We start from the raw sequence: 144,179 nt of genomic DNA, 5'->3' as shown, positions 1-144,179 counted from the left end.
CAGAAAGAAACAAGTTATTCTACTGGCTGGAGCAATTGATTGATTCTTATTACCAAGGAGAAATTGGGTTGTTGTTATACAAATGCATGAAGTCTGTATGTGGAAAACTACACAACAAACAAAGATAAAACTATTGCAGAATCAGACCCTTTATTAATGAAGATTTGCATTCATTCCATGAGGTAAGTAAGGAACTCTGACCAGCTGATATTTTAGCAGAGGGCAAGTGAAATATGAGGTAGCAAAAAAAGAAAAACATAGATGATATAGCAACTATGACCTTGTGCCCAGTTACAGTAGTGAGGACTGTAGAAGCTCTGCACATTTTCTCTTTGTTCTACATGTATGATTACTTGTATATGCTAACCATTTTTTCTGTCTTCTTCCAAGTATAATTTTATATATACGAGTGATTGGAGGTTAACTTTAGATAATGTAATGTCTTTAGATAATGTAATATTCAGCATGATGGTGACTGAATTTGAAGAGTAATTAATATAGTCAGCAATAGGTACAATGATTATTGAGACCATTTCCTTCTTTTAGGTGGAAAATAGAATTATATGGAAATTGAAATGTGAATAGAAGGATGTATTTGGAAGCTGAGTAGCCAGAGGATGGACAAAGTTATTGATTGATTGATGTCATTTCCAAATACACATATAATTGCCCTGCTATGTGATTCTGGAGCAGAACCCTGTCAAAATTTCTCCTTTACTAGTTGGTATAATGTTACACTTTTAGTACAAGGTGTTGAAGGGACACTTCATGAAGAAGGAGCTTCTCTTCCAGATGAATGTGCTTTTCTCTCTTGCTCCTGTGGTGTATAACAGCCAGAAGAGTATGAAATACCTAACGGTGCTTATTCCCCAGCAAGTTCCATTGGCAATCACGCATGCAGCAAATTCCACGGGCATCCTAGCTGATCTCCAAGTGAACCTCCCATGTGCCCTACCAAGTAATTTCCTAGCCATTTCCACAGACACCCTGGTTGCTGGCTTTCCATTGAGTATCATGAATGTCCAAACTGAGGGCAAGATACAAAGACATCCAGATATGATGGGAGGAAATAAAACTATATTCATAGTCCACATGGCCACCTACATAGAAAATACTAAGGGATCTACAGGAAATCTACTAGAACCAAGGGTTTAATGAGGTTGCAAAATACAAGGTCATTGTACAGATAACAATTTTATTCATATATCCTAACAACAATTAGAAACTGGAGTTTAAGAAGAAAACCTTTTAAGAAAAGTTAAATATGAAATAAGGATAAATTTGACTAAAAATTTCGCAGAAACCTCTTTGGACCTATTGAATTCCTGTGCTTTTTAGTGGGCACACCAAGATGGTAAGCCTCTAACCATTATTTATTCATGTCATTTTCTCAGACCTGATTATACAGCTGGTAACCTTGAGAGGTGAGGTAATATCCTTCCACTGCTCAAAGATAAAGCTTACTCTCTGCTTACAAACAAGTTCAGTGTTCATCAGTTGTAATTAAAAACCACTGTGTACAGAATCAAAATCCATTTGGGTCTGCTGCATCACTCCCATGGAACATGGAAGCAAGGAAACTGGTGCAAACATGATGATGTTTATGCTGCTTGTCTTATCATGAGTAATAAAGTGTTTTGTCTCTGATACAGAGGTCTCATGTCTTCTGTTGACATCTGTGAAACTTAGGCTAACTTAATTTTTAAATGGCAAAAGGTTAAATTAAACAGTCAAAAAAGACATGTACACTGAGAGATATGAAAAAAGACATGGAATGGAGAGATATACCATGATCATGGACTTGGAAGACTGAATATTGTTAATATATTATTCTCATGTATAGTATACTATATTGATATACCACTATCTGTCATTAGAATGGCTACAGATGAAAAGACTATACCAAGTGTGGTAGGATATGGAATAATCTCGTGGGAATGTGAAATGCCACATCCATTTTGGAAAAGATTGGAAGTTTCTTTAAAAGTTTAATCTGTTAAACATATACCTACCATATATACCTCAGCAATTACACTCTTAAGATATTTACCCAATGTACATAAGAACATATCCAAACCAGGTTTGTACATAGTAGTGCCAGACTGGAAACAATCTATCCATCAGAAGGTGAATTGTTAAATTGTGGTAAATCCATAAAATGGAGTACTACTTAGCAATAAAGTACTATGAATTCATACCACAGAATGGATGAATCTCAGAATAATTATGCTGACTAAATAAAGAGACCAAATAAATACATGTAGGATTCTATTTATGTAAAGATTTCACAGAACTCTGTTTTCAGCTCCAATATGTAAAATGCTTGGAAGTTGCAACTCCCATTCTTACATTAAGTAAAAAAGATGGAGAACTTGGAAACCAGCAACTTTTAATACACCCATCTGAAAATTGAGATCACAGAATAAGCCATTACCTGGAAATCTGGAGAGATTTCCTTGCCTAATACAATTACAGTCAAGGTCAAGCAGAAGTTGTTGGAACTGGTAACTACTAGGAACACTCCATGGTAATTTTAATGAATTGCTTGAGGCTGAGAGTGGACTAGTGTGAGAGTTAAGAATTCTTGGGGCCCAGTCTTGGGGATCCACATACTCTCATGGTATTTACCAACAGAAGCTTCACACCAGATTCTTTTGGTGAAGATTTGAGAAAAGCCCCTGCATGTCTTCAGCAAGGGGAGGAGAAAAGTAAACATTTAAAAATATACCCACAGAAAATTATCTGTTTTGAGGTACAAAGGGCATTTTCTATAACAAAGGGTGACTCTAAGGGAAACTACTATAGTCTTATCTGACTTGAAAAAAGACAATTACAGCACCCTATAACCTTTTTATTTCAAACAAAAGAGGGGAAGAAAAGGCAAAGGTATCTTCTAAAAGTCATAATCCAAAGACTTCAAACCCACTAAAACACTGAGATTTAATCATGAAGTAACAGAATTTCCTCCTTTCTTACAATTTATGAAAATATCAGCAGAGTTCCAGTATAGTAACAGGGCATTACAACTGCGAAAGATGTAAAACAGACCCTATTTAAGAAGGACTTTCTAAGGAAACCCATAGACAGCAGGGAAGAAAAAAACAAGGGAACTGGAGAAAACTGAATCCTCTGGGACCTACAGCTATAAAAAATATTAAATGCAGCCTACCTCCTAGCAATTTTAATGTAAAACTTGCCATTAAAATCCTTATTACTTGAGTTTCTATTCCCCATACATACATGGCTGGCTTTCAACAAAAATTTATGGCTTAGTAAAGGGCAAGAATGAACAATCTGAAGAGATAAGCATCAGAACCAGACTCACTTGAGCACATGTCTTGTAATCATAAGAGGAATTAAAGTAACTGTGATTAATATGTTAAGGCTCTTACGGAAAGTAGACAACATGCAAGAACAGAGGGACAATACAAGCAGAGATGAAAACTCTAAGAAGAAATCAAAAAGAAATGATAAGAATCAAGAACATTGCAGCAGAAATGAAGATTACCTTTGATGTGCATATCAGTAGACTGGACTCAGCCCAGGAAAGAATCATTGAGTGTGAAGATAGGTCAGAAGAAAATTCCCAAAGTGAAAAGCAAATATAAAATATGATTTTAAAAAAATATCAGAATATTGAAAACTTGTGTAACAATTTCCAAAAGTATGTGATATGCACAATTGAAATACCAGATAAAGAAAGAAGATTATTATTTGAAGTAACAATGGCGTAAAATTTCCCAAAATTAATGACAGAAACCATGCCATAGGAAGCTTATGAACACCAAGCAGAATAAATACCAAACACCCTACATGAGTTGTATATTCAAAACGCAGAAAACCAAAGAACAGCACCAGTATTCAACTTGATCTAATTGACATTTATGAAATACTTCATCTAGCATCAGCAGGATATCCATTCATCTCACATTGACATTCACCAAGAGAGGCCACACTCTGGGCCTTAAAATAGACCTTAACAAATTTAGAAAAATATAAAAGGTATTCACAATGGAAAAACAAAAAGTTGATAAAATTACCAGATTTTAAACACCCTTGAAAATTAACAACACACTTTGAAATAGCACACAGCTCAAAGACGATGTCTTACAAGAAATTTAAAAAATATTTTTGGGTTCCCTGGATGGCTTAGTCATTTAAGCAGCATAACTCTTGATTTTGGCTCATATTGTGATCTCAGGGCCCTGGGATTGAGCCTGGTGATGGGCTCCCCACTCAGTAGGGAGTCTGCTTGAGGATTTTCCCTCTCCCTCTGCAACTTCCCATGCTGTCTTTCCCTCTCAAATTAATTAATTAAAAACGTATTTTCAACTAAATGAAAATGAAAATGCAACTTAATCAGAATTGCAAAATGCAACAATTGTGGCATTCTGAGAAATTATTACACTGAATGCACATATCAGAAAAAAGAAAGGTCTAAACCAATAATCTAAGCGTAATTTTAGGAAACTGAAGGAAAAACAATTTTAATTTCTTTCTTTGGAACCAAGTTTTCTAATATGTATCACATTCCTTCTTTCCAAAGAACTTCCTTTAAAATTTCTTACGGAGTAGATCTGCTGCAGTGAATTCTCTTTTTATTTATGACTAGGTTTGATTTTTCTTCATTTAAAGGGCATAGAATTCTGGAATGGCATGTGGGTTTTACTTTTTTCCAGCACTTAAAAGATTTCACTCCAGATTTCTGGGGAAAAGTAGGGGTCCTCAACTCACCTGGTCCCACCAACTTACCTAGGTAACTTTCAAAACATCCTGAACACCTACGAATTCGACCTGAGATTTAAAGAGAGAACAGCTGGAACAGTACGGAGAGAAGGGTTTTTGTTTCTAGCAAGGTAGGAAGGTGGAAAACAATAAAATAAGAAAGAATCAAGTGGGGAAGGGGCCCCGCGAGGAGCCGGGCTAAAGCGGGGTGGTGAAAGCCTCCGGGACTGGAAAGCCCAGCCCCAGAGAAGTGGGAACTTTAAAAATCTGCATCAGATTCTTCCTGGAGGGAAAAGGGCTCAGCAGGTAACTCTGGGAGAATGGCAGGAGGGGCAGTGGAGCCTCCACGTTCCTGGGGTCACTGACAGAAGAGGTGCGCCTAGGGGAACGTGTGCCACAGACCGCGGGCCGATCTCGGTAAAGGGCTGGAGGGCCTGCGTCGGGGCCTCGGGGAGAGGCGGGTGGATCAGGCGGCAGCTCCGGGCAGATGCGGCTGTGCCCTGCTGCCTTCGGGAGCCGCGGCCCCGGGAACACAATTCCAGCAGCGCAGGCCCCGGATCCCAGGGCGCGGGGGACACAGCCCAGGATCCTGCGCTCCCCTCGGGACAGGTGGAGGCCGAGAGGGCACAGGACAACTAGGACGCTCCTGCCACCTGGTGCCCCCCGAGCTGTGCAGGTCAACGCCCCCGCCCCGGAGCACCTAGGTCAGTGTGGACTGGGAGACTGCAGTAGTTACTGTGGGGAGCTGACTCCAGAGCTGGAGAGCTGGCCGCCACCAGTGTTATTGTTCCTCCTGGTGTCACCCTGTGCCTCGGAGGGGTGGGGCCGTCAGGGAAGAGGTGACTCACGCAAAACAGCTCCTGCTGAGCCTGGCACCCAGCAGGGGGCGAGGCAGCTCCCCCAGGTGCACACAACTGAGAATCAGAGTAGCAGGCCCCTCCCCTAGAAGACCAGCTGGAAGGACAGGGAAAGCGCAAGTTCTTGACCAAGTAGCACTGGAAAGCTCCAGGGGAAGGCAGAGATTTACAGTATATAGAACCAGAGGGTAATCCTCCTTTGTTTTTTCTTTTTTCCAGTACAACTTGTTTCCATATCAGACTATAAATTTCCAATATTTTTTTCTCTTTTCCCACCTTAACTACAATATCTTATCACCTCTTCATTTTTAAGTTTCTTCCTTTTTGACTTTCATATTTCTACAATTACATGTCTTAGATATGTTTTCCACTTCTAGATTGCTTTCAACATACTCAACTTAATTTTGGGAGATATACAAGATATGTTTTTTTAAGGGCAGACCCGGTGATACAGCAGTTTAGTGCCGCCTGCAGCCCAGGGCCTGATCCTGGAGACCCTGGATGGAGTCCCACATGGGGCTCTCAGCATGGAGCCTGCTTCTCCCTCTGCCTGTGTCTCTGCCTCTCTCTCTGTGTGTGTCTCTATGAATAAATAAATGAAATCTTTAAAAAATATATATGGTTTTTTATTTTGTGTTTTTTGTTTTCTCTGTCTCATTTTGTTCCACAATGGTAGAAGTTAATGCCTTCTAAAACATGACCAGCATGCACCCAGAACCAAGTGGTATCCCGGGCTGGTTCATTCTGTGAGATTATATTCTCTCTTCATTTCCATTCTGTCCCCCTCTTTTATCTTGTTTATGTTTTGGTGGTCAATACTGGGGCTCTCTACAAGTATTCCTGGTTTATATAAATTTGGGACTGAGCATCTTCTAACATACAGAACTTAATATACTCAGAACCAAGAGGATCACCCTATAGGACCCCTCAGAATCATCAGGGTGAAATTTACTTAGGTTGTGGTTGATATTCTTGACTCAGCCCACTCAAACAGCCTCTGCACTGAGCAAAATGACTAGAAGGAAGAGCTCACCACAAAAGAAAGAAGCAGAAACAGTACTCTCTGCCACAGAGTTACAGAATATGGATTACAATTCTATGTCATAAAGCCAATTCAGAAGCACAATTATAAAGCTACTGGTGGCTCTGGAAAAAAGCATAAAGGATTCTAGAGACTTTGTTACTGCAGAATTGAGATCTAATCAGGCTGAAATTAAAAATCAATTAAATGAGATGCAATTCAAACTGGAGGTCCTAACCACTAGGATTAATGAGATGGAAGAAAGAGTGAGTGACATAGAAGGCAAGTTGATGGCAAGGAAGGAAGCTGAGGAAAAAAGAGAAAAACAAGAGACCATGAGGAAAGGTTAAGGGAAATAAATGATAGTCTCAGAAGGAAGAATTGAGGTTCCAGAAAATGCCGAGAGGGACAGAGGGTCTGAAACTATATGTGAACAAATCATAGCTGAGAACTTCCCTAATTTGGTGAGGGAAACAGGCATTCAGATCCAGGAGATAGAGAAGTCCCCCCCCAAAATCAATAAAAGCTGTTCAACACCTCAACATTTAATAGTGAAACCTGCAAATTCCAAAGATAAAGAGAAAATGCTTAAAGCAGTGAGAGACAAGAGTTTCTAACTTATATGGGGAGAAATATCAGATTAACAGCAGACCTCTCCACAGAGACCTGGCAGGAAAGAAAGAGCTGGCATGACATATTCAGGGTACTAAATGAGAAGAACATGCAGCCAAGAATATTTTATCCAGCAAGGCTCTCATTCAGAATAGAAAGAGAGATAAAGAGCTTCCAAGATGGGCAAGGAAATTGAAAGAATATGTGAGCAGAAAACCGGCTCTGCAAGAAATATTAAGGGGCACCCTGTAAAAGAAAGAGGAAGCCCAAAGAAATAATCCACAAAACAGGGATTGAATAGGTATTACAATAACACTAAATTCATATCTTTCAATAGTTACTCTGAATGTGAATGGGCTAAATGATTCCATCAAAAGACGCAGGGTTTCGGACTGGATAAAAAAGCAAGACCCATCTACTTGCTGTCTACAAGAGACTCATTTTAGACCTAAGGACACCTCCACCCTGAAAAGTAAAGGTTGGAGAATCATTTACCATTCACATTGGTCCTCAAAAGAAAGCTGGGTAGCAATCCTCATATCAGTAAAGCTTAGCTGAAAGACTGTATGTAGTAATAGATGAAGAGGGACACTATATCGTACTTAAAGGGTCTAGCCAACAAGAAGACCTAACAATCATGAATATTTATGACCCTAATGTGGGAGCTGCCAAGTATGACAATCAATTAATAACCAAAGTAAAGACATATTTAGATAATAATACACTAATAGTGGGAGTCTTCAACATGGCACTTTCTGCAAATGACAGGCATTCTAAGCACAACATCTCCAAAGAAACAAGAGCTTTAAATGATACACTGAATGAGATGGATTTCACAGATATATACAGAACTCTGCATCTGAACACAACTGAATACACATTCTTCTCAAGTGCACATGGAACTTTCTCCAGAATAGACCACATACTGGGTCACAAATCAGGTCTCAACTGATACCAAAAGATTGGAATTTTCCCCTGCATGTTTTCAAACCACAATGCTTTGAAACTAGAACTCAATCACAAGAAGAAATTTGGAAGAAACTCAAACACGTGGAGGTTAAAGAGCATCCTGCTAAAAGATGAATGGGTCAAATAGGAAATTAGAGAATAATTAAAAAGATTCATGGAAACTAATTAAATGAACATACAACTGTTCAAAATCTTTGGGATACAGCAAACACAGTCATAAGAGGGAAATACATCACAATACAAGCATCCTTCAAAAAATTGGAAAAAACTCAAATACACAAGCTAACCTCACAGCTAAAGGAACTGGAGAAAGAACAGGAAATAAAACCTACACCAAGCAGAAGAGAGTTAATAAAAATTTGAGCATAACTCAATGAAATAGAGACCAGAAGAACTGCAAAACAGATCAACAAAACCAAGAGTTGGTTATTTGAAAGAATAAGATAGATAAACCATTAGCCAGCCTTATTAAAAAGAAAAGAGAAACGACTCAAATTAATAAAATCATGAATGAAAGAGGGGGGATCACAACTAAGGAAATACAAACAATTTAAAAAAACATATTATGAGCAGCTATACACCAATAAATTAGGCAATCTAGAAGAAAAGGATGCATTTCTGGAAAGCCACAAATTACCAAAACTGGAACAGGAAGAAATAGAAAACCTGAACAGGCCTATAACCAGGGAGGAAATTGAAGCAGTCACCAAAAACCAAGACACAAAAGTCCAGGGCCAGATAGCTTCCCAGGGGAATTCTATCAAACGTTTAAAGAAGAAGCAATACTTATTCTACTAAAGCTGTTCCGAAGGATAGAAAGGTATGGGATACTTCCAAACTTGTTTTATGAGGCCAGCATCACCTTAATTCAAAAACCAGACAAAGACCCCACCAAAAAGGAGAATTATAGACCAATATCCCTGATGAACACAGATGCAAAAATTCTCAACAAGATACTAGCCAATAGGATCCAATAGTACATTAAGATTATTCACCATGACCAAGTGGGCTTTATCCCAGGGATGCAAGTTTGGCTCAAGACTTATAAAACAATCAATGTGATAGATCACATCAACAAGAGAAAAATCAAGAACCATATGATCCTCTCATTAGATGCAGGGAAAGCATTTGACAAAATACAGCATCAAAACTCTTCAAAGTGTAGGGATAGAGGGAACATTCCTCAGGGTCTTAAAGGCCATCTACGAAAAGCCCACAGCAAATATCATTCTCAATGGGGAAAAACTGGAAGCCTGTTCCCTAAGATCAGGAACACGGCAGGGATGTCCACTCTCACCACTACTATTCAACGTAGTACTAGATGTCCTAGCCTCAGCAATCAGATAACAAAAAGAAATAAAAGGCATGCATGTTGGCAAAGAAGACGTCCAACTCTCCCTCTTTGCAGATGACATGATACTGTACATAAAAAACCCAAAAGACTCCACCCCAAGATTGCTAGAACTCATACAGCAATTCGGCAATGTGGCAGGATACAAAATCAATGCCCAGAAATCAGTGGCATTTCTATACACTAACAATGAGACTGAAGAAAGAGAAATTAAGGAGTCAATCCCATTTACAATTGCACCCAAAAACATAAGATACCTAGGAATAAACCTAACCAAAGAGGTAAAGGATCTATACCCTAAAAACTACAGAACACTTCTAAAAGAAATTGAGGAAGACACAAAGAAATGGAGAAATATTCCATGCTCATGGATTGGAAGAGTTAATATTGTGAAAATACCTATGCCACCCAGGGCAATGTACACATTCAATGCAATCCCTATCAAAATACCATGGACTTTCTTCCAAGAGTTGGAACAAATAATCTTAAGATTTGTGTGGAATCAGAAAATACCCCAAATAGGTAGGGGAATAATGAAAAAGAAAACCAGAGCCGGGGGCATCACAATCCCGGATTTCAGGTTGTACTACAAAGCTGTGGTCATCAAGACAGTGTGGTACTGGCACAAAAACAGACACATAGATCAATGGAACATAATAGAGAACCCAGAAATGGACCTTCAACTCTATGGTCAACTAATATTCAACATCGAAAGATGATCCACTGGAAAAATGACAGTCTCTTCAATAATGGTGCTGGGAAAATTGGACAGCCACGTGCAGAGGAATGAAACTAGACCATTCTCTTACACCATACACAAAGATAAACTCAAAATGGATGAAAGATTTAAATGTGAGGTAAGAATCCATCAAAATCCTAGAGGAAAACACAGGCAACACCCTTTTTGAACTTGGCCACCTCTTGCAAGATACATCTATGAAGGCAAAGGAAACCAAAGCAAAAATGAACTATTGGGACTTCATCAAGATAAAAAGTTTTTGCACAGCAAAAGAAACAGTCAACAAAACTAAAAGACAACCTACATAATGGGAGAAGATATTTGCAAATGACATATCAGATAAAGGGCTAGTATCCAAGATCTAGAAAGAACTTATCAAACTCAAGACCCAAGAAACAGCTGAGTGAAGTAAGTCAGTCGGAGAAGGACAAACATTATATCTTCTCATTCATTTGGGGAATATAAATAGTAGTGAAAGGGAATATAAGGGAAGGGAGAAGAAATGTGTGGGAAATATCAGAAAGGGAGACAGAACGTAAAGACTGCAAACTCGGGGAAACGAACTAGGGGTGGTAGAAGGGGAGGAGGGTGGGGAGTGGGAGTGAATGGGTGACGGGCACTGGGGGTTATTCTGTATGTTAGTAAATTGAACACCAATAAAAAAAAAAAAGACCCAAGAAACAAACAATCCAATCATGAAATGGGCAAAAGACATGAACAGAAATTTCATCAAAGAAATTTGATGGCCAACAAGCACATTAGAAAATGCACCCCATCACTGGCCATCAGGGAAATACAAATCAAAACCACAATGAGATACCACCTCACACCAGTGAGAATGGGGGAAGTTAATAAGACAGGAAACAACAAATGTTGGAGAGGATGTGGAGAAAGGGGAACCATCTTGCATTGTTGGTGGGAATGTGAACTGGTACAGCCATTCTGGAAAACTGTGTGGAGGTTCCTCAAAAAGTTAAAAAAATAGAGCTACCCTATGATCCAGCAATTGCACTGCTGGAGATTTACCCCAAAGATACAGATGCAGTGAAACGCTGGGACACCTGTCCACAATGTTTATAGCAGCAATGTCCACAATAGCAAAACTGTGGAAGGAGCCGGTGTCCATCGAAAGATGAATGGATAAAGAAGATATGGTCTATATATACAATGGAATATTACTCAGCCATTAGAAATGACAAATACCCACATTTGCTTCAACGTGAATGGAACTGGAGGGTATTATGCTGAGTGAAGTAAGTCAATCAGAGAAGGACAATCATCATATGGTTTCACTCACATGGGGAATATAAAAAATTGTAAAAGGGATTATAGGGGAAAGGAGAGAAAATGAGTGGGAAAAATTAGAGAGGGTGACAAAACATGAGAGACTCCTAACTCCGGGAAGTGAACAAAGCGGTAGTGGAAAGGGAGGTGGGCAGGGGGATGGGGTGACTGGGTGATGGGCACTGAGCTGGGCACTTGACAGGATGAGCATGGAGTGTTACAGTATATATATATATATATATATATATATATATATATATATATATATAAGATTTCACTCCATCATCTTCATCTGTCATGTTTTCTTTTTTGTTTTAAAGATTTTATTTATTTATTCATGAGAGACACACAGACAGAGAGGCAGAGACATAGGCAGAGGGAGGAGCAGGCTCCCCACAAGGAGCCTGATGCGGGACTTGATACTAGATCCTGGGACTAGAACCTGAGCCAAAGGCAGACGCTCAACCACTGAGCCATCTAGGCATCCCCATCTGTCATGTTTTTTAATGAAAAATCTTGTTGTAACTCTTACTGTTTTGTGGATTATTTGACTTGTTTTCCCTGGCTGCCTTTAAGATTTTTATTTTTGTCTTTGGTGTTCAGCAGTTTGTATATGATAGACCTACTCCCCCCATTTTGATATTAATATTACTCAACATTGTCTGAGTGTCTTGGATCTGTTTGGTATATCTCTAATTTAGGAAAATTGTCAGCCATTATTTCTACAAATATTTCTTCTGCCCAGTTTTCTGTCTTCTACTGCTGGGACTCCAGTAATACATACATTACACCATTTATTATCGCCTGTCAGATTTTGAATGGTGTGTTATGTTTATTTTTTCCCCTATTTTCTTTTTTCTGTTTCTTTTTCTTTTCTTTTCTTTTCTTTCTTTCTTTCTTTCTTTCTTTCTTTCTTTCTTTCTTTCTTCCTTCCTTCCTTCCTTCCTTCCTTCCTTCCTTCCTTCCTCTTTCTTTCTTTCTTTCTTTCTTTCTTTCTTTCTTTCTTTCTTTCTTTTCTTTCTTTTTTATTTCAGTTTGGGTGATCTCTATTGATCTACATTTAAGTTCACTGATTTTTTTTTTCTTGGCTGTCTTTAGTTTGCTTATGAATTCGATAAAGGCATTCTTCATTTCTGTTACTGTGTTTTGATGTCTATTTTATTTGATTCTTTCTTATAGTCATATCTCTGCTGAAGATACATGTCAAGTCTTAAATGTTGTCTACCTTTTCTATTATAGTCTTTAATATTTATCATAGTTATTTTAAATCTGTGTTATGATAGTTTCAATATTTGGGTCATGTCTGGGCTTGGTTGTGATGATTGTTTTGTCTCTTCAGACTGTTTTTTCTTTTCTTTTTAGGTTTTATTTAATTAATTTCTATCCCTAAAGTGGGACTCAAACTCACAATCCCAAGATCATTAGTCACACGCTCTTCCAACTGAGCCAGCCAGGTGCCCCTCTCTTAAAAAAAAAATTATTGAGATGTAATTTACATATTATACCATTCACCTAATTAATATGTACAATTCAACAGCTTTTAGAATACTCATGGGGTTGTGCAAGCATCACCACAATCAATTTTAGAATATTTTAGTCACTCCAAAAAGAACTTGTACATCTTAGAGATCACCCTGCAAACTCCCAACACTTGTAAGCCCTAGGAAGTCAGTAATCTCCTTTTTGCCTCTATATATTTGCCTATTCTGGACATTTCATAATAAATAGAATTATACAATATGTGTTACCTTGTGACCAGCTTCTATTGCCATATTGATTTCAAGGTTTCAATAGGATTTCCATCCTATTGTAGCATGGATGCCAATAACATTCATTCTGTTGATATAACATATTTTATTTACCCATTTATTGATTAATAGACATTTGGGTTACTTCCAATTTGGGGATATTGTGGATATAATACTGCTATGAACATTTTTATACAAATTTTCATGTAGATATATTTTCCATTTTTAAAAAATATTTTATTTATTTGACAGAGAGAGAGAGCACAAGTAGAGGGTGTGGGGGAGGGAGAAGCAGGCTCCCAGCTAAGCAGGGAGCCTGATGCAGGACTTGATCCCATCACCCCAAGATTATGACCTGAGCTGAAGGTAGACATTTAACTGACTGAGCCACCCAGCCTCCATTTTTATTGAAGTAGAAATACTGGTGGTAACTGTATGTTTAAACATTGGAAAACCTGTCAAACATTTCAAAAGTAGCTATACAATTTTATATTCCTACTAGCAGTGGGTACGGATTCTAATTTCTCCACATCCACATCAACATTTATTATCTAATGGTAATTGTGTAAATTTACATTTTGCTGATGGCTAATACCATTGGGCATTTTTTATGTGCTTATTTGCTATTTGCATTGCATATCTTTGGAGAAACGTCTGTTCAGATACTTTGCCCATTTTAAAATTGAGTTGTCTTTTTGTTATTGAATTGTAAAAGTTCTTTATATATTCTGGATGCAAATTTCTTTTTTTTCTAGATGCAAATCTCTAATCAAGTGTATGGATTACTTATATCTCTCCCATTCTGTAGGTTATCTTTTCACTTTCTTGATAGTATTCTTTGATGAACAATAGTTTTTAACTTTGAGGATGTCCAGTCTATTTTTTCTCTTGCTGCTTGTGCTTTTGTTGTGATATTTGAAAATACATTGCCTAATCCATGGTCATGAATATTTATGTCTATGTTTTCCTAAGAATTTCATAGTTTAGCTTTTAAATTTAGGCCTTTGATCCACAGTGAATTAAATTTTTGTATATTTTGTGAGAAAGGGAGGGAGGCAGTGGGCCATGACTTAAATATCAAGGACTCTTGCTATTTTTATCAAATTTTTAGTAGACTTTTTGGCTAAATGTTTTTACATGTGCTGTATGCCTTTAGGACAATTTCCTTAGACTTTAAATGTTTGGGTATTTTAAATAGCTTTTACCAGTTATGTTTGTGTTATTGGGAAAAGTGTCCATGAAGCTCCTCAAGCTGCCATTCTTGAAGTGGAACTCAGGTTCTGTTTTTTTTCTTGCTTTTCACATGCTCTGTAATATTTTGTTGAAAGCTTGACGTGTTGTATAGGAGACTAGTTAGGGAGATAAACATAAATATATACGTATATTTTGCTTATATACTTAGAGTTGAGCATAACTTCCCTTCTGCTGATTCTTCAGCATGAGAGTGTGTATCAATCTAGTGGTCAGTAATTCGACTGAGCTTGAAATTTGTTGTTGCCCAGTTACCATCAGTGATTACCCTGATGGTTATTATCAGTGCGCCATTGGCTTGGTGTTTCTTGAGTGCAGGGATTCCCGGCTGAGGGCGATTGCCTCTTGGAGGACATTTGGGACTGCCTGGGACACTTCTGATTGCCACACTGGAATGTGGCATCTCTCATCTCTGGTGAGTAGAAAACAGAGATACTGCTAAACATCTTATAACTCACAGGACAGCATCCACAAGAGAATTATGCAGTGCATAATGTTTAGAGTGCCAAAGTTAGTGCTACCTTTTGTTTTAAATAGTTTGCTAGAGTGTTTTCCATTATGTCTGCTTCTCTCTTGGCTGGCTTTGTACTGTCCCTCAAAGACAGTCTTTCTCTTGCAGTTCCTAGATGTATTCCACTGTTATTTCTACTTGACACATGTTAATATATTGGTGACTGGCAAGGGGGGAGCATTCTCTGATGTTCCAAGTATGTCTTAGCCAGGTACTGTAAATCTGAGGCTTGGGGGCATGACCTTCACAAGTGTTCATATTCTCATCTAGCTGTAGTACTGGGCCTGGAACCAACATATTTAAGTTCCCAGCTTAGGGAGAAAGGTTTTTGTGTTTTGTTTTGTTTTTGTTTATTTGTTGGTTTGTTGTTGTTGTTTTTGAGAGAGGGGGCGGGGAAGCACATGAGCAGGAATGGGAGGGGCAGAAAGAGAGAAAGAGAATCTTAAGCAGGTTCCATGCTCATCATGGAGCCCAACACAGGACTTGATTTCATGGCCCTGAGATTATGACCTGAGCTAAAATCAAGAGTTGGACATTTAACTACCTGAGCCATGCACGTGCCCTGGAAGAGAGATTTTTTTTGGATAGACTTGTTTTTCAGATTGGTTTTAGGTTCACAGAAAAAAAATATGTGGGAAGCACAGAGTTCCTATATATCTCCTGCCTCCATATGTGCACAGCTTCCCCAATTATCAATATCTTGTGCCATAGTGGTATATTTGTTATAATTAGTGAACTTGAATTGATCCATCATTGTCACACAAAATCCATGTTCATTTTGTGTTGTACAGTGGGTGGGTTTGGAGAATACATAATGACATGTATCCACCATTATAATACTATCCAGAATGGCCTCACCGCTTTAACAATTCTGTGTACTCTGAGCCTATCTCTGCTTCTCTCTTGGGAAAAAGTTTCTTTCTTCATTTCTTTATCCTTCCCTTTCTTCCTTACTTTTTAAAAAAACCTTTTATCTTTGTCAGCTACAGAGGGTTTTCACCTGTGCCTTATTATAATGTGACAGTTTTGTTGATCTTCTTCATGCAGATTAAGGCTTTTGTTCCAGGGGGAGGCAGGTCAGTAGAGTTTGGCAGTGGCTAGTTTTCTATGCACCAAGGCAACACTGAGATGAGAAGATGGCCAAGATTTTCCCCAGTCTTTATAAATAGCTGGTAGGGTTCACTGATGCGAATAAATAGATGCAAATCCCTCTGTTTATGGGACCTGGAGGATTTTAATGCTGGCCACAGTTGGCCCATAGCAATTCATTAGAAATTTTTAGTTGAATATTCGTAGGAGCTTGTATTCCACTCAGTGTCATACACTATAGCTTAGCAAATGCTTGGATCCTTTCTCCTTTTTTTTTTTTTTTTTTTTTTTTTTTGCCCTACAGGCACTTGTTTTTCCTCAGAGACACAAGCTGGTTAGTTGTTTACCTGAGGCCTCAGTTCTCTCATGGGTTCAAGAAAAGTCATTCATATAAAGTTTGTCTAACCTTTTGCTTGAGGAGAAGGTGGACAGAATGTTCTTTCTGGTCCCCTACACTTCCAAGATGAAAACAGAACTTACTACTTTTTAAAAAATATTGCTAAAATTCTTTGACAACTGATGTTGAACTGAAATCTGCATTGAGCATAACTCCTGGCTTTAGTTCTATGTTCTGGGGGTAACACATTAGGGTGCCACCTAAGCTTATGACCTCATTTTATCTTAATTACCTCCTAATAGTCCCTGTGCCCAACTACAGTCACAGTGGAGGTGGGGGTACCACCCAAATTAGCATAATAAGAAACCGTGCCATAGAGAGATGCAGAGTTGCCTCAGTTTCCTTATTGATAAAATAGGGGAAACCATAGTGCTTATTTTAGTGGGTTATTGTGAAGGTTAAATGAATTAATAAGCCCAAAGCACTTAGAATGGTGCTTAGAACAAAGTGAATGCTGTGCAATGCTGGATGTTATTATTTTGTTACCGTTGTCATTTGTTATTTGCATTATTTGAGTATCCTGATGTCTGATTTTCAAGTGTTTACTCCATACTGCATATGTAATTAAATGAACAGAACTTGAAAGACTTGGCTGAGGAAAACATGAAGAGACGTCTGTAGAGTCCTCTATACAGAAACTACCAACATCTGCAGACAATGGCCTCTCTGCAGACAGCTCTGACTGGATTTTCATACCCACACAACACTGACTATTTTCTCTTCTTGGAGATATGGTGGCATTTCCCCGCCTTGCACTCTGATTCATGGAACAGATTATCTTTCCTTTGGGGCACATAACCAGAACTGGCTTGCAGACACTGACCCCATTTGAACCTCTTGCTTTGGCAAAGTCATATGAGGTAGGAATTAAAAGTGCACCATCAACCTTACTGATAAAGAAGACCCAGTGGCAAAGGTATGTGAGGAAAAGACAACACACCCCAGAGCCAAGAGTAAAAATGTTTTTCTCTATATTCAAGTTCAGGTCACAGCACACAAGATTCATGCAAAGCACTTTCACAATCAAGGGACAGGAGACGGGAGCGTTTTCATTCACAGGCTTCTGGTGCTTGGAGTGCAGCATATACTTTCAAGAAAGAATCACAATGGAGCAAAGGGATGACTTAATTAAAACCAAGATAGCAATCCTTTAAGATATGTATTTGGATAATAGACACTTCTGCTAAGTTACATCAGTTTGATTTCTAGTTTTATATGTCAAAAAATTTCCCCTTTGGTATCCAATTTTGTTTCTGAAATGTTTATTGCGTTTTGATTACAATCGAAGGCAAGTTTTTTAACAAGTAAGTTCTAAGTTTTTTTTTTTTTTTAAATCTCTTTCAGGAGTTGATGCACTTAAGTTCACTAATTGAGTTCTTTATGGAATTTAACCCGGAGCTAGATAGTGAACTCTTTTTCAAAGCAAAGGATGTTAATGTAATACAACTCCCTTTGTGTGAGTTACTTGTGTAAGTAGCTCTCAATTTAATGGAGTATAAGCCTCCTAAAATAATGAGGTGAATGAGCCAGTGGATCTTGCTGCAGTTGTGTTCAGTGTGAGCTATTCATCAGGGCCTTGGTACTTGGGTGGTGTCATCTTAGTTGCTGATCAGCATCAAATACTGTGAAAATAACAAATCTTTGCACTACAATATTTGTGTTCTCTTAAAACCTCACCAACCAACCGTAGTGTACCATAGTATGCAAATTTTACCTGTGGCCAGCAGATGGCAGTGTTCAACCCAATTTAGTTCAACTCCATAATATTGCTTATTTGGTCAACTAAATTGTTCCTGCTAACACACACAAGAACCAAGAACCAGCATAAAAAACAAAATTTAAAAAGGTTATTAGAGGGATGCTTGGGTGGTTAATCCAGTAAGCATCCAACTCTTGATTTAGGCTCAGGTCATGATCTCATGACCATGAGATTAAGCCCCATGTCAGGCTCCACCCTGGGCACGGAGCCTGTTTAGGATTCTCTCTCGCCCTCTATACTTCCCCTACTGCTCTCTCTCTGTTTCTCGTTCTCCCTATCCCCCTAGAGTCACAGAGACAGATGACAGCGTTTCATTGGCAGTAAAAATCTGTTTCAGTAATTATAATAGGGAAGCAATTGATGTTTAGGGTCATCATGCAGTCTATTGTCTTATGTTTAAGACTGTGGGACCAGAGTCCCTTACCTGTAACCCCAGGCCAGGTGTGTTTAGAAGTCAGAATTTTGAGGATTTTGGAAAAGTAGTATGTTCTATATTGCCTAACACTCACAGTGTAACCTCGGAAAGCCCTGTAATCAAACACATTCATGCTTATGCAATAAAATACATGAAAATTCACACTATAATTTATATACACCCCTATGTCAATTAGGTCTCTTGCTAACAGCTTTTGGTTTTCAGAAGTATTGTGGATCTATATTATTCTACAAAATCTCCCGAAAAAAATTTCAGTTTTCTGGAAAGTGGATTCTCAAGTCTATAGAAGCTTGTGAGCATTTGATTTCTATACAGGTGTAACTTGTTTTATTGCAGGACACTTTATTGTGCTTCATAGATGCTGTGTTGTTGTTGTTGTTTTTACAAATTAGCACTTGTGGCAACCCTACATCAAACAAGTATGTTGGTGCCATTTTTCCAATAGTATTTTCTCACTCATGTCTCTGTGTCAGATTTTGGTAATTTTCACCATATTTCAAACTTTTTCATTATTATTATACTTGAATTGCTGCAATCTCATGATAAAACTTTGATGGATGAGGAATTGTTCTTATAGATGAGCAAAAAGAGTAGTTTTTTGGAATCTACTCCTGGTGAAGATGCTGTGAAGATTGTTGAAATGACAGAAAAGAATTTAGAATATCACATACTTAATTGATAAAGCAAGAGCCGCAGTTGGAGAAGATGGACTCCAATTTTGAAAGAAGTTCTACTGTGGGTAAAATACTATCAAACAGTGCCAACTGTTACAGAGAAATCATTTTTGAGAGGAAGAGTCAATCCATGTTGCAAACTTCATTGTTGTCTTATTTTAAGAAATTGCTTTCAGCAGCCACCACCCTAATCAGTCAGCAGCCATCAACATGGAGGCAAGAACCCCCAATCACTAAAAAGATAACCACTCATTGAAAGCTCAGATAATGCTTAGCATTTTTTAGCAACAAAATATTTTTAATTAAGGTATACACATTGTATTTTTAGACATGATGCTCTTACACACTTACAAGATTATAGTATGCTATAAACCTAACTTTTTTATGCACTAGGAAACCAATAAGTTCATTTGACTCACTTTATTATGATATTTGTTTGCTTCATTGCTGTGTTCTGGAACCAAACTCACAGTATCTCTGACATATGCCTGTATTTGTTTACAAACTTGTTCAGCATTTTTAGGTACTGGGTGTTGTCATTCTTGATTTTTTTAAAACTAAAGTGAACCAGAATTAATTTTGTTTTGAGACTGTTTAGTTTCATTAGATATTTTGAGAGAATTAAGACTATTGCAGCATCAGGATTGGAAATCATGACCTTAGAAAAATGAATGTTTTGCTCATTATCATTCACAAATTAAACATGACTTGTGATTTCTGCTAAGTTTCAGTGTATTTACCAATCAAAAAACACAGTTAACTAGAAAGAGAGAGAGAGAGAGAGAGAGAGAGAGAGGGAGACTGGATCAAAATAATCAAAGCCTTTCACTGTTTTTTTATGTAAATTTATTTTTATTGGTGTTCAATTTGCCAACATATAGAATAACACCCAGTGCTCATCCCATCAAGCGCCCCCCGCCCCCAGTGCCTGCCACCCAGTCACCCCCATCCCCCACCCACCTCCCCTCCACCACCCCCAGCCCGTCTCCCATGTTCTGTCTCCCTCACTGATATTTCCCACCCATTTTTCCTCCTTTCCCCTTTATTCTCTTTCACTATTTTTTATATTCCCCAAATGAATGAGACCATATAATGTTTGTCCTTCTCCGATTGACTTATTTCACTCAGCATAATACCCTCCAGTTCCATCCATGTCGAGTCAAATGGTGGGTATTTGTCATTTCTAATGGGTGAGTAATATTCCATTGTATACATAGACCACATTTTCTTTATCCATTCATCTTTCGATGGACACCGAAAAAACCTTTCACTGTTTATGGCAATCCAGCCTTTGGTTGTCACGTTTTATTTAACTTGTAAAAAACAAGAAGGAAATTTACCAAACTATCTTGGTGGTAATGTGGTACTAATGATCTTCATATACTCTAGGTTTTAAAAGATTGATTTTTAAACTTTTTTTAATTAAAAAATTAAAAACATTTTGTCATAATTTCTCTAAGTGACAAAAGACTCTAAAAGGGAAGTTATTTTCAGGAAGTCAGGAGGATCTCCAAATGAAATTATCACAGTGGAAACGATCAGGATGAGAGGAAAACAGCAGGGGTGACCAAAGAGTTCACAGGGCTTTCAGAATGGGACAACAAAACATGACCAGCTTTCTTAGCCAGGTGCATTGTGCCTTTTAATATCTGATTTCACAAAGTGCCTACATTTGTTTGCTTCATTGTTAAGTCTTTATGTTATTCTCTAAAGTACTTGAAGCAGTTTACATAAACATATATAAAATATATATAAAATAATAGGTTAAACAAGTATGTGTTATAGAGAAAGTCAGGAAGGATACTAAGGAAGGCAGGTAGGGGAAGGGTTAGGAAGCTGGGACATCACCTTTGTACATTTTGCTTCTGAGCTTTCTAAGTACCCAGGTGAGAAGAGAAGCACTCTCAGTGCCATGAGAGTATAAGCTCATTGAAGTTAAGAGATCTTCACCATTCTGGGACACAGCAATGTCTTAGAATAGGCATGTGATAAATATGCATCAAATGAATAAAGATTTATAGTGCCTCTGAGATTAAAAATTACAGTATTGGTCTGTGGACACAAAACTTCTTTTAATATTCAGAAACTTCCTCCTGGTCTCCCTAAGAAGAAACTGTAGATGCAGGGACCAATATTCTTGGTAACATTTTGAAGATTAATGGGGCAAATTTTATAACGGAGCTTTCATTTACTTGTTTGTTCATTATTCATTTGTTCATTGAGAATTTCTTGATCCAAGTTTTCCCAAAACATAAGGATTCAAAAAGTGTCTATAGAGGAGAAATAATGTACTTAAGCCAATAAGGTAAAGTGTTATAGGTTGTATAATACAATCTCCTTGGGGAGTGCTGCTGGTGCTCAACACCTAAAAGAATACATAGCCCACTGCGGGGACTTGGTGCATATTTGTTGAGTGGATTAATGAAGAGTTCATCAGACAGATGGAAGAGAAGAGCCTTCTCATCAAAAGGGAACAGAATAGGCAAGGATTGGGGAAAGTGCTGCTGGTGGCCCAGGAAAGAGGACCATGTGTGTGGGTGTGGGGACACTGGGGCACTTGGTGAGAGGTTAGTGTCTATTGAAATAAACCTGAGTCCTATCTGGAATGCTAGCACAGGGAGTTTTATTTTGTATTATGATTGTTAATTTTTTTTTTTTTTTTACCAAAAACCGATCTTCAGCTAAAGACAAGATAGAAACCTAATGTGTGTGATGCACTAACTCATTTGACACATGTTCTCTTACCTTATACCCCCAATTATCCTCTCAAGTATGGTTCCTATTCTCCATATACGAAATTGAAGCTCAGAGATTTGAATGATTTTCCCAAGATCACTATCTATGAAAGAAAATTCTTACTCTTCTTAATTCAATGATATCCTCATTCCAAAAGACTGGCAGTGGGGGAGAATTCAGGGAAGGGAGCTGGTACCTGTGGGTCTTGTTCTTGCACCCAAGCTCATTGTATTCTGGAGGACCAGTCCCAAGTCAGTACTCAACTACCTTGCCTCTTCATTTAGTCTTGAGGGCACAGAGAACAATTGAAAGTTGTAACAAAGCTATAGGGTAATGTTTAGGGTATAAACATAGAAATATGACCCATTAATTATTGTCAATTGCCTTTAGTGGTGAGACACCATGCAGATTTCTCTTGGTTTACCTCTCACCATCTTCATGTGAGCAAGAGAATCTTTAATTCTGACCACCAAGAAGACTTAAATGCTATGATTTCTGCCCAAGAGAGTGAACCCCCACAGAGAAAGTGATTGTATCACATTTTGTCTAATGAAGACTGACTTGTAGTCAAGGTATTTAACATGCTTAGCTTTGTGTCTGCCACATAGTAGATGCTCATGAATATCAGCTGTTATTATTCACCTCAGTACCTCACTTCACATTTTTGACAATCAAACTTTCCCAGAGGATTGAACCTGAGACACTATGTTTATGCTGTGGCCTTGTGGATTCAGTGCGATAATCATATCAACATAAAAATAGATATAAGATTCACATAAAGGATAGGCAATGGAGTTACTTTTTTATAGGATTATTATGAGTTGAGGTTGGTGCTTGAGTGTGTCTGTCTCTCCTCATCTCCTGTCCTTTCAACTAGAAAGGAGTGTGAAGGGAAAAAGAGAAGCTCTGCCCAAATCTGTAGAGATGATAATAAGTTTTTAGCCATCTTCCTAGTGTATGGGCAATTGTTCGGGCTGCCAAAAGAACCCAAGGAAGAGATGCTCAATGGCTGTTAGAAATACTTTAGGGATCATGCAAAATTAGAGGAGTTGCAAATGATGGGCAAATGGACTGATTTTCTAAAAAAGAGAGACACTTTTTGACCCCTGGATGCTAAGTTCTGTTTCATTTCTCAGTAAGAGTCTCAATGGAGATTCTCAAAAACATGATTTGTGAGTATCTACAAAGGAAGCACATACCCCACTAAAATTTGTCTCTCCAAGTTTCACAAAGAACAGGCCATGCCAGATCAGGGCCATGTCTTTTGGGATAGATTGTCAGTTGGATAGCCCAGAAGGTCATGTATTTGCATTTCAGCCAAGAGTCCTAATACAAATTGATTTTTATTTTATTTTAGTGCCTGTTGTGTGTCAAACACTGTGATAAGGGAGCTGAAGGAGTTCAGTTTCAAGATGTCAGAAGTACTCTGTGATATCAAATAGATGATTACAAGTGAATGGTGGAAAAATTATATTGGTTACTTATAATTGATTTAATAAACACATTTTTATAATGATGCTGATACATTTTTGGATAAATCATAAATAGTAAGAAAATGTTATTCGTTGATGGACCAGTCCAGAAAGGTGATTTTGTGTGTGTGTGTGTGTGTGTGTGTGTGTGACAAAGATCAAAATTGAGATGAACTATAACAAAGACCTACACTCCTTTCTGCTTATTTTTTTTTAAATTTTTTTCCTTTCTGTTTATTTTGAAAATCTAATTGCTTGCATGTGTGTGTGTGTGTGTGTGTGTGTTTGTGAATGTATGTGTTAAAGATTTAGTATTAATGCATAGATCTTTACTACAAACCTTTTTGATATGCCTACAAACACAACTACACAACCATACCAATGTTGCTAGAAGGATGGGTGGGGAGCAGGAGAATGTGTCTAGGTTGGCCAGAAGCTCATTATTACAACCTCTAGGTACTTCATTCTTTTTTTTTTTTTAAGATTTTATTTATTTGTGAGAGACACAGGAAGAGGGAGAGGCAGGTTCCATTCAGGGAGCCTGATGTGGGTCTTGATCTTGGAACTCCAGAATCACTCCCTGAGCTGAAGGCAGATGCTCAACCACTGAACCATCCAGGCGTTCCTGTGTACTTCATTTTAAAGAATCATTTTTTCCCAGTAGGATATGAACTCCTCTAGGTCAGGGCCTGTGTACTGTAACCTTAATATCTGGCAAAATGCCTAGATCCTCCTAAGTTCCCAATAAGCACTTTTTCTAGATGTATTTCCTACTCCAGCCCCACCCCAAAAAAACTTAATTTGATTGCATATTGCATTGATTAGAGAATAGCATCTGTATTAGCTTCCCATTGTTGCTGTAACAAATTAATAAAAAGTTAGTGGCTGGCTTAAAAAAATACAAATTTACTGTCCTGTAGTTCCAGAGGTCAGAAATCCCCCAAAACAAGGTGTTGGTAAAGCTATGTTTCTTTCTCAAGGAGGCTTTCAGGGAGAATCTGTTTTTTTTCTCTTCCAGGAACTAGAAGCCACCCACATTACTTTGCTTGTGGTCCCTTCAAGACAGCAACTCTCTGATCCTTTTTCTTGTCACGTTTCTTTCTCTGACCTCTCTGTTAGAAGAGATTCTCTACTTTTCTTTTAAGGGTTCATGTGATTAGATTGGACCTACCTGTGTACAACCCAGGATATTGCCATGGAAAATAGCCTATTCACAGATTATGTGATTATGGTTAGCATTAGGGTGTGGATATCTTTGGGAGATGATTACTCTGCTTATCACAGCCTCCAAATTGGAAAGGTGGTGGTAGTAAGGGGTTAGACTCTATTTTCTTCAAGATAGCAGAAAATTGTCATGTGACAGGATTGGACACTCGTGCTGTGCAATCTCAGAGCACTGAGTAGGATTAATCCTGGAAACTTTAGGGAAGCAGCTTTTGCCAGAAATTAAGGCAGGGTTGTGTGGACATTACTGATGTGCTTTAGACAGGCTAGAAATGGCAGGGCTTGATGCCATGGGGGTGTCTTACAAAAGAGATTTGAACATTAGATGAAGAATCATCTCAGGTGTACTGTCAAACTCCATTTAACCCTCACAGCCACTGATTCTGTGACTTAGAATTCTGGTGACTTTCAGGCACCTCTGACTTCATGTAGCTGGAACTGACCAAGGCCCTACATCCTTATTGAAGAGTCATCTCTTGCCCTCACTGAATTTCTATTTAAGGATCTGTCCCATACCAAGCAGAAGTGGTGAAGGAAGGTGGTAGAGCTGATGCCTTTTCAGAAGATGCAGTAACTCATGTTATTTTTGAGAATATGTATTTAAAAAAACAGTAGCCATAGAGATAGTACACATTTTAAAATATTACACAAATACTTAAAAATCCTCTCTGGCATATTCAGACATGAAAAGAGAACAACTGTAGAAACAAGGCATGAAAAAATAAAAAAAAGAAACAAGGCATGAAGGAAGTGTCAATTCATTAGGTGGTTTGTATAAGGATCAAACAGGACCATAGATGAAGAGAGGAATAAATAAAACAAGACAAAATCAGAAAGGGAGACAAACCTCTTAATCATAGGAAATAAACTGAGGGTCGCTGGAGGAGAGGGGTTGGGGGAGGGCATAACTGGGTGATGAGCATTAAGGAGGGCACATGAGGTAATGATCACTGGGTATTATATATTATATAATCACTAACCTCTACCTCTGAAACCAATAATATATTATTTGTTAACTAACTGAATTTAAATAAAATTTTTGAAAATTAAGTATGACATATTAAGAGGGAGTCAGATATTTAAAACAAAAGGAGCAAAAGAAATAGTAGACCAGATTCTTTCATCTTAATCCAGAAAACAATATATTTTGAGACTTTTTTTTCACCTGGCCACTTTGAGGATGGTTATTTGGAGTAACTTCTACAAGATCTGGGAGCTGCTGTACAAAATTCTGTTTTTATGTCAATAGCATATGTAGCATGAAAGTAGTTTTTTTGTATAAATAGTTTGTTACTTTATTCTTGATCTTTTAAGTATACATCTGAGTGTAGTTTATAAACCTGAACTGTACTCTGTGTTACATGTTACATTAGACCACTTGACCCACAGATTATTTTGTATCCCAATAATATCCAAAAGGAATTAAGAAATTAATTACAACTTCAGTTGTATTTAAGAGAACTCTCTGTGGTTTCTTATAGCTGTTATTTATCTTCAAAGGGAGTCTTAAGTGTCTTTGGCTTTGGGATTGTAATGGTCATTCTAGACTAAGAGAAGCTCGTTAAGACAATTAAGATGTTGAGCCAATACTGCCAATGACTTCATACCACTCCATCTTCTTTCCACTTCTATGGATTACCCAACAGCAATAATGGTCATTCTAGCCAGCTCCTGATACTCCTCTCTATAGTTAAGGGAAGGTCAGCTATTTTTTGATCCCCATGGGAGAGAGACAGCTCCTCAATCAGTATCCTAAAATAGCTGGCCATTCTCAGCTGCTGGGCTGGAGTGCCTCCAGGGGAGAGCAAAGGGAACACAAATCCACTGGCTGAGTGTGAGTGAGAAGCCACCACAACATGAGCTAGGAGAGGCTTCTCAAGAAGATCCTGCTTACTCAAAACATCTTTCTTCTTCTTTTTTTTTTTTTTTAATTGAGAAGCTAGGTGTCTGACATTTCTTAATTTCTTATTTTATTTAAAGGGAAACCAGTGACTTGAAAATGAGACTAAATATTGCCATCTTCTTTGGGGCTCTCTTTGGTGCTTTGGGGGTTTTACTCTTTTTGGTGGCTTTTGGATCGGATTATTGGCTTCTTGCAACTGAAGTGGGGAAGTGTTCAGGTGAACAGAATGTGCGTTTCTTCTTCCAAATATTGATGTGCTTGGTAGGGTGAAGATAGCCTTATGTATCCTCTTGAAATCAGAGAATAGTAGTGGAGTGCCTATTTCTTTACAGAAGAGATAGGTAGAAAACTACTGACAGTTATTATTTGGGATAAAATACGTTGCTTTGATATTTTCCTGGTTATGTACTTTGGTTGACAACAAGTTACTTCATCTGTGTTCCTGTGCAGATAGAGAACGTCACTTTCCACCATGAAGGATTCTTCTGGAGATGTTGGTTTAATGGGATTGTGGAAGGGAATGATTCTAGTATTTGGAAGTTCTGGTACAGTAAGTGCAATTTATATTTATTTTCCCCCTTGTCGTTAAATAAGAATGAAAAGCTTCTTATTTAGTACAGATCACTTACAAGATAGGATTGGATTCTTAACTATAGAATCTTGAAAGGACATCTTCCAAAAGACTCATGAAGTGATTCTTTTTCAGGAAGTAGAAATGGCTATATGAATAATTATTTTATTTTCTAACCTAAAGTAGAAGTCTGAATAATTAATGCAAAACTGAATTATCTGTTGTTTCCTTGCTCTTACTTAAAATACACTAACCCTAATTTTAAAAAAAACCCTATATATTACCTACGGTGTTTTTCTCAAGTGTCTATTATTGCTGTATTGCAAGTAAATGGTTGTTTTGTTTTTTGGGGAGGGTTTGGGTATCAACACTTGAAATCGCAAATTTAAAAATTTAGAAATAGAGATATGTTGTTTTATATCCATGGCTTTAAAGTTAAAAAAATCTTTTTTTTTTTTTTTTTTAATAATGAAACTTAATTACCGACAGCAGTGGATGAAAGCTCACTCTGTTTGGGCTTTAAGCATGTTTGTGGGCAATATCAAGAAACGCCTGGCTTTTGATGTTTGCATTCTCTCAGAGCAATTTGAAAGTTCTCTTTTGAAGTAGAGTAGCCTCTTAAAAATACGATGCATTCTTTTCACTGTATTTCCTATATTATATTAATCTTTGAAAATCAATTCATCGAAAATAACTAGATTCTATCTTATTGCATTCAACAATAAAAACTGCTTATTAAAAAAAAATAAAATAAAAAAAATAAAAACTGCTTATTACTCTAAAGGTTATTATAGGTTGAAATTATTAGTCTCCTTATATACTCCTGTGATATATCAAAATATGGCATTTACACAGTAGTCAAGATTGTACAGTAAAAGAATATATAATAAAAATAAAAGAATATATAATAAGATATGAGATCTTGGAAGATTTAAGCAAGCTGACAACAAGCTGGCATACATAAAAGGAACCAAGTAATGATGAAATGGAATTTTGCAGGAAATAGTTGACAGGCTATCTTATAGTCATTTTGGGGAAGAGAATAAGCATGCAATCTGCCAATGAAAAGTATTTAGACTCTGTTAGAGTAAGTCAGACTGTGCAAGAGGAAGACTTTGCCAAGGACTTAGAGAAAGGAAGAATGTCACTCCTCGCAGTGAAATCTTGAAGTTTTCAAACAACATAAAAGTTTTTCTTGGGTCTCCTACGTGGCTCAGTTGGTTCAGCGTCTGTCTGGCTCAGATCATGATCCCAGGGTCTTGGGATTGAGAATCACCTCATGCTCCCTGCTCAGCAGGGAGCCTGCTTCTCCCTTTCCCTCTGACTGCAGCTCCCGTTGCTTGTGCTGTCTCACTCTCTCTCTCTCAAATAAATAGAATCTTAAAATTTTTTTCTTGTTTTTTTCCAAATACTAAAAATGCTTTTATTAACTTGTATTATCTATTATTTCCATTTTTTCCTAAAAATGGAATATAGAATACTTTTAATGTTAAGCAGAACTGATCAAGGTTAAGTCTAATTTTAAAAAAAGATTTTATTTATCTATTCATGAGAGACACACACACACAGAGAAGCAGAGACAGAGGGAGAACAGGCTCCTTGAGGATCAGGGAGCCCAATGCAGGGCTGATTCTGGATCATGAACTGATCCAAAGGCAGACAATTTATTGACTGAACCACCCTACATCTAAGTTTATTAGAGTTTTAAAACAATTACTTTTTGAATACGTACCATGCACTAGGCATCATGTTAGGAACTGGAGAATATGGTTGTGAAAATAAATGAAGGGTAAGACCTTTAACCTTAAGGTGATGTCAGGTGCATTCTCTGCATTGAACTATGTCCTGAGCCAGATGTTTTGGATAAATCCGCTTTCCAGATCCTCTGAGTTTCTTGATATGATTTTTTCCCCCTCACTCAACAGTTCTCTGAATCTGTTGATCTAACCTGCAATTTATTTAGATTGTGAGCCCCAGATCCCATATTTCTCTCCTGTTAAGCATGAGTATTCATTCATTTTCTCAATAACAACTGCCATTGTTTGGTCTCTTTCCTAGCCAATCAGCCACCATCCAAGAACTGCGCACATGCTTACCTGTCACCATATCCCTTTATGAGAGGCGAGCATAACTCAACCTCGTATGATTCTGCTGTTAGTAAGTACTTCTATCCACAGAATCCCTTGGAGAGGGACTTGTTTTTCTGAAAAAAAAAATTAACATGTATCATTTCAACATTTTCTCTGGTATCTATCTGTATTTTCCAATGTGTATTTTCCAATGTGGAAATAATTATGTTTATTAGGAAGAACTGCTTCTTATGGGTTTAACTGACCTAAAACTAGTCTTACAATGAAAAATAATTGTAATACACACCCTACTTTTAAAACATTGTTTTTGCAGCTGTTGCACATACAAATTGAGTATTCTCCTGTTTTCCTACAAAATAATTGAACTTTGTTATGTGTGATAACTTATAGAAAAAGAATAGTCAAATATCATAGCTGAGAGTCATGATTACCTAGTTTCTTTGATATTTTCATACTATTTGTTCTATGGAAAGTACACAAACTTAGTTCATATGGTAAATACATAATATATACTTAAATCTAGTTTTATAGAAAGTACATAGGCTCAATATGTCAGCTTTATTCTCGGCTGGTTTCATGAAGTTTTAATAAAGGGTGTTTATCATAATCTTAAAACTAAGAGTTGGTTCAGAATTTACCAATGTCATAAACAGATACAAAAATATTTGTTTTTTTAAAGAGAATAAGTAATATATTTAATGTTCCAAATAATCTCATATTAGTATTCTCCAGAGAATCAGTAGGAGATATATAGGTGGGGGTGGAGTTTGGGGAGACAGAATGATTGATTTTTTGATGGACTGATGGAGAGATTTTAAGGAATTGGCTTATGTGTTTGTGGAGGCTGACAAGTGTAAAATCTGTAAGGGAAGCCAGCAGGCTGATTAAGAGTTGCTATTATAGTCTTGAATCTGAAGGCTGAAAACTCTGGAATAATGTCTTCTTTAGGAAATCTAGCCCTTACTCTTAACGCCTTCAACTAATTAGATGAGGCCATATGAATGGTCTAACCAAATTAATGCATGGAATATAAACATTTACTTATATCACATGATTAACATGACATTTCATGGAGTGTGCATGAGATCTGGATAGGAAAAGAGGCGAGTTGACATATAGCCATGCTTGTCCATCAAAGTTGCTTTTGCTCAAAATGGCTGTGGCTTTTGGCCTTGAGAATGTGTGGTGTGGGTACTCTTCCTCATTAAAAACTGCACAAGACAGTTCCCATTTGTCACAGCCTTTTGCATAGTGTGTTACATGGACCTTCTAACTGATAAGAGAAGAGATGGTGTGCGAAAGAGTAGGATAAACCATTTTGTATTACAAAAGTTATAAAAGGGATCCCTGGGTGGCGCAGCGGTTTGGTGCCTGCCTTTGGCCCAGGGCGCGATCCTGGAGACCCGGGATCGAATCCCACATCAGGCTCCTGGTGCATGGAGCCTGCTTCTCCCTCTGCCTGTGTCTCTGCCTCTCTCTCTCTCTCTCTGTGACTATCATAAAAAAAAAAAAAATCTACAAAAGTTATAAAAAAAGCTATCCCCTGACATTCTTACTTTTGTAAAATGGACTGATAAATGGTACAGAGTTGACTTTCCACAACATTGGGTATTTGCATAGGTATTAGTATTGTTATTGATACTTATATGTTCAGGCCCTGTGACGAGATAGGTATCGTGGGCACCATATATTTAAAATGAATCTACATATTTGAAAAGTCTGCACCTCAAGGAAATAGTAGAGAACTTGAAAAACAAGGTGACATGATCTAAACATAATAATTATGATGGAGATGGATAGTAAGTGCATGTCACAAAAATTATACTGCAATTATGCTTAGAATTATTATGTAGCACTGCATATAATTACTGTCATTTTTTGGATCTAATGACAAAACCATATTCCAATTTTTTTTGTTTTAAATTATCAGACTCCTCTTTGGCTCACATATTGTAACTCCCTATTCACTTTAAGCAACTTTATCAAACACTTTAGCAAAAATCACTGAGATGGGAAGAAACATGTCCTACAGCAGAAATAGCATATACATATTTCACGTACCTTCATAATAGTGTACAATGATATCTGATATTATATTTGGGTGATTTTGGGATCCCTGGGTGGTGCAGCGGTTTGGCACCTGCCTTTGGCCCAGGGCGCGATCCTGGAGACCCGGGATCGAGTCCCGCGTCGGGCTCCCGGTGCATGGAGCCTGCTTCTCCCTCTGCTTGTGTCTCTGCCTCTCTCTCTCTGTGACTATCATAAATAAATAAAAATTAAAAAAAAAAATATATTTATATTTGGGTGATTTTTTCTTATGGTTCCCTTTTCCAAAAGAAGGGCCATGGATATCATTAGAAGAGTTTTACTTGACTAAAAGTCGTGTTTTCTAGTTAGTGAGGCCATCTGGGCTTTACTAGACTCCATAGCCACTCTTTGGCTTCATGTAGCCTTATAATTATCCGGCATTATACATTTGCTAATTTATCTTGGCTAAATTCAAAGTATTGTTTGTAAAATCTGATATATTCCAGCTTGGCAAAATGGCTTTGTATTCTCCTGAGTTCTTGCAGTTGCAGTTAGCCAGTATTGAAATCAGTGAAAATAATATAGTGGTGTCTATTTTTTCTGGAAAGATTATTTTATAATTATTGGATGCTACTGATGAAATTATTCTATTTCGTAATATGGAGACTGAGAGCCAGAGAAACCATTTGACTATTGTGACACAGCTGATCATTGGCAGAACAAATGCAAAGGTCCAAGTCTCTGGATTTTGTTTATTGATAATCTTAAAAGCTACAGTGAGTCAAAGGGCACATTTTAGTTTTAGCTATTAAATTTTTTTAAGTATAAGTCTCTTCACAAGATCTCAACAAAAGACCAATTTTAACATTATGTTGGCTTTTTCTACTTTTCTATCTGATCCTGACCTGTGTGTATAATCAGGTCTAATTTAGTGTTTCCTTTATTTTTGTCTCAAAAACATATTCTAAAATTTGGTTATGCTCGAATCTAGTTATTTGCCCAAGCCTAAAGAGGTTGTTAAAGTAGGATTATATACTTTGAAATCCTTTAAACAATTTCATTACCTTTTAATATCTGTCAGAATTTAGATTTTCTGGTTTATGATTAAATCCAGTCGTGGTGCATTTATTTGGTATCAATTGGCAATGATGTACAGAACATAGACTAATTTTCTAGATAATTCAGCCCGAGTGAATTAGTCATTTTTGTCAGTGTCCCAAAAGCCTTTGCCCCCCCCCAATCAAAGTGCTCATTATATGTAACTACAGTTATTTACCTTACTCCCTTCATTATTTGTTGGAACTCCCTAAAGTACAGAATGTATCCTACTTATTTGTATACTCCCAGAACCTAGTATAGTGCATGGCACTTAGTAAATGCTTACATGTCTCTATGGAATTACTTAATGCAAAAACTTCTTGGCTTTCTTCGTAAGAAGAATATATTGAACATAATTTCTTCTGATCTTGGTGAGTTGGAACAAGTACACGCACCATGACCTTCCTTGAGTTTCTCAGAATCAGTGTTTGCCCTCATGCTTTAGGGCCTGTAGGGGGCATCCCTCTTCTCCAAAAGCTGTTCCTCTCTTCCCTACCCCTCCTCCCTTCATTTCTCTAACAAGCAGGCTCATCCCCCAAGCTAATACACACTTCAGTGTTCTAAAGAAGCCTTCCTTGCCAGTCCCCTATCCCACTACTATATGGGGATCAAGAGTTGCATACTCTACTGACTGAGTCATTCTTTAATTTGAATATCCATAGCACAGACTTTGTTTCCTTGTGTAATTATTTTGTTCATGTATTTCCTTCCTAGTTCAACTCTAAGTTCCATGACAGTGATGTCTTGTGTGTTTGGCTCACTGGTTGTACCCACTGTAGACTGAATGCTAAATGTATACTCTGGGGGAGTCTTTGTTACTACCCTATACTGTGGTACTAATACTGATGTCCTAAGGAGCTGTTGGTGTGTGTAGGAATTTCTCAAACCTTTATTAAGTGGACTTAGATTACCCTTAAATTGTTTTTCATACTTTTTATAACTTTTAGATCTTCAGCACTGCTTTCACATGTCAGCTGCCCTTTGCTTTTATTGTCAATATTTATTTATTTTGTATTCTTTTCTGGTCTTCTCTTCCTTCATCCTTATGCAAAATTGTAGGATGAAGTTGACTATAGCCGACTAGAACAGGAAAGAGTCATGTAGGAAAGCCATGTGTTAGGATGTAAGTGACAGAAAACTAACTAGTAAGAAATAAGGGCAGTTTTGTTCCACAACAAGGTCAAAAGCAGCTGCCACAATGATGCTGTCAGGGACCCAGGCACTTTCAGGCTTTCCTCCCACCATCCTTGGCAGATGTTGAGAGCAGTTGCCACCATGCTCTTTCATCTTCAGAAGAGCAGAGTACCCCTAGAATTCTCCAGTAGATTTCCACCAAAGTGCTTATCACCAGGACAGTGTCATGTGGCCTCTGTAAGCTGGAGTTGGCAACTTGGAGTTGCCTGGCTCTTTAGTCAGGATCGTAGAGGAGGAAAGGGAGAAGGGCTTGTAGTCAGTGTTGATTCCATAAAGGATCAACAGTCATCAAGGCTCAGACAAGGACAGCCTGGGTAGCTCAGCAGTTTAGCACCGCCTTCAGCCCAGGGCATGATCCTGGAGACCTGGGATCGAGTCCCACATCAGGCTCCCTGCATGGAGCCCACTTCTCCCTCTGCCTGTGTCTCTGCCTCTCTCTCTCTCTCTCTCTTTCTGTGTCTCTCATGAATAAATAAATAAAAAATCTTTAAAAAAAAGGCTCAGACAAGGGTGGGGCAGCAAGGATGAAAAGGGAATAATGGATATAGATGATATTTAAAGAGTTAATGTGTAAAACTTGGTAGTCAAACAAAAGAAAGCTGGAGGAATCTAAGATGATGAAGAAATTCCCTTTTGAAAAGGCATAATTCAATTTAAACAATGTGTAATAAAAGGTAGGATGGTCATCTCTGTCTTAATGATAAATACTATTTTAGGATATTTCTTGTCATTCCTTTTATATGCATATTGTACATAGTTTTGATTATTATAAATATAAACATACATCTTTTCTAAGCTAGCAACCATTTCTCCACATTTTAACCTAATGGTTTCTTAAATTTTAAATGTTAGTTGCTACCTCTACGTTAAAAATAATTTCATGAAAAAAACGAATAATAAAACATAATAATTTTATACATGTAACATTTTTCATAATTTGTATTACTTCTTTGGGTTATATTTACGGAAGTGTGAATCAGAAGGTAGGAATAGGTTTTCTTTGTTGTTGTAGCATGCCATCGTACCACATTACTTGCCAACTGGTACTGAACTATGAATGATTTCAGCTAGGAAAATTTGATAAGGAGGACAGAAATACGAACAATAGGAGGAAGGGTCATATTTGGAAGTGGAGGATGGAATTTGGTTTGAATTTCAACATTTTAAAGTTGAGTTTATGGTATTTTTATTTTTTTTATTTTTTTTAATTTTTTTTATTTTTTTTTTATTATTTATGATAGTCACAGAGAGAGAAAGAGAGAGGCAGAGACATAGGTAGAGGAAGAAGCAGGCTCCATGCACCGGGAGCCCGACGTGGGATTCGATCCCGGGTCTCCAGGATCGCGCCCTGGGCCAAAGGCAGGCGCTAAACCCGCTGCGCCACCCAGGGTTCCCAAAGTTGAGTTTATGGTAAAACATCATTTTGAAATAATTCAGCGTGTAACTTGATGTACAAAACTGATTTCCCCGAAAGACATTAGTTAGAGCAGCGGATACTGATGAGGAATTATAGAAGTGTTTTTTTGATATCAGATATAATCTTTAAGAAAAAAATCATAGAAAATGAGGTGGTAAAATATCAATTATACTTAGAGAAAGAAAGAAGCGGAGACAGTCCATAAAGGTGAATGAAAAAGAAGCCTTGGAAAGCAAGTTGATGAGCAGACTGTCAACACTGTCACAGGGGCTGGTGGCAGGGAGAGTCCTGGGAAGGAGGTCACAGCCCGCTGTGACAAATGCAGAGTGAATGAGAGTGAGAGGGGCACAAAGGAATTGGGTGAGACAGGATAATGCAAGAGTTCTGGTGGCCATGGACAGCTGTCCCCACCGAAGCCTCAGCTACAGAGGCATCTCTTTCTAAACCTTAACCTATGTGTCCTGCTGGTTTGGCCTGAGACCTGTAGGCCCACTGCTCTGTATCCCACTCCCGCTCACTGTCTGTTCCCTTAGATTGGACCTGAGGGCCCTGCCCTCTTTTCCTGGCAATGTCCTTTCTCCCCCAGGGAACCATGCCATTTTCCCCTATCTTCTGTCCCCTGATGATAGCCCTACTTCAGGCTTGCTCCTCCATATACTCTCCCAAGAGGAGAAGTCAGAAAGCAGAGATACTCATAAAGGAGGCAGAGCAACAGGATAATGGGGGTGTGAACCCTCATTTGGGATGTATAGGGAATGGGAAGTGAGGAAGTTGAGACCTTTGTGATTAGCCAGCACTTGGACTTGGAGTAGTACCAAAAGAGCACAACATTTACAGAGAGTACAGAGTCCTTATAAAAACAATCATACACACTACACACATACACACAACATCTTGCTTTACTATACAAGGCAAAATAAAATATAAATACCATTATATTTGACAATTTTTTTAAAAATTTTATTTATTTATTTATGATAGTCACAGAGAGAGAGAGAGAGAGAGGCAGAGACATAGGCAGAGGGAGAAATAGGAGAGAGAGAGAGAGAGAGAGAGAGAGAGAGAGAGAGAGGCAGAGACATAGGCAGAGGGAGAAGCAGGCTCCATGCACCGGGAGCCCGACGTGGGACTCGATCCCAGGTCTCTAGGATTGCCCCCTGGGCCAAAGGCAAGCGCTAAACCACTGCGCCACCCAGGGATCCCCTATATTTGACAATTTTAAGCAACACAGAGATGAATTAAGATTCGAGTCTAAAGTTAATGTAAATACTTAAATAACTAAGAAGGTGTATCAACATGTGCTAGGTATCTAATTTTGTTGGGGTGTCCTCCTGCTTCCCGATCAATAATGCTGGTGTAGCTGGGTCTTATTTACCAATTTTCTCATGTTGAAAATATGGTGAATCTGGACATTGTCTTAAATTTACCAAACTGCCTTCTGTTCTGCTTTAGTTATATAGAAAACATACACTGCAAAACATAATGGAATATACAGTTCCTTTTTTATTTTTTGGTCATAAATGTCAAGTACCTAGATATTTAAAAATACCTTAACATCCTACTATTCATTCAAACATTTGGGATTACACAGTGATGGCCACAGGTACAGCATGATATTACAGGGTGGCTTCAGTTCCCGATTTCTGGCTGACTTTTTATCTGTGACCCAGTGAAGGCTCTACTGCATTCAGATTGGAGGGGACTCATAGGGCAGCTTGCTCAGCCTTCCAAAACTGCAGCTCATGAGGATACAGTTGGCTTTCCAGTTCCAGGGCCCAACATCAAAGCTGTAATTAAAAATCACTTTTTCAGAGGGTGTTATTTTGTGTTCCCTACAATTTATTCATGTATATCTAAGGATTGATTGGCAGCTTATGTAACATCCCTGCACTAATGGGGGAGATTACCTTCTGTAAACAAGACTGTGGTTATTTACGTAGTGTGGCTTGTCTTCCCGTCATGGAGGACAGGCTCCAGCCTCTACAGAGGCTTCTGTTATACCTATTAAAATGTCAGCTACACTCAGAAGTAGAAATCTCATCCAACCACAGAGAACCTCTTGGTGCCAGGCTATCTCAGCCTTGGCAGTATTGATTGACATTTTGGGCCAGACAATTCTTTGTTGTGGAACTGTCCCATACATTGTAGGATGTTTAGCAGTACCCCTAGCCTCTACCCACTAGATGCCAGTAGCACCCTTCAGTTGTGCCAATCAAAAAGTGTCTCAATATAGCCAAATATTCTGGGGTATAAGGTGGGCAAAAAACCACCTTTGATGAGAACATTCTAGATATTCATTGCCAACACTTCTGAGGACCCAAGCTCTTCTTCAGAATTATATTCGTACTGTGTACATTCTGTGCCCAGCTCCAAGTCTGGTTTCAAAAGCACATGAAAAGCACATTAGTTTCCTTCTTCCATGCAGAATATGCAGACACAAAAAAGGAACAAGGTACTGAACTTGGTCTCTCTCATCTTTAAATATTACTGCTTCTGCTCTGAGTTGTGGATCTTTTCTTAGGAAAAATATTTACTCAGTCCAATGGAGAAAATATTAAATCCTGGGTACTATTCTGGGTGCTTTAGTGTCAGCCCTAAATTCTTGCCCCAGTGAAGCTTTCATTATAGTAGGGAGACAGATGATAAACAAAATAAGTCAGTCAAGTACTTGGAGGGAAATAAAAGGAAATAGAGTGTCTGTGGAGGCAATCTCGATATTAAAAAAGGTGATCACAGAAGTGATGTCTGTTTTGAGGTGGCCATCCCTGGTTTAGTAGGGTTCTGTCATCCAGCTAAGCTGTCCTGGTTCCTCAATCCCTCTTCTGAGGACTAGATGGATGCTGTACAGAGAGTATTTAACACAGGGGCTGGCTTGTGGTAAGGTGTCTATGGGAGTTACAAGCTGGACTTTCAGCCAGTATGTCTGTGTTCACTACCTAGAGCCACCATTTCCTGGCTCTGCCTCTTTATCTCCACAAAACTCACTGTACTTGTTGGTAAAGGGGAGATTAGTATAGTATTTAAATCCCACAGTTGTTCAAATGAGGAGAGATAATAATCCAAATGCTTAGCAGAGTAGTTGCCATGTAGTTGGTATTCAATAAATGTCAGCTATGGCAACATACCAATTTAGAACACTGAAAATAAGTCCTCATGAGGGCACATGAGTTCATCGTAACTTTTCCCTAGTGAAATGCTTCCTGTTCTCTGAGGTGTGTGTGTGCATGTGTGTGTGTGTGTGTGTGTCTGTGTGCAGTCACATCAATTACTTGGTAGAGTTTCTGGCAAAGGATAAGGACTTCAAAGCGGTGTTCATTATCATTATCATGATCACCATTATCCTAGTACAAGTCAGTTAATGTTACCATCTGTAGTAGCCAAGCTTTGCCAGTGTTTATCTAGTAACTTTTATTAAATTTCATTCAACAAATACTTATTGAGCACATACTATGTGCCAGACACTGTTCTAGGTTCTGGAGAATAGCAGCACACAAAACAGATAGAAATTTCTGTCCTTGTAGGGCTGACATTCTGGAGAAGGGAGACACACAAGGCAAGATAAAATAAGCCAATTAGCATATTGGAAGATGACAACTACTCTGAAAAAGCATAAAACATGGAAAGAGGCTGGAGATGAGGGGCTGGCAGAAATGAGGGCGATAAGAACTCTGTAATATGGTCAGAGGGAAGCTTGGCTCTGAGAAAATGATATTGAGTGGAGACTTGTAGAAAGTGAGGGAGTGAGCCATTTGATAACCAAAAGAGTGTTCCAGGTAGAGAGAACATGAGATGTAAAGACCCAGAGGCTAGAATATGCCTGATGTGAACAAAGAACACAGAAGAGGCAGCACGGCAAGGAAGAGATGGAGTGAGCAGAGAGTAGGGGAAATGGCCAGGGAGGTGGAGGGCACAGCAGGAGGTTGGGCCATTGTAAGGACCTTGACTCATGTTGTGAACAAGAGGTGAAGGGGTCTAAAGGACGGTTTTGACCTGATTTTTGTTGTAAAAGAATTTCTCTAGGTCTTGCATCGTTAACAGACTGTAGAAAGCCCGATGTGGAATCAGGTGGACCAGTTAGGAGGTTTGCTGGATTACAGATGGCTGACACAAAGACATTAGGAAGGAACGATTTGTCTGAGGCTGGCATGGTCCTTTTAAAATTATTTAACAACCAGTTAGGAAATCTACCAGGTGGACAATAGCAGTAACACAACACAACACAACACAACACAACACAACACAACACCACTCATGTCCAGACTGCTATGTACCTTTAAAATATGAGTTTTCCCTTTTTAAAAAATGTTTTAAAAGTATTTCATTGTATCAGTTTCTAAACATTTATAATAATTATCAACATATTTTCTAATATATGTGCTGCCAAAGTGAGCACAATAGTTATCAACGTATTTTCTAAACAAAATGATTATTACTGTGAATTTTGAGAGTTCTTTATATGTTTTAGATATGAGTATTTTATGGAATACGTGGTTTCCAAACATTTCTTTCCAGTCTGTAGCTTGTCTTTTCATCACCTTAATAAGATCTTTCACAGAGTAAAAGTTGCGAATTTTGATGAAGTTCAACTTATGGAGTTTTTCTTTTATAGATCATACTTTTGGTGTCATATCTGGGAACTATTTCCCAAGCCCCAAGTTCTGAGGATTTTCTCTACTTTTCTTCCAAAAATTTTATAGTTTTATGTTTTACATTTAAATCTACGATTCAGTTTGAGTTACTTTTGTATAAGGTGTATGATTTATAGTTTTTCAAACGTATCCCATTGCTCTAACACCATTTGTTATAAAGACTATCTTTCCTCCATTGAATTGCTTTTGTATGCATCTTAATATAATTGTTTATATTTCTGTTGGATTTTTTTCTGGATTATGTATTCTGTTTTATTGACCTATGTGTCTATCCCTCTGCCAGTGCCATACTATCCTGATTACTTTAGCTGTATCTTGAAGTTGGAGTGAATGATTCCTCCTACTATGTTCTTTTTCAAAATTATTTTAGCTATTCTAGATCCTTTGCATTTCAATATAAAATTTAGGACAGTATTTTTTTAAAAAAGGTTTTATTTATTTATTCATGAGAGATGCAGAGAGAGAGAGGCAGAAACATAGGCAGAGGGAGAAGCAGGCTGCTCCCAGGGAGCCCAATGTGGGACTTGATCCCAGATCCTGGGATCATGCCCTGAGCCGAAGGCAGATGCTCAACTGCTTAGCCACCGAGGTGTCCCATAAATCTAGGACATATTGTCTATATCTATAAAAAATCTTTCTTGGATGATGGAATTGCCTATATCAATTTGGGAAGAATTAATTTGTTTATGTTGAGACTCCCAATCTCTGAATGCAATATACCTTTCCATTTATTTAGACCTTTAATTTCTTTCATTAGCAATTTGTAGTCTTCAACTTACAAATCCTGACTGTGCATTATTAGATTTACACCTAAATATTTCAATTTTTTAGCAATCATAACTATTATATTTTTAATTATGGTCTCCCTGTGTTTATTGATAATAGAAATATAATTGATTTTTTAAATGTTTATATTATATTCTCAGACCTTGCTGAATTTACTTAGTAGTTTTAGGAGGTTTTGTTTGGTTTTGTTTTATAGATTATTTGGGATTTTCTACATATGACAGTTATGTCATTGGCATATAGGGACCATTTTATTTTTTTCTTGCTTATTTATATGCCTTTTATTTCCTTTTCTTGCCTCATTGCATGGGCTGTAACTTCCAGTATCATGGTGAATAGTAGCAGTGAGAGCAGGCATTCTTGTCACCATCTCTAGCCTTCAGGAAAAACCATTCAGTATTTTTTCCCTTAAATATGATGTTGCTATAGACCTTTCTGCAGATGTTCTTTATTAACTTGAGAATGTTTCCCTCTACTCCTTATATCCCGAGAGTTTTTGTCATAAATGGTTGTTGAATTTTGTTAAATGGTTTTTTATGCATCAATTGGTATGATCACAATACTATTCTTCTTTAGCATATTAGTATTGTGTATTACATTTATTGATTTTCAAATACTGAACTAGACTCTTATCATTGAAATAAATCCTATAAGTTCATAATAAATAATTCTTTTTATACATTGGTGAATTCTATGTTAATATTTTATTAAGGATTTTTGCATCAGTATTTAGGAAGGACATTGGTCTGTAGTTTTCCTTTCCTTTTTTTTTTCTTTTTTTACTGCTTACCTACGTTTAGTATTAGTGTAATAATGATTTCATAAAGTAAATTGGGAAGTGTCTTCTTTTCTGCCTTATTCAGGAAGAGATTGTGGAGAGTTGGTGTTAATTCTCTTTAAATGTATATGTTTGATAGAATTTAACATTGAAATCATCTAGGTTGGGAGATTTAACTTTCATGGAATTTAAAATTATAAATTCAATTTCTTCAATAGTTATAGGGCTATTCCTATTATATATTTAACATTATATGATTTGTGATAGTTTGTATTTTTCTAGGAATTGGTTCATTTCATCTAAGTTATAAAATTTATATGTATAGAGTCATTCAAAATATTCCCATATCATTTTTTATGTATGCAGTATCTGTTGTGATATCCCATGTTTCATTCTGGTTATTGGTAATTTGTGTCTTATTTTTATTTCATCAATATTGTTAGAAGATTGTTAATTTTGTTGAGTTTTTTAAATATCCTACATTTTGTAAAAGATTTACTTATTTAATTATTTATGAGAGACACAGAGAGAGACGCAGAGGCATAGGCAGAGGGAGAAGCAGGCTCCTTGCAGGGATCATGCCAAGGCAGATGTTCAACTGCTGAGCCGACCAGGCATTCCTGATCCTACTTTTTTTTTTCATTGTTTTTTTTTCTATTGATTTTCCATATTAAATTTCATTAATTTATACTTTCTTATTTCCTTCTTTCTGATTGCTTTAGATTTGTCTTGTTCTTTTTATATTCTCTTGAGATGAAAGATTAGATTATTGATCTTTTATCCTCTTTTCTAATATAAGCTTTTAAAGGTATAGATTTCACTCTCAGCACAGCTTTAGCTGCTTCCCACACTTAAAAAAAAAAAAAAAAGATTTATCTATTCATTTTAGAGAGAGGGTGGGAGGAGGGACAAAGGATGGGGAGAGAGAAACTTAAGCAGAATCCCATGCTGATCATGGAGCCTGACATGCGGCTTGATTTCATGACCCTGAGATCACGACCTGAGAGGAAACCAAGAGTTTGATGCTTAATAGACTTCACCACCCAGGTGCCTCTGCTTTTCCACACTTCATAAGTTTTATTTTTATTTTCATTCAACTCAGTGTGTTGCTTAATTTCCCGGAGACTTATTGTTTGACTCAGATTATTTAGAAGTGTGTTTAGTTTCCAAGAGTTTGAAGATTTTCTTTCAATCTTTCTGTTATTAATATTTAGTTTGATTCCCTTGTAATTAAGTACCATAATCTGTACAATTTAAATTCTTTTAAATTTAATAAGATTTTATTTGTGACCCAGAATATGGTCTATTTTTCTGTACGTTCCATGACATTCGAAAAAAATGTACTGTTATTGAATGGAATGTGCTGTGAATGTCAGTTGGAGCCTACCGGTCGATGACCTTGTTGATTCTGGCTGATTTCCTACCTAGCTGTTCTAGTAATTGGTGAGAGGGGATATCCAGCTATAATTGTGGATTTATCTGCTTCTCTTTTCATTTCTATCAGTTTTTGCTTCACATATTTTGCTGCTTTTTTGTTAGATGCATACACATTTAGTATTGATATGTCTTTTTGGTAGAATCACCCTCTTATCATAATTTAATGTTGCCAATAATTTTCTTTATTCTAAAATCTATATTATCTGATATTAATAAAGCCACTCCTCCATTCTTTGAATTGATATTTATGTGGTGTATTTTTTTTCATTTTTTCATTTTCAATATTTCTATATTATTATATTTGAAATGAATTATAGACAGCGTATAGTTGGGAAACTTTTTTTATCAAGTCTGCTAAGGCATCTCTTTTCTAAAGACAAATTTTTAAGAGCAATTTTAGGTTCACAGCAAAATTAAGAAAAGGTACAGAGATTTTTCATATGTCTACTGCCCCAACACAAGCAGGCCTCCCCCATTATCATTATCCTCCACCAGAGTGGTATGTTTGTTACAACTGATGAACCTACACTGACACCTTGTAATTACCAAAAGTCCAAAACTTATCTTAGCGCTTACTCTTGATATTGTACATTTTATGGGTTTAGACAAATATATAATGATGCATATTGTATCCGTGACTACATTATCATATAACTTTACTGCTCTAAAAATTTTCTGCACCCTGCCTACTCACACCTCTGCTCCACTCCAACATCTGGCAGCCACTGCTCTTTTTACTGCCTTTATAGTTTTACCTTTTCTAGAATGTCATTTTGTGGAAATCATACAGCATGTTGCCTTTTCGATTGGTTTCTTTCACTTAGTAACATGCATTCAAATTTTTTTGTATCTTTTCATGGACTGGTAGTTCATTTCTGAATAATACTCAGTTGGCTAGTTATACCACAGTTTATTTATCCATTCTCCTGTTGAAGAACAACTTGATTGAGTCCAAGTTTGGGACATTATAAATAAAGCTGCTATAATCATCAGCATGCGGGTTTTTATGCAGACACAACTTTTCAAATCATTTGAGTGATTACCAAGGAGCTTGATTACTGGATAGAATGGCAAAGAGTTCTTTCATTTTATAAAATACCACTAAACTCCCCTGCACAGTGACTGAACCATTTTGCATTTTCAATAGTGTTGAGATTTCTTACTGCTCTATTCCTCTAGAATTTAATGTTTCCGATGCTCCGGATTCTGACCATTTTAATAGGTGTCTAGTGGTATCTTGTTACTTTAATCTGCTTTTCCCTGATCTCATATAATGTGTTGCACCTTTTTATAAGCTTATTTGCTATCTTTATATCTTCTTTGTTTCTGTTAAGATCCTTGTATACTTTTTAATTTTTTTGTCTTCTTATTTTTAAGAGTTCTTTGTACATTTTGAATCACAGTCCTTTATTGGACGTGTCTTTTGTAAATATTTTTTCCTACTCTGTAGCTTGTCTTCTCATTCTCTTGATGTTTTCTTTTGGAAGAATTTTTAATTAAATGAAGTCAAGTTTATCAATTACTTTTTTTTTCATAGATTCTGCCCTTGTATTATGTCCAAAAAGTATTATCATACCCAAGGACATCTAGGTTTTCTTTTATATTATCTTCTAGGACTTCTAAAGTTTAACTTTACTTAGCTATTATAGTTTCACTTTTAGGTCTATGATCTATTTTGAGTTAATTTTCATGAAGGGTGTAAGTTCTGTATCTATATTCAATTTATTTCATGCAGATGTCCAGTTGTTCCAGGAGCATTTCCTTGCTTCAATTTATACTCTTTGCTCCTTTGTCAAAGATCAGTTGATTCTATTTATATGAATATATTTCTGGGCTGTGTGTTATGTTCCATTGATCTATATATGTCAATTATTTTCTTACTGTCTTTGTTACTATAGCTTCAGAGTGAATCTTGAAGCCAAATAGTGTGAGTCCTCAAACCTTGTTCTACTTCTATATTGCACTGGCTATTCTGGGTCTTTTGCCTCTCTGTATAAACTTTTTTTTTTTTTTTCTGTATGGACTTTAATATCAGTTTGTTGATATCCACAGAATAATTTGCTGGGATTTTGATTGGGATTGCATAGAATCTATAGATCAATTTGGGAAGAAGTGACATCTTGTCTATACTGAGTCTTCCCACCAATTAACATGGAATATCTCTCCATTTATTTATTCTGTTGATTTTGTTCAACAGCATTTTCTGGTTTTCCTCATATATATATTGTACATATTTTGTTCAATTTATACCTAACTATTTAACTTTAGGGCTGTTAATATAAATGGTATTTTGGTTTTAATTTCAAATTTTATGTGTTCACTGCTGGTATATAAGAAATCAATTGACTTTTGTGTATCAGTCTTACTGCAGCCTTGCTATTATTAGTACCTGAGGATTTTTTTAAAGATTCTTTTAAATTTTCTATATAGATGATCATGTCATCAATGAACAAAGACAGTTTTATTTCTTCCTTTCCAATCTATATACCTTTTATTTTATTTTCTCATCTCAGTACTCATTGCATTAGCAAGGATTTCAGTGTGATGTTGGAAAGGAGTGGTAAGAGGAGACATCCTTGAGTATTAGTGGAATAGCTTCAAGTTTCTCACTATTAAGTATAATACTAGCTGTAGGATTTTTGTACATATGCATTATCAGTTTGAGGAATTTCCCCTCTATTCCTAGTTTCCTGAGGGTTTCTTTTCTTTTTTTTTTTTTTAAATCATGAATGGGTATTGGATTTTGTCAGATGCTTTTTCTGCATCTATTGATATGATCATGTGATTTTTTTTCTTTTTTAGCTTACTGATGTGATGGATTATATTAATTTTTTAAAATGTTGAATCAGCCTTGCATATGTAGGATAAATCCCACTTAATCATGGTACATAATTCTTTATATAAATTGTTGGATTCAATTAGCTAATATTTTGTTGAAGATTTTTGCATCTGTGTTTATGAGAGGTATTAGTCTTTAGTTTTCTTGTAATGTCTGATTTTGGTGTCAGGATAATGTTGGCCTTCTCGAGTGATTTGGGAAGTGTTACCTCTGTTTCTATCTCTGAGATATTGTAGAGAATTGATAGAATTTTTCCTTAAATATTTGTTTGGTAGAACTCACCAGTGAACCCATCTGGGCCTGGTGCTTTCTGTTTAGGAAGATTATTAATTGTTAATTCCATTTCTTAATAGATATTGGCCTTTATTTGTTGAGTTTTGGCAGATTGTATCTTTCAAGGAATTAGTCCCTTTCATTAACATTATCAAATTTGTAGGCATAGAATATTTCATAGTATTCCTTTATTCTCCCATTGTTTGGCTGCTTATTAATTTTTTATTGCAGTGTATTTGATATAGAATGTTATATTAATTTCAGGTGTGTGGCTTAGTGATTCAACATTATGAAGTGATCACCATGATAAATCTAACTATCTTTTATTGCCCTTTTAAAGTCCATGCAAAAATGTAGTGATGTTCCCTCTTTCATGTCTGATAGTAGTAATTTGTGTCCTCTTTTATCTTTCTTAGATAGCTTGGCTAGACACTTATTGATTTTGTTGATCATTTCAAAGACAATCTTTTGGTTTCACTCATTTTCTCTATTAATTTTCTGTTTTCAAATTCATTGATTTTTTATTCTAATATGATTTCTTTGTTTCTGCTTACTTTGGATTTAATTTGTTCAACTTTTTCTAGTTTTTTAAGGTTTAAACTTAGGTAATTGGTATTAGGTATTTCTTCTTTTCTAATATATGCAGTTGGTAGTATAAATTACCCTTCAGGCACTGCTTCTTCTAAATCCCACATATTTTGGTAAGTTGCATTTTCATTTTCATTTAGTTGAAAATATTTTAAATTTCTCCTGAGATTTGTTCTTTGGCCCTTGCGTTAGAAGTATGTTTCAAATATATTTTGGGATTTTCCAGTTATCTTTCTATTATCAATTTCTAATTTAACTCTGTTGTGGTTTGAGAGCAGACATTATTTGATCTCTATTTTAAATTTGTTAAAGAGTGCTTTCTGGTCTTGAATTAATGGTAGATCCAATGGATGTAGTCTATCTTAGTGAGTGTTCCATATGAGTTTGAGAAAACTGTTGATTGGTGAAGTAGTCTGTAGGCATATGTCTGTTATATCTAGTTAATTGATTCTGTTGCTGAGCCAAAATATGACCTTACTGATTTTCTGCCTGCTGGATCTGTCCATTTCTTATAGGGATGAGTTGAAGTCTTCAGTTGTAATAGTGGATTCTTTCTTTTCTCTTTTCAGTTCTATCAGTTTCTACCTCAAGTAGTTTGATATTTTTATGTTAGGCATGCCATTTAAATGTTTATTTTCTCTTTGTTCTGATTTTTTGTTGTTGTTGTTTCATTGTCTTCTCTTTATGCCTTACTATGGGTCACTTGAATTTTCTTAGAATTTTATTCCATTTTGATTTATCTTTAATATTTTTGAGTATGTTTCATTTTTCTACTTCATTTTACTTTCCAGACCATCCACTGTGTTTTTATTTTTAGCTATTACATTTTTTTATTCTTAAAATTTTCTTTGGACTCTTCTTTATATCTTCTATTTCTTTGGCAAGGTTTTTTCAATCATATCTGTATTTTTCTTTGGGACATTTTTTATCATGGCTCATTAAAAATCTTTGTTAGCTAATACTTTTTGTTGGCATCTACTGAGTGATCTTTAAAAAATTTTCTTTTAAATCAATTAATTGACATACAATGTATGAGTAGTTTCAGAGGTAGAGTTTAGTATTTCATCACTGATATCACACCCAGTGTTATTACTTCATGTACCTTCCTTAGTATCCATCACCCAGTCACCCCATCCCCCCACCTCCTCCCCTTCAGCACCCTTCAACTTGTTTCTTATAGTTAAGAGTCTCTTATGTTTGTCTTCCTCTCTGATTTCATCTTATATTTTTCCCTTCCCCTATGTTCATCTATTCTGTTTCTTAAATTCCATATATGACTGGAATAGTATGATAATTGCGTCTCTCTAAATGGCTTATTTTGCTTTGCATAATATCTTCTAGTTCCATCCACATCATTGCAAATGGTAAGATTTTGATTTTTTTGATGGCAGTGTAATATTCCCATGTATATATTACATTTCCTTATCCATTCATCTGCCAATGTACTTTTGGGCTCTTTCCATATTTTGGCTCTTGTGGACATTGCAGCTATAAACATTGGGGTACAGGTGCCCCTTTGAATCACTGTATTTGTATTCTTTGGATAAATACCTAGTAGTGCAAATGCTATGTCTACTGAGTGATCTTAATTGAAGTTGAGATTTTCCTGGTTCTCTGTATGAGTAGCCTTTTTTTTTTTTTTTTTTCAGTTAAAACCTGGAATTTGGGGGTATTATGAAACTCCGGATCTTCTGTTTTGGTGGCTTTTTGACACTGCTTCTGCAGGAGAAGGGGTGGGTACTGCCTCAATAAAAATCAGGTGGGAGTGGAATTCCAGGTTTCCCACTTAGTGTGCGATAACATAGGAGAGGCAGCGGTACTGCTGGATAGCAGTGAGAGTTGTGGCTTTCCACTATGTTTCCATTGATACCATCCTGGCCAGAAGTTGTAGGATTGAATCATTACAGTTTCTTCCATGGCTTCCACTGACATGGGGAATATGCAGGAGTGGTGTCATTACTATTGGGTGGTAGTTTAAGACCTGACTTTCCATTAGGCTTCCTCTGATAGCACCGTAGGTGGAAGGAATGTATCATTTTCACCTTATAGGGGTGTTAAGTCCAGGCTCTACCCATCATCTCTCCTGTCACTGTGATTGGTCACCTCATTATACCTGTAAAGATGAAAGTTCTGAATCCCTATTTAGCCTTTTCCAATAAATACATCCTTCATCCTTGCGTGTATGTGTGTGTGTGTGTGTGTATGTGTGTGTGTATGTATGTATGTAAGGGGAGAGTTTGGGGAACCTTGTTATCGCCTGTCAAGTGTTAAAGTCTAGGCTTCCTTCTTGGTCTTGTTGATGAGAGTAGAGTTGAGAGCCAAAGTCTTACTCTGTAGTGTTTACTAGTATAGTTTGCTTATTTCCTAAAAATTTCCTGCCTTATTCGGCAGCCCCTCAGCTTGTCTTTTAGATAAATTGTTGTTTTGGGGGGCTCTTCCTTTCTGTGATTGTTGTCATTTCCAGGTTACTGGCTTTTCCATCTCCATGGACACCACAGGATGGGGGCTGAATATTACCATCTGTAATGATGAAAGTCTCCACTCCCTTTCTTCCCTGACACCACCTAGCATGGATGCTGGAGTAGTCCATGTATTCTGATGAAGGGGAATCTAAACTCTTAACTCAGACTTTGTTGAAATCTTCTGTGGTGTTTGTCTAAACATTTTCTGTCATGGTGGACTGCCCCTTTCCTGGCGCTTTGTCTAGACTGACCTGTGTTTGTTGCCATTTTTTTATTTATCTACTTGTCTAGTGTCAAGTGTAAGATGAATGAGGCAAAAGAAAACTCTGGAAACTCCCCTCACTGTGCCATTACTTGGACTCTAAGCTCCCTAGCTGGTCTTCCTCTTCTGCTTATCATTCTGAATCTTGTTTGCTTCATAGATACTCTCCAGGGATTTTATTTTATTTTTTTTAATTTTTATTTATTTATAATAGTCACACACAGAGAGAGAGAGGCAGAGACATAGGCAGAGGGAGAAGCAGGCTCCATGCCCTGGGAGCCCGATGTGGGACTCGATCCCGGGTCTCCAGGATCGCGCCCTGGGCCAAAGGCAGGCGCCAAACCACTGCACCACCCAGGGTTCCCTCCAGGGATTTTAATTGGATTGAAAAAAGCAGAAGTTCACCATTTCTGATTATATACTGAAGGAACAACTGACCAGATTTGCCAATGGATTGAGTGTGGAGTGTAAGGGAAAGAGCAGCATCCACAGTGACCCTTTTTTTGTCTTTACCAACTGGAGGGATGCTGCCACTATTATCAGAGATGCAGAAGGCTGAGGTAGACCTGGTTTTTAAGAGGAAGCTTTGGTAGTCTCTGGACATGTCAGGTTAAGCTGCCCAGTGCAGACATTATGTCGGTTCTTGGATCACAGGGTCTAGTGTTAAAGGTGGAAATCTGAACAGGCCTTGCCCTTTGGGAGTCATTGTGTGGAGATACATTTAAAGCTATGGAATAAGATGAGACCATTTGGGGAGTGAGGAGGTCAGTCCAAGGACTGAGCTCAAGGATGTTTTATGGTTGAGTTCTTCTCAGAAGAAAGAGTGGCAAGTTTGGTCAAATGTGCTAAGAGGCAGAGTAAGGAGTGGAGTGTGGTCTGACTTTTAGGTTCAACAGTCTGTCCCCAGCAGTCTTACCTTCTGCTTCCCAAGCTGTGTTTCCTCCTTCTAAGACTCACTACTCTTATTTTCCTTTTAACAGATTACATTATTTTGAACTCTCTTTTTTCTTTCTTCCATCTGTAAATCATAGGATATGAATGATAAACACAAATATTTCTTGATAAATTCCCATGCTGGCATAAGGAATTAGAACCAGTGAATTTATCAGTAATTGGAGCCTTGAGATTTTCAGAGACACCATCACAATTACTTCAAAGCATTTTGCTTCTGTCCTTATTTCTGCTTATTTAAACCTACTAATTTATTAATAGATATATAAAAAAGAAACATTTTCTTTATCTTTTTTTTTCCTTTTTAGAGAGTGAGAGAGAGGTAGGAAGGATAGAGGGAGAAGGATAGAGAGAATCTTTTTTTTTAAAAAAATTTTTTAAAAATTTATTTATGATAGTCACAGAGAGAGAGAGAGAGAGAGAGAGAGGCAGAGACACAGGCAGAGGGAGAAGCAGGCTCCATGCACCGGGAGCCCGATGTGGGATTCGATCCCGGGTCTCCAGGATCGCGCCCTGGGCCAAAGGCAGGCGTCAAACCGCTGTGCCACCCAGGGATCCCAGATAGAGAGAATCTTAAGCAGGCTTCATGCTGGGCAGAGCCCAATCTCACTATCCTGAGATCATGAACTGAGCTGAAGTCAGGAGTCAGATGCTTAACTGACTGAGCCACCCAGGGGCCCCAACATCTTAATTTATTTATTAAGCATTACTGATATCACAACAAAATGGCTTACTTCATTTCTTATTACAAGCTCAATGGACTGGAGAGCATATGAGGAACCTCTCCTATGTGCCATCTTTGTGGTGGCCCACCTATTTGACATTATATATATTGTTCCCTTAGGTCTGGTGACAGCACTATGAGGTAGGATTTATTGCTGCCATTTCAAAGCCAAGGAAACTGAGAGTGTTTAGGTTTCTCAACCCCAAGATCATGCTCTGTGGTAAGCTGCCTACATTTCCATAGTAGTCTTCTTGATAACACTGTGGGGGAAATTATGTTTCATTAATCTAGCAAGCAATATTTACTTTAAAACAAAATCCATTGGTTGATTAGAGAAGAACTGTTAAGTTCTGTTATTTCACTTTTTAGTTTTGGTACAGTGAGTCAATGTCAGTGTTTCTTTTAACTATTTTTTTTTAAAGATTTTCTTTATTTATTCATGAGAAACACAGAAAGGCAGAGACATAGGCAGAGGGAGAAGCAGGCTCCACGCAGGGAGCCCGATGCGGGACCAGTCCTGGATCACGACCTGAGCCAAAGTCAAATGCTCAACTACTGAGCCACCCAAGCGTCCTGTCTTTAAACTATTTGTTACTCTTTACAAACAAGTTTGGGGGTATAGAAGTAAAATTAAAATGACTTTTAAATTTAATTATTTTGAAATATGATGGATCTTGAGAGTGTTTCTCCTAATACACGAATTTATCCCTTCAGGTCTGTAAGTGGCTAAGGCTATCTTTCACATCCACAGAGCTTTGAATTCAGTATTTTTAAGGGAAGCAATGCATTTTCTGGAAAGCAAAGTGTTAACCTGTTTCCAGAGCAACAGCTGTTGTTATGCAATATGGAGGGTATTTGCTGTAACAGTTTGCTATGTTGGGTAGCTAGAGAGGGAAGTTTTCCAAAGATGTATCCTATCACTGCAAATAAATAAATAAAACCAAATCCCCCACTAGACCATATACGGAGTAGCTATGGGGATGCTATGTTTGATCTTTTCAATGATTTTCTGCTTAAAATGGGCAATTTTGCAGGCTGGTCCTTTCCAGCGGAGACTTGGAAGTTCAATCTATGCAGTTCATTATCAAAGGGAAATACTGACCATCTACTTGCTGGGGCTCTAACCAGAAGAGCTGGAAGTGACTTCTGAGACTTCTACCTTTTTATCAAGAATCAAACAGAAAATTAGGGAGGCCAGTTAAGTGATTCGCTTCTAAGGGACACACAGCAAATAGTGGGTAGGTTGGTGAGAACTCAAGGCTGCCAGTAGGCTTTCTGCCACATTCCTTCAGATTGACCCCCAGAGGAGGCCAAGTCACTGAAAGATGCCTAGGAGGGGTTTATGTACTATACTTGGTGAATGCCGACTTTGAACACCAAAGGTCATGTTTCCTGCTAAGTGGAGAAAATACGACTGTCAGTCTGTTCATGAACAAGCGAAGTGGGAACGTTTGTTCTGGAGTAAAATGAGGTGTTGCTGTGCCAGCGGTGCCAGCTGTGTCCCAGCTATCTTGTCTGTCCCCATGCGACTCTCATCTTCACTGGCTGTAGTAGCACTCCTTGCATGCGTGGTTGCTATTTCAAACCACGCAGGTCCTTCTACTGAGCTGGCCACGTATTTCTCTAAAGGCATTTGCTGGGAGGGGCAGGCCACTACTTGCCTGTAAAATCTTTCACCACAGCAGTTGGTGATTACTCTCATCTCAATACCTTGATTTTCTTCCTAGAAACTTTGTTGCTTCATGTCTTTTTATTCCAATTTCTTGATAAGGTTTTTCCATTTCATTTTTCCCACAAGGCAGGCTAGTTTCCATGAAGTAGTATCAGATTTATTTGGTGGCTTTATCATAGTATATTTTACTCCTTCAGGAAAAAAAATCAGGAAAAAACAAATTTCCATAAAAAAGAAAAGGGAATATGTATTTTTCTGTTTTTATTTTTGTCTTTTTCACGGAAAACCCTTCCCCTATGAACCAGACTGCAAACCTAATGCCAATGTTGGATTATTGACAGATAGAAACTTCGTGTGTACCAAAAGTTTATTTTGATTTAAGTTAATCTGTGATTTTTCATATCATTTGTAGGGAAAGTTTCACATACTATGGGCCGAAAATGTTCCCCTGGAAAATGACTGTATCCTACATGGACCATTGTGATCTGCCTTCTATTTTCTTTCTCTAGCCACTTCCCCTGCCACCAAAGCTTCTCTCTCTCTGTGCCTTCACACTAAGCTTTCACCTACTTTCCTCTTTGGTTTTTCTTTGTGCTTTCTGTTCTCTGCCTGCATTTCTTGCATTCCTACCCTCCCTTCTAAGAATTGCCTCCTCCAGGAAGCCTTCCATCAGATGCCAAGGTTGGGCCAAGTTCCCTTGTGTAATATACCATTGATTTCTCTCTTTGCACAGCCAATAGCCATCTGATTGTGTAATTCTTTCCTATTAGACTGCTTAATAACACACATTGTACTTTCATTCATGTCATATCACCAGGAAGTGCTTACCTAGCACAGTGCCTGATACAAGATAGATTTTTTTTCAATCAATGTCTAAGTGTAGGTAGATGAAAGAGTGGAATTCAATTTAGTTGTTAGTTACTTCTTTTGTTGGGTATTTTATGATAAAAATAGAGGGAACATATCAAATCATTTCCTCGCTATTGAATTCCTAAACTAACTTTCCTGATACAGAACTAGTAAAAACCACTTTTGAGTCACATCTCTAAGGAAATGCTCTTAGCCATATACTTGCAATATGATAAAAGATCATACAATTCCCTGGATAAATGTGGTTTCTAGGATATTAGAGGTTTATAGAGGCAAATCATCTGAAAGGTATGAACATGAAGACTCAGGAGTCCTAGAATATTTACAGTGGAATACTTAAAGTAAGCAAATCTTTGTGATAATTATTTTCTATCGTCTGTACAAAAGCTTTGGGCAAGCAGGTTCAAATTTAATGTTCCAAGAAAAGAATGTTACCAAAAGTACAAAAGAAGAGTAAAGTGGTCCCAAAAATGTTCTTTTCATACCTGAATATAAAGGATAACAAGGCTTATCTGGTATACATCAGATTTTTTTTTTTTGAAGGGACACAGGGAATGAGGAAATGTATCTCTTCTGGCATTTTTAGAGTCAGGTGGGAAAACTGACATGACTCTGATGTTCTTGATTCATTTCTGTGCACGGGGTACTCAGGAACAGGGAAAGGGCAGTCACATAGTCATCAGTACCCTTGCTTAGTCCCCAACTGTTAATGTCTCATTACTTGATCTCTCAGCTCTTCTTTTCCAAGTGCCTAAAGTAGGGATTTAGGTGATAAAGACTCCCTAGCCATTGTAATGAGGCTGAGACCATGGATTCCTTCCTGGAACAAGTGAATAAGTTTGCTTCATTTTGTCCCATGGCCATTAAATATAGGCCTTGGCTGTGTAACTTGAGATTTCAGTTGGTACTGAGTGATAAATTACTGACTATTCACTCTTTCCTATTTTTATTGACCATCTAGTACTCCAGGCATGAAGCTTCCCCTAAGATAAGAATGATAAGCAAGACTGAGACTTTGCCCCAAAAGAGCTTACAATCAAGAATTGGAGGTGGGTATATAAAGTGAGCAAGATAGACCAGAGTCCACTAAGTCTGGTGACTGGCAGGTGTCAAGAACACTGACTGAGAAGGAGGGCAGGCACTCTGCTCAGTGTTTACCTGTGTTAACTCTTTCAGGCCTCTTACAACACCATAATATAGGTATTATTATTATTATTATTATTATTATTACATATTGGGGAAGGAAACTAAGGCATGGAGAGGCTTCAGTAACTGCTCAAAGTCACACAACTAGTAGGGGTGTTTCACCTCTTGAGTCTCGCTCTCTACTTCTAGTGGTTCTAGGCTCTCTTGCCTTTTGGTGGAAATGAGGAAGTAACTCCACTATGTTCCTTCAAGAAAGGAAGGAGCTTGACTGAATCTCAAGGGACAAGTAGGATGCCTTATTCATTCTAGAGAGGGGAAACAGTATTGCAAAAGCCTAGAGGCATAACAGCATTTTCCCCCAGGAAACAGGTAAACTTTCAGCATTTCTGGAGGATCAGGTGAGAGCATCAAAACTGGGAGGGATTTGAACCTGGAAAGCTTCAGTGCAGCAATGGCAGTTTATTTGAAAAAACAAACAAACAAACAAACAAACAAACAAAACAATGAAGACAGAAACTATTGGTGCCTGAGACTGAGCTTGGACAGCCCTGAGTTCAAATCTTGACCTTGTCATTTACTGGCTGTTTAATTTTTGGAACTTAACCTCTCCAGCCCTATGGTAAACTACAGAGTAGGGATTGTTGTGATGACAGAGGAAAAAAAAAACCCTGGAAAGGCTGAGCCATTCTGTGGCATACAGCATCTTTGCAATCATGTTGGCAGCTCCAGAGAGACCCAAGAGTCCAGTGGTCCTCCACCTGGCTGCGTATTTCTTTCTCCTTAGGGAGCTTTAAAAAATACAATTGCATGTGCGCACCCTGAGAGATTCTCACCTAATTGGTCTCGGTTGGAATCCTGGCTTAGGTATGATATTAAAATCCTCCAGGCAACTCTGATGCTTAGGCAGGGATGGAGGCTTCTAGTCTAGGCCCTCTGAGGCAGCAAGGGTCAGAGGAAGACCTTGGAGCTGGAGGTTAATCTGGTCCTCTGTTTTAGGATCTGAGTGTCGTTGTACATGATACCTCTCTAGGGAAGGAAAAAACCTTATTCTATCCCCTTAGGTTCAGTGAGTGTGGCCCTGAAAATTAGACTATAAAACAAAACAAAACAAAAAGATGTAGATGAGAAAAAGTTTATTAGTATATATGCATATATGGAAGCCTTCATAGAAAAATGAAGAATCAAAGAAGCAGATAGGCCTGAGAGCTTATTTATCAAAGCCTTTTTAACAAAGAACAGTGAATGTGGTGATGTGACAAGACAGAGGAGAAAGGGGTTTGGGCTCAGGGTGGCAAACCGGGAAAGTGACTGGGGAATATATGGGGGAAGTAGTGGGCAGTAAGGGTATTTTAGCAGATTTGTTCAATGATCTACTTTGGTGCCGACTAGCTGTCTCCTTTATGGCCATAAAACTCCCCTAGAAAAGTAGACTTGTGGCAGTCCTCATTTCTCAAAAGTTTCTGCTTTTGGTCAGATAAGGAAAGTTTTCTTTCTGCATTCAAGGATTTGATTCCAGGTCAAAGTAATCTTACCCAGGTGGCATATTTTGGGGTGACACATTCTAATCCTCCTTTGCCTCACCTCTGAGTGCCTGGAGTTCCTCACTCCTGTGGCCTTGAGTCTGCCGGCTGTTTCTGTGATCAGGCTGCACTGTACTAGTAGCCCTGTTATCACAGCCACCATCACTTCTACCTCTAATACTGCAAAGTGCAGCTCCCAGCAAACCTCCCTCCCTACCCCCCAAGATCGTTAGGAGGAGGAACGAGATAGTGACCATGGATGCACTCTCAAGCCTGGAAAGCTCTTGAGGCCATGTGAAGAAACCCATGCTTCTCCTGCGTCAGGGACTTTGCCAAGGTCACAGCCAGCAGGGAAGGTGAGGCCTCTGCCCCTCCTACCCAAGACACTCCTTCCTCTCAGCTATTCCTTCACTGCCTGTGTTTATAGTAGGGAGGTAAATAAACTCCATCAGGCCTTTCAATGTTCTTTTTGTTCTGAAAAAAATCAATGGACCATGCAGAGCACGTGACTTGGCTTGGCACGTCCACAGTTGCGGAGCTCAGACGCGGACACACTGTACAGCCTGTCCTTCTGCTTTGGTGAAGGCATGACTGTATTTTTAGACCTGCCCAACGCTGCCAAGACAAGTAGTGTATGGAGATGCAGGACAGGCTTGCTGGCCTGTGTAACAGAAGCGTCTTGCCTAAAGCTACGGCAACATATGCTGGAGGTTCTCATTTGCTGCTGAGGATGGTGGAGGGGGGTGGCGTGTTTTGTTTTGGCTTCTCATAAAACATTTTATAGCACTTCACACTGTGTGCTTGAGGATGTGTCGAAACATAGGATTAGCTTTATGAACTAGCTTTGTGAGGTGTCTGAGGCAAGATAGCAAGTTTTGAAAAATGAATAACACTTAAGTTTATCTTTAAACTGCAAATACAATATTTACATTTTTATATACACAATAAAATAATTTATCAAAACACTACGAATTTGGAATTGTGATCATTTGGGTTGACTTTTTCCCTCTGTACTCTGTATGGAAGATTTGTTGTGTACATTATAATATCACAAAACCAAGAGGAGATTTGTTAATATCTTAACCGAACAAACTGTTCTGGCATACAAATGAAAAATCTATGAAGACAGGCTTTATTCTTGCTGGTTTCTCACCTCCTGTGACAACAGCTTATCACTAAAGCTGATTTTGTCTCTATCCTGACTTCCTGGCTTTAGGCCCCACTTGGGTGTTACTATAATAACTACCTGACTAGTTTTGCCGCCCACGTTCTGTTCTTTTTCCTGCCAGTTGGTTCTCTGGACAGCGATGGGAGTGGTATTCTGGTACAAATGTGGCTATGATTTCTGGTAACTGACCTTCAGGGGTTCCCCAGGACCAGTATGATAAGGACCAACTCTTTCAGGGTGGCACATGAGGCCATGACTACCCTTCTCTCTTCTTTTCTGGCCCCTTCATCCACATGGGAGGCAGCTGCAGGGAGCTGGTTTCTATTTCTCGATCCATGGAACTCTTGCCTACTCCAATTGGATTGACCTTCCTCCTGCCTTCCAATAGTCCAACTCTATTCAGAACTGTAGGGCTTTACTCACTACCATTCAACCCTGAAATAGTGGATTCTCAGGGCAGGAGCCCATCCAGCTCCGTGATTTGCTGTGCATACCTTTGCTGGGGCACCTACCATATCGTTAAACTTACTTGTTTTCTCCTCACTAGACTGAACTTGTGAGGGTAAGGATCATGTCTTACTCTGGCAATGTTTGGTGCCTAGAGAGCTATCAAAGTATGTTTGTTAAATTAAGTGACTAATGGTTGTTAACCATGCACCCATTCGCCAAGCAAGCCTGGCAGGGTCTCTTTTTGCAGTCTCTTGGGAGACACTGCCTTGAGTTGCTGGATGGATGTGAATGGCTGGGAATGGGACTTCTTATAAAATAACCCAGGGTTAAAACTTCAGGCTGCTTCTACCCATCATCAAAATTAATGAGTTTTAGTGCATGTTTATTACATTCTCAGTGGAAAAATAAATACCTTACAGTTTTAGTTTTCCAACCTTGCGGATGGAATTCAGAGCAGATGCCAATTCTGCCATTAGCTTCCTGTCTGCGGTCGGTGGTAATCTGCATACATGCACACACACACTCACACTCACACCTAGGCACACATATTGATGTATGCAATTCATAGTCTGCTTTATTTCATGGCCTTCATTGTCCTACAGTTTGGGGTGATTTTTATGTTTCCTTCTTGAAGGATGCTTAATAGATGTCTCCCAACACTTCCTAATTATGTCTCTTTGGAATTTGACTTTTTAGGTATATCCAAGATATAAGCTCTTTTTGATGTATGTTTCAGTCCGAAATTTGGATTTTCAAAGTGGTTAATACTCTTTATGTTAGTAATTTTTATGAGTAAAATGCATTGTGAACATTTTTCATTCTGTATACACTCTTATTTAACAAACTCGACAATCTCTAATGACTTGATATGTCTTTTTTTGCCATTAAAAAGCGACAGGATAGTCCTGAAATGAAAACTTCAGGACTAAAACTAATGAAAACTGAAAAAGAAAATAACTGTATACTAGTGAAAATATTATAAAATTATAAAAATATGAAGTGACATACTTGCATGGAATATACTGATAGGCCGTTTCAGGATACCCTGGGTAAAAGCTTAATCTATTTAGGAAAATAAACTCTAGAAGAACCATTTCTATAACATCTGTTGTTAGACTAATTACTACTCATCCTCATTACAACACTCGAGCAAGGAGCACTTTGTCAGGTCAATTCACCAATTTATTTAGAATCAACAGAACTTCATTGCTTTAAAAGTAGTCATTAATTCTGGCCTTTCACAGATTCAGATGACGCTTTTCTTTAATTAATCCAAATTGTGATAATATAGATTACATGTGAATCTATTTACATTGTAAATCTTGCCTCGTGTTCTAATAGGAATTAATGGAAATCCAATATTGTGTAAGTTAAGCACTGACTTGTAATTAATGGTACAAATGGATTTTTGGAGATGATGTCACTTGGCATGGTCCAAAGATTTCAAAGGCAAAATTTCGCAGTTTTAATGGGCTCATATAAGGAATAAGGAAACAAATGAAGTGTTCTCTGAGATAAATTCACAATCTAGGGGTCTTAATACAAACCACTAACCAAACAAAAACATCCTCTCTGACAAAATTTCAAAGGTGTAGATATATTAGAACTGAAAGCTTGTCCCCATCCTAGATCCATGAGGTTAGTAGATATCTTTTGTGTGTGAACTACATTGTTCACAAGAACATTTTATTACAGAGTGAGTAGTAATTTATAAGAGTAATAGCAAATGCATGTGAGTACTTAACTGCATGCAGCTACTTTTCTTATATATTCTCAATTCTTTCTATAAGCTTATGTGACAGATATTGTTTTCCATCTTAGAAAACTAAGGTCTGTCAGAGTCACACAATTAGTGGGAGGGCCCAGTATCATGTTGACTCTTAAAACACATATACTTAATTCACTTTATGTGGAAGATTCTCTGATTGCCTCAGTCTTATGTCAGACGGTGAAAGAACTCTACCCAATTCCATAAGATGATTCCTAATTAGGAGTGAACATTTTAATTCTGGAATCAAAGTGTCTCACATATTCGAAGTAGGTAATATAATTAGCTGAGGAACAGGAAGTTCCAAAAAATTTTGAGATAAACTTGAAGTTAACACACTTTTGAATGCTGAGGGACAAGCAGAAAAATAAATCACACAGTAACTGCAATAAGGAATCACTCTCTTGGAAGCGATTTCCGTATGGTCACACCTCTTCAGGGAACAATTTCCGCCTTCCCTTAAATACAGATCTGTCGCTCCTGCCTTTCACAGGGGACTCAGAATCAAAAGTCAGGCTATTCTGTTAGAGCAAATGACAGGACGGGAACTGGTAGCTGTCAGGAGCGACAGCAGCTCTGAGGAGCATCCATCCACATTTCTGTTTTGCTCCTTTTCTCTCCCTCACCAGGTGCTTTCTTTCCTTTGAGTCCCTCAGCTTTTCTCTGTGGAGAGGCGTGTCCTGCTGTTTCTGTCCTCTCTGTGGCCCGAATTGTAATGCCTGCTCTCCTGCCTGCATATGGCTCTTCTGGATTTTTCAACTTCAGCCCTGCTACTAATCGCCTCATGTTTCCAGTTGTCCAGGTTTCCAGGGATCACAATGATGGGCCCAACTCATCTTTACAAAACGTAGGTCATAAGACATGGGCCAGAGGTCACCCTACTGGAGCTGTCTTTGCGTTAGGTATCTGACCCTATTTGTTTGTATTTTGAGTATTTAGGAGTAGAGTCACATGTTATGGCCACTGCCTTCTTAGAGGTTAGCAGACAAGGAAACTTCCCACGGGAGACAGTATGTCAAACACAACTTCTCTATTGCACTGTGTGCAGGAATCTAAAGGGATTTCCAGACATCGATGGTATATAAAAGCAGTGTTTAAGGCTCTCTGAGGGAAGTAATTCACTTTCCTATTACTGAACACAGTACCACATGCTGTGTAGTGTTCATGTGATTTAAATAATAATGTAAATGAAAGCAACCACAAAATAAATGTCATTCTTTGATTTCTTGTTGTATGTCACACACTTCACATACATTATTAATAACTCTTCTAATAACTCTAAAGGAGGTATACAAACATCTGTATTTTACAAAAGAGAGAGAGGTTCAGGAAGCTTAAGTAACTGGTCCAAGGTTATACCACATGTAAATGGTAAAGAAGTTACTCTGATTCTAGAGTATCTGATTCTAACCTTCATGTCTTTATCGTACTGTGCTGACAATATATTTTTGTATTTCAAGAGGCAGGAATATTTTAAAGAAATTAAGATGAGAAAAAATAGTAGGCTATATTTATGCAGATATTCACTTTTACTGTTTCTCTTCCTTTATTCCTGAAGTTTCAAGGGTACCCTGGTGTCATTTCTTTCAACCTAAAGAAATTCCTTTTCCTATGTCTTTATGGAACAGGTTTGCTTTGATAAATTCTGTCTTCCTCCTTGAGAAATGGCTTTTTTTCATCTTCATCCCTCAAAGATATTTTCACTAGAAGGAGAATTTGAGGTTGATAGTTCTTTTCTTTTGTCATCTTAAAAATGGCCTCCATCATATCTGATGAGAAAATGTGGTCCTCGAGATTGTTGTTTCCCTGGATTTAATATATCACCCCACCCCAACCACCAGTGACTACTTTCAAAACTTTTTCTTTATTTATAGTTTTCAGTAATTTTATTAATATGTGTCTGGGCTGATTTTTTTCGGTTTATGTTCTTTGGAGTTTGTTGAGTTCCTGTATCTATAAATTTATCTTTCAGCAAATCTTGGAATTTTCCAGACATTATTTCTATGTATGTTCGCTCTGTACCAATATGGTCTGTCTCTGCCTTAGGGGCTTCAGTGACACAAATGTGACATCTTTTGACATTGTCTCTCAAGTCTCTGAGAGTCTCGCCATTTTTTATTTCAATTTCATTTCTTTCTGTTGTTCAGATTATATAATTTCTACCGTTCTCACCTCAAGTTCACTTGTCTTTCTCATCTCCATTCTGCTATTGTGCTCATTTCATGGATTTTAAGTTTCAGATATTATATTTTTCACTTCAGTTTAGTTCTTTTTTAATAGACTCTATTTCTAAGAATTTCTGTCATTTATTCATTTCAAGAATGTTCACCTTAGTTCATAGAAAATGGTTCTAGTAGCTGCTTTAAAGTCTGTGTAATAATTCACACATTTGAACCATCTTTGGGTTGGCGTCTGCTGATTGCTCATTCCTTTGATATTAGTCAGATTTTCATGGTTGTTAGTATATCAAATAATTTTGGATTCTAACCTAGACATTTTGAATATTATATCGTTAGACTTGGCATACTGTGAAAATTCTCTGGAGAATATTGATTTGTTGTTTGAACAGGTAATCCACCTGTGTGATCTGTCCTTTTCTTTTGTGATAGTCATGTCAAGATCAGTTCACTTTTCAATGCATTTGCTATGCTGTTTGGGTCTGCCTGGGGCTTGTATATCACTCAGGGCTTATTCTGGTACTTGGGTGATTTTTATATTGTAATTTAGTTCTCAAAACCATCATTGTACTTCTTTGGGCATTTTCTGGGTATGTACAACTTGGAGCATGAACTCATCACTTGTGTAGGATCAAATACAGATTAGAGATTCTCTTCTCTGGCTCTCTCTCTCATCTGTGGGGTTTCTTCCACTCCTCAGGCTTCTAGGGCCCACTTTTCCAGTTTTTATGGATGGGAAGATGAGTGAACAGAGTTGGCCTCCTGGGCCATGGCCCAGTTTCATGCAATGCAGTGAAAGAAAAGAGGAAACCCATAGCAGTGGTTCCTTCACCCTTTGCAAACTGGGAGAGGGGAGGGTGTCCCTTTTTCTGCTTCTTTTTTTTTTTAGATTTTTTTTTTTTGAGAGAGAGAAAGAGAGAGAGAGAACACATGAGTGGGAAGAAGGGGCAGAGGGAGAGAATCTTCAAGCAGACTCCTCTCTGAGTGCAGAGCCTGATGCAGGGGGAGCCGATGTGGGGCTCAATCCCACAACCCAAGATTATGACCTGAGCCAAAGCCAGGAGTCAGTCACTCAACCCACTGAACCACCCAAACACCCCATTTTTCTGCTTCTTATAGCCAAAACATTGAATCATCATTTGGGATCTTAAGTGTCCATTCCCCACCCCCCATGCCCGGGGTAGCAGTGTAGATTTACTTTTGAGGCCTTGAGACCTGCCTGGGAAGATAAAAAGAGAAAATTCAACACAAGGACTTTCCCCATACTCTGGCTTATAGGGACCCGACCCTCTTTCCTGTTGATCTAGCCAGAATAATAATCTTAACTCCAGGTTTTTTGTTTTTGTTTTGCTGTTTGCACCTTTTATAAAGTTCCCAATTTGGCTTGCCTTCAGGCCAAATCCAGAAGGAGAAAAAAAGGAAATACTCTGAAAACTCTTTGTAGCCAATTTTATCTTTCCTTAAGGTTTGACTTCTCTCCTGAATACACTTGCTGTTGTTTACTTTTCATACTCCTCAGGTGGTTGTTTGCCATATGTGTCCACATTTCAGTTGTGGTTAGGGGAGCGACAGAATGGGCTCCTATTCCTTATTCCGTGGACTGGCTCTTAATCACGTTTTCACCCCTAGCACTTGCCACAGAACCTACCACATAATAGACATTTAGGTAAATGAAGGGAATACAAGTGTAAAATGTGTGGCTCACCAATGTGAAGGAAATCATTTCTGTATATGTGAATGAAAATGTAAAATGTGAAGCTTGCCAATTCTCTAGCAAATTCTGATAGGACCCGGATGGCACGTGTTTGGCTCACTGTCTGCCACTCTTCCCACGCTCAAATATGATCAGTACTCCTTCACTGCTTGGCACCCTGCAGAGCCTGAAGGCAGCCATAGAATATTCCTAGCACTGCAAACCTGGAAGCCACTGTTTAGTGAACAGCATGGGCATGCGGGGTACAAGCCGGCCTTTTACTCCTGTCTTTCAGATGTGTCCACACAACATTTCCAGCCTTCTTTTCCCATTTAAATGCAGTGCTTCCTCCCTACAAATTTCCATCTTGCCATAGTCTTTGCTTTAAGATTCCAGCTGATGGGCACATTTCTTTCTTTGCCAGGTGGGCTTGTGGAGAAAAATAATTTTTTGCTTTCTTATATAAAGCCTATGTTTTCATTAAAAAATGTAATTTGACTAACGTATTTTATGGAGCTTTCCCTCATTTACACCAAAAGGAACCTATTTTAGTGTTGTAGCCCTTGGGAAATGATGAATTTGTTTAATAGATCAGTAATTATCCCATTCAAAAATGATCATTAGAATTCCTCTTTATTTGATTACTATGTATCACCAAACCCACAATCCGTTTATCACCAGCTGCATCCATTAATTCAGCCTTGTTGGTCCATGCATAAGAGACCACTCTAACTTCTCGCTTCTCATTTTGAGTCTTTCTAAGAAAAATATTGGTGGAAAGTAGTATGCCTTAAATATATCTGATTTAAAATCTCAGTCTGTACAAACTTTTATTTTTTGTTTTGTTTGCTATTTTTATTACCCGAAGACTATTTTCCAATAAAGTCACAGCCTAAACAGAAGTATACTTTTTTATTAGGGAATTGGGGTGATTATTAGCCTCTAGGGGGTGATAGTGGTTGTAAGAAGCAGTGTTGGTAAATGTGAATGCCTTTTCATGTCGTTGTACGTTTGGTATGAAACACCTACCTGTGACTCAACTAGGTACGGACTCAGGGTAACTCTTTCCAGAATGTTAGAACATCTCCACTTCTAAAATGGAAAATATATTCAGAAAATGAGCTCCCAGAGTGTCCTGAGAGTGTGTGGGGTACAAATAACAAGGATGAGTGAATTGAAGGTTGACATCACTAAGTATAGAGTTATCTAATAAGATTTGCTTTGAATCATAATCCGGGACCCATGGCTTGGGATTCTAACTTGCTATGGCTAAAATCAGAACAATAAAGTGGAAAGAAACTGACTGGTACAGTCTAAGTGGGGTTCACAATCTAAATGCGTTTTTCTTTTCTCCTTTTCCCCCTGGGGTTTCCAGTTTACCGTGGTTTCTGGGCAGTCCTGATGCTTCTGGGCGTCGTCGCCGTGGTGACTGCGAGCTTTCTGATCATCTGTGCAGCCCCCTTCGCAAGTCACGTTCTCTATAAGGCCGGTGGAGGCGGGTACATCGCTGCAGGTATGTGCAGGGCAAAAAGTGTGATTTCCAGCCATGTTTTTCTCCATATCCTCATATTTTCCTTTTCTAGTTTCAGATTTCAGGCCTCTACTAGGAGTAATACAATAATATTCATATGCAGTATTGTTTGAGTGCCCACTGTATGCAGACCCTCCTCCAGGGACTTAGCATTTCCTGTGTGCTCCACAGCATTTGCTCACTGTATCCACGTTGTAGGAAGACAGCACAGGAAGGGAAAGTTCTGTTCCTTAATCTCTCTTAACCTGTTTCTTTTCTATCCGTAAAATGGGTTCATAACACGTCTTTCTGTAACATCAGGATATGTGTGAACTTTTCTGTGCATTCTTAAAAAGATAGCCCCATGATGATAATTACAAACTGGCATGATTTATTTATCACAGGTAAAAAAAGAAAAACATCTCTTTCTACAATGTCATCATTCACTTTTTTTAAATTGTGGTTCATGTGCGTTATCAAAACACATTCTGTCCTTGGCAAAACCTGCATTTGTTTTAGTCAGCTTTCCAACTAGTCTTTTTAATGCCTGCTACAGTGATCTTAGTAAAAATAGAAAAATAATCGACTAGGTGTATCTTGTGAATGTTAAGTGTCTTTCATTTAATTGGGAATGTTCTAAAAGCTAGAACATTAATCTGAAAACATATAAGCACAGATGATTTGTAAAGGTAACAGTTTTAGAAAATGAGACGAACTTCACTATGACTAAGACCACATTGTACATGACTATGCTATTTTATAGCATCAAATCAGAAGGACAAAGTGTTTCTGTATGAAATGGTAGCGACAGGAAAGAAATAGAATAGATAGCATTGTTCTCTTTAAATCATTGCAAAGACAGCTCCTGATGTTGTCCGTCATCATTTAATTGATGGCCAATTAACAGTTCCTTGAAGCATATCTAGTCCATAATACTGTGCTTAATTCTGTAGAGGGAATAAAAAAGAATAATCAGATATGAATCCTCTGTCCAAAGAGTTCAAAAAGGAAAAAAAAAAAAAAAAAAAACCACCCAACCCAAACCCACCCTGGGAATAAGAGTCCTGTTTAACCCATTCTGTCATTCTTTTGTCTTTTATTCACTTCTTTCCTCACTAGTTTTCCAAGGACCTTGTATTCAAGGGCCTGGGTTTACCTACAAAATTTATCATTTTAACGTATATAATGCAGTGTATTTTTAGTACATTTCCAGAGTTGTGCAAATATTACCACTCTCTGATTCCAGAATATTTTTTATTACCTCACAAAGAGACCTCATTGTCTCCTCTCCTTTCCTCCCCTTGGGCTTGAGTCAACACTCATCTACTTTCTTCTTTTAAAAAAAAAAAAAGATTTTATGTATTTATTTATGAGAGACACAGGCAGAGGAGAAGCAGCCTCCAGGCCAGAAGCCCGATGCAGGACTCAATCCCAGGACTCAATCCCGGGACTCTGGGATCACACCCTGAGTCAAAGGCAGACACTCAACCGCTGAGCCACCCAGGCTCCCAACACTCATCTACTTTCTATCTTTTTGGGTTTATTCTGGAAATTTCATATCAATGGATTCATACAATGTGTGGCCTTTTGTATCAGGCTTCTTTCACTTCAATCTCACGATATTTATAATCGTCTTCTTTAATTAATAATTCCATAAGACCAAACCCCTTATATGCCATAAAACTGAACATTTCTGAGCCAAATAGTTTTTCCTCCTGCAAACCACATTCTACCTTTACTTTGTTCAAAGGTCTTGTGAAGGTACATGGTTTTCCATGGTTTTCCCAGAAACAAGAGCTGTCTGCTAGAGTGTGTAAATATTTGTTTCTTCTCATTCCTTACCTTTCTTTATAAATCTTTCCCAACAAAGGAAATATATACAGTTGACCCTGGAATATGGGTTTGAACTGTGTGCGTCTACTTAAACACAATTTTTAAAATAAAAACAGTACAATCTTGTGAATCTATTTTTTCTTTCTTATATTTTTATTAATAACATTCTCTTTTCTTTTCTTAGCTTAATTTATTGTAAGAATATAGTATATAATACAATATATACTGTTAATTGACTGTTATCAATGAGACTTCTTTGGTCAACAGTAGGCTCTTAGTCTCAGGGGAGTCAAAAGTTACAGGGAAATTTTTAACTACCGTTAAGTCTTTGTGATATCAAAAGTTATAGGCAGGGCAGCCCGGGTGGCTCAGCAGTTTAGCGCCACCTTCAGCCCAGGGCATGATCCTGGAGACCCGGGATTGAGTCCCACATGGGGCTCCCTGCATGGAGCCTGCTTCTCTCTCTGCCTATGTCTCTGCATCTCTCTCTCTCTTTCTGTCTCTCTCATGAATAAATAAATAAAATCTTAAAAAAAGTTATAGGCAAAAAAAAGTTATAGGCAAATTTTCAACTATGGTTAAGTTTTTGGGGAGTTAAGATATTTGTAGGCAGATTTTCAACTTCATAAGGTCAGTGCTCCTAACCCTACAGTGTTCAAAGGTCAACTGTAATAGTGTGAGTTTAGTATACATTATGGACAGCACAGTTGTTTTAAACTCAGAAACACTCTGATTTTTGGCTTAGTCTGATCAAAGAATTGTGTATCCCTGTGTGTGTTTAGTGCTTTTGAAAAAAAAAATGTTGGTCATTTTTAAATTGTGCAAGAAGGTAGTATATCCAAAGAATTACATTTGGCTGGGAACTCTGTAGGAAGATAGTTTGTACTCACATGCCTGTGACCAGTGAGGTTCTTCTTTTTTTTTTTTTTTTTTTGGAGAATCTTTGCTCTGTGTGGGTATGGGGCTGGGGTTCTCCTTGCTCAGGTCTTCATGTAAAAGGCCCCTGGGAACTGAGAGGTGTCCATGGTATTCTGGGACCCATTCTGAAAACAACCAAACTGGACAATTATGAGGACACTTCCTTTTAAACTTGACTTTTAATTTCCTTCATGGCAGATTTCTTTGTTTGTGTAGGGCCATTTGTTTCCAAAGAACAGAGAAAGAAATTCTGTAGGATGAGACAAAATTAGCTTGGGCAGAAAAGGTGATATTCTCAGGAATAACTGAATTTTACAGTCTAATGGCAGTTTTTACAGTGAAACAGCTCTATAAGGTGGTTATGGGGCCAATAAATCATTCTTAAGTTTCAGTACTTATTGATAGAAGAATTTAAAAATCTTTTCATTGTTTATTATTAAGATTCTCAGGTAATATTAATAAGCAACTTATCCTTTCAGAATCAAAGTTGGAAACTTATATGCTATATGCACACTTGGAAAATATATAGTAAACACTAGGTTTTTTGGCCAGCCAAATTTTTGTGTATCACATTTAGTATGCAACTATGCACATAGTCAATGAGTTAAACTGAACTGAACTTAGAATGCTTTCTTTGTTTAGATTTTATATTTTCAAAATGAAGGAATCTCGTTTTATGTGTCTGGTACTCTAGAATCTCTTTGTTTTTTATGGCTTGCCTTGTCATTCCCTGCCTAACTGAGCTCCCATGCTGCCCTGTGCCAATGCTCTGTGCTGTGCTGGGCAGTTAGGAACAGGTGCAGCTTGGGCCTGGGGTTGCCGTGGCAGCTTTATCAATGCCACAAACAAGATTGCACACTCTCTCTTTATTTGGACAGATGGCTTTAGGATGGGGAATAGCCAAATTCCAAATGGCCAATGCTGGGTGTGTGCATGTATGAAGTCTCTTTGGCATTAGTAAGAAGACTGTTTTTGGGCATTCCATGCATGACTGAGTCATGCTGATGTCACAGTTGTCGGTATGAGTAAGGGGCGGGGGTCCATAGTATTCCTCTTGCTCTGTCAACAGGCTTAGAGCAAAGTTTGGAGGACATATGTTGCCACTCCTTGCAGTTGGGCAGATTCCTCTTCAAGCAGGCTAAGCCATGTATTCCCCGAGGAGGTTCAGTTCTGGAACAAGTGCATGGTAATCATCAGGATGTTATAACACCCAACCTATTTCAGTGAATCTCATCGCACACTCTATAAAACCTAAGCAAATTCTGAAATTTGTTTTAATGTGGACTCCCAGAGAACTTTCCATTCCAAGGGGCTGACACTAGTCTTCTCCTAGTTCTTTGATATTGGAGGTGATAAGAAAGATGCAGGAGAAGTTAGAATGGGTGAGCATACCACTATAAAACATTTAAGTTATATGGAGGAAATTAAACATAGCTGAATATTCCTAGTGCCTGGGCAAAGCAACATCAATACAGGAATTGCTGTGCATGAGTAAGACTTTTAAGTGTACAGGAAAGAATAATGATGTGATCTGGAAGTTCCGGGATACTGACATTACTAGGTAATAAGCCGTAAAAACTTTAAATCAGTATTTCCCAGCATATTAGGGTACAAATATTTTTCTTTTGTAATTGAAATAGCTTTTTCCTGAGTGACAAAGTGAGATTACATTTTTCTGCTGAATGTAGTGCTAGACAGAGTCCCTCCTGGGTTGAGGTGCCTGAAAGGCTTCTGAATCTCAGCTAAGTCCCTTGTGAGACCCTCAAGTTGGTGAGACTACACGGACATCTTGTAAGCCAGAGGAAGATAGCAGCCTTTATTCTAGACTCAGGATGCATTAATGGAAGCAAAGGGTACCTCTGCTGTGTAATTAGCCCTTTGGAACAATTAGTTCTTTGGCGGCAAAGCAGTGGTTTGACTCCTGCCCCACTCTGTGACCACAGAGTATACTCCTTGCCCAGAAGGCTGTTGCTCAAGCCATTACTGGTCACCAGGGATACAAGCTGAGTGATTTGGGGTGAATTTTTAAAAATTTCTGCCATGTGGGACAAACCGTCTGAAGCACATCCTTCCATGACCCCTCCCTGCTCCCTTTGGATCTGGAGGACAGTGCTTTCTGAAACTATAGTGATGTGAACCCTCTTAAAAAAAGTAGAATAAAAAAAAATAGAATAAAAAAAAGTAGAATAGAAAAGGTGAGCGGTAATGACAGGAATATAAAAATCTGACTACAAAATATAATAAAAACTATTGAATCAGAATTAAATTGGATTTGTGGTTTGTTTTCCTTTTCTTTCAAAATATCAATGGAATTTGTAGTAGCTCATCAGTAAACCACATTTATTTCTAATGAGATAAAATAGATGTGGTGATGAAAACTACAAGATACTTTTCACCTTAATCCTAGAAAAAAAAAAAAGACACAGCAGTCAAGGGACATATTTTAGATGTTCTTTTTTTTTTTTTTTTTTTTTTTCTTTTTTGTTGTTGAAACTGAACACGTGGCTTCCAGGAAGAATTCAGTGTCATACCTTGCTCCTCACATCTTCCTCCAGATAAAGTAGAGCAAGAGAAGAATATGCAGAGGAAACAGAAGACCGTGAGCAGGAAGGGATTAGAGAAGAATTGCTGACAGCCTAGAGGCAGGCATTCTAAACTTACAGGCACACGCATCTCCCTACTTGCACCTGCTGTCTCCATGTCTATATAGTGAGAGATCCAGGCTATAAACAGCCGCTTACACGGACAAGCAAAGGGGCCTCACTATTAGCAGAACAGGCCTGGAAGGCCAGTGAATGCTTGCCAGAATGGCTTTTCTAAAGCTTCTGTGTCTTTCTTAGTGCACCAAAAGTAGGCTTTTGGGAGAAAATCACAACATAACCTCCCAATGGGGAACAGAATATTTCACCAAAGTCCAGGACTTAACATTTCATTCATAGGTCTGTTCTGTTGGAGGTACGTGACAGAAACAAAGGCGTGACTCATTATAACTGGAAGTTACTGATACGTGAGCCAAATGTGCTTGTTGTACTAGAATTCCTGTCTCCGATTTTTATGAAACACAAAACAGCAGCTTGGATTTACTTCTCTTTTGCTCAGTCCAAAAGCTTTGTACACTAGATGTGCTTCCTGAGTACTTCTGGAAGAACCAGTCACTCTTATGTTTCTAAAATTACTTGTTTCATGCCCTGGCTTTGTGCCTTTGGTTGCCATATTTGGGAATTTGTTCAGGAAAAGCATTGTTTTGGATATTGATAATATAATAATGTGGGAAGGCCTCCTTTCAAATTTTGATGTGGAATTTTAATGACCTCAATATGTCACTTCATAGAAATGTCAAGTGCTAGAATAAATCAGTGTTGGTCAATATTAAAGAGGAAAGAGCTCTGAAGAATTTTCACTTACAAAAATACTTTAAGGCATATAACTTTTCTTTCTCAGATACTTCTTTGAAAGTTTATTTTTCCTCACATTGCTTATCAGTTGGAATGTGTGTAATGGGCTGTTAGAATCAGACTTGACTCCACTCAGTGTTGAACGGGGCACCAGTATGATAGGATGTATGATGCTACAGTGAAGAGGCAGGTTCCCAGAGGAAGAATTCAGAGGGCATGAGTGAGACCCAGTTTTGTGAGTTTCCAATACCTCAGTCAAATGAAGGCTGGAGAAGGGATGAGGAATGTGAAGAAGAGACACAGAGTGGTTGCGTAGAGAGACCTGTGCTCCTAAGTCTTTACTTTGACCTGGGCTGGTTGTGCATATGTGTCCTTATGGGAGACATTTGAGAGGATGGTCCAGCCCTTGCCCAGATGAATCTAGGGTATGAGAGGTCAGCTCAGTAACAGCTTTAGTGGGACTTTTTGGAAAACCTTGAACAGCAAACATGAATGAATGGTCCCCATTCCACTTTAAAAATGTATTTGTGTGGTTCTTCTGAGAACCAGAGCTGTAGGCCTACAAAAGAATGCCTTTACTCACATGATATTTTATTATAGGATATAATTAATCTCCACACTGAAAGGAAGTTTTCAGATGTGTAGTACGACAAGATTTGTTCTGGTTTATAAATGGCATATCTAGTTTGGGGTTAGTTTTTGGTATGGTGGAAAGGCAGAATGAATTTCCATCTGCTTCATTCTGCTTTTTTAAAGTATGTGCATCATTAACATCTACTATTAACTTAGTTCTGCAAGGGATTTAATTTCTTTGCAAATATTCCGTTTTATTCCATACCCTTCTCCCAAATAATCACTTTGCTCAGAAATAGCTAGTGGTTAATGAGTAAGGCATATTGCTTTTTTTACTGAAAATTTTATGAATTTTCCTGAGGCCTTTTCTCCCACCCTTTATACTTACTTGTAGAAAAGAGAAATACATTAGTAAGACAGCAAGTCTGTCCTAGAAGGATTTTTACTTCCTGTAACTATAAGGTTGTTGGGGATGGGCAGAAAGCTTGCTTACTGGACACTTAAAACAGAAAATGTCCTTAATATGTATAAGTGAGCACAAGTCTGGATTCACCTGTTAACCTTCCTAAAATGTCGTGAGGGGCCTATGGGGTGACTGGTGCCACCTGGTGGAAGATTCTAGTAAGACATGGGCAGATAATCTCCCTCACTTCTCATGACATCTCAGACTGGAAGGCACTGTGGTGGTTTATCCCCTTGCCTCTTGACTAGTCCTGAAATAGCCCAGTCATATGAGAAGCTCTGACACTTTAAAAGATTTCAGAGAATAATATTTACTAGCCATTATCAGGAGCTAATGCCAAAGCTCAATAAAAATAATGATAATAACAAAACTAGCCAATGCTTATTATGCGCTTGCCCTGTTCCAGGCACCTCGCCCAGTGCGTGTTACCTCCATTAATCTCATGACTACTGTCTGCAGTAGGCACCTGCATGATCTGTATTTTACCAAAAAAGATACTGAGACACAGAGAAGTATAGAACTTGCTCAAGGTTACTCAGCTTGTCAAGTATAAAGCTTTCCAGCCTGTACACCTTTGAGGTAAGATTTAAACCAGGGCAGTTAGAGTCCAGGCCTATGCCCTTCAACCACCTCCTGCTTTTTGAAACTCATCTATTGTGAGTAAACACTTCCTTGGAGTTAAATGAAAATCCACTTTCCAGATGCAATCCCTAATGACTTGTGCAGATGGATAAACCCTCAGGATCATTCTCTATCAATAACTGTTTCTCAAGAGAGTACAGAGTATTGGATAGACAGGGTGTTTAATGCCTACAATGATTATGCCAATCTAAGAAAGTAATAAATACTTGAGAATTCCAATAGACATTATATAGGAGTGGTTGACTAAATAAAAACATGAGGCCAGAAAATGAAAGGGAAGAGTCAATTAATATATTTGTACAGTAATGTGTGTGGTAAAGTTTGGGTAGCAATAAATATTTGGAAATCAAATAGATGTAATGAAAATATACAGATATGAAATTATAGTTATATAAGGTGTTCAGACTGTCGCAGAAAATTAGAAAAACATCAGTGGAAATTGAGTTTAAGAAAATGAAAAGTGGAAATTGTTTATGGTTGACCATTATGCATGAGCAGCTTTAAAATTTCTGAAATATGACATATAAAAATTAGCATAATTTAAATATAAGAGAAAGGTATAACTTTTAATGTAAAGAAGGACTATTAAAAGGTACAAATTTCAATTATTTTTAAGACATTCTAATGTATTTCCCAGAAAAACTAACTTAGGGAGTGAACTAACAGATACATAATTACTTTGAAAGTATGTTGCGATGTAATGACAAGTCTAACAAGTCTTCAGAAAATGTAGAATTGGCAAATTTTCCTTCCCCATCATGTAATGTTTGAAAAATAAGTATGCATTTTAGATTCTGGAATGGATCTATGAGAATAGCCTACACTCATATCATGTTTCCTCCTTTAACCTGACACATTGGTTTATTAAAAGTTGAAAAAGGTCTCAAACACTGCAATTTTTAAGCTTCTTAGTATATGAAAAGTTAATACATGACAAAACGGTTTGAAAATATTGCGGCATTCAGTGTTTACATTTTATAAGTTAATACTCTCTATTTTTAAAACGTATACATAAATATCATGACCCTATATATAATTGTAATTTGCAGGCATTATTCAAAGTCTTTTATGAATTTGGGCCCCAAACACATACTGCTTATGGACTCCAATGTCATCCATATCATGAAGGAGCACTATTATTCCATCCCAAGAGGTTAAACCCTTGCTCATTCTCAGGAAGGGTCTAGCTCTTTCTCCTTGGTTGTACTTTTATATCCTTTAAATTAAAGGCTAGAGACACTCCCTAGATACCTGAGGGGCGACTGTCTTTCCAAAGAAGTCTCAGAAGACAAACATGCAGGATTGCCATCTGGTTCCTACCTTGCAGACCAGTTCACAGGGGTTAATTTTATATGAAACTTCATAACATTCATTCATATGTCATATTTTGTATATTTCAAATAATACATAATGACAGTTAAAAATAAGAATCAAGGAACTGAGAAGACAAAGGGTCACAAAACATCCCCATGCTCCAAGCACTTGGAGAGTTTAATTGCACAGTGAGCACTATTGAACAGCTGTCAAAAGTTTTGTTGACAAAACGGATACATGAGGAAGAGAAGGGAAGACTGTTTTCTTAGGAGGGCTGAGGGGTGTGGGGGAAAGCCTGAGTGGGTGCGCTTCAGGTCACTGCCATAGCACCTGTAAGACCAGCGTCACTTTATCAGTTTGACGTAAAATCATGGTTCATAAAAAGATGTTGTTGCCTATTTCTTTTTTGAAAATCATTTGTCTGAGGAAATGTATCCATCATTTCAAGATTCTAGGTTTGAGTTTGAGCATCATGAACCAAAACACTCATCGTGGCTTAATTCATTGTAGCCAAAACCGAGAAGGAACCCAAATGATTGTCAAAGGATAAATTGATGAACAAACTGTGGTCTATTCATACAACGGGAATAGCATGCAGCAGTAAAAAGGAAGGAACTACTAACACACGCACGACATGGGTAGTTTTCTGTCATCATGTTGAGTATGAACAGAAAGAGATAAAAAACTGCACACTGTCGTGATTTCATTTCTATGAGGTTCTAAGGGCAAAACTCTGCTGTACTGATAGATGCTTTGGGGAAGAGGTGTGAGGAGGCATGCAGAACCTCTCTAGGATGATAGTGAGGACTATGTTCTATTTTCAATGGATTGTGGCTACACTGATGGTTACATTTCTCAAACCATACATTCTCATCAAACCATATACTTAAAACTCCTACATTTTGCGCTATGTAAATTACACCTCAGTTAAAAAAGAAAGAGAAACAATGAACTTGGAGGGCTTTTTACCTATTAGAACAACCTGCAAACTATTGAGGCTTAATATAGTACCTTCAAATATTAGTGTGGACTGATTTCAGAAATGTTTATATGAAGAGTACTTGTGGGTCTTCTGCAAAGGCCCCTTGTGGGGACGTGGTCAGTTACGCTGCCCAGTGCTCCTATGCAGATCCGAGAAGGCACTTGTTATATGTTTCTTGGTGAATTGCTATGTTTCCTTTTAGAAAATGATAGTAAATACATAGCTTATCAAACTTCCTTTTTGATCTTCCTTCTGGGCATGTCAGACCCAGGTTTACCATTCCATTAGTGCTACTATCCTTTGCATTCTTACCCATGCTCCAGATTTTTCTTCATTTCTATAGTTAGCACGAATCCTCTCTCTGCCTTTCTGGGATCTCCCCCTGGAAAAGTAACTTCGTTACTTCGTCTCCTTCCACCTCCTTGGAATGTTTTCCCTGCTATAGGATATCTTTGTCTTCATCCTAATCTGTTGTACCTGTTATCAGGGTATCCCTTTGAATTATGCCACAGGCTGGTTTGACCTTGGGACTGCAGACCTCATATCATCCTCTGAAAATAGACACAAGGAGTAAACTGATGCTATCATCCCTAAAATTTTATGAAGCTTGCTTTCTAGTTCTGTTTTTCTAGATGTGCTTGCTGGATATTGCCCTGTCTCTAGAGTACATGCTGCCTACAGTGGGAGAAAAGGCAATTTTTTTTTTTCTGATTCTAATGTATTGTTCACTGTTCACTTTAACTTCCTTCATAATGCATTTTCTTGACTACAGAATTCTTTGGCCATTCCTGTGCCCATTGAAAGCTAAAATGAGTTGCCACTGAATTCGTGTGCAAGCATGACTAAAAGAGGCTAATGGAATCATCTTAAATTTATGATTCTTCCCTAAGTAATCCAATAGCTGCCTGTGATTCACGTTGTTAAAACACATTTCAAAGGCAGTTCATTTATACCTAAGCAGTTAAGGATCAAGTTTATTATTTTTCAGTTATTCCAAAAGGCTTTTTGTTGTTGTTGTTTTTTTAAAGATTGTATTTATTTATTCATAAGAGAGAGAGAGAGAGAGAGAGAGAGAGGCAGAGACACAGGCAGAGGGAGAAGCAGGCTCCATGTAGGGAGCCCAACGTGGGACTCCACCCCAGGTCCCCAGGATCACGCCCTGGGCTGAAGGCGGCGCTAAACTGCTGGGCTACTGGGGCTGCCCAGGCTTTTGTTTTTTTGATACAGGTGGATATATTTCTAAGCAAGAATATAGGGGTTTGACATTTGCCTGTGTTTTTGAAGAGTTTCCATTTCTGTGGCTAACTTTTCCCTAGGAATGTGTTTTTAAATCTGGTTTTTATAATATAGTATACAAAATCTTTATGCTATGCCTTATTTTTCCATATTTGTTTCCATGTAATAATGAGGAAATCCAGTTTTATTTTTCAGTCTGTGACTTGATGTTGGGTAAATTCTTTTGTATTTTTTTTCCACATTGTGAAGATTTCCTTATTGTTTATCATTAGCAATTGTGTTCCTAATGGCCCTTAGTGACTATGTGAACTTTGTTTCAGAGAAAATGCTTTCCAAATCGAAATCAGATATTTAGAGGGAAAAGTTTTCAACTATGTAAGATGATCCATATAAAATCATACATTCGAATGGTTCTTTCCCATACTGCTAATTAATAAGAGAACCAACACATTATTCTTGTGACTTAATTATTGGTCTATGGTTTTATTATCACAAATCTTCTTGGGATTTGGTACCTTACTTTGATTATGCCTCCAGTGAGATGTTTTATTAATTTTTTTTGGTCTTCAAAAATTAGGTATTTTAAAATTTTAATTGGAAATAAATTATGCTTTCAAAATATGACCAAATTTAAATATAACTTAATTAAAAATAAATTATTACCTAAATATTAGCAATATTTTCTCTTCCTGCTAAAATCATAATGGCAAATGGGTTTGAAATGTAACTCACTTGTTACTCAGGACAGATATTATTTGACATTTTCATGAATGAGAATTCTTTAAGATATCAGGGGATAATAATTAAGTTTTTTCCATAGTATTTTCCATTAGTGTTTCTCCAAATGGGACTCTCCACTTGGTAGGTGGGCCAAATCAGCAATATTATTGTTCATTAATTATCATAATAGCCCACCAAAAGATGTGTCTTTCTGGATGTATGAACACACATACTCTCCTCCCATCCTCCCAGCATGCGCTTTCTATACACGTAAACACAGATTTCCCCCATGCTTTTTTTATTCATTCATTTTGTTTTGAAATATTTTCAGATTTACATAGAAGTTGAAACTCTTTCCACCCAGAGATTCCATTCATCTTTCACTATCTCAATGTCTTTTACAGCAAAAGGCTCCAGTCCTGAGACATGCTTTGCATTTAGTAGTTATGTCATCTGAATTTCCATCAGACCAGAATAAGTCCTACTTAGACCTTCATGACCTTGACTCTTCAAGAGTACAGGCCTCTGATTTTCTAGAATGTTCCTGAATTGGTGTGCCTGATATTTCCTTCTGGTTGGATTTATGCTCTTCATTTTTGGCTGTATCATTGCAGTGATGCTGTATTATTCTCATTGTATCTTACAAGGTGGTTAGTGACATCAATATGTCATGCCATTGGTGATGTTCACTTTGATCATTTTTGGGGATATTTTGGTGATATTTCAATATATAATTACTGTTTGCAATAATTTTACTGTTTACTATAAAATTACAGTATGAAATTACTGTTTTTCCCTTTACAATTGTTAAGTGTCTTGTGGGAAGAGACTTTGAACCTGTGTAGTATTTATTTCTCATCTGAATTTTGTTTACTAGTTTTAGCATCCATTTTTGTTTCTTGCCTGAATTATTACCTAAATGATTGCCAAGTAGTGATTTCTAATTGAAATATTCCTTCTACATTTATAAGTTAGCATTCTCTAAGGAAAAGATTTCCCTTCTCCCTGTCTAATTTATTCATTCATTTATTTATATCACGGTGGGCTCATGGATTTTTCTTTTATTTAGTAAGGTATCATGTGTCATTATCATTATTTGTTTGATAGTCTGATCGCCTCAGAACTGGCTAAGGGAAGCCCCTCAAGCTAGCTTCTGAAACACTCCCGCCATTCCTAGAGCACATCTGCCATTCCAGATTTACCTTGTACTTTCCACTCCAGCCTGGATTCACCTATTTCTTTGAGATACCTGGTTCCTGGTATTTAGAAGCCATGATCCGGACACTTAATGTGCTCCATGCAACTGGGGTGTTATTGCTCTCAGATTCTCTCAGGACACGGAGCCAGGACATATATGCAGTTGTATATATACGAGTGTATCTTACACACACACACACACACACTTCTATATTTATCTATCCATCTATCACCATGAATTCACACTGATAGATTTAATTCCAAACAAACATCATTGGCTTTATTTTAGTTTTCCTCCTTTTCAAATTTGTAACTCCCTTTTTAGGCAGTGAATAGCATGACTCCAATTAATTTCAATCAATATATTTATTTGTTTCATTAGTCTACCTCTATGTAACAGTCTTCTGACTCTTCTGTTGGCCAAATGCCTTATGTAAAGCCCCCAACATAGAGTCTTGCTGCCACATCAGCTAAACATTTGGCCTTTGGTATAAATATTTTCCAATGCCCGTTAATTCATTTTCTTTCTGCCTATCTCTCTCTCTCTGCATGTGAGTGCGCACATGCACATATATACACTGGTATGAAATACTGGCAATTTAATAGGTAGGGAAACACTTTTTTAGCCCATGGGAAGATATAATTATAAACTGATATGATATAAATTAAATTGACTGTGTGTTCAGTTAGTGAACAATTAAAGATTGTAGTGATAGAAATGCCTATTTTCATTGTTTTCAGGATGTAAATGCTCTTCAAATAACAGCAATTTTAAAATATAAGTTAATTCTTCCTTATTAAGAATCATCCACATGATTACTTGCAATACATTTTTTAAAATACTCAATTCAGTAATAGGTTTTGCAACTTTTGAAAGAAAATATGCATAAGGCTACTGGTTTTTCACAAAAGCAACTTTCATTTTTTATAAAAATATCTGAAAGCATGAGAGATTCACATGATACAAGAGAGATAAGAAACATAGCAACAGATAATAACAAAGGTTTGCAGTGTGTTTGCATTAGGCAAATAGTATGCAAATAACTAAGCCAAACCTTTACATTAGGAGGGAACAGTGTCTATATATTTGCAGAAAAATGTATTGAAATGCACAGAGTTGCTCGACAACACATGGCATTGCCATATTGTTGTCAACATCTGAGGTACGGCTTTGCAAGTAGTTTGCTCGCCGGCTATGACTTTACTATTTCTCTCTGACATAGCTGTTGTTCAGTGGTTAAATTGCACTCTTCTGTGCTCCAGTATTTGCATTTACATTACAGACCACAGTGTGAAGAATGTTTCTTATTAGTGGAGCATCTCTGTTGATTCTTCATTGCTCTATAGTTCGTATCACGATTATGAGAAAGTTTAAGACTCACCTCGGCATATTTATGAGCCCTTCTTCTTTTGTGTGTACTTCTCAGGATTCTTTATGCAATTGATGGCCTAAGAGAGAGAGGACATCCCAAATACTGTTGGAGCACAATTAACTAGAGAAGGGTGATTAATGGCTGGGCTCTTAAAAGATACTCTGTCCTGCCAATGTGCCTCCATCTCTGCTTCTAGTCACAGGGTTATGTTTACCTTTCAGACTGACTCGCAATTAGAATATGGAGATTTTATGCATGATGGTTCCATTCATTAATTCAAAGACTATAATAGGTCCTTGACATGTTTGGATTGAACTTTTGGGCAACTAGAAAATGACCTCAAGTATATTTTGCTCAGGTATAAATTTGAATCCCTCAGGGTGCGTGGTTTGAATGCGTGCAAGACCTGTCACTCACTCACCAATGAATCAGCTTAGCTGACTTTCCTGGGGTTGTAGCTCAGCATCATGGTGCTGCTCCCTTCTGTTATTTCAGTAACAGCCACATGGAAAAGTATATGCTTAGCAATATTCTCAAATTTTAGTATTTGTAAAGCTCTTCTGTCATAGTGCTCCCTCCCTACATCCGTCCGTTCTCCTTTCGTTTCTTTCTCTTGTCTACCAAGACTCTTGCTCTTAAACCTGTGGTTTTACATTCCACAGAATTTTTTCATTAATTGTTTTCCTCATTATTTCCAGACAATGTTGCCTTTATGCTATAGGTCAGTCTTTAGCATCTATATTTCAATTTGAAGGAATCATGTCTATTTTTTTACATTAGTTCAGTGCTTTCATCTCTGTTCTTGTCTGGTACTTACCTTAGCTTCTCTTTCATTGACAAAATTATCCACAGCACAAGTTGGCTGTGTTATAATAATATAATAATAGTCGGAAAGACCTGAGCTGAAAATCTGAAAATTAGTAGCTATGTTTGCACATACTTATAACTGAGGGCCAATAGTATCTATTTTGCCAATTCATTGTATATATTGAAATATATATTAAATATATTTGCCAATTCATTGTATATATTGAAATATATATTAAATATATAGTTATATATATTTAGTATATATTTAGTATATTTATAGTTATATACATAGTATAATACTATAATGTATTATAGTGTTCACCCCAAATCAGGCATATAGTACAGATGGAAAGTGTTAGAAGAAATTCCAGGCAGGATCTTTGACTCTTATGTTCACAAACACCTAATACAGAGCCTGGCATACAGTAACTACTAAATAAATGCATGTCAGCTGTTGCCATTGTTCTTGTTGCCATAACCTGTCTCAATGCTATGAAAATTAAAGATAACAGTGTGCATATAAAGCACATAATAAAGGGTATGGCACAAAGTAGGTGATTTGGCTAGAATGGTATTTTTAGAGACATATCATCAGGCAAATGATTGGTTAGCATTCTTGGGAAAACATCTTCAGAAAGACTAAAGGTCTTTTGTTTTGTCCTTCTCAGGCATCCTGTTTTCCTTGGTGGTGATGCTGTATGTCATCTGGGTCCAGGCAGTGGCTGACATGGAAGGCTACAAAAACATGAAAATGAGAGACTGCTTGGAGTTCACCCCTTCTGTTCTGTATGGCTGGTCATTTTTTCTGGCCCCGGCGGGGATATTTTTTTCTTTGCTTGCTGGATTACTATTCCTGGTTATTGGTCGGCATATTCAAATACATCACTAATCAAACTATTGCCACAAGCATTTTCTTGAGAGGTTTTAAGACAGAACTTTTTTTTTTTTTTCATTTTGTTTTGGTGATCCCAGCATAGAATTAGTTGTGAGCTTTTTAGTTGGTATTTCAATTTTGCTTTTACATTTTACTTGTAATTTCCTCCAATAGGAAAGTCCTAGAATCTTTCCAGATAACCACAGGTTTCCATCCTACGTAGGTGCTATCACTAACCTAATTCTCAAAGAAGCAGGTAGCATGGGTCTCCCTTTCATTGCACCGGTTAGGGGTCATGCAGGTCACAAAGGTCTGATAATGACATAACACCACTACCTGAGCCAGGGAAGCTTTGATTTAAAGTCTCCTTCTTGGCATTCACTTCGAAAAAATCTTTGGAGAATAATTAAGAACGGAAAACAAATGTTGTCAGAGAACTTATTCCATCTTTTCTCCACACACATGCATATCCACATACATATTCACTGACTCCTGTAAGCCAATTATTTATGACTTAAAAATAGATAGCAGTGTGCTTGTGGCGAGAGCCAGGCAAACACATCAGTTACAATGGGCCACAACCAGACTGAGAATGTGTACTTATTCCACTTTCTTACCAACAGGAGTTTGGTTATCTAATTATATTCACTGAATTGTGCATGCTTACAGAAACCTTAAACTATGTTTAAAAGTGGCAAATCTAAAAAAATAAAAATAAAAAAAGTGGCAAATCTGTACACCAAATTACACATAAAGCAGATTGGACTTTTAGGAGCTCAGTGGATTAATTGTAATATGTAATATGGTTGAAAATATGTAAAAAAAAAAAAAAGCACCTTAGCTTAGTACTTAGTTCTGTTTGATATTTTGAAATTCTTATTTAAAATTATATGCTAATATGTTCAGCATGTGAAAATTTATTGACGAAATGTGCTTTTAATATGCACTAGCTATAAACTTTCAAAATATTTCCATATGAAATGATAATAGCCTTGCTTTATTAAAGACTATGAAATATTAACTTTTCCCAAGACTTTATGGGTTGTAGTTCTTCTGATCATTTGATTCCCTTAATTATTGTCTCTCAGTTTCTTCATCTTTACAACAGCTATTTTAACATTTACAGATCTGCTATTTCCTTTAACATCTTGGAAGAAAACTTTGTGCTGCTTGGTGGATAATTCTTTTTTATTTGCTGGTGTAGACATGCAGACATTTTGCATATCAAAGATGTTTGTTTGGCACTAATTTTGATTGAAATCAAATCCATCTGAGAAGTCCACTTTGCATTTGCATTTTGGAAACCTCCACCAAGGAGCAGTTTGGTGTTGGTGAGGGAACAGAGAACCCGCATGGTATGCGAGCTTTGTTCTGGACACAGCGTTTTACTCTGCAGCTGTTGTGAATACCTAGGGCAGGACTCAGAGGCAAATTAAGAGTGACCACCTAGAAGATGCTGTGGGATAGAGGGGCGATTGCTTTCCATTCAGCAGTTCTCCTGATGGAGAGATTGCCTGTCTTATGGACACATCTGTACTTTCCATAAACTTGTTTCAGTGGGAGGGATTTTTGGAGGAATAGCTACAGTCTGATGTATCTGCAGAATCATGAGGGCATTTTAGTATTTAGGGACAGATAGGACTAGCATGTGATAAAAACAAACAAACAAAAAACCCACAAAAATACAAGACAAAAAAACATAGCTTCAGGGGTTTAACTGGTTTCTCAAGCCATCTGAGTTATATCATAAATGTTTTTTTATGCTACTTGCCTTTGTCTTTTTCTGTTTTCATTTTTATATTGCTCCATTTACTTCTTTGCTTTTGGCTTGATTATTAGAAAAATAATTATGGGTTCTGTTATGCATATTTACTGTGATATTAAGTTATGGCATGCCATTAAGTTTTCCAGACGATGCTAGATGTATTTGATTAGTTCATGTCATCTGTAAATACAATTCTTTTTTGTAGAATTTTGGAATGGAGCCTTTTTTCTGGTGTATTATATGTCATTTAAATTTCACATACAAGCTGCTTTCAGTAAAGGTTTGAATATTTATAAATTTCAGATGGTTATCCTCATTTTCTAATACACTTATGCGGCTACCATATATTTATCATAAGGCAATTGGCTGAATATCTGATGTGTATGACACTTTTACACAGATACATACTTTGGAAGTATTTCATAGTTGTAATGCATATCAATCACATTAATTCAGATGCATTTCCCAATCTACTTACCAGCAATCCGTGGAAGGAAGGAAGGTGAGTTGTTTGTGCTGTGTCAATAAGTAATATACTTTAAAATAGCAGAAATATGCCATATATTCTTGTAACAGCCTTATGTCTGATTTAGGATAGTATGTTTGTCTCTATTCAGTGTATTGACTAATTTTCAGAAGCTTCCAAATATCATGTTAAAATTTTATTAAGAGTGTTGATTTTGCATCAAGTTTCAATGTAACAAATAAGATGTCTTTTTGGTGACATTCTGGGAAGAGCAAAATAAAAGAACAGTTAGTTATGCCCTTGGACTTTGGAGAAAGCTATGATTTTTTCATATTGTATTTGTTCAAGGAGTTCAGTTTGGTTGGGCAGCAGGTAGCATATGCAGTGGAACCAGCTGGACAAACCATACAGAAAGGCTGAATGATGGTGTTCAATTTGGAGGTTGCGGGTAAGACTTATAAAAAAAAAAAACAAAACTACCAGGTATGCTATTACTGGCCATTTAGTCACTTTTATGACTAATATATGAAATGTACTTATTCAATTTAAATATTAAGTCCATGTATAAAGATGTATGGTGGATGAGGTGTCAGTATTTGGTTCTTGTCTATATACCTGTGTATCTTTCATCAACACATACTTGTGTATGTGTGTGTGTGTCTACCCAGAATTATAAATTTGAATAGAAAGAGATAAAGTGAATGATAGAAATCAATATAATTGAGATAAACAAAAATTTAAAAATGAGTTTTTTTTGGGGGATAGAAATAGAGCTTATGTCCCCAAGTACTATTTTAACGTTTTTACTCAATTGATGATGGTCAATTCAATTTTGATGGTCAATTCGGTGAACACATAAGTTGACTTATAGTTTCATGAAAGAAAACAGATTTACAAAGAGGCTTGGAATATCATAGGATTAGACAGATATGGGGTGCTAGTAAAAATAAGCTGTACATACATCGTCAGGAGGGTAGCATTGTAGGGAAAGACCCACAGTGCTGGAGCTACATAGAAAAAAAATATATTAAGAGGATGAGTCCCCAATTTGATTTTGGTGGGATGCCATGAGGAATGAGGGGGCTCATACAATAGAGATGAAATAGAAACTACATTTTTGTTGATTGTTGAAAGCATTAAATACATAGAGACATTTCCTCTGTGATGACTGAGGGTAGGTTACAGAAATTCCAGCAAAAACTTAGGAAGACAGTATACTAGATGTTAAATCCAAGGAGAGTGGGGAAATATTAAACATCGTATATATTATAATGAGCATAAAGCAAGCATAAGAACATTTAACTTTGTTAGCAGGGTAAGAGGAAAGGCAGAGCAAACATCCAGCTAGAACTTAGAGTTTCTGAGCTAGCTAACCAAGGCAAGTGCTAGGACCTCTGTCTTCAGGAACATGAAGATCAGCCTAGATTGGTCTTGAGGGGTGGGAAATATAAGAAAAAACACATCTGAAATGACAGTGGAGGAGTATTAAGAGCCCCACTCTGGCTTCTGAAGGGTCATTTTTTCCCACTACTGTGACTCTGACTGTGAACAGTTGAAGGGGCGATTGGCTGGTTGAACTTTATAAAATGATACACCTTTGGATATAGAGAATCATACGGTGTGTCTAACCATTCTGTTTTATTTGTAAGACATCTATAAGCAAATAAATTAGAATGATTTTGAATTCTTCAAGTAATGATTTTTTTGGTTTACACAAATGACAGGGCTAGTTTAAGCTGGCTTTATGAAATAAGTGTAGTTGGAGTAATTGGCATCCCGTACTGATCCTGAGATTATCTAGATAATTTAGGGGAGAGAAGGCTCACTGGGATAAAATAAGTATACATATAGCAAAAATTTTAATATTCCCATTCTTCTGGGAGTCCAGGAGTTATTGTGACATAATTCACTAAAAATGTAAATAGTTCCCCCTTTATGTGGTAATCGATTTTGGTTTTTTTTTTTTTAGCATTTCTTTTTCCATTTATTCTAAACAGAAACTGCCACTGTTGAAAAATTTTATCAATGCTTATAGATTGTATTGTCATTGTAAACTATCCAAACAAATAGGTATTTGAACAATACAGCTTTAAAAAGAATGCTATATATAGAATAATGCTTGTTGCTTCATATTTTGGTGTGGCATATATAGACACTATATGCAGTATTGATATATTGTCTTCATTCCCCCAAAATAAAAGGCCTTTTTTTTTTTCTCAAGAATTTTATGGGTACATGTAAATGCCTGGAGAAATGTCAAACAGAAGTTTGATTAACCTCTGTGTATGTATGTGTGTGTTGTAAACATATACCCACAAACCTATGTATGTTTATATTTACATACGTGTGTGGTATTTATGCATGTGTATATGTGGATTTGGGTAACACTACATATATATCTGTTAATAGACATGTCTGAATACACACATAAATGTAATACATGTATGTTTTAAAAATATTTTGTATATATAATATATACACGTTTGTATATAATAAATGCCTGTATTTATATCATATGTGCATCTTGCAAATATCTGTCTGTCTCGGATATACCTGAACTCTTTAGGCTTACTGAAGGGGACGGCATATTTTATCTTTATGCTATTATTGCAAACTTATCCCTTTGGTGACTGAGGCATACAAGGGAAACTCAATAAATAGCATCTTAGCCTCTCTTCCTTGGATCCAGGGCAAATGTGATGATGCATGTAGATTGGTTGTGTCTGACCCTATGCATGCCTAATGGCAATGACCCTGTTTTTGAACATCTTCTAACAACTAATATCTGGCTGTTAATGAATATTTATTTAATTGTAAAATTTTTGCCAAATGAAATAATTCCTTTCTAAAGCAGATGCCTTACTTGATACCTTTTTTTGAATCCCCCTTCAAAGGTTAAGCCAGCTGGATGCCTCATGAACTCTTTATCTGGGTTGCTGGTAGAGAGGATCCTCTGGTGTAGTGGGAAAGGTTTTAAATCTACGTCTGAAGACCTGCAATCCAATCCTGGATTTTAAACTTACAGTTTGGCAAGTTATGCCACCTTACTTTAGCTGAGTATATTCATCTAAAATATTTACCAGTTTACTCAGTAAACAGTTAATTGTGTGCATACTACGTGTCACAAATGGTGCTGCATATTGGGTATATATTACTAAACAAGACAGACATGGTATTTTCATTTTTCAAGCTAGGATTCAAGACATAATATAGACAACAAGCAAATGAATAAAAAACACACTATGATTTATAAATTGTGATAAATCCTCTAAGGAAAAATGAACAAGACATGATGACATAAACCATGATTACAGTCAGGGAGGTTCTTTGTAAGGAGAGAATTCTGAATTGGAGAGAACACCAAGTATTCTGATGCATAAAAGGTAGAAAGGGGACATCTGAATGAATGATGGCCTGAGAAGTTTTCAGGGAGGGGGACTAGTGGCAGAGGTCTGAGTATGGGAGAGTTTGATGTGTTCTAAGGATAGCAAGGTGGCTTGTGTGGTTAGACAATAAATGGGAGAGTTCTATGATGAGGCTGGAGAAGAAAGGCCTAATCATTAAGAGCCCTTGAGGCTGTTATAATATGTTTTGAAGCAGAAAATGGAAAGAACTTGCTGGTGGATCAGATATGGGATGAAGAGTGGGACAAGTCAGAAATCACTCTTAGATTTCTAGCTTAAGTAAATGGGTAGATGGAGAAATCTGGAACAGGAAAGGCAGAGGGAAACAGGTGTGAGAGAGAAAGGAATGGAATCCATAGTTCACTTTGATGATGTAATGTTTGAGAAGTCTGTGAAATCTTCAAGTTGAAACACTAGTCAGGAGCTCAGAGGAGCGATCTAAGCTGGAGACTCACATTTGAGAGTCACCACATTTAAAGTCATGGGAAAGATGAAGCCACGAAGGAGGATGGCTAGAGAGAAGAGGAACTCTTTGCATTGGAGAACCCAACATTTATAGGGTGAAAAGAAGGTGAAGCCTGAGGAAAAGCCAGAAAGAGACAAAGAAGGATGGATAGGAAATGTGGTATGGAGGAAGGCCAGTGGGGAGAATGTTTTGAGAAAGGACTGAGTTTTGAACTTTACCAACACTGCTGAGAAGATGGCTAAGCGAGGGGAAAGAAAGGGGCCCTCTGGCTGTGGAAGCTTGGTGTTTGTTGGTGACAATGATGACAGATATCTTGGGGTAGTGATGAGGAAAGAAGCTGGATCTGATCTATGTGAGGAGTTGATGAGAGGTGTGAATGTGGAGAACACATGCTGGGCAGCTTCTAGAAGACTGTCTTCAAGGAGAGTAAAGGGTCATGGACTTGGGGAGAAGGTGGTGTGAGGTCTGGAGGAAGCATTCTTAAGACCTGGTAAAATAAGAGTGAATTTGCCTATTTTGAAAGTCATTCTGTCCAGAGGAGAGGGTGATGTGGGAAAGGACCATGACAAGAGTTGGGTCATGGGGTAGGCTGATGTATGTGTGGAGGGACAGCGTACCTGTCTCCCTTTAAAGAAGGTCATGTATTTGAAGACACTCAGGATGAGGAAAGCACTCACTATATTATACTTGGCAAAACAAAACAAAACAAAACCCACAAACACAACACAAATCCTGTTATACATTTATCATGTGCGAGTTCCAACATTAGGTGTCAGGGTTATGGAAAATTGAGCAAATCACCTTGTATAGGTCAAATGTAATACTCTTCATTGCTTATCAACCAAGCATATCAATAAGACCCCAGGGAGTCAACACAGTTGAAAGATCTGTTAATATTTTGAACGGGAATAGAAAATGACAGCAGAATCAGTATGTCAGGATGTTGCTGCTTATCCATAAGATTCCATCACGCTGGTAAAGTTAGATGCTCCCTGACTTGCGTCTCTAGATAAGTATTTGAGAAGGAGATTTCTTATTTATATCTGATGGCATTAGTTTTATTTCAGTCTAGAAGAATCCTGGTGACTGTTAGAAAGCCTCCACTAGCAGGATGGGAATCTTTGGCCTCCTGTTTTAAGAATAATAAAACATGTACTGGATATTGCACTAGAACCTGGATCTGAATTCTGCATTAGTTGTTTTAGGTAGTCCATTTCTGATCTGGGGAAATACCTTAAGGTAAAAGGAAAGGTATAAAATATGAAGAAAGGTTTATAAAATGATCAGAATGCAGATTCTAAAAATTGACTCTGTTTGGATTCTAAGAAATTCTTGTGTTTCTTAATTCATCAGTCATAAAATTAGGGGAGTTTATTTTTATTTTTATTCTATTTTTTTAATAATAGATTTATTTTTTATTGGTGTTCAATTTGCCAACATACAGAATAACACCCAGTGCTCATCCCGTCAAGTGCCCCCCTCAGTGCCCGCCACCCATTTATTTTTAAAGGAAGTAAAGAAGAGTCTCTACTCTTTTGTAATTGGCCTGACTGATCACAAGCACAAGCAGTAAAGCATCTCAATCCTCCAGGAATCGGGGCTATATCTTATACTAATCAATATTGTTTTTGATTGATCAACAGTTTTTTTACCAGTACAGTTCATGATTTCCAATACTTTCATCTGTCCACATTATTTTTTATAGATAGAAAGATTTTCCAAATTAATATGATTTGTTGTTGTCTTAATCATAAAATGGTGAACCCCAAAGCCTACAGTTTCACTACCTATCAAGCTTTCAGAAAAATGCAATTTCCAAGGTCTGTTTACTGCCTATTCACAGACACAATAGGACAAGAGAAAAAAAAAGTCGTTAAAGAAATCTTTTAATTCTCCAAGCTGTTTTCTTTTACAAAAGTAATACATATTCATTAGACAATTCAGAAAGCATAAATAAGCAGGAAGAAAGACATAAATTTCGCCTATAATTCCACCACTAGAGTCAAGTGGTGTATATAGTTGTAATGGGTAGCCAGAAGAGGGTCACACGGATTAAAGTTTTGTAAACTTAGTTTTTTACTTAGAGCTATAGCTTGAACATGTTTGTGTCTTTATTACACTCTTTCAATTACAGCCAAGCCAGTGCAGCTCAAAAACATGCTAACCCAGTGTGTGTTTTTGGAGTCATTTTGCTGTTGTCCATGTGGACATAGTTTAAAATGGAGGAATAAAAAAAAAAAAATAAAAAAAAAATAAAAAAAAAAAATAAAAAATAAAATGGAGGAATAGTAGCGACCATCCACCTAGGTTATAAGGAGTTAAATAATTGTGGACAATCAAAATTCATATTAGGAAAATAAAGAGTGCTCTCTAAATTTCCACTGAATGAAAATCAAGACAAGATTAACAATGATGATTACTCTGCTTTTTGAGCACGTCCTGTTTGCCAGTGGTTTTTTGTATATTGTCTGTGATATCATTATACTGGGGCAGTTGACGGAGCTAAACAGAAAGGGTATGGAACTTGCTCAACATGACACAGCTAGGAAGGGTGAGAGATGTGTTTTTAGGTGTTTGAACCTCCATGCTCTTTCTCTAATACCAATTGGCTTCTCCTTAATAGTGGTTGGAAAGTGATTTTGAACGTATTTGAATAAAAACAAAGATTTCTGTGAATGGATATGTGTTGGATTTGTTGCATGAATGAAAAACCAAATTGCACAAAGTGAGCTACTTTAAAATCCTCCACTGACCACTCACTTTGATGTAATCTTTGGGCTTCGAGCATTAAATGGGATGGTTACAGTATGTCAGGGTCCCTGTGACATGCTCGATGACCTCAGTGGCCTAGATAGAATCTGGTATGAAGCAGTAGGAGTCTGAGGCTACTTTGATGGCTCTTGCCACTCTCGGGGCAAAATAGAAGTCTGCTATGTGGAAAGCAGATATTGCCTTGCAGAAATGGCTTCCTGGTTTTATTCTTGAAAGTTATCACTTGCTGTGTTGGAGAGGACACCCAGCTATGTACAGGAGAAAGACAATGGAATTCTGAGTCTAAAACCTATCTGTATACCCTCAGGCAAATTACTGAGCAAGCAAGATCATTGGGCAAAGCCCCCAGTGCAATGTCCAGTCTGCAGCTGGCTTTTAACAGAGTTCCCACTCAACTCCAATTACAGTGGCAGGAATTACCTTCCAGGTAAGCAGGAGGGCTCTGAAGAGACAGAGAAAGATGGCCAAGGTTGGAATCCGAGTTCCTCTATTAGTGGTATGATCTTGATTAATTATAGACTTTTCTCTGTGCCTCAGTCTCCCTACCCACAAAGTAAGGACAGTAAAGTGTGGAAGGTGTTTAAAACAGTACCTCTCACAGAGTAGGTGCTTAATAAATTTATCTAGTCTTTCTATGGTTGTAATTATAGTTTTGAGTTACCATGCTTCTGTAATTTCTGATCCAGGATTTTTTTTACTTTTCAAATATCAGTGGATACAATTTTTTCCAGGACCCTCTTGCCCCCCTGCCCTTATTCCTATATATTCATATTATGAACATCTTCCATCTCACTCCTTCTGCTTATATAAGATTTCCCAAGAGTGTGATGAGAGCCAGAAAAACTTGGAAGAAGGGGTGACAATTGTAATACTATGTTCCCTTTAGAGAAAACAGACCACCAAAGAAGAGAAGTTAGCTCAGAAATCACTTGGGTGGGTTTCCATATGTGGTTGGCCAACAACCCCCCCCCCAAAGAAAAAAGTCCAAATTGAATTAGTGTGCTTTTAAAATGGAGAATACATTTAAATAACTATAAAAGGAAAACAGAGCAAGATAATGAAAAACGGCTCTCCTGCACATCAGCTTTACTTGTCCCCTTGTTATGTGGCTTCACTTTGAAACAGATCGCTCTCATTGCAACACGTAGCATGCTGCCAGCCACCACATGGCTATTTGGCAGCTATTTAAAGCACAGATCATATTACTGCACGGCAGTGCTAGGCACCCATGTTCCAACTGGTACACAACTGATCTAAACAGAAATCAACTTCAGGTCTTCTTCTCTGAAACTAAATGTGAAGGCGTGATCTCTAGGATCCTTTTTTCTTTCTTTTGCGTTACTTCTTTTTTGGAACGATGTCTTGCTTGCACCACAGGGGAAATGCAGTTAGGTTGTCAGTCTGATATACTGTATTATCAGCGAAGTGAGATTTCCTCCCTTCTACATTTGCCTAAGAGCTTCTAAACGTGGAGAGTAAAAAGTGCTAAATGGAATGAAATGACCTGTCAAGGGTAGATACTGCATTTGTGAACAACTTCAAAAAATTCCCCAGCTTCAAGGCCCTCCAGTCTGAGCTGCTTTTTTCTTTGCTTTTCTCTCTTCTCTTCTCTTCGAACCGAATACTTTGTGCATTGATCTTGGAAGATTGTTTCTTGAAAAGAAACCATTTTGCCCCTGCCTAAGCAGCCTCAGATAAGATTTGGAAGTGCGGCTGAGTGTTCAGTATTAGAAGAGTAGATTCAAGCCTCACCTTCATTATCATACAACATTTATATTTCGCATAATATCCAAGAAAGACAAACAAGCAACTTCCAAAAAGATTTGACTAGTACATACTCTGGATAACAGTGACTTGTGGTTTTAGGATTAGAGAAATAAAAATGTTTGGGAATGTGACTTGGTTAAGAGATAAGGCTCTGCGCAGCTATTAACTAGAGAAATCAAATGCCTAACCTAGGAATGATCAAAGAGGGTCACATTTGTCTCAGGTCACATGGAATGGAGTTATTCCTGGTGGAGCAAACCAATAGAATTGCTATTGTTCATGGGAAATTGAGGATGAGGACGCTGCTTTCACTCATGGCTAATACATACCATAATCTTAGAAGAGGCATCACTTCTTTTTTCTACCTGTGAAATATAAATAGTCATTCAGAGAGCTTGAAAAACAAGGCAGCCGGCTCATTTCTTAGGTTGTCACATATTATCTTTGAAAAAAAAAAAAAGCCATCAGGAATACTGGTCATGATTTTGACATCCCTCCTGATTCTGGCTCAAGGTGACCTGTTGGTCATAGTAGTTAATTCTAGGAGTGATCCCCAAGGTAAGGAGTGTTGCTAACTCCTCCCTGGCCCAGTGTCCACAGGACTCAATATACAACAAACGATAAACAATGGCTGAATATTGGGTGAATGAATGGATCAAGCTGCTTGAAATTTTGGCCCAGAGCAAGGTCACTTTTACTGATCACTTAGGAGAAATTGAAGCAGCATGTAAATATTTATATTAAACAATATTCTGTGGCCCATTTATGGTCATTTAGAAAAATAAAAGTCATTCCTTTAAAGAGTCAGGACAGAGCAAAAGTTAACAATTACACTGGATTCTTTTTCTTTTCATATATACTAATTAGCAGGTTATTACTTCAGTTCCCAGCAGGAGAAGTTTAAGTGCAGGGCTGAGGTTATGGGGTAGCTGAAGTTTCTCACCAGGTAGTGCTAGCTCTTTCACCTATACTGAATATTACTGAATGAAGAATTTCTTATTTACTTAGAGCACTTTGCTGAAATATACTTCATTTTAAAAAGGTGCTAATAATGTCACAGAGCTGGCTCCTGTTATACTTTCTAGGAAGCAGCTCCCTAGTTTATACCACAGGATCAGTAAAGCTAATTGTGTCAAAGTGGGGTTGTCTGGTCCAAGGACAGCCAGTCCATAGCAGATCCAGTTGCCCATGATGTTTAACCTATAGTCCAGGGCAAAAGCTGGTCCATTGGATTCTTCTTTTCCTCACCTCCTTCTTTCTTTTTCTCTAATCCCCCAACTGCTGCTTTCCCAGTAATTTTTGCTGGGACATATCAAAAGGTGTTTGGAAGAAGTAGAGGCAGAAGCCTGGAGGATACATGAACAGTTGTTAATGCGGACAGTAGAGACAGTGATTAGTCAGAAGACTTAGGGGGACAGAGACCATCAGAAAGCGCATGAAGATTTTTGCCAGCAGCTCAGAAAGACATCCACTTGGAGAGCATAGAAGAGTTCCATTAATACCAAATGGTTTCTGTGAGATCCAGAGGCTTTTACTACTGTGGCCCTCCGAGCCAGGATCCAGGTTCTAGGCAGCCTAGCTCATTATGTGTCCCGTCCTTGGCCTTTTTTGTAAAACTTTCCCTCCTTGCACCACGTATTTTACTTGAACATTCCCCTCCTCCGTTTAAGCCAGACTGAGAGTATCCCTATTCTGGTAACCCAGCAAGCCAACCAAAACAGGGAAGGAAAACCTAGAGGCAGTTTTCTCATCCAGTAGGCCAATGTCCACTTTACTTGTAAGAGTAATAGTTGAAGAGAAACAGGAAGTATGTTCATATTGCTTGTCTACCATTGAGGGAATCAAGAAAGCCATGGTAGCTGAGGGTTTGCTATTCATACAATCCCATCTAAGCATTTATGTCTCACAGAATATTTTTTTAAAAGATTTTATTTATTTATTCATGGGAGACACACACACACACAGAGGCAGAGACACAGGCAGAGGGAGAAGCAGGCTCCACGCAGGGAGCCTGACTGGGACTTGATCCCAGGACTCCAGGATCACACCCTGGGCTGAAGGTGACGCTAAATCATGGAGCCACCCGGGCTGCCCGGAATATCTGATTTCTAATATGCCTCTTGTGTTAGTGATGTAGATGTCTTATGGCTATTGCTAATTTCTTGTGTCTAATCCACTACCTGTTATTTTCAACATCACAATCCTCAGACTTTTTTTTTTAAAGATGTATTTATTTATGAGAGACACAGAGAGAGAGAGGCAGAGGGAGAAGCAGGCTCCCTGCAGAGAGCCCGATGCGGGATTCTATCCCAGGACCCCAGGATCACGACCTGAGCCAAAGGCAAATGCTCAACCACTGAGCCACTCAGGCAGCCCCCACCTCCCCCACCCCCCGTCACAATCCTCAGGCTTAAAGAACAATCAATTTTTTGACAACCATTTCATACAAATGACCAATCATACCCTATAGCCTAGGAACTCAGGATTCAAAAGCACTAATATTTCTGGCATTAAGCCCCAGTGGTGTGTGAACTAGTGGGACTTTCAGTACTTAAGTTTTAAGCATTCTGTACATAGAGGTGGTCAAGCCCAGGATAGCAGCTCTAATAATGAGTTCAAGATCTCTTTTGAGCTGCCGTGGAAAGTAAGCTACAGTTTACAATGCTAGAAAGTGCATTCTAAGTTTTAACCAATCAACAAACAAATTTTTGGGAACACAAACCACTTATAAACAGGATCCTATCCGCATACATTTTACATGCAGTCATGTTAGAAGAGTGAAGAAGGGTTTCAAATGTTGAACTTCTGGTTCTTTGGATATGCTTCTAACCGTGAATTTCTGCCATGACTCAGAGATAAGATGTGCCCAACAAATATATGGCGCTTGTAAAGGACACTAGGCATAGGTTTTGACACAATGGTCCTTTTATTTCAAAAGACACAGACCTATATTTTCCTATGCATTATACAAAGGCAAATTGTATATACCAAACAGAGGAAACTCAAGTAAAATGGAAAATATTGACATATATCATGTTGGCAAGCCCTGATTTCCCAATGCCCAATATGGAAGAATGACAGACAAACATCTGGTCTTGATGGATACAGTGGTCGCATTTTTCACTGGACTGTATCTGCCTACAACTTTTATTCTGCCAAGTTTCCACTTTGTACATAATCAAAACATATTTCAAGGATGTATTTCTGGGCCATGAATTAACACTTCCATTTCAGTGATTCTCCTCAATCTTCCAAGTTTCGTACATTGAAAATACTTCCTTCTTTCATTATTATTGTAGGCTTTGTTGCCTTTTTTCTACTGGTTTATAATTCAGAATGTACATCACAGTCGATTCACGATTCTGATTGGGAAAGGTCTCCCCTAACTTGATGAGGTTGCAGAGAGTCTTTAGAGTGTTTCTTTCTAGAATTCATTCTCAAGGAATGTAGACATTGGGACGAGGAGGTCGGAGCCACAGACAGAATCATATACAACTGTGTTCAAGTACAGCACTTAAATATAAGCCAGAAGAAGTTGGAACTATTGCAAACCACATTTATAATATCATTTGAGGGACAGCTGGGGTCAGTGCTAAATTCTGAATTATCAGATGCAGAGAGGCTACTCTTGCATAACAATAAGCATAGGCTGTCACATTGAACAGAAAATAACCACGTTTTCACCTTGGAAAGTATTTTCTAAATAGAACAGCAATTGTTTTTAGGGAGCTATTCATGACTTACTTTCCCCCCCTCCCACCCTCAAGAATCACCCAGGAATAAGGTAAACTTTTTATCATAATTTATACGATGTGGTGATTTTTTGAATAGTTTAGAATTTTTATAGCCTGATAACAGATCTGCCAAATTGCACACAGCCATCCTGCACTGGCAGGAAGATAGGCTTGGATGACCTGCTGGGTCCTTCTCGTTTCTAATGTCTGTGAGTCTTTGAAATACATCCCAGAGCTTAATTATGACAGCGGTCTTTATTATTCTAAGCCCCTAACGGCATACTTCACGAGAACAATGAAGAAAAAAAGGGCTGGTGCCTTTGGAGTGGTTGACACAAAAATTGAAACATGGGATGATTTCACAGAGGAGCTCCTCTTTCGCAGGCAGGTAGAAGGTTGGAGGAGGAGTGGTGGATTAGGGATACGAGAGTTGCTGGTAGGAGCTCATCAAACTAATTCTGCTATTCATTCACAGTCTAGTATAAATCAATTATGGACCTACTCTTTGTAGAAATAACAGCCATGTTAATTTTGACCCCTTGCATCAATTTAAACAGCTTAACTCTCGTTTCTCTCTCTCACTACATCCAGTCCTGGCTCTGGCATCTCCCTGGAAGTGTGCATGGGGACTGGAAAATCAAGCACCACACATTAAAAAAAAAAACAAAAAACTTTTTCATTTGAAATAAATTTAAACTTACAATGTAGCTGCAGTTGGGAAGATAGAGAACTCCCCCACACATCTTCACCTGCTTCCTCCAATGCTAACATCTCATAAAACCACAGTATAACTTTTAAGAAATCCACCTTGGCAACCTTGATACCACTAACTAAAACTACACACCTTTTCTGGATCTCGCTGGTCTTCCCTCTGTCTTCCCTCTGGTAGTCTTTTCCTGTTCCAGGATCTGATCCAGGACCCCTCTTTGCATTTGACTGCTCTGTCTCCTTAACCTCCTCCAGTCTGTGACCTTTCCTTAGTTTTTCCTTGTCTTTCATGACTTTGGCACTTTGGAAGAGTACCAGTCAAGCACCTTGTCAGATGTCTCTCAATTTGGTTTGGTCCGATGTTTCGACAGATTGGAGCTATGGATTTGGGGAAGGAATACCCAGAGACAATGTACCTTTCTCAGAGCATCATGAGGCACAGGATATTAATCTATCCCATCATCGGTAAGGGTAACCTTAATCAAAATGGGGTTTGCTAAGTCATTGACATATAACTTCTCCATTTTTGTGAATAAGGCCTGAGATGGCAAAGGAACTTAGCCAGCCCTATGTTAACAATTTAGTAGACATGAAATCTGAACAGTATGTATGTGTACTGAGCAAGAATTCGAAGCTTCAAATCCTTGATGGGGCTTACATTCTTAATTTTCTTACCCTGTGATTTGTGATCATCATGGTGTATATAGATCTCAATGTATCTCTGGGACACCTGGGTGGCTTAGTGTTTGAGCACCTGCCTTCAGCTCTGGGCATGATCTTGGGGTCCTTGGATCGAGTCCTGCATTGGGCTCCTTCTGGGGAGCCTGCTTCTCCCTCTGCCTGTGTCTCTGACCCTCTCTCTGTGTCTCTCATGAATAAATAAATAAGATCTTTAAAAAAATGCATTTCTGGTAATACTGTGGCTATTTGTAGCCATCTGTGATTCAACCCCTGACCCCGCTTTGCCTAGGCCCTAGCTCTAAGGCTGAAGGATTGTCCATTGATGAACTTCATGAATAATAGTCACCTAAAGAAAGGAGCACTCATCCAGGCACCATCTTAGGAGTTGTCTTTTTTATCAGCATATGCCACGCATATCTTTTTTTTCTCCTTAGCCCTGGGAGGTAGAAAAATCAGAGTACTCCACAAATTAAAAAAACAAAACAAACCAGAAAACCGATGAAAGCTCAAGGACTTGCTTTATATGGCTACAGCAGTGCAGAGTTAGAGGATCCAGGTTCTCCCACGCTTAGTCCACTGAGCTGCCTTGACACTCAGTTCACCCAGCGAAAGAGGCTCGGCCCTGGTGGGTCCAGAGCAGTCCAATCTATGAGCAGGTGCCTTGAACTCTGAATGTATTATCAACTTATTATAAAAGCCAAGGAACATTAGTTAATCACTCTGGCTTTTCCACTTGGTGGCTGTTATTTCAGGAATAAAATATTCCTGGGGTCTATTTCTAATTTAATGCCAAGATGCAAATTGTGCCTCACCTGTTTCACCGAGGTGTTATTTATGCCCAAATAACACCTCCTAGATAAGGACCCATTGTGCCTGTTTCCTTCTTTGGAAACTCAGGATAATAATAGTAATCAGCTGCACACAAAGCAAGTGTGTAGGGTGGGGGATGGGAAAGGCTCAATAATTGTAATAGCTCAGGGAAAACCAAAATCCGGGAAAAATGCTATGGAAATGCTAAATGCAGTAGCGAGGATTATGACATCTCTGCAAATTCACCACCAGAGGCCAGGATAACACAAATGCTGGGTGAAGATTAACTTTATTCAACAAATACGTGTTGGTTACATACACCGTCAGAATCTGAAGTTAGAAAGGATCATTGATAAAAATAGCCACAGCTAAAAATTGTTTTAATAGATTTTATTTTTTTTAGAGCAGTTTAAGTTCACAGCAGTATTAAGCTGGAGATACAAAGATGCCCCACACACCCCTTGTTTTCTCACCCACCACACACAGGCGCACATGCAGATAGCCTCCCCGTATCAGCAGACCCCACCAGAATGGTACATTTGTGGCAACTCTACTGATGAACCTCCACTGACCTGTCATCATCACCCAGAGTCTGCGGTTTACATTGGGGTTCACTTTTACTATCGTACATTCAGTGGATTTGGGCAAACATATGACATGTATCCACCATTACAATATCATACAAGGTAGTTCACTGTCCTGAAATTCCTCTGGGCTTTGCCCATTCAGTTCTCCTTCCTTCTTTATCCTTGGCAACTACTGATCTCTTTCTGCCTCTGCAGTTTTGCCTTTCCCAGAAGGTCATATTGTAAGGGGTGCCTGGGTGGCTCAGTTGGTTAAGTGTCCTCTGACTCTTGATTTCGGCTCATGTCCTGGTCTTTGGGGTCCTGGAATCGAGCCCCGTGTTGGGCTCCCTGCTCAGTGGGGAAGATGCTTGAGGATTCTCTCCCCTGGCCTCTACCTACCCCCGTCCCTCGTGCATATGCATGTGTGCACACTCTCTCACTAAGATAAATAAATAAATCTTAAAAAAAATAAAGCAAAATGTCATATCGTGGGAATCACACAACATGTAGCCTTTTCAGATTGGCTGCTTTCTGTTAACCACATGCACTTAAGGTTCCTTTACGCCTTCTCATGACTTGATAGCTCATTTCTTTTTAGCACTGAATATTACTCTAATTGCGTGGACATACCACCATTTGTTTGTTTGTTTTATCTATTCGCTTACTGAAGGACATCTTTGTTGCATCCGAATTTTGGCAATCGTGAATAAAGCTGCTATAAACATCTGGGTGCAGGTTTTCAGGTGGATGTAAGGTTTCAGCTCCTTTGGGTAAATATCAAGGAGCACGATTGCTGGATCATATGGTAAAGGTATGTTCAGTTTTGTAAGAAACTTTTCCAAATCGCCCAAACTGTCTTCCACAGGGGCTGTACTGTTTTCTGCATAGCTGTACCACCAGCGATGAATGAGAGTTCCTGTTGCTCTAATCCCCTCCACCATTTGGTGTTGTCAGTTTTCTGGGTGTTGGCCATTCTAATATGTATGTCGTGGAATCTCTTTATGCTAAAAGCTATTGTGCTTAATATGCGCCAAACACAGGGCGAAGCACTATAAACAATGATCTCATTTAATCTTTACAAAAACCTGATGAGAAAAGTGCTGTGATTTTGTCTTTCTGTTTTACACAGAAGTAAAGGAAAGTTTAGAGAAGTTACCTAACTTGCCTAAGGTCCCATAAGTAGCAAGGACAAAGCCAAGTGTTCAGAGGCACTCCTTCACAATGTGAAGCCGTGCTCCTATATGGAGCTGGTCTGCGTGTTCACCTCCTCCTTTTACGGAGGAGGAGGTTGGTTCGAGATCTGCAAAAGGACTCTCTAGAAGTTATGGCTATTTAGAGTAAGACACAGGAAGACACCCCTTCCCTATCAGCCTTGTCCTCTGTACCACACAACTCAGCTGTCAATCATGTCAGGATCGGCCTCTGATATAAGATGTGCGGTCCTTGGCTTCATACTGAGGAATCCTGATGGATGATGGCTATTCCAAGCTTCTCAGATCCAGTGCTTATTATAAATGTACTTAATTTCATGCTCACATTAAAGATGAAGGACCTCTCTTGAGTGCAACGCATAAACCCAGCATCGCCTTGCTATCTAGTTGAAATATGTCACCTACCCTGTGCATGAATGCCAGCCGCAGATGAGAGCTCTGGGTTATTGCGGTACCTCCCTCCACTGTTAATTGTCTTCGTAGGTAGTTTCCATTCCCGGTTCTATGATACCCTGTGGAGTTTCTAATTTTTTCATACGAAATAGAGAATTCTTAGAACATTAGTTCCAACCCAATTCAGTTTCAAAAACAAATGTTCGACATAAGAAGGTGAAGTGTGTGGATTTTTTTTCCTCTCCAAATTAGAGGGTTGTAATTCCAAAAATGTCAAGAATTATAAAGTTGCTCATTAAGACAAATAGGAGAAATGATTTGTTCTTAACTTGAATTAGAGAACAGAAAAATGCAGATAGTAAAGTGTTGGCTAACTCCCACAGATATCGAATGATTTGCTGCTGTTAATAGGATGGAGATTCCACTCTTGAAAATGTGAGAGGACTCTTAACCATTGACGGCCAGTGCAGGCCCTGCAGAATTTTTTTCCTGTAGTCATACTGTGAGATGGCTTTGTTGGGCTCTGGAGCCATTGCAATGCCACCTTGATGGACCACCAGTACCCACTGTGGGATGTTTTTTCTAAGGCAGTAGTGGAGGCCAGAGCAAAAGACCCATGATGAGCTGTGACAGAGCAGCCGGGCTAGCTGCACACTTGACTCCGTAGCAGAAGAGAGGCTGATGGGCTGAGGGTACCTCCTGTGGATTTGGTTCTAGCTGTTTTCTTGTACTTTCTAGAGACCCAAGGATGTAGGCTGATTTTTACCTCTCTGGGCAGGGAACTTCCAGTGAGGTTGCCAGGTGAAGGAGGCAACAAGTGGCTTCTGACCGCTCCCCACTCTGGATGGGCTACACAGTCTACAGGCCCAGTGAGAAGTGAACTTAGGAGCTCCTTGTTGAAAAATTATTACGAATTTCAAGAGCAGAGCACTAATCCAAGCACGCGTCCCAGTGTGGGGCCATGTGTGACTGTTTCTGTCACTCACCTGCCAAGCTGACCCTGTCCCCAGTGTGAGCGTCTTCTCTCACTTTCGTACCAAATCTGTAGCAGGTAAAAGACAGTCCTCTATCTTGACCTAAACCTCCATCTTATCAGAAATAAAATTAAGAGAAAATAAACAAGACACATGGTCCCAGCTCCTTATATTTTAGTAGGAAGAAATTCTTGGTAGAATTTCATGGGCCTGTGGGCTACATTTCACTGTGAAATTAGTATTAATAAGACATACTGGTTAATATTTTCAAGTGACCTTTTACAAATTCACCAAGTTTTAGTCTCTTTTACTTAATAAACCTAATTATCCAATTCTACCTCCATACGTGGCATTGTGTTTACATTTTCCCAGTTTGATTTGGATTTTAAAAGTTTTAAGTGTCAAAACAGAAAACAGTGAAGCTCAGTTATCACTTTTGACAGCTATCGTGTGAACTTAGGGTTTAACTTGCTTGATTCAAGAAAGGGGTTTTTGTTTTTGTTTTTAGTTCCACTGCCTGGTGCAGTGGACGACAAATACAATTGGACATGATTCTTTCTCTCAAGGCTCCTATTGGAACGAGGCATACAGGCGCATAACTACACGAGTGTTATGCCATGTGGTAAGTATGTCTAACACGTACAGGATGTGCAGATGAATTAAGGGAAGGCTTTCCAGAGGACTCCGGGGCGGAAACTCCTGTGTACTGTCCCCATCTGTCCCCTCTGCCGAGCTTGGTAACACACAGTGCACATTTGCCACTCCCCAAGGAGATAACCCCTCCTCATTTGTCAGTCATTTGACCAGTAGCAACATCTCAAGAAATCAAAATCCTGAAAACACTTTGGAAACTGTGGTAGAGGTCACCGGGAAGTCAGCAGGGATGAGACAGATGCACATTTTAAAACTGGTTCCAGGGCTTTGTGGAGAATGGATGATCGCACCTGAGCAACCTGAGATCCCAACCCACGAAGGTCTCGCAGCTGTTCGGGTGGAAGGGCCCTGAGACCGCAACCAACCATTGGCAGGGGAAGGGAGGCCAGAAGATGAATTTGAGATATTGTGGATATGAGCAAGGGAGGGAGGAGAAAAATCAAGAGCTGGTAAGCACCCACTGTTTTCTTGAAGCTAGTACAGGCATTCACTGTTAGTAATACCCCAAATAGCATCGGGTGACCAGTAGTAATTGTGCTCATGTTTTTATGTTTCTGGTAAACAGGTTCTCAATCAATGTGCATCTCTTTGCTTTGCTCTTTTTCTCACTTGATCATGAATACTTGGGTCACTGGGATATTCTTTTTGCTCTTGTAGCTGTATTTGTTTCATAGGGCATAAACAGCCGGTGCTAAATATGGACCATTTTCTGACTGACTAGGATTTCAAAAGAACATCAAAGCTGTTTAAAAGGCTGTGTGGCTTTCCTCTGTTGATTTAAACACTTAGACTAGAAGGAGACAGAGCAATTTACAACCACTGCAGCGCACATCTGAGTTAGCGCTGATTTCTGATTTCTTTGCATTTAGCAACTTCACATCGTACCATCGTGAAGGTCTTCACTACTTGCTAGCACCCTGTCCTAAACAGTCAAAATGTGTCTTTTCAGCTTGTTTGGAGCACCATACAGGCAGCAATGTGGGTGTTAGATGTGACTGACATGGAGGCCTATATGGCTTGTTGAAACATCGAAACATCATGTAACTCGAATGTAATGTAGCTACAGTTCGTGGCCAAGCTGTGACTCACATCCTCTGCGAGGAGGCCCATGTCTGAGTACGTTTCTGTTCATTAGTCCCCAGGACAGGTTGCCAGTGCGGTGCTGTCGTTGTCAGCACGCAGCTTCTGAAGTCAGAAGGCCAGCAGTTCTAGGACAGGAGCAGGTGGGGACCGAGGGTCCTCGTGGCCACAGTGCAGTGAGCTCTAGTGACACCAATCCTCTGGCAGCCGGCCAGTGACTGCGAGAGGCCCAGACTGTAATAGACAAAGGAAAGATGCTCAGGGATGTGCACACTGGGAAAAGGAAATGTAGAATTGTGCTGAGGGAATAGCAGTAACAAGGAGCAAGATGCACATCAGTTCATAATGTATGGAAACTGGCCCTGGGTGCATCTTAAGAAGAAAGGAGAAACGTTCTGATTCAGCATCCTCCAAGTCCGAAAAAGAGAGGCTGTAACTTGAAAAATCGCCACTAGAGGGCTCATTTCATCTATAAAGAAGTCTACATGGAAAGGCCAAGAACTTTCCAAAGGGCTTTTTTGAACACATCTCAAGGGGCGGAGGTGTCCTGAGATAGAGTTGTATCTTTGGATAGCTCTGGAAGGAGGGGTGTGCCTAAGTGTGAGCTCGCCGCAGCTTAAGATGTTGTGTTTTGCTGATTGTTGTGGCCTCAACACATAGAGCACCTGTTTTCTAGGAGAAATGAAAGACTATTTCAATGAACCCTTCCGTGCAGAGGATCCAGATTGGGGCAAATACCCCATTGTGTTCCCAAGGGTCCACCCACCTAAAACAGGGCAGGACCCAAAGCAAATGGGTCGGGTCAGGTCAGTGACATTCGGGCTCGGAGATAACAGGGCACTGGGCCATCTCAGCATCCCAGAGAGGCTGAGGCAGAGAGCAGAGAGATAAAACAAGAATGGAGAAAGGCGATTTAAAAAAAGAACATTTGACAGACAGCATATAACTGCAATTCCTTTCACAGAAAGCAAAATATTCCCAGAAAGCAGAAAATTCCCAGCGATAGGGGGAGTCAACACTCAAATATGAGCTCCGATTTTAGGCATTCTCTGTTGGTAATCCTTCAATTTTTATAACATTTTCCAGATCTGCCACCGCATGAACTACATAACTGACAAATCTTCAATTCACATTATATTTAAGTGGTTTCCCCCATCACTTCTCACAGTTAAAAATACATTACATAAATTACTATCCTGCCTAGTGAAATACGCGACGATTCTGTTGTCTGCCTCTATTTCTAAAACATTTTGGCACTTTCTGGGGAAGGCGTCTCCTCAGTTATGCCAGGGGACTTTTTTTTTTTTCTTTCAATTTTGCTTTGTTATTAAGTAACAGTATCATGGAGAGCCATGAGAGCCAGACAGTGGTGTCGAGGGCCCGGTGCTGCGGGGAGCTCGGGGCTGCAAGCAGAGGCAGGAAAAGGAGCCAGAGTGGAACGAAGGATGTCCCCCCACTTGCCAGCCCCTCGGCAGCCTGGGTGTTGGGGGCCTGGTGAGAGCTCCCGCTCAGCCTAAGGGCAACCTGAACCCGGGTGGGTTTTTATGATTTTTTTTTGAAGATTTATTTATTTATTCATGAGACACATAGAGAGGCAGAGACACAGGCAGAGGGAGAAACAGGCCCCATGCAGGGAGCCCAATGTGGGGCTCGATCCTGGGACTCCAGGATCACCCCCTGGGTCGAAGGCAGACGCTCAACCACTGGGCCACCCAGGCTGCCCCAGAATCTGGTTATTAATCCTAGAAGACCTCCACTCATAGGGCCGGACACAACCAGTTCTGCAGAAAAGGACAGATGGACAGGGAGAACCAGCAGCTGGTTGCACAGCAAGCACAGGGCCCTCCTCGGCCCCACTGAGCTGTCTCTCTGGGGGGACCCGGGGCTGAGCAGTTCTTTCTCCCCAGCAGGTGTCACTGTGGAATTATTAAAATAAGAAAAAGGAAAGGAACTGTGTTTTAGGGAGCTGAGCCCCAAATAAAAGACCTTGAACTGACAGATGCTAACCATGCTTATGGTGGTCAGCATTTCGCCAGGTATTGGTCGAATCACCATGCTGTACACCTGAAACTAACAGATTGTATGTCCGTTATCCTTCCATTAAAAGAAAGAAGACTTCAAAATAAAAAATACTTTGAACCGAAATCGCTCATAGGCCACATAGCAATGACGGAGGGATTAAAAACACTCCCTCCGCTGACTGCAGGGCCCGCCAATGCCCTGACTTTTGTCTCTGAGCTTTGTAGTTCATGTGGATTTTCAGGTTTTAAGAAGCAGGGCATTTACCCGTATGGATATCAAAAACATAGATATCTACAGTTCACAGTGCCAGTAACATCAACTTTTGTCCTATTTGCTGGTTGTCTGGATGGGTAATTTTGCTGGTTTGTTTGTTAACTGGGGAGAGAGGTAATTTGATGCCACGTAAAGAACTCAGGGATCCCAAAATCTGGGTCCAGATTCTCACTTCTTCATCCCCATGGGTATGTTACCTCAAAGAATTTACATAATTTAGAGCTCTGAGGCTCAGTTCCATGACAGGGTAATTGTGAAGGTTAAATAAAATAACATTCATGAAAGCACCTAGTACGGTTAGTTAAATCTGAATCCAGATGCATCATTGAAATGCTGTTTAGATTTCATTATTATCTTAATATTTTAATTTCATTTTGAATAGATTCTGTTCATACATTATTACCCATGTATGAGTTATAACCTCCAGGAAGATAACCAACTTATCCCATTTGGGCCCCATTGCCTCTTGACTGTCTCTGCTCAGATGTCCTGCTGGGACATGAATACAGAATCATTATCTATATGGTCTAACGTCCCTTCCTGCTTTTTAAATTCTGTTTGATGGTACTGTCCTTTCCTCCTTTTTTGAATGCAGGTTTGAATTGCTGGGTTCACCTCAACTTCTCCTTGGTTGCCATCTTCCAGATCCTGATAGATTCCTGACCTGGCACTGCCATTTCTGGTTGCTGCCCCATCTTCTCCACCTGCAGCTTTCACAATGCTTGTTGGCAGGATTACTCCCTCAGTGGCTCCTGAGTACACACATGAGCTTCCCCCAAACACTGTTTCCAGAGCCCCATCCTCAGTTCTTGCTATCAGAGGTGCAGAGTGTAGGGTTCAGGATGACATGGCTTTGACATGCACTCGGGACAGCTTACTGTTGTGCACATCTTGGTCCTCGAGTCGGTTCTATCTTTAAATCCAAAGTGCACTTCACTGCTAGAATGCTCTTCTTAAAACCGTATTTGCATTTTTTTTCTTCGCTGTTGCACATCTTCGTGAGTTCCCATGTCAAAGAGAATGGACTTAGTTTCATAGTCAGGTGACATCCTGACCTAGCAAAGTGCGCGGTACCTAGTACACATTCACTTACCATCAGCTCCTCTCAGTGAATGCCTGGAGCAGGACCAGGTTCCCTTCTTCAGAGACTATCCTGATATATAGAAGGGCCACAGGCACTGCCCCTTGGTTACAGCTGTTGGCACAAGAGTGTGGGCTTCTGATCCAATGTGTGCAGACAGATCCTATTTCCAAGGAATATGAAATCTGAAATGTCATTGAGGTCAGATGTATGGAAACTGAGTCCCAAGAAGGGTAATAATAAGTCTCCACGTTGAGGTGGCCAGACAGCGCCCGGTTCTGTCCATCCTGAGCCTTGACTGTGCATGTCCACCCCATCGTAAGAAATCCCGACGTCCCCCAAGAAAGAGTCTGTTTTTCCTTTTATTCAAGTCACTCAGAATCAATCTCTCTTGTTAGCAAATGGCAGAGCGTAATCTGATACACCGTTGGAGGTTCAGTCTGTTCGCCATAGAGTTCCAACCTACCTAATTCATGCTACGTCTCACAATTCCCTGAGAAATTTCTCCTCTAAAACCAGGCGACTCTCCTAATAAATTTCACTCCTTTCTACATGGAATTTCCTCTCCTCTCTGTCACCCAAGTCTCGCAAAGCCCTGATGCTCCAGCCCCTTCCTGAAACTCCTTTGGTCTTCAGGGACATCCCATTCCTCCGCTCTTAGACCACTGCTGGTATAAACCCTTCACTGAACATTTATCACATATGGGTTGGGATTGCCATTTATCTTTTTGCTTGCAAGTAATGCATCTTCCCCATTAGCTGCAAGCCACTTGGAAGCAGAACACAAGTCTTGAATTTGTTTTTTAATGTTTTTCTCTTAAATGCTTATGCTGAAATGTTTCTCTACTACTCTTATCCCTAAGTGCTTATTGTTTAAATGTTTCTCCCCTACTATACCACGTCTTACAAGTATTTATTGACGGAATGGAGGAAATACATACCTGCTTATATTTATAATTAAAGGGAACAGGGGATTATAGTATTTGTTTTTCCAAAAATGCTTCCAATTATCCATTCCCTCATCAGTTCACTTGTAGCAGGGAAACGCGACATTCCCTTTGTAGAACGTCCGCTTTGTAATTGCCCCTGTCAGGGTGATTAATGGATAGTGGTTTGTGACCAGGAACCTCTGTGGTGACCTGGTGGTCAGCAGAGGCCACCTTGTTTCAGATATTTCTATCCCTGCATGAGGTTTTTTTAAAAACAAAATTATGGCTTTGGAAAATAACTAAGGTGGCATTATGGGTACATTTGCATACAGATTCCAGGAGCCTGTCGATAGCTAATTGCATCCAGGCGGGAGGCCTGATTTGCTTACCAGACCCTCCTGACTGGGAGATGGGACAGTCACTCCAAGCTGGAGCCAGGCCGGTGCCTGGGGCCAAACATCTTTTCTTCCCTGTGGCTGTCTCCTGTGTGAGTCGGCCTTGCCTTCTGCTGACTGACATCTCAGTCTTGGTCTTGCAGGACAAAAAGTTGACCATTGGCAAGGGAGTGGGGGGAAAGGAGGCTGCGCAGAGGCCAATGGGTGAGGGGGGTCCCCACTCCTCTGGTCACTTTCCAGGCTAGCAGGTACATCCTGCCTGCTGCTGCTGTGAGTGTCCTTCTTTCTCTTGTTCATAGATCTCTCCAGTTTTTCTCAGCTACAACTGGTGTGGTCACTGGAGGGAATGCAGCAGCCCCTCTTCCCTGAGGAGGAAAGCAGCCATAAGTGGTTAGGTTCCCTGTGTCCTGAGGGCAGAGGAAGTGTGGCCTTGAAAGCTGACCTTCAAAGACTGACCTTTCTTGGAGAGCTAGAGGGTTGTGTTCTAACGCTCTTCCTCTGCTCCCCTTGCAGGCAGTGTCCCAGTCCTTGGGAGCTCTAGTGTAGCAGTGCACGAGCGTACAGAAGTGAGTGATGATCGTACGTGTTCACTGGATTTTCTCACTTAACCTTCACAAAACCGCACAAGGCAGGTAGTCTTATTGATCCCATTTCTCAGTGACAGAAACTGAGGCACAGAGAAGTTAAGTAACCTGCCCAAAGTTGCACAGCTCCTAGTTTTATAAGTGTTCCTGAAAGAATCATAAGAATTCTTAAGAGCACTCCTATACGTATGCTTACCAAATAACTCTTTGCTAGTAGTTATATAAATCTGGCAGTGATACTTCAGGAACCAGTTTAGCAGCATGTTAGGTAAGAGTCTTCTATTTGGTCATTTAACAATTCTTTATCGAGGACCTATTAATATGTAGCCTTGTTCTACAAGCCAAAAGAAATACCCCCCAAAGTAAGTGCTTATGTTATAGTTCTGGAGATGTGAACTTTTCCTCCATGAGTGTCTTGTAATTTATGTCTCTAGATGGAGGTGGAGATGCTAGGTTGGGCAGTGAGGCATCATGGTAAAGGTGAGCTGTCACCGATTTGCCCAAGTTTGTCCAGAATGGCTCCACTGCTCACTAGAGCATGACCTTGCACCTCCATTTAACTCCTCTGTATTCAGTGGTCTCATCTGTAAACTGGGAATAATTGTAATTCCTAATTCTTTGGGATTTCTTTAAGGATTAGAAAAAAAAGCAGCACAAGATGACCAGATGCATCGTTAGCAATCAATACATTTTGGTCAGTATTGTCCTTATCTTTCTGCATCTCTATGAGTATCTATAACTGGCTGCTAATTTAAAAGAAGGCACTTCTTCCCGGGAACCTCTCCTAACACCCACCTCCCTCCCAGCACCTTTCCCACAGGATCACTGGATATCCTTCCAGTAGGCTTCTATAAAACTGGATATGTTCTCCAGAGACTGCACATTCCTATTGTGCATACTTATTCAGGACCTACTATGTGCCAAGCACGCTAGTGTGGCAGTGAAACTGGGCAGACAGTTTCCTTCCCTGTTGAAACTTACAGTCTACCATGCAGGGTGTTTCATTTTCAATCAACTGTTCTCATCCATCAATACATATTGAAAATTCAAGAATTTTCAGATATTGAGGGGGACGTCACCTTCTTGCGTGTGCACCTGGGCGGGCCAGCCTGGGTGGGTGGATAGTCTGAGCGCTCCGTGCTCTTGTTTTCCCTGAGCACCTAAATAGTATAGAGTTGCCTGGATCCTCACAACAGTGGTATGATTTACATCCATTTTAGAGCAGCAGGAAATGGAAGACAAAAGAAATTTCTCTGCTCACCGAGTTAGTAGATGATCAACTTGGGATTTGCACCCAGGCTGTGGTGTGGAACCCCTGTCTTCTGGGTGAGGATAGTCCCAGTTCAGCAAGAGACCAGAGAGAGGGGCTGGCAAATTCTTCTGCATAAGTATGGGATCAGAGATGGAGACTTCCTGACTGCTGTGATGCAGGAACAGTCCCTCTCTTGGGTTGAGGATAATGGCAATTTGGGGAAAACTGAAATATACACAGTGATTTTTTTTTATCACATTTAATTACCTGAAGTGGTCTTTTTGGTTTAGAAACAGTAAAAGCTTTCTTAAGGAGGAGGCTTACTATTGCCCTGAACACATTCCCTGTGTTTACTTATGATCCACCCCTGCCCACCACCAACCGAAATAAAGCAGCAAAAACAAAGAAATGTTTTCGGAGAGAATATTTTTTTTGCAGGTATGTTTTTAGTAGAATTTTTAACATTCGGTGTAAAAAAATCTCTTTATTACCTCTATTTGTTTACAACCTTTTGTAAATCAGTGACTGCTCTATGGTTGTAGCTCTTGTTCTTATGAAATTCAAACCAGAACTAGTACCCAAACTTATGAGAAGGCTTTGGTTTTGTTTCATTTGCTGACATGTAAATGAGGGTTTTATTGTAAGGGTGTAACAAGTTGAATATAAAATAAAATTTGAATTACAAAATGTTAATTTCACTTTCAGAGTTCAGATCCTCTTATATTGTTATCAAAGATGGTTGCTTTTCCCCAAGTCCTCCAGAAGTATATGCAGATGTGTTCAAGGAATGAGATTTTTTTTTTTTTTAAGGAATGAGAATTTTAAAAAAAGACAGCCCTTCGCTTGTTTTCTCTCTTTTCATGTCATAGAAATGAATAAAGGGGGGGGAATATAGACCTTATGGAGTTGCAAGTGTTTCACTGAGAAAAGCCTTTAGCCAGAGAAGACAAAATGGATTCCCAATATTGTTCGAATTTTAAAGTGGAATTGCAGACACTTTGCTTAATTAAGTTGTTGATTCAAAAACTAACTTTCTTTTGTAGGATTTGATGTGTAGTATTTACAATAACACATATGACATGGAGTAGAAACTAACACAGGAAATATGTTTATCTGTGTGTGAAGAGAATGGTGATAAGCTCAAGAATATTTGCCACAGGATGTATTAAGAAAAACAGCATACATTTTTATATGGCGTTATATTGAATTTAGAATGATCAATAATTTTCTCTGTAAATTAACATATTTTGGGAAAAAACCTTTTTATCAAAGATAATTTCAAACACACAAGTGTAGACAACAGTATGGTAAACCTCTGGATTCCACAGATAATCAACATTCCTCCAGTCTCCTTTCATCTTTTCCCAGCCTCACTCACTTTTTTTTTTGGAAATATTTTAAAACAATCCCTGATACTATATTATATCACCAGTGGATGCTATCTTTCTATTGGCTAATGCACCTCTCTTTGAAAAATAAACCTCAATATTTTTATCAGCAAAGTTAACAATAATTCCTTAATATCATCTGGTATCCAGGCTTTGTCCACTTATCTTCCCTGGGCTCAAAAAAAATTACAGTTGATTTGTTTGAATCAAGCTCCAAATGAAATGCACACAGGGTGCATTTTATTGACATATCTCCTAAGTATCTTTTGCGGTATTTCCCCTCTCCTCCTGCCTTCCCAGTACCTCCCTTTCATTCTTTTTTCCTTCCCATTAATTTGTTGAAGAAAATGGGTTATTTGTCCTAAAGACTCATGCATTCTGGATTTGGCTGATTGAATCCCCCAGTGCCATTTGACATGAAAACTGATGTTAGATCTGAGACCTGATTAGATGCTGATCATTAGCAAGAAAACCTCAGAGGAGGTTTTTGTTTTTATTGTAATAAACCTCTCCCAGGAAAGACCACCTGGTGGCAGTGTTAGGCGTAACATTGCCTTCTCCAGTGAGTCTCCGCGTTTTAACTGACCTTGCCCCTCCTCTACCTGAGTTCTTTGCATTTTCCTGATGCCAGCCAGCCACAGCAGCACCTGCACATGAAAATGAATAGCTTCAAGCCAGCTGGCTGCTCATCTTGTCCTCAGCCCCTGTCCCTGGGGTCTGCTCCTTGCCTGTAGTCAGGATGGCCGGTAAGACCTGACCAGTCTGGTTTGCCCGCCGTGTCATAGAAATCACCATCTCTCCTCTGAAGTTAGTTCAAGTCTATTTAAGAAAGGTTTTTTTTTTTTTTTTTTTTGAGACTGAAGGTTCTCAGTTTGAGTTAAAATAAGCAATGAAACATTCAGGATGTTTCAACTAATTGGATAGAAAATCATGGCAGCCCAAGATGTTTATTTCAGCCATGACCCCTTACCCAGCTCCCCTTTCTGCTTTGCAAATGAGAACAATCAGCTTTGGTGGTTTCACCTTCGATTACTAAGACGGTTTCAGGGCAATAAGAAGTGCCCATTTTTTCATCTTAATAGCAAGTAACTCTTAGATCAATTGGCTATATCTTTCCAGAATTGATTCATCAGACTCCTAGAACAGTGACAGGCACAGGACAGTAAATAATAATGTTGACTTGGATGTGAGTTCAACATGAAGGTTTTGGCACAAAATTGCTGAGTCATATTTAACCTCAGTTTATTCATCTGGAGAATGTGAACAACTATCCCTAAGTGGCATTATGAGGATTAAATGAGTTGATTGGTGTACCTGTCAAGTAGTTGCAGTCAATTCACATTAACATACAAACAAGCAAACTCAACTTCATTAGGTCTTCAGAATTACATTTTGGTGAAGTTCAGGCCATTTTTAAATTTGAGTGATCACATTGAATAAAACGCCTGACATTGGAAGGAGAGTAGGCCAGTGTTTGAACTATTGCAAAATTAATAAATGAGGAGAAGGTAATTCACTACTATGTGACTAGTGCACACTCAAGCTCTAACCCAGATATCTGCAATCTATTTGTTAGTTACAATTGAGTAAGAGCTATTTTACCTGGAGTATTTCCTTCCTTGTAATTTCAAATTAAACCTTCAGCCAAGGCAAGTAACTTTAATTTGAAAGAATTTCAGACTCGATTCCTGTGATTCTAATTTCTTTCTGCATCTTTCTGGCTGTATAGTCATTGTGCATTAGAGCATCCTTGTTGATGAGGTCAGCTCACTAAAGTGATTTATTTTCTTAACAATTTTGAATATATTATTTAGAGCATTTAAACTGCTTTTAGTGAAATTACTGACAAGCATATTTAAACCCAGGCCCAGGTCACTGTAAAGAAGAGAAGGAAGAAGAAGAAAAACATCCTGTTAGACATCCAAAAACCATAATTATGGTCATAAATAATCACGTACTCTTCTAATAAATTATTGGATGCTAAGCCAATATAATTTGTACTAAATCGGTTAAAACATTTCCTGAAGTAAAAAAAAAATAAAAAATAAAAAAAATCAATCATATGGTTCTTTCTGTCACATTTTGAGTTTGAACTAATTTATTTGCTGATATACCAATGATGAGAAGAAAACAGGAATATTTAAGGAATTAATGATATAGTGCCATGAGAACTCTGCCAACCACTTTAAAAAAGAAGCCAAAATATTAATGGTATGAAATATGTTTATATACATTCAGAATTTTAATGAGATGCCTTTGATATGTTATACGTTAAATGCCAAATTTATCAGTACTTAAGCAGATCATACAGGTATTAAAGAGAATTTGAGTAATATGGATTGCAGGTGCAGATTTAAAAGTTCATATTTAGAGAATTTGAGTAAAAATTTTTTCCTCAGCCGAACAGGTAAAATCCTTACAGATTATTCAATTTGTGTCCAACAAAAACCAAAAGTTAAGAAATTTATAGTTAACTGAGAAAAGCTGGTGTTTTTTCCATAAATTCCCCCCGCCGCCCCCCATTTAGACTGTTGCTGGATGATTCTCATTTCTACACTGTAATTTCCAGCTTATCCTAAATATAGATGCTGGATTTGAGCCATCCTAATTAAACTGTGAAGTTCTTTTGTAGTGAGCGCTGATGCCTCTGAAATCAATTTCAAGGTTTACACAAGCAGTGTATGTCACCTTCCCAGTTTTCTTTCACTTTATGGATTTATCTAGAAATGATAAATTGCAAATAATATTTTAGTGGCAAATTTGTACTTTTTTTTTTTTTTTTTTGCCCAGGCTGCTTGTTTTGTTTTGTTTTAAATATATCATTATAAACTTCCTTCTGTGCTATAGGGATTTATTCCTTCTTTCAAAAGTTTCCCACCCGAATGCATCTACCCTCTTTCTGCACCAAGTTTAAGTCTTTATATTATAAACGAAGAAAGTGAGATGAAATGGTTTTGCCTAAGGCTACCTGGAAAAACAAGTATGGTATCCTTCTGTTGTTACACGAAATTCATGTCTTTTCTTGACACACAGATGTTAGAGATAATGGGATTTTCACTAAGGGAATAGAAGGTGAGAATCAAACACAAACATTTCAGCACAAACCAATGCGCAGGAGAAGGCTGAAGGCTATGGTGTGGAATCTGGGGTGTTGGCTCAGGGGTGCTTGTGTCTGCAAAACCTTCCCAGGACCTAGCCCCCAGCCCTCTGGGACTGAACCCAGGAGCTTTATGGCTCTGGATGCATCCGGTTCTGGGTGAGCGTGGAGACCCTTCCCACACTGCCACCTATCTACCTTGGAGAGCACTAGGCCTCGGGCTTTGGGCCGAGGTTATTGAAAACAGGTTTCCTCCTACAGCAAGGCAGAACAGGGCAGTTAATAATTCCACAAGTTTTTTTTTTTTTTTTTTTTTAAACAAAACTCTCTATCTGATGAAGGTGCAATTAGAGAGTAATTTTAAATGGACTCTGATTTGTCCCCTGATGTCAACTTCTAGAATGTGATTTTACTAGAACTCCTCATGATGATTATGCGGTATTGGCAGTGGGGGCTGTCCTTATAAATTGCCTCTGAAAGGCAGAAAGAAACACAAAATCGTGTGTTTGCCTCAGGGCTTGTGAGGTCAAGAAGCAAAAAACAAGCACACTGTAAGTTAGAAGAACTGGCCTCAAAACTTCCCTGCCCCTCACCCCTGGCCACAAATTAGAATCCCCCCTCCAGGCTTTTGAAATGGACAATACCTAGGTCCCACCCTTAGACCAACTAAATCAGTTTCTTTGATCTGGGATCAATGCACAAGGAGGTTTGTAAGCTCCCCAGGTGATTCTTTTTTTTTCCCCCCCCAGGTGATTCTAACCTGTTCCCAGAGCAGGGTTTCTCCATGTTGTCAATAGCCCAGGGAGCTCTATGGATCTCCGGGAATGTTGAAAAAGTCTAAAAATTAGTTTTAATATGCTTTGTTTAAAACGAAGTTGTTCTTATTGCAGATAGCTATCTCAGAAGGGAGAGCAAGAAGGAATGACGGCGATGGGAGGGACAATAAATAAATTGCACAACAGAAGGGAGGTCTTGTTCTAAAGAGGCTGGAGCGTGGACCACAGGGCTGAGTTTTCTTTGTGCTGGTCTGTGTTATGAAGAGACCAAACAAAGTGGCGATTAAAACAAAACAAAAACAAAAACAGAAGTCGTGACAAACTTGATATGCAGCGTTTCTTTTTTCCATTGAGCTGGTGCTATGACAAATGTTACATTTTAGTTACTAGATTATATGCCCGTATGATATTGTCAAATTAGCATCATGACTATCACCTAAGAAATGGTCTGGCCTTGAGGTAAGCTTCTAGCATACTGTTATACTGAAACAGGAAGAAACTTTTTCCAGTTCTAACTGCCAGTTTGAAGCAGTGGTTCTTCAACTCCCATGCAAGAGAATCATCTCTGAGACTTGCGAAAACAGATCGCTGGGCCCCGTCCCGAAAGCTTCTGACTTATTAGTTCTGGAGCGGGACCCAAGAATTGGCATTTCTAGCAGTTTCACAGATGACGCTGGTCTGTTTCTGTTTCTGCAGAAACAGAGCCTACGACAAAAACTTACACGCTAATGCTTTATTGGGCTATGCAGTCCCTGGGAAGCTGGTGTGAGGGGGAAAAAAGAAATAGGAAGAAGGAAAAGAGGGCAAACAGTCGGCAGGATGTGTGCTGTTTGCTGATGAGTTGGCTGTCACTATGTAACAAGCTCAGCTCACTGGAAGGCAAAGAAATTTCTCTACCAGCTCTCTCTAGTCTCTCATCTGCAATTTATTCCTGCTACTCCAGGGGATGTTCCCCCTACTTCTGGTCAAATCAGCTTCTTATCCAGGTAGCCGCTGGAGAGGCCAGCCTCCATGGATCCAATCCTGGCCAAGGGCAGGCGTGGCCGGTGGCACCACGCACAAGCTCCTAGGTCTCTAGGCTTGTGGCAGGAGTGACCAGTCCAGGATTCAGCACTGCTAGGGTGACTCCAGTGAGAGAGGAAAGCAGGGGCGCCAGCCTGGAACAGCACATATACCGACACTAGTAAATGATCAGTGCTTTTCCAGTTATTTCCCTGTGAAAGATACTTTTAAGAACTTTCCAGTGGTTCACGGACTCCTGTCCTACTGTGCCAGGCTAGCACATGCTGTGCCACCTGTGACTCGGTGCAGGAGCTCAGCAACTCCCAGAAAAATGTAAACCCTCTGCTCAAGCAGAGGGTGACAGCCCAGGCTGTCTACAGAGCAGTCTTTGAGTAGCACAGGTATAGATTATTCTTGACCATATTCCACAATTATAGCTTTGTCTTTCTCTTTATTGTTATGAATATCACATGTCAGAAGAAATGGAAATGTCTGTTGGAGGCTCTGTATTACTGGAACAGTATATAATGTTAAGCTATGAAAGAAATGATTATTTTTAAACTTGAAACGTTAAGTAGTGTATGTCCCACAGAATGGATTGTTGCTTATTGCATTCTTTGCATCTGAAATAATAAGAATATTTCTCCTTTCTAACACTAACGGAAGCCTAATGAGAGGTCAGCATAAAGAACATATACAGGTTCTGCACCCAATTCCAACATGTATGTGGAGGTGGTTGTTTCCACACCAACAAGCAATTCTCTGGACATCAGCTGGGTGTCCTACGGCTCACCTTAAATCTAACCCTATCTTCCTGGAGATAGCATCAGATTCCACAGGCTAAGGGTTCAGTCTCACAAGACCACCCTCCACTTCAGATGCCAATGTCAAGTCCAGGTTGCTACCCCTGTACTCTGACCAGCTGGTTATAAATCAGACCCCTTTCTTGGGTTTGATTAATTTGCTAGAGCAGCTCACAGAACCCAGCAAACAGGTTTACTCACGAGATTACTGGTTCATTACAAAGAATATTAAAGGATGCTTGTCAACAGCTAGATGAAGAGATGCACAGGGTGAGGCCCCAAACAAAGGAGCTTTTGTCCTCATGGAAGTATGAGGCCCAGCATGGTGACAAGTGGAGGTTTTCTGACTCCCTAAGCCAGAAGCTCTTCAAACCCCTCCTTTGAGGTTTTTATGGAGATTTCATTACATGAGTGTGATTGATTAAATCATTTGCTGCTGGTGGTCGATTAACCTCCAGCCCCTCTCTCCTCCCCAGAAATCAAGGGATGGGACTGAAAGTCCTGCTCATGGTTGGTTCCCCTGATGACCAGCCCCCATCCTTCCTATGCTTACCAAAGTACTTTATTAGCATAAACCCAGTTATTGGGGAAAAGGCACTCATTTCATCTTTATGACTCTGAAACAATTTCAGGAACTGAAGACAAGAGACCAATTATTATAACAAAAGATGCTCCTAGGACTCTTACCTCCCAGGAAATTCTAAGGGTTTTGGATGCTGTGAGCCAGGAACCATGGACAAAAACCAAATATATATGATATATATTTTGGTCATCTGAAAGACCAAATGTAGATTTTTTTTTTAAATAAAGATTTTGTTTATCTATTTAAGAGAGAGAGCACAAGGTGGGTGGGGGGTAGAGCAGAGGGAGTGGGACAAGCAGACTCCCTGCTGAATAGGGAGTTTGATGCGAGGCTGGATCCTAGGACTCTGGGACCATGACCCAAGCCAAAGGCAGACATTTAATAGACCAAGCCACCCAGGCTCCCCAGACCAAATATATATTTCTTATAATGCACAATATCACAGCATAGTAGAAACTAAATTTTTGAAGTCAAACAAACTTCGAATGCAAATTATGTTTCTGCCATTGGCTGACTGAAATCCTAGGCCAGTCATTAATCACTATGAATCCCAGCTTTTCATATGTAAAAATAAGGATACATAATTACCTTTCAGATCACTTTTAAAAGTAATGAATAAATGAGATGTCATATAGTAAACACGGGGCATCTAGTAGTTGCTCACAAATGTTAGTTCCTTTCCCCTTGCCTCTGTGATTCAAATGAGCTTCTTGTTAGTTTTGGTAATGATGTAATCATTTACATTGTGATTAAAGGTTAAAGGAAGGACAGAAGTCTAAAGGTTGACATTGGCTTTTAGACATCCTTATTCCAAAGGACAAATAAAGATTAATAATGAGGAGGCTGAAATCAAGAGAGACTGGAGCATTGCTTTTGACAACCTCTTGGGACTAAGACAACAGATTGATATCCAGGACCTGCTAGAAGAGGGAGCGCTCTAGTGAACCTCCTCCACTGTGGATTTGGACAATCTATTGTTACAACTGAGGAGAAATATCTTTATGAGGACAGCATCCCAACCACTGAAACTGGATTGAATCCCAAGTATCTGGAAAAAACAAACATTAAACAACTATGAAAGCTTAGACTTCTTTCTATGTGTAATTTTGCAGCTACAATACCCAGAAAATGGTAAAAATTTGATTAACTTATCTGATTGACACTTGGAGATATAAGACAGCCTGAACATGAAAACAAAGAAAAAAACAGACTACCCAGGGATCAGGATATTGGAGTTGTCAGTGACCATAGAAATCATGGAATTTAAAGAAAAAAATAAATGAAATTTAAAACTTGAAGGATAGTTTTATGAAGGGATTAGACACAGCTAAAGAGAGAAAGAATGAACCGGGGGATATCTGACAGGAAATCACACAGATTCAACCACAGAAACACAAAAATTTAGAAAAATTAGAGGGTAAGAGACAGAGTTTACACTATGAAGTTTTAGTAAATGTTGGAATTGGAATCCCATAGGAAAAGGAGGAGGAAATGGGTCAGAAGCAAAATTTAAAGAGATGACTGAGAGGTTTTTTTACTAGTTCAAAAGCCATTCAATAACTGAAATGTGTGTGTGTGTGTGTGTGTGTGTGTCTGTGCTTTAAACATGCATGTAACATTAATGAAAATTACTATACTCTTGATCATAAAACAATATTATCACTCAGCTTGATTTAGAATGAGGTGTATTAGTTATCTACTGTCCTATAAGAAATCACACTAAAACTTAAGTTTTAAAATAAATAACAAATATTCATTACTGTAGGGTTTCTGTGGGTCAAGAATCAAGGAATAGCTTAGCTGGGGGCCTCTGGCTCAAAGTCTCTTACAAGGCTGCCATCAAGGTATTGGCAGAACTGCAGTCATATCAAGACTTTACTACGGAAGGATCCACTTCCAAAGTCACTCATGTAGCTATTGGTGAACCACAGGTTTTCTCTGGCTTTTGGTCAAATATAAGTACTTTGCCATTGGGCCTCTCCATAGGACACATCCTGCATGGCAGCCCATGTCCTCATAGCAAGCCATGAAGAGAATGAGAGAGCATGCTTGAGATGGAAGCCACCATCTTTTCTGAAATGTACTTTCAGAAGTGATATCTCATCAGCTCTGTCACATTCTATGCAATAGAAGCAAGTCACTAAATCCAGCCCACACTCTAGGGGAAGGATTATCCAAGGGCATGCTTACCAGCAAGAGGAGACCTTACAGGAACATCTTCCCTCTGGCTCCCAATTATTCTTAGCCCTCTAACCTATGAAATACATCTCCACCTTCTCAAGCCCACAAAATTCTCACCCTGTTATAACCTCGGTTAAAATTCAGAATGCTATTATTTGAATCAGGTCCATATCTGGTATGGTCATATCTAGACCTGATTCAAATAATTGTATTTATTCATGAGAGACACAGAGAGAGGCAGAGACATAGGCAGAGGGAGAAGCAGACTCCCTATGGGGAACTCGATGCGGGACTTGATCTCCAGACCCTAGGATCATGACCTGAGCCAACAACCATGGAGCCACCCAGGAGTCCTAAGAATAATTCTTTAAATACAACTCCTCAAGTTGAGCTCTTTTTATTTGCAAATCTGTGAAGCCAAGCATAAAATTCATGTGTCCTCCCACAGAGTCAACATGCAGTAGTGGGAGAGGCAGAGGATAATTGCTACAGATATTCTTGTTCAAAAGTGGGGAAAATTGGGGCCGTGAAGAAGTCGTTGGTCCATAGCAGTTTTGAAATCTAGTTGGTATATATTTTGGAAGCTTCTTGATTAGGTCTCAAACCTGGAAAAAAATTCTTCATGGCTCTTGATTCCATCCTTGAAATCATTCTTCTTTTTCATGAACTGTAGCACTTGTTTGCATCTGAGTAGTTTCTCAACCTGCTTCCTGCCAATAGAATTTGAAGGATGGGGAGTGATATCTTTTTATTCTCTATTATCTCTGACTCTACATGACAGTACAAGCCAATCACAATTCTTCTAACATACATCTCTCAACAACTTTGTGGGCCTTTTTGTGATTTGCTCCATTAAACAAAGGCCACAACTCCAAATCCCTTTCAGATAAGATCAAGCTTTTTAGAAGTTCAGTTGAGAAGATCTATGAGATAACCTTTCAATCTTTTTGAAGGGCTTTTTGTGTGGCCAAATAGTATGCTGAGGCATCAACTTTGATCTTTCTGAGGTCTCACCAGAAAATTTTATGATACACACTCTGCTTCATCCCTAGACCATATTTTGCTGACAGTGCCCTGGATTTGAACTTTACTCACAAGCCATTTCTTAGCTTTAGCATCACTTGTCATCTTGAAGGTCTGAGAATTTTCAAATCTTGGCACCTTTGTGATTAACAGTCCTTCCCATAATTTATCTCTCTCCTTTTGCATTTAAGCAGCAAAAAGAAGCCATTTGGTACCTTCAACAACTTGCTTGGAAATCTCCTCAGTTCATTTGACATATGTTCTACTTTCCATGTTACTGCAGGTGATAATGTTGCAAACCTTTCTATCACTATATAACTAGGATCTCCCTTCCTCCAGTTTCTAAAAATATGTTGTCATATTTCCTTGTAAGTCCTCACTCATGGTGTCCTCGAAATCTAGGGTGCTACCAACAGTCTGTTCAAGGAAATTTATGCTTCTCTAACATGTTCCTAAAAATCCTTCCAGCATCTACCAACTGTCTGGTTCCAAAGCTACTCCCATATCTTAAGGTATTTTTTTATGGCAGTATCCCATTTCCAGATACCAAAATATGTATTATTTAGCTATTGCTACATAACAAATTACCCCAAAACTTAGTGTCTCAAATCAACATTTATTATTTCATATTTTCTGTAGGTCAGGGATCCAGGGATAGCTAGGCAGCATGGCTCTGGCTCAGAGAATCTCATGAAGCTGTAGTCAAGATGTTTCCTGGAGTTGCAATCATCTCAAGTCTCAGCTGGGGCTAGATAATCCATTTCCTAGCTCACTTGTGTGCCTACCTCAGATCTGCTTCCAGACTCACTTATGGAGTTGCTGGCATCTCCTTTCCATGCAGATCTCTGCATAGACTGCCTGGGTGTCATCATGACATGGCAGCTGCTAATGATGGAGAGTAAAAAGGAGAGAGACAAAGAAAGAGAGAGAGAGAACCAGAGGTTAGGAGAAGGTAGCCATTGTGGAAGCCACTGTCTTTTTGTAACTTAATCTCAGAAGTGCTGTCCCATCATCTTTGCTGTATTCTGTTTAAAGAAAAGAAGTCCTTAAATTATCAGGGTGAATTTTACAGAAGGGCATGGATTCCAGGAGGTAGAGGCCATGGGAAGCTATCCTTGCCTGGCCTACCACTCTAGATTATGCTATAGTCATAAATGGCCCAAAACATGATTGAGAATGCCTCTAGCTCTTCTCCATGTCTCCGTTATATGACTCATGCTGGCACAGCTGTCTCTGTCTATTTTTTGGCAGAGGGGAAAGAGATCTGAGAAGTATCTTACACCACTTCCACTTACACATGGTTGGACAGAGCAGGTTATATGGCTTTACACTGACATCAGTTGTAGCAGGTGTGTAAGTCTACTGCAGAGAGAAGCATCAGAGGAAGGGGCGGTACATGTTCTAAGCAACAATGCAGTCTTCCACAGCAAGGGGCAGAGATTTCAAGGGATTGAAATTCATGAAGCCTATATTTTTGACCACACAACCATTAAGCTAGAAAGCAACAACACAATGCCTCACAAAGTTCTTATAAGTTGGAAGTAAAAAGCCAAAATAATCTATGTATCAAAGCAAAGGAATAACAATTAAAATTAGGTAATGAGTAACAGACTTACTATATATATCACACTTGTGGGATACTGTAAAGCCACACTTAGAGCTTTATAGCAGTAAGAGCCTATGTGAGAGAAGAAGAAAGTTGAAAAATACATGAACTAAACTTTGAAGCCAAACATTTGAAAAAGAATAACAAATGGAACTCAAAGCAGGAGAGGCACCTGGGTGGCTCAGTCGGTTGAGTGTCTGCCTTCAGCTCAGGTCATGATCCCAGGGTCCTGGGATTGAGCCTCTCATCAGGCTCCCCACTTGGAAGGGAGTCTGCTTCTCTTTCTCCTTGTGCCCCTCCCCACCCTGCTTGTGCTCATTCTCTCTTTCCAATTCACTCTCTATCTTAACTAACTAAATAAATAAATCTTAAAAACAAAAAATAAAAAAAAATACTCAAAGTGGGAGAAAGAAATAAGCTGAAAATATAAAGAAGAAAACAAAAATAGGATAATTCATAAATAATTGAAGTAGTAATATATAATAATAGGTAGCTAATTGAAAAGGGTTTAGAACTTTAAAGACACCAGTGAAGCAGATCTATAAACAAAGTGGGAAATCACAATTAGCAAATACAGGAACATCAAAGGATGCTCCAGTAAAAATACTTTAATTATTAAAAATATCAGAGCAGAATATCATAAACAAATTTATCTCAATACATTTGAAAGTTTTTATGAAATGGTTAAATTTGTGGGCAAGTACAGGTTGCCAAAACAAATAAAGCAGAAATATAATTCACTTTTAAAGAATTTGAAGAGTAATTATAAACCTTCCCATAACTAAAACTTTGGATCCAAATGGCTTAAGAGTGCATTTTACTGAAGCACCTGGGTGGCTCAGTTGGTTAAGCATCAGACTCTTCATCAGTTCAGGTCTTGATCACAGGGTTATGAGTTCAAGTCCCATGTTCCGTGCTAAGCACTTGCTTAGCATGGAACCCAACATGGGGCCCACTTAAAAAAAGTGCATTTTACCAAGCATTTGAGAAATAAATATTACCAATATTTCACAGATTCTTTTTTTTTTAATTTTTTTTATTTATTTATGATAGTCACAGAGAGAGAGAGAGAGAGAGAGAGAGGCAGAGACATAGGCAGAGGGAGAAGCAGGCTCCATGCACCGGGAGCCCGATGTGGGATTCGATCCCGGGTCTCCAGGATCGCGCCCTGGGCCAAAGACAGGCGCTAAACCGCTGCGCCACCCAGGGATCCCTATTTCACAGATTCTTAAAGAGAATAGAGGAAAAAAGAGAGAATACTCCAGGATTAATTTCAAGATGCCAATGTAACCTTGATATCAAACTTGGCAAGGACACCATGAGAAGGGAAAATTGCAGGTCTTTCTTACTCAGAGATGTAAAACTTCTAAACAGAATAATATCAAATCTAATCCTGCAAATTATAAAAGAGATAATCCATTATGACAAATTGGGTATATTACAGGAATGTGAAGTTGATTTACCATTTGAAATCAATCAATGTAATTCACCATATTAACAGCATAAAGGAGAAAAATCAGATGATCATCTGCAGACATGCAGACATTTTAAAATAAAATTTGACATGCATTTATAATTTTAGGAAAACTCAGCAAACTGGCAATAGAATAAAACTTTCTTAACTTGAAAAGGATCTATAAAAAGCCTATAGCAAACACCATATTTAGGATGAAATGTGAAAGCTTTCTCTTTGAGATCAGAAAATGACAAGAGTTTTGCTGTCACTATTTCCATTCAGTTTTTACTTGATGTACTCAAATAATGGAGTTGGGTAAGAAAAATAAATAAGCCTAATAATTGGAAAAGGAATCATTTTTAAAAGCCAAAATGATATAAGTATGATTACATATAGGGATTTTAGAAGAATCCATAGATAAATTAGACTTAATAAGTTCACCAAGAAGGCTGACCAGTGTATCCGAGTCAATCCAGGCTGCTATAACAAAATACCACAGGGTAGTATTAAACAACAGACATTTATTTCTCACAGTTCTGGAGGCTGGGATGTTCAAGATCAAAGTGCCAGCAGACTTGGTTCTTGGCAAAAGCTCTCTTCCTGACTTGTATACAGTGCCTTCTGCCTGTGTGCTCACATGGCCTTTCTTTCTTTGGTGTGTGGGCTCAGAGAGACAGAACAAGAGAGAGAGAGAGAGAGACAGAGACAGAGACAGACAGAGAGAGGCAGAGAGATCACAGAGAGACAGAAACATAGAAACAGAGACAGAGAGAGACAGAGATGGGGAGACAGAAAGAGACAGAGTGAATGAGACAAGGAGAGAGGAGGGTGGAAAGGAGGGAAGAGGAGAAAGAGAAATCTAGTCCTTTTAGTTCTTTTCTTATAAGGTCACTAACCTCATCATGAAGGTCCCATCCTCATGACTTCATCTAAATCTAATTACTTCCCAAAGTTTTCACCTCCGAATACCAACACATTGGAGGTTAGGGCTTCAGCACATGAATTTGAGGGGAGCACAAGCATTCAGTTTATAAAACATACAAATAGGAGCACCTGGGTGGCTCAGTCAGTTAAGCATCTGATTTTGGCCTAAGTCATGATCTCCAGATCAGGGACTGAGCTCTGTGTCAGGCTCTGCACTCAGAGGGGAGTCTGCTGGTCCCTCTGTTCTCCACTGTCACTTGTGCTCACGTACTCTATTTCTCTTAAATAATAAAATCTTTAAAAAACCCAAACAAATATATAAATATACAGTGTATTTATGTAATATACAAAATATTCATAAATAAATTGAAGTTTTATTTGTCAACAAGAGATCATCAGAAAATTAAAATGAAAAAGATACCATTTGGAATGATGATTATACCTAAAAATACAACTGATGAAAGATGCCCAAGGCCTCTACACCAAAAACTATAAAATCTTATGAAGAGCGATAAAAGAAGACCTAAATGAATGAAGGGCTATACCAAGCTTGTGGATTGCAAGGCCCAATTTCATAAATATGTCACTATTTCCAAACTGATTTTGTCTGTCAGGCAATTGCAATAAAAATCAACTTCTTTTTTGTGGAACTTTACTGTTTATTTTATAATTGCTATTCTTATGTATGTATATACAAGATTCTTTTTAACAGTATTATGAATACTGAGCATTATCTCAAACAGTAAAATAACCTACATTGCCACCATCAATAAAATGGATAAACTGTACTTACATAGTGGCATAATACACATCCCTGAAAATGAACAAACTTGCAGCTGAAAACAAAACATGGATGAACCTCACAAACATAATGCTGAGCAAAAGAAGTTCCAAAGTAGGTGAAACTGAACCATAATATTTAGGAATATGCATGCTCATATGGTATAAGTACAAAGAAAAACAAAGATGTGATTTCCATGTAAGTTGGGGTAGTGGCCTCCTTCAATGGGGAAAGAATGGGGCTTCTAAGGAAATGCTATACTTCTCTTTTTTTTATCATGACATTTATTTGAATTTATTAAATTTGTCATTTTTGCTCATTGAACCCCAGAGAATTGAGCTGACCTCAAAGTTCCTTCTACTCCACTTGTCATATCCCATATTAGAGAAAATGGAACCCAGGAGGAAAGAAGCTGGCACAATTATCAACATTATAAGCTGATTGTGGGCAGCCTGGGTGGCTCAGCGGTTTAGTGCCGCCTTCAGCCTAGGGCCTGATCCTGGAGACCTGGGATCGAGTCCCACATTGGGCTCCCTGCATGGAGTCTGCTTCTCCCTCTGCCTGTGTCTCTGCACCCCCTCTCATGAATAAATAAATAAATAATCTTTAAAAAAAAAGAAGGTGGTTGTAATTCCACTGAGTGCTCATATTACTTTCATAAGAAAATAATATTATGTATTCAACCAAATGGTAATATCATGTGATGGTAAACTAAAGTCTTCAAATTCTAGATTGATAACTTTGCATCCTACTTTTAGATTTGAAGTCCTAATTTAAAAATTTTCACTTAGGGTCAGCATCATGTCCTTATAAATCATGAGGGAGACTGTTACTCTGTACAATAAGGGCATGTGCTTTGAAGAATATGACAAAATAATTTGTCTCATTGAATAATTTTTTTATTGACTTGTCTCAGTTAAAAAAAAAAGATTGTGCTAGATCATCAGTCAATAAAAACTATGATTTTGGTAAGAAGAAAGCTTGATCATGGATGCTATGATGAAGAGGAAGCAGGCAAGATCATCCCTACTCTTTCAATCCACAGTCAAGAAACATAAATACAGATGCAGCTAGATGACAGAGCAGACTGTAATATTTCTAAAGCCCTATTTGAAGGTAACCAAAGTATTATCAATGTTCACCCATATGGCTGGAGAAGCTTAGCAAGTGTTGGTGGACACGGTGACTGGTGAAGTCAACACCGAAAAATGAGGAGCTAGCAAGCCACCCAAGCAGAGGAATGCTATATCATGGCCTGTAAGCTCTGCTCAGTGCTACAATTGTTTGATTCTATAACTGTAATGGGACATTTTCTTTAATGATAGTCTGCATGCGACACCTTCATTTACATAGTACAAATAAATGAACTTACTCTACAGGGACAAGTTGCCACTACTAATGTCACATGAAACTGGTTTAATCCAATATTTCAAATGAAAATTTGCAACCCTCTGACAGGTGCTGTCATGCTCTAACACCTCTTTTTTTTTTGGTATGGCACTCTAATAGACAAAAATGATATCACATTAATGTGATATGAGATGACAGAGAGTTGAGACTGTAATACACTGGCCCCTCAATCTGTGTGATAAAAACTGAGTGCTGAAAGAACTGCCAAAAAAAATAGACATGAAGCCTCTCAGTAGTGCCTGCATGTGGAGGGAAGGTGCAGGTAGCTGGGTGTAGAGATACCTTCATCTATCCTGGACTCCTACTGTGGGGACAAGTGTTCTGTCCCTGACCCGCCTGCTGGAATTTATGGTGGGAAGGGATTAGCTCCATTGAGAAGCCGCTGGGTTGCAGAGAGAATGGTCCCCCAATGGGCATTTCTTCCCAGGGTGATTCAAACAGGTTTGATTATTTGTGCCAAACAATGGAAAGATGCCTGGGCTGGAGTCAGCAGCCTGGAATGCTAATATTTCTTTTTCTATAATCTCTGGTTACTTTGCTTTTCTTGGTCTCTGCTTCTTCATATGTAAAATAAAGGATTTGGATTAGAATAAATCAGTCATTGCAATTTCAAATATGTAAGAAGCTGGGCAGGTAATGAAATGTGTAAAGCAAGCCTGGTGTTAATGATGGGGGGCTTGAGCCTGAGGCAAGCTGGAGACATGTGAGCTCTTAAGAGAGTTAAAATTCATAGTTAATGTGATGTTGGTTTTAGCAAATGCACCCACAGTTTGGAAACCCCTATGTTAAATAAACTAAAGTTTTTCCCCCTTTAAAGTATAAATTCTAGGCATTTGATGGTTATCTGACATCTCTACTTCACTCTAGCTATGTAAATATAGTATATTAATTAGGATTACATTTGGCTGCAAGTAGCAGAAAAATCTCAAAGAGTAATGACTTCAATGAAATTTATTTCTCACACTCACCAAAGTCAGGGGATACACTAGGCAGAGGTAGCAACTCCTCTCCCCAACACCCTCAGGGACACATGCTCTTTCCAGTCATTCCCAGGGTGTGACCCTTGTTCCCATAGTCTTTGTTGTATGCTCCAAATGGAGGAAGGGATGAAGAAGCAGGAACAAAGGGCTGTTTCTTAAGTTGGTTCCCAGACGTTTTCTTATGACACTTCCATCTCATTGATGAGAATTTAGTAACCTAGTTTCAAAAGAGGTTGGGAAAAGTAGTATTTATACTAAACAGGCATGTATCGTTAGGGACTCGATTGTGTCTCCGCTGTCTCCAAATTCATATGTTGAAGCTCTAACCCTAATGTGATGGTATGTGAAGCCTTTAGAAAGGTAATTAAGATTTAATGGGGTCATAATAGGGTGGCCTTAATCCAATAGGATTGGTGTCCTTATAAGAAAAAGAAGAGAGGGGTGCCTGGATGGCTCAGTGGTTGAGCATCTGCCTTCAGCTCAGGTTGTGATCGCAGGGTCCTGGGATTGGGTCCCACATCAGGCTCCCCGCAGGAAGCCTGCTTCTCCCTCTGCCTGTGTCTTTGCCTCTCTCTCTGTGTCTCTCATGAATAAATAAATAAAATCTTTAGGGGGAAAAAAAGAGAGAGAGAGAGAGAGACCAGAGCTCTCTCCCTCTACATGCACACAGAGGAAAGGCCATGTGAGGACACAATGAGAAGAGGGCCATCTGCAGGCCAGAAAGAGGGCCCTCACCACATTGAATTTGCTGGCTCTTTGATTATAAACTGTTAGCTTCTAGAACAGTGAGAAAATGATTATCTGTTAGCTAAGCCACCCAGCCTGTGGTATTTTGTTATGGCAGCCTGAGCAAACTAATACATCTACCTAACATCTTTATTAGGTTGGAAAAAAAAGATGACCAGTCGATTAGTCAGGATTTCCTAGAGAAACAGAACCAATAGGAGATATATGGCTAGGGAGAGGTAGTTAGGGAAGATAGATAATAGATAGATAGATTTATTATGAGGAATTGACTCATGCAGTTTTAGAGGTTGAGAAGTTCTATGATCTGCCCTCTGCAAGCTGGAGATCTTTAAAAGTCTGTAGTGTAATTTTAGCCCAACTTCAAAGGCAGAGAACTAGGCAGAATGATGGTGTAAGTCTCGGTTCAAGGGCAGGACAAGGCAAATGTCTCACCTTTCTACCCTGGAACCAAATGAAAATATAGCTCCATGTAGTATTACATTTAAAGACAAGTGGTAAGAAAAAAAAAGTGTTACTGGAATTTAGAGAAGGAAAGTGGATTGGGGCAAGAGTAATACAAGAAATATCAAATGTGAGATCTTAAATGACTGGTTGGATTTAGTGATATAGGAGACATCAAGCAACAGGTGTCACTTAGACTCTGTTCCATCCCCTGAGAACCTTCCTCACTGACACACATTGAGATCACCATAATGCTCTACTTCAATCCACTTTACCCAACTGTGACATTGTGTGATCTCACTTGCTTCATGTTGGATCACTCAGCATAATAATTTGGTAAGTTTTGTGAATATCAGAGACAGCTGTATTGAAAACTGAGGTTGTAATCTTATTAATAGGTCAAATACCAGTCTTCAAAGTGATATGAAATGGGTTTTATCCCATTATCCTCACTGTGATAGTAATGTCTTACCAAGAACTTGCATGTGCACATTTTCAAAAAAGTAGTACAGATATTAAAAACAAAAATCTCCCCAACTTCTCTTTGTCATCAACTTAATGGAATTAGGTAATGGATATTGTTTGTGGTGTAGGCACTCTTAAAATGTTTGTTGAATCAAAATGAAGGAAATTAAAACTGGTGGGTATTAATAACTGTCATACTTGTGAAGATATAGATCTAGAGAGGTTGAATAATACCTGGTACTAATGTTAATATAATGTGTAGGATTATGGGATCTAAGAGTTGGTTATCTTTATTTGTAAGATATCATAGATTTACTTCATGATAATTCTTGTTTTTCTCATTAATAATACTACAAATACATTGTTTTTATTGAAACATAATTTTTCTTTAAACTTAAGAAAATTTATATGACAGTATTATGAAAAAAGGAGAGTAAAAATTAAAAATAGATGTTGATAAGTTTATTATATGAAAACCACTTTGAAAAAATTTTGGTCTGCAAAGCTTGTTACCTTTGATAAATTATATTAATTTAGCAAAATGGAAGTCAATTTGTACATTTTTGGTTGAGAAGAAGGAATGCATGGTAAGACTAACAATCTCATTTGAACAAGCTTATCTTCTTGTAGTCTGGTATGTGTCTCAGGAAAAAATGGAAAGATACTTAAGAGACAGCCATGCTTGGGTGGCTTAGTTGGTCAAGCATCCGACTCTTGATTTTGGCTCAGGTCATGATCTCAGGGTACTGGGATAGAGACCCCCATCTAGCTCTGCACTTAGTGGGAAATCTGCTTGAGGATTCTTCCTCTTACATTCCAACCCCCTTTTTTTAAAAAAAATCTATTTATTTATTTTTGAGAGACACACACACACACACAGAAGCAGAGACACAGGCAGAGGGAGAAGCAGGCTCCATGCAGGGAGCCGGATGTGGGACTTGATCTGGAACTCCAGGATCATGCCCCAGGCTGAAAGCGATGCTAAATCACTGAGCCACCCAGGGATCCCCTCTTACATTCCTTTTGCCTCTTCCACTGCTCACTCTCTCTCAAATAAATAAATCTTAAAAAAAAAAAAAGAGAGAGAGAGAGAGAGACAGTAGTTTCTTCTTCTTCTTTTGAAGATTTTATTTATTTATTTAAGAGGGAGAGGGAGAGAGAGAGAGAACACAAACAGGGGGAAGAGGCAGAGGGAGAGGGGCCTGATGTGGGACTCCATCCCAGGACCCTGAGATCATGACCTAAGCCAACAGCAGACACCCAACTGACTGTGCCCCCTAGAAGTCAGTTTCTATGCTGAAATGTGTGAATTGTGAATGGATCATTTTGGGTGGCAGTTCATTACTTGAGTTTTCCAGTATGTAGTTCATCCACCTTTCAAATTCAAAAGTAATTTGTACTTAGTTTTCCTCACTTGTATTTATTTACTTATGACAGTGATTAATTATTTTTCTTTTAAAAATTATCATTACTGAATATTTAATTTTGATACTATAGCATTTAGATTGTTTTAGATATCCACTTAAACTGATTTTCTAATTGACTTTTGAGTAGTCATAACTTAAGTTTTTCTTCTGTGTTTTCAAAAGATACAATTGTCCAGAGGGGGAGAAAATAAAGCAAAACAAACAGAACGGCTGTTTGAACCTCTCCCAGTTAAGCAAAATCAGGAGGTCTTTGTCTCACTAATGTAATATGTCTGCCGAACCTGATGGAGGGGAAGCTTTGAAAGCATCCTATGGCAGAGGTCCAACATTTCCTATTCTAGAGTAAGTAAATATTTAGGAACCTGAATTGGAATAGATTTGGAGGTTAATTTTTCTTCGAAATCGTTATACTAAAGTCATGACTGATGTGGTCCTGAAAGTCCAGAATCATGTGGATTTATCAAGAAGATCCAAATTGATTATTCAATGTCTTATAGACAACCTAGTCATTTGAAAAAAAAAATGTTTCTTTCCATACTAAAACAAATTATCAACCAATTATTTTGGTTTTATGCTGACTCAGCACCAATCTCAATGTCATAGCTAATTCAATTTCTCTGGGTTCACCTGCCTTCTCAGCACAGGGGAGCCTTTTGAGCCATTCCTGATGTGTCCCATGTATTGATAAACCAGGACATGAGACCTGGTGATAATGGGAAAATTGAGAATGGTATAAGGATGAATGCTCAGTCCAAATCATGGGGGCAGATTTCTTAACTTCTGTGAACCTTCAATCCTTTGTCAGTAAAAAGCTCAAATGTTGTTGGGAATAAGCAAGGTAAAGGTGAATGTGACTTACAGTAGTAATGACAGCAACAATAAGAATAGGTGACATTTATTGAACTTTTAAGCACGTACCAACCACAAACATGTACATTTGGGACTTTCACCCCTTCCCTTCATTGCTGTCTGGGAGAAGGAGCCCATGGTAAGAAGGGCAGATTTAAGGAGTCATCACGACTTGACCCGGGGATGTTGAAGCAGACACTTTCCTCTCCTAGGCTCAGTAGGGGGACATGGTGAGACTGGCCCACTTTAGTGAGAGGGGCAGACCCTGGACTTGGCAGCTATGTTTAGAGATTTCCTCCCCATCATTGTCCCATTTACTTTTATTTTAATAAGATAGGTCAAATATCCCTCACTTACAAACAAGCCCTTATGCATATTGAACTTAATGCATATAAAAACCTGTGAGGCCAGTACTAACATAATTCCTATTTTCAAGATGAGAAAATTAAGATTTAGCGAAGCTAAGAAATTTGCCGAAAGTTACATAGCTACTGCCAGGGTGGGGATTCCAAAAGGCTCTGTGCTTTCCCAAAGTCCAGCATTTAGCCACTCCTCCACACTTCCTCCCATCAGGTTAATTTCTGATGGGTTGCACCACAAGGAAGGGAAGGGAGGGTCATAGTTATTTGGCCTGAGGCCATGATGGTCCCAATGCCAAGGGCATCTCAAGAGGTAGTTCTGAGTGCTATGAACCCATTAAAGAGCTGGATTAATTAGAAAGTGGAGCAGCTTTCTCTGTGAGAATATTCATTGAAATTTGGCAAGAAATGAAGCAAGTGTCCAAGCCCCAGACCCATATGGAGCTTAAATCAAGAAAGACCTAGTTGAGCCTTGAAATTGGCATCCTAAGCTGTCTGTACACTTATTGGGTTATCATCCTGGTCTTTTCTCCAAGAATCGTGGTTCTTCTAAACCTACAACTAATCCTCACTTTCCTCTGTGACTTGCAACATTATCAATGCACAAAATGAGCCACAATTATGGAACACAGGGTATGGATGGCTGCCAGCAGCCCCAACCCTAAGCATTATTGATTGACTCAAAGTGTCTTGAGTCCTGAGTTCAGTCCTACCTCGGTGTAACTTGAGACCAGCCAAGTCTCTGGGCCCCACCAGACCTCACTCCCATTACCTCTGAAAAAACAGCAAATTAGGTCAATCATAAGACCACTTCCTAACCTAAAATTTTGTGGTTCTTCTGTCACACACACAAAATTGTAAATTATAGTGAGTAAATGAAGATTTGATATATGATTTCTGGAAGGTTGCTGACCTCTAGTGTCAGCACAGATCTGGAAGGAAAATTCAATCCTCCATGTTCATTTCACATTCCTATCAAGACTTCCCCCACCCCCGCTTTCCTTTTTCTTTATGGTGGAGAAGAAAATGTAAAATACTTCAAATTAAAGTTCTATTAACTAAAGCTTCATTTACAGAATAAATATTTCTGCTGACATTTGACTGATTATATCAATTTTGAACTTCAAATTTTAATAAGGTATTACCAAGCCCAAGAATAAACAAGCTAATCAGGCCTTTTCCTATTTCCTCCTTTGTATTAAATGATAAGTGAATTTAAAGCTACGCTTTGTCTTATTAATATCTGCTAAATATGGATGAATTACTGAATATATATTTATTCTTAAACTCATTTGGAGGCAAATATTTACAAGGCTTTTCTGTTATAATCTGATTTTAATATCTCAACTGAAACTGATTTATAGCACGTGACTTCAACTGTGGTGTTAGTTAAAGAGGCCAAGAATTAATTAGCTGATTCTATCAGGGGTTTCTTGAAACTGATTTTGAAAGGGGGGAAAAAAACTCCTATTTTTTTTAAGTCAAATTTTAATTGTAGGAATTTTCACGGCAAATATCAGAGTCCCATGTAAACAAATCTTTAATAATTTTGCATGTGCATATATTTGATTTTACCATATTGTTAGCCGAGTTAGAAACTCACTTTAATATTCTGTGCCATCAAACGAACATCATTTCTAGTATGCAGGTAGGTTTCTTCATTACGTATTCCAGAATTAGTTACCAAGAAAGTTAGTAAAATTTGCTTTCTGAAAATCTTTAAGACTTGCCGGGTATGAGACATGCGTGGCTGGAGGTTGGTAAAAGCCACTCACATGTCTCCTTTTTTTTTGGTTATCAGCTGAGGAATATTGTCCATCTACCATTTTGTGTTTAAACAGAGCTCACATCCTGTTGGAGGCATTGAAGAGCATAGAAACCTCTTCATATACAGGGTTCTATTGTAGAGGCAACAAAACATTCTCCTTGAGATGCCACAGAATATATGATTAATTGGTGAACTTTTGTCACTAAGTGCCTACTGTGTGCCAGACAGTAAACTAATCTATGGCATTCTTACATCTTCTTCCTTCCAGACTTTTGTACTGGCCAATTGTGAGTTTAATGTCTTAGGTAAACACAAAATTAAATCAGCATTAATGTATACATTAAAAAAATACATAGAAGGATTATTGAAAGATCAGCACACTATTTTGGAAGAGCAGCATTTTAGATACTGGATGTATTTGTGTCAAAAGCCTCTCCCTCACTGCTTTGGGGTCCTTTAGAGAAACAGAACCCCCAAATCAGGCAATTGTGAGAACTGGTAAGTCTGAAATGTGCAGGGCAGGCGATGGACTACAAATCCCAGAGGAGTCAATGCTGCAGTGTGGAGTTTGAGGTCTGGAAGCAGATTCCTGATTCCTCAGGGGGCCTCAGTCTTTTTCCTTAATGCCTTCAACTGATTGCATAAGAAGGGTACCTCACATTATTTAGGGTGATCTATTCTACTCAAAGTCTACTGATTGAAGTTTTAATCACATCTAAAAAACACCTTTGCAGGATCTTCTAGACTGGTGTTTGACCAAACAGTTGGATGCTATTGTGTAATTCAGTTGACACATAAAGTTAACCATTACACAATATTACACAATTATACATGGGCTCAATCTAATATTTTGTTTATGAAACTTTTGTTTTTCTCATATAGTCATCCACCTGGCCCAATGTGAGAAAAGTTTAAATGTTAAAATGATTTTATTATGTGAAGAAATCATTCTTCCTAACGGATCCCATAACTTCTTTCTTTTCTTCAGGCCCAGGGGCTTTGAAGAACATTTTTATTTGTAGATTTATTTAATCTCTTTTATCTTTTCTCTGAAAATGATGTTGTTGCCCTTTGCCCAGGTATTCAGTAACTGGGTCTCAAGTGATAAGTACATTTAGAGGTTGTGAGGGCTAATTTTTTTTAAAGATTTTATTTATTCATGAGAAATACACAGAGAGAGAGAGACAGAGACATAGGCAGAAGGAGAAGCAGGCTCCCTATGGGGAACCGGATGTGGGGTCCAAGGACCCCGGGATCACGCCCTTAGCTGAAGGCAGACACTCAACCCCTGAGCCACCCAGGTGCCCTGTGAGGGCTGATTTTATGTGTCAACTTGGCTAAGCCACCATGCTCAAATATTTGGTCAAATATTCTAGTTGTTTCTGTGAAAATGGTATTTTTAAAAAAAAAAAAAAGATATTAACATTTAAATTGGTGGGCTTTGGGGGGCACCTGGGTGACTTAGTTGGTTGAGGGTCCAACTCTTGATTTTGGCTCAGGTCATGATCTCAGGGTCGTGAGATCGAGCCAAGCATCAGGCTCCTCTGCTCAGTGGAAAGTCTACTTGAAGATTCTCTCTCTTCCTTTCCCTCCAGCCCAGCCCCCCAACCCTTGCTCTCTCTCTTTCTAAAATAAATAAAGAAATCTTTAAAAAAATTGGTAGACTTTGAGTAAAGCAGATCACTCTCCATAATGTGGGAGGGTCTGAGTAGGACAAAGACTGACCTCCTTTTTGCAAGAAAGAATTCTGACGGATGACAGCCTTTGGACTGGGACTATAAGTATCTCTGGGTTTTAGCCTGATAACCTACCTTGCAGATTTTGGACTTGAATGTCCACAATTCTGTGAGCTAATTCCTGAAAAAAATACACACACACACACACACACATACATATATATGGAAAGACATACATACATAAATATATATGTATACAGATAGATATACATATAAACACATATATGGAGAGAGAGACAGACAGAGAGAGAGGAAGAGAGAGAGAGAGAGAGACAGACAGATGGACACATATGCACACCGTTGGTTCTGTTTCTCTGGATTCTAATACAGAGATATAGAGAGAGCTAGAACGAGCAGCAGAGACCTATGCCTTCCTAATTTGGAATTTATATTATTCTGAGCCCTTTAGAGGATAGTTTCTGTTCTACATACAAACATTTAAAAAAATCATAAAGCAGTAATAAACTTTAGGAGGGTTCAACCAAGCTCCAAGGGAGTTTTCCATTTTTCAGAATCTCAAGGGTTTGGTGCTGTTCAGCTCACAGACCTGATGCTAGTACTCATGGAGGCTCAGGAGAAGAATGCCACAACATAGGGCTTTGGAAAAGGTTGTTCCCTGAGGTAGGCCAGCTCAAGTGGAGCACCAGGGGCACACGCTCAGCGGCCAAATCACACCAGCCATGACTCCCGCCGGTGACCACACATGGCAAAAATACTCCTTACCAGATGCAGGCCTCCTCTGAAGACTGACTTTGGCTCAAGGATTCCCACTGGTCAAGCTGACGCTTCCTTGTGCCATACTGCAGTCTAAGCCCTCCCTCCCTGTCTTCCTGACTTTGCCCTACTGCATGGTCATACTTACATGTGGTCTGCCAGTGATCCCAGCCTCCTGCTCCCTCTGCATTTTTACCTCATGTCTTTTCTCCTCAGCACACCCCTTGTGAGTCTAACCCTATCTTGGTGTCCGATATCAAAGAATTCAGTGTGCATGAGGTGTTGGAGACTCCTGTTTTATAGCTGCCCGAAGAGAGGAAGAAACCCTCAGTCCATGTTCATGATAGAGTCCCAAGTGTGAGGCCACTCTTACAGGGCAGTTAGTTTTTAGGCTTTGATGAGGACCAGCTCAGATGCCCCAACAAATGGGGAACTGAGTTTAAGACGTCTCAATTTGATAAACTAGTGTGCTGATGGAATTTCTTGGAACCATAGGTTTGGTGAATTCATGGGATTTTTAAAATAGATAATAATCATTTATTGTTTGTTTCTATATAGCAGAAGCCTCCTTTTCTTCTTTCTTTCTTTCTTTCTTTCTTTCTTTCTTTCTTTCTTTCTTTCTTTCTTTTTTCTTTCTTTCTTTCTTTCTTTCTTTCTTTCTTTCTTTCTTTCTTTCTTAGTTTTTATTTGAGAGAAAGAGAGAGCACAAGGCAGGGAGGGACAGAGGGAAAAGGAGAAGCAGATTCCCCACTGAGCAGGAAGGCTGATGTGGGGCTTAATCCCAGGACCCTAGGATCATGACTTGAGCTGAAGTCAGATGATTAACTTACTGAGCCACCCAGGTTCCCCAGAAGCTTCCTTTCTTATGGGTGTTGGGGAGCTTTGATTTTTTATTTTTGCAAAAGCTTAAAAAAATTCTTTTTGAGGAAGAGTTAATAATACTATAAACATCTTATACATTTTGGTACAAATAGTTAATGGCAACTACTATATATAGAATTTTATGTGTGCTTAGGAAGATGGATAAATTTTGGTATCTGACTTTATGTAAGTGAGAAAATATGAAGAGCAAAGCAGATGTGATGACTACTAAGAAAAGACAGCACCCAGCTTAATAGTGTGTGGAAAAAAAGGAGACAAAAACCAACCCATTTGGAAAATAAGGAAATTCATGGAGAATATATCATTTGAACTGGACTCACAGGATAAGAAGGTGTTGCAGGAGGGAGTAGAGAGGCCTTCTTTTGATGGAGAAATAGTGTAAGTTGAACACAAAAGGCCAGGAACAAGGGGCTTGTGTTAATAAATTGAAAGCCAAAAATAAAAAATAAATGCCCATGGCAAATTGACCACTAGAGGATATATTTGACAAATTTCTGAAGACAGACATTTGGCAAATGTGACTAAGAAGAATGTTTTCTATTTAAAATAAATATGAGTTTAAGAAACAACCACTTTAGTCTTTTTTTTTTTTTTAAGATTTTTTATTCATGAAAGACACAGAGAGAGAAAGGCAGAGACATAGGCAGAGGGAGAAACAGACTCCAGGCAGAGAGCCTGATGTGGGACTCGATCCTGAGACCACAGATCACGCCCTGAGCCAGGGGCAGGTGCTCAACTGCTGAGCCACCCAGGCGTCCCAACCACTTTAGGCTTAATAAAACAAAGTGTTTTTTTCCTGATGCAGAAGCAATCACTATTGGGTTCACAAATGAAGTTGTCAGCATAGACCAAGCCACAGAGAGCTTGTTCAAGACCAAAGTAAAAACCGAGAAGAGCAAATGCAAGTATAATTAAGGAAGGTCTGGTTTTTAAAATAATAATTTCATAATTATGAAATGTTTTCCTAAGGTTAACATAGTACATATTAATTCTATGCTAGTTTCAGTTCAATTTACTTTCTTGAAGTAACTATTTATTGAAGTATAATTTTTTTTGAAATTATTTAGACCCAGAGAAGAGTCAGAAGGGTAATTACAATGAACACCTTTATGCCCCTCAGCTAGATTCTCCAAGTCTTACCATCTTGTTTCACTTGCTCTCTCCACCACTCTCTCTTTTCTTCCTTTTGCCAAATTTTCCAAAAGTGGCTTGCAAACATCATCCCAGTATATCAGAATTCCCCTCCCTATGCAACCTCTTCACCATGACCACACCCAAGAAAATATTCACATAAAAACATGATCTAACATGCAGTCTCTCCTCAAATATCTTAATTGTCTTCAAATGTCTATAACTTTTATTTGCATTGTTTTTTGATTCAGAATCTACTCCAAACTCGCCCATTAACATTTGACAGTTAGATTTTCTTTTTTACTCTTCCTCATCCAGAACATATTCCCACCCCACACCCTGTGTTCTTCAATACATGGGAAGCTTTAAAATCTCATGTAGATCATCCCACATTTTGGATCCATCTAACTCTTTCCTCATTATTAGAGACCACCATCCATGTGCTTTTGGGAAGCACTTACGGCACCACATCAGTATGGATGCAGGAAGCTCATGACCTCATGACATCAGGCTGCCTCAGGATTGACCATGCCCACCAGGCTTGACTTCTTGTCCAGATTGCTCCATCTCTTCAATGTACATACACACTTCCTCCTTTCTAATTAGTAGCCATTGAAGAGGTGATATTAGCTCATAGTTTTTAAAACTCTGAGTCATTCTTGGGGAGTGACGTATAGGGGAGATTCTTCTAGTAAAAATTGTATATAACTTTCCCAATTACAGAAGTGCCTTTTGCCACCTGTGGATAATACACTGAGGAGTTAGAATGGAAAGGGACCCAGGGAATGATCTGGTTCGATTCCATCTTTCTTTCTTTTTCTTTCTTTCTTTCTTTCTTTCTTTCTTTCTTTCTTTCTTTTCTTTCTTTCTTCTTTCTTCTTCCTCTTCTTTTTTTTTTAACAGAAGAGGAGCCAAGTTCATCTCTTCATCTCAGTACAGTCGTAAGAACCATATTTTAGAGTCCCTGATTTCTGTCTAATTTTCTTTCTATTATTTCCAAAACACGTTCACTTAGTCCTTCAGGAACAAAGAGCAAAATCTTAGACAATCACAGGAAGATAAGAGAGTGACAAAGAAGAGGACAGATTGTCCTATTCTTGGGGATGTGAATTTGGGACAATGATGCCAGGATGTGTGTCTGCTCTGCAATAAATAAATAAATACAACATAAGCTATATATATATATATATATATATATATATATATATATATATATGATTTTACATTTTCTAGCAACCACTTAAAATGTAGAAACAGAAGGAATTAATTTTAATAATATATTTCATTTAACCCATATCTCAAAGTCATTTCAATATTTGATCAATATTTAAAAACTGATTTAAGAGATATTTTGCATTTTTTTTTTACAATCTGTGTGTATTCTATATTTATAGAACATCTCAATTCAGATTAGCCACATTTCAAGGACTCAAAATAGCCTCATTTGGCTAGTGGCTACCATGTTGAACAGTATTGCTCTAGAATAACAAAGAAATGTAAAATAGAATTTCCTACTAACTACTTTCAATATTTCAAGTCTGTTTAGTAGTATCCATTTATCCAAAAGGAGGCCATCAAACTAACTGCAATGGCAATCATGTGAATAAATGAGTAAGGTTAATAGTCAAGGCTGGTTTGACTTGAGAAGGGGTTTAATGCTCTGTGATCACTGCCTTGAATTTCTTAAAATGTTATCTTCGAGTCTGTGTTTTGTAAGAGAAATCTGGTGGAAATATGAGACATGTTCCTGCAACTTGCCACCTGCCTTGCCAGGAGGTGACAGTTTGCCTTCCGGCTACTCCAGGCTACATGCACCAGCTTCACACACAGCTGCCCACACTCACCTGGTGAGTATAATCATACTGGAGGCATCACAACATTAATTAACAATCAAAAACAAAACAAAACAAAATACCATGACAGCTCAACAGCGACATGGTGGAAGAAAAGAGAAGCTGGTTTCCTGATTTGGAATCAGGGTCCCAACAGTTTCATTTGGTACTGGGCCCTCCAAATTATGTAGCTGATTATAGCTGTTTTTGTTCCAATTGCTTTTAACTGTTTTGTAGCACTTGAAATTGCTGCTCTTTTAAAAAACCAAATTTGGAGGAAAAATTCTTTCTTAGTAAAGGCAGTCTGGTAGACTAATTCTAAGAAAAGATATGATATATGGGTAATGTGTTGAGTCAGATATATTTCATTACATGGCTAATGTAACAAATGAGGTCTTTGATGTAGAAAATATTAGGAATCCCTGATATTGACTCAGGATGTGTTCCAAAACAACTCAATCAAGCAACTCAACAAAAAGCCAAGTCATTGTGTACGTATTAGGGAGGAGGGGTAACTATATTTTGATTTGTTTTATGTGACATAACCAGTTAGTCTACTAAAATTTTCACTATGTTGAACATTGCGAAATGTCCATTGGACATTTGGACATGTCCAAATACTGGACATCCTATAAACACACTGATTAAATTAAAGTTCTACACAAGAGAATTTGGCGTTTTCTACATGCAGGGTTCTAGTGACCAGAACTATGGGACAATCTTGTAAATTATAGACTGTAGGAATGAAAATAAAACCCAAATGATGAGATACTATTAAATATAGTTGATTCATCCAAAAGGGCTGGAGCTGCATTGCAAGGTCTTTGGATGAAAAGTGAGGAAACCTTGAGTGAAGATAAAAGCAGACCAGATTTCTGGGAGTTGTGCGGTGCATGGCAGTACCAGGGGTTTTCTAGTGTGGGTGGTCTGTGCCCATCGTACACACAGGCAGGGGAAGGTAGCTCTGGCTCTGCTTCTGAGCAGTGCACCTCGAGAAGCCGTCCTTATTTGCAAGTACCTGCAGTTAAGCCTGGTGACCCTTACTAGCTCCTTCACTTCTGAGATTTCATGATTCATAAAGATTACAAACCAAAATGTCCTGAGACTTTGGATCATTTTCGCATGCATAAGGACCTATCTCTACCCCGACCAGCATCATCCTTGCTGAGACTTGGAGACAGAAGTCCCCCTGGATGGAGGATTACCTACCCAATGTTTCAAGAAAGGGAATTCTGGGGTGGTCAGTTTTCTTTTCTACTCTCTGCCACGCTTTTCTTTCTCCTTCCTCTTCCTCTTTTTGCTTCTCTTTCTTCTGCTTCTCCTCATCCTTTTTTTGGATGACCATCTAAATGCCCGTTTATTTGCCAGCATGGTTTATACTTTATATTAATATCCATGTTCAGGGCATTAATTCGAGGCCCTCAGAAGCCTGAGCTGCCAATAGCCTGTTGTTTCTCAGCTTCCAGACCGGTTTTGCTCCAAACAGCCTACTGCATAGTCTTTTGCTCTTTGGCTCTTTTGCTCTTCTGTTTTCACCATCATAGTCTTCACTGCACATGCTCTTTGGGAATCCAAGTTGTTTAATTAACTAAGCTGAATAGGAAGGGTTTGCTTCCCAAGAGAATGCCAACAACCTTCAGAGATGGCTTTTTATAATCTTAACCTTCCTGGTCACCAGGGGTCTTTTCAAATATGTGGATCTGTTTGAAATTTTCTGAAAAGCAAGTTTAGAAATTAAAGATCAGCTCTTATTCAGAGCCATTGGAAAGGACTAGGTGAATGACTGGCTTATCTCAGGGACCTGACCGAGAACATTCGTTCTGCTTTGAGTGCCCAGCTATCAGGTGTTAGCGAATGCCACCAGCAAGCTCCCACTGCTCCGGCGTCCGTGATAGACACAATCCATTCTTAATGCCTTGTGTCAGGCATCCCTGCTGCCCTCTAACCATTCTTAATAATAAGACAAAAGTGATATTTTAGGGTAACAGTTAATAAATAATGTGACTTATCCAATCACACCTTTCACTAAAATATTATTATCTTTTGGCAGATTCATTACTGTGGAGACACCGGAATCTGATGAAACATTCTCTAATTCTACCACTAGTACATTTTCCAGAGTTGTCTTTCTTTTAATTTAATTCACCCACTCTGGAAGCATACTGTCCACTGCAATTACTGAATGAGCATTTAATCTCATGTAACTAAGGCATTTTAATCTTTTCTTATGGAGACACAATTAAAAGATCCTGATATTGCTATGATATGGATACATTTCATCCCAACCCAGTGAATCGAAGTTTCCTTTGTTCTCATAACTATACGTTAAGACAAATCGAGTAGCCAGGCACTGTACTGTGATGGTTAAGCCACCTTATCACAAAGTGTGATAAATGTTTCAAAACATAGTCTGTTGAATAGAAAGCTTTCCAGATCTTCCTTGTGCAGAGGTGAGCCTAGAGGTGGAGAAATTTGAGAGAAGTTTTTATAGTTGTTATGGTAGCTTGATTTATAGTCTGTTATATTTGTCCCAAAGCAATAAATCTTGGCACTTTTAAAATGCTGTGTTGCTAAGAGAAGTATTGGATCACTTTGAAACTGCAAGGGATGATTTTGTTATACTACAGCATATCTACATTGATAATTTCAATTTTTTAGTTATATTAGTGCTACACTGGTATAACATAAAAAAATTATGAACTTTCTAGAAAAGACTTTATTTATTTGAGAGAGAGAGGGAGAGTAAGAGTTCATGAGAGAGAGAGAGAGACAGTGAGTAGGAGGGGAGGGCAGAGAGAGGGGGAGAAGCAGACTCCCCACCAAGGAGGGGGCCCAACTCCCAGTACTCTGGGATCAAGACCTGAGCCAAACGCAGACATTCAACCAACTGAGCCACCCAAGCACCCTGTAAGTTTATGAACTTTTAAGCTTTTTTTCAAAATCAATACTTTTTCCTGGGGCGCCTGTGTGACTCAGTCGGTTAACATCCGACTCTTGGTTTTGGCTCAGGTCTTGATCTCAGAGTTGTGAGATGGAGCCCCATGTAGAGCTCCATGCTCAGCATGGAGTCTACCTGGGATTCTCTCCTTCTTCCTCTGCCCATCCCTCACCCCTAAAATCAATCAATCAATCTTTAAAAAAAATCAGTATCTTTTCCTTAGTTTGATTTTCACATCATTATTACTTCCTCGGCACGTAGCATGCCATGTTAAAAGGTTTTATGGGCACTCTGAATGTTTGCAATGTACCTTAGCTTATTATCAACTCCAATGAAAATACATAAATATAAATCTGCGAAGTGTTGTTTACCTAAGAAAGTATTTTCTCCATGTCTGTTTTGCCTGGCCTCTAATACCGATGCTGGTGTATATATTTCGATTGTACTGGTCACTGGTTTACTAGCAAAGAACTCACACAGCATTATGTATTTTTATAATACCTTGGGCTTAGTTGAGAAATGTCATATCCTTTTTCTCCTTCTCTCAGCCACATCCATTCATGACCTAGTGCTCCCCTTCAGATTGTGCTGATATAAATGGGTTACAGGTTAACAAGTTTGCATTTTGGAAATAAGGCAACTCCAATTTGATTTTTATTATGCATTTATTCCTCAAGGATAATTTCATATTTATTGAAAGTTGATAAAACAATAATTGTTTCCAGACTGATAGTGATCTGGTAATCAATGTGAAATAAATCTGTAAAACAAATAGGGATTTACTTTGCCTTGTGAAAACATTCAGATGGCTGCAACAGCCATTCTAATAGTGATATTTGAACTTTTTAAAGATTCCCTTTTATTTATTTATTTATTTTAAAAAAGATTTTATTTATTCATGAGAGACAGAGAGAGAGAGAGAGAGAGAGAGAGAGGTGGAGACACAGGCAGAGGGAGAAGCAGGCTCCATGTAGGAAGCCCGATGTGGGATCACACCCTGGGCCGAAGGCAGGCACCAAACCGCTGAGCCACCCAGGGATCCCCAAAGATTTCCTTTTAAAAAGAGAACTTTTTTATCCTTTTATATATGCTGCTTTGTTTCATTTTCTTAGGAATATTTTTTAAAAAATTACATAAAAGATTTATTAATGTAAGTGTTTAGATTCTAAGTAAATGGCATAATCTGGTATAAGAAACTATTCATGCATATTTTAATTTTTTGTGGAGGGAATGATGACTGAATCAGAAATCCACGAAAGAATATCTGAGAACTTCTATGTATACATAAATTCATAAGAATATAGATATACTTTGCATATTGTTTCTTTATTAACCAGGAGCTGCTTTGGTTATTTGGACTGAGGTGTTTTGAGCCTGAGGTGTACTTCCTGATTACATATGTAAAGGAATATACATTAAGTTGAATAGAAAGCTGATAGCAATGTAGGCTAAGTGCATTTAATTAGCTGCTTATTCAAATACCCTATTCATTATGTCTCCCTCTAAGAATGAGATAGTTGTGTGTGCATTTGTATGTTTGTATGGTGGAAGCAGGACGGTAAGGATATTGGTACAGTTTTTTGGAGGAGTGGGGAAGAGAAGACATAAGGCCTCATTTACAAAGATGTAGACAGTTGAACACGTACAGTGCCTAAAGGATTGAATTTACTTATTCTACGGTGTT

The 144,179-nt window shown here is 38.5% G+C and overlaps 1 protein-coding gene across 1 annotated transcript; it reads left to right on the top strand.

The window, feature by feature from the left end:
- The first annotated feature begins 26,592 nt into the window (after positions 1-26,592).
- On the top strand, positions 26,593-83,276 carry TMEM182 (transmembrane protein 182). Its single transcript, XM_072844398.1, has 5 exons — positions 26,593-26,986; positions 27,209-27,308; positions 29,388-29,486; positions 64,745-64,882; positions 81,004-83,276. Exons 1-5 carry the CDS (start codon positions 26,855-26,857, stop codon positions 81,222-81,224), a joined length of 690 nt encoding a protein of 229 aa, XP_072700499.1. The 5' UTR covers positions 26,593-26,854; the 3' UTR covers positions 81,225-83,276.
- Positions 83,277-144,179: the final 60,903 nt, after the last annotated feature.

Source organism: Canis lupus, chromosome 11 (assembly GCF_048164855.1).
Source record: "Canis lupus baileyi chromosome 11, mCanLup2.hap1, whole genome shotgun sequence".
Classification (NCBI taxonomy): domain Eukaryota; kingdom Metazoa; phylum Chordata; class Mammalia; order Carnivora; family Canidae; genus Canis; species Canis lupus.
The sequence above is the reverse complement of the archived record's forward strand: the minus strand, read 5'-3'. Positions and strand labels throughout refer to the sequence as shown.

Bases quoted from the DNA above. Each gene is read 5' to 3' on its own strand.
- TMEM182 (XM_072844398.1), top strand. From the start codon at position 26,855: ATGAGACTAAATATTGCCATCTTCTTTGGGGCTCTCTTTGGTGCTTTG. The intron at 27,309-29,387 runs GTAAGTGCAATT...TCTCTTTCCTAG, and splicing joins TATTTGGAAGTTCTGGTACA to CCAATCAGCCACCATCCAAG. The intron at 29,487-64,744 runs GTAAGTACTTCT...TGGGGTTTCCAG, and splicing joins CTCGTATGATTCTGCTGTTA to TTTACCGTGGTTTCTGGGCA.